This window comes from Alligator mississippiensis, chromosome 4 (assembly GCF_030867095.1).
Source record: "Alligator mississippiensis isolate rAllMis1 chromosome 4, rAllMis1, whole genome shotgun sequence".
NCBI classification, from domain to species: domain Eukaryota; kingdom Metazoa; phylum Chordata; order Crocodylia; family Alligatoridae; genus Alligator; species Alligator mississippiensis.
The window spans coordinates 159,814,745-159,949,240 of NC_081827.1; the positions used below are offsets into that span (position 1 = coordinate 159,814,745).

General features: G+C 48.3%; 4 protein-coding genes across 7 annotated transcripts; 3 read left to right on the forward strand and 1 right to left on the reverse strand.

Annotated features, from left to right (window-relative positions):
* The first annotated feature begins 5,060 nt into the window (after window positions 1–5,060).
* LOC132250309 (uncharacterized) lies at window positions 5,061–9,398 on the forward strand. Its single transcript, XM_059726888.1, has 2 exons — window positions 5,061–7,177; window positions 8,961–9,398. The coding sequence occupies exon 1, from the start codon at window positions 5,157–5,159 to the stop codon at window positions 6,111–6,113; it is 957 nt and encodes a 318-aa protein (XP_059582871.1). The 5' UTR covers window positions 5,061–5,156; the 3' UTR covers window positions 6,114–7,177; window positions 8,961–9,398.
* Window positions 9,399–10,557: 1,159 nt separating this feature from the next.
* LOC102562452 (checkpoint protein HUS1) lies at window positions 10,558–22,444 on the forward strand. 2 transcript variants are annotated; one of them, XM_014601353.3, is made up of 8 exons: window positions 10,599–10,713; window positions 13,818–13,945; window positions 14,460–14,636; window positions 15,299–15,406; window positions 17,416–17,490; window positions 19,288–19,387; window positions 19,815–19,946; window positions 22,130–22,444. In XM_014601353.3, the coding sequence occupies exons 1-8, from the start codon at window positions 10,662–10,664 to the stop codon at window positions 22,210–22,212; spliced, it is 855 nt and encodes a 284-aa protein (XP_014456839.1). In that variant the 5' UTR covers window positions 10,599–10,661; the 3' UTR covers window positions 22,213–22,444. The 2 variants fall into 2 exon arrangements, with proteins under 2 accessions (XP_059582870.1, XP_014456839.1); XM_059726887.1 differs by lacking the exon at window positions 13,818–13,945 and having other exon boundaries at window positions 10,558–10,713.
* A 12,561-nt stretch (window positions 22,445–35,005) lies between these two features.
* Window positions 35,006–59,087, reverse strand: PRR29 (proline rich 29). 2 transcript variants are annotated; one of them, XM_006271541.3, is made up of 6 exons: window positions 58,810–59,059; window positions 55,596–55,686; window positions 47,627–47,742; window positions 39,007–39,206; window positions 37,428–37,498; window positions 35,006–36,845 (listed from the first exon to the last, which is right to left on the reverse strand). In XM_006271541.3, the coding sequence occupies exons 1-6, from the start codon at window positions 58,885–58,887 to the stop codon at window positions 36,814–36,816; spliced, it is 588 nt and encodes a 195-aa protein (XP_006271603.1). In that variant the 5' UTR covers window positions 58,888–59,059; the 3' UTR covers window positions 35,006–36,813. The 2 variants fall into 2 exon arrangements, with proteins under 2 accessions (XP_006271603.1, XP_019331345.1); XM_019475800.2 differs by lacking the exon at window positions 37,428–37,498 and having other exon boundaries at window positions 58,810–59,087.
* Window positions 59,088–62,176: 3,089 nt separating this feature from the next.
* Window positions 62,177–71,155, forward strand: LOC132250310 (syncytin-A-like). Of its 2 annotated transcripts, none has more exons than XM_059726890.1 (2): window positions 62,177–62,801; window positions 68,535–71,155. In XM_059726890.1, exon 2 carries the CDS (start codon window positions 69,159–69,161, stop codon window positions 70,641–70,643), a length of 1,485 nt encoding a protein of 494 aa, XP_059582873.1. In that variant the 5' UTR covers window positions 62,177–62,801; window positions 68,535–69,158; the 3' UTR covers window positions 70,644–71,155. The 2 variants fall into 2 exon arrangements, with proteins under 2 accessions (XP_059582873.1, XP_059582872.1); XM_059726889.1 differs by having other exon boundaries at window positions 62,178–62,801; window positions 68,551–71,155.
* The last annotated feature ends 63,341 nt before the right edge of the window (window positions 71,156–134,496 follow it).

Sequence of the window (134,496 nt, forward strand, 5' to 3'; positions counted from 1 at the left end):
AGAATGCCAGTGTGTAGACCCCAGAAAGCCCCACTAATAGAGGAACCATTCAAAAGTGTAGCTATAGATATTGTAGAACCACTTGCAAAGAGTGCAGCTGGAGTGCAAAATACCAGTATATTTTGTTGTTGTTGGACTATGCCACAAGTTATCTGGAGGCAGTTCCTGTTAGGGTGATTAGGGCGCTAAGGATCACAGATTAGTTACTGAAGATATTCACATGGGTGGGCTTGTCAAAGGGGGTATTGACTGACCAAGGCAGCAATTTTATGTCTAAAGTGTTTCAAGAAGGGAGAGAGGTACTATGTATTACAAAGCTGTGTACATAGGTGTACTCCCCTCAGACCAACAGGCTGGTTGAATGGTTCATTTAGAAAGATCATAGGTAAGGACCTGAGATATTGGAACAAACTCCTGATCCCATTAATGTTAATCTTTTGAGAGGTGCCCTAGGTGTCAAAGGGCTTTCCCCACTTTGAACTATTATGTAGGCACCAGCCATGGAGGGGTGGGGGAGGTGTTAAATCTGATCAAGGAGGGTTGGGAGGTGCAGTAAGGCTCAGCAAGGAACCTGGTCAGGCACATGCTGCAGCTTGGAGAACAGCTTAAACTGGTCAGGGTAGCTGCATGGGAGAATCTGAGCTGCTCATAACAGGCAAGCTGTATCATACACCAGGCACAGGAAGGGCAGTCTGAAGCAGGGGACCGGGTGCTGGTCCTACTCCTGGATGAGACATGTAAATTGGTGGCTCAATGGCAGAGACTGTATGATGTCACTAGGAGAATAGGACCGGTGGACTATGAAGTGTGGCAGCCGGGAAAAAGAAAAACCCACCAAAAGTATCTTATCAACATGCTGAAGAATGGAGGGAGAGGGAAACTGTTTGTGGCACCCTATCCAGACTAGCTAGGTTTAGGACCTCAGGTGGGGGACCAAGACAGTGGAGCCTGGGTGGCCTTGGGGGATCAATTGCTAGACACTCAATTAACCCAGATGGAACAGATAGTTTAGGAATTCCCTGAGGTCTTTACTGAAGAGCCTGGAATAACCAGGCTAATTAAGCACCGTATACAGACAACCCCTAACAGGTTCATGTCGGAAAGCTGGAGGAGTATTCCCCAGCATCTACAGGAACAGGTAAAAGAGAAGGTACACCAGATGTTAACTCAGGATATTATTCAAGAGATGTGGAGTGAATGGCAAAGCATTGTAGTAATCATAGAATCAGAAAATTAGGGTTGAAAGGGACCTCAGGAGGTCTGTTTTTCTGAAGTCCAGGGTCCATACTCTGCTGCTCTCCTTCCTTCCTTTCCTCAGGATCCTGAAGTCAATCATTTTGTGGTTGCTGCTGCTCAAATTGCCATCTACTAGTATGTTCCCCTCCAATTCTTCCGTTTGATCAGCAGGTCAAGAAGAGCACAGTCCCTAGTTGGCTGCTCCAGCACTTGTATCAGGAAGTTGTCCCCAACACTCTCCAAAAACTTCCTGGATTGCCTGCATACTGCTGTATTGTCCTCCCAGCAGATGTTGGGGTAATTGAAGTCCCCCATGAGAACTGGGGATTGGGATTGGGAAACTGCTAGCTGTTTCAAGAAAGCCTCACCCACCACTTCCTCCTGGTCTAGCAGTCTCTAGCAGACCCCCCAAAATGACATTACCCTTGTTGCTCTCCCCTCTGACCCTAACCCAGAGACTTTTGATGGATCCATCTCCAGTTTCATACTGGAGCTTTGAGCAATCATATGGCTCTTTTACATAAAATGCAACTCCTCCTCCTCTTCTCCCCCGCCTGTCCTTCCTGAACAGTTTGTACTCATCCATGATGGTGCTCCAGTCATGTGAGCAATTGCACCAAGCCTCTGTCATTCCAATCACGTCATAGTACTGTGACTGTGCAAGGACTTCCAGTTCTTCCTGCTTGTTTCCCAGGCTCCATGCATTCAGGTACAGGCACCTGAGGTAACTAGTCGAATGCCCTGATTTCTCAGAAAGAATGAGAGGCATCTGACTAAAATTCTCTTGGTTTATAAACATACGTTCAAACACTAGGAGTCAGAAGTGCACCTTACATGCATTCTCTTGTTCTTTTCCCAGGTAAGTCAGTTTGCCATTAAAATCCCTTACAGGGTTATCCCACTTACACACTTATTTGATGATGCTGCGCTTTCCATTTTCTCCCCTCAGCTTCCCTCTGCTTTTAGTTCTTGGATTTTATTGACTGGAGAAAGAGATAGTTAGCTGTTAGTCTGAAGTTGAGTAGAAGGCAGGATAGAGATGCATGTTATAGACTAAAAGTGCATCTCTACCCTGCCTTCTACCTGACACCAGACGAACACCGCTAATTACCTTTCTCTGTGGGTGCGCCTACATGTGCTATTAATGTGATTTGGACTTACTGCACAATAAGCTTGTCCCACAACCATGACCATGTCTACATGTGTGCCCTTTTGGCCACAGATTTGCTCCTTATGGGAGTAGGCAGATCAGGTCTGTTCCTGCTCTGCTCTGCCCCCCTGCAGCAGCCATGGGTAGCTGCAGCCACAGCTACTCAGGTGCCAGGGAGCTCAGGGGGCAGGCTCAGACTGGCAAGGGAAGCTGTTCAAGGAGCCAGCATGCCATGGACGCTCCCCGCCCTCCTCTTCCTCCCTCCCCCATCGCAGTGGTAGACAAGGTGGTCATGGACCACCTCCTTCCCCCCACCCCCATACAACAACAGACCCCCCTCCTTCCCTAACAGCACACTCCATCCCTCCCTCCCACCAACACACCCCTCCCTAAGCCCAATGTGCACCAAGGTCCTGTCTTCTATGCAACTACGTACAATGCGCTTTCTGAATGGTAAGGACGGAACAGTGGGGTGGAGGTGCTTATGAAGCGGATCCTGGGGAAAGGCACCCAGGACCCTAGCCTCTGGCAGTACTACTGCAGGTGTGGACGAGGCCAGTGGGCCAGGGGGTCATCTTGGGGAGGAAGGGAGGGGAGGGAGGGAAGCTGGGCACACCAAACCTCTCCCCCCCACTACTGACACCATTGCAGTGGGCTGCAGGAGCTCCCAGCTCACTGCTGCCATGCCCCTGCCACTGTTGCCACTGCCTACGGGCAGTCGTCACGCCTCCCCAGCTTCTGGGGTCACACGTTGTTCATGGGCATGAAGGTGACCACAAGGGCCAGGATAGTGTCTAGCACCTGGTGGTCCTCCTCCGTTGCCTCCATTGCCTAGGCCACCATGGCAGCCAGCCACTCCCGGACCTTGAGCATTGGCGATGCATAGGAGGTGCATGTACACCCCGAGATTGGCGGTGCATCGCCTGAGAGAAGCGCCACCAATGCTGCTGGTGGTGCCAGCAAGCAGTTGCCACTTGCCACTTACCCCTTGCCCTCCCCCCTTGCTGCAGGTGTTGGCCTGGGCTGTCTACGCTGCTACCTGAGGCTGAGGGCAGGGACCACGCTGGGTTTTGCCACTAATGCCCTGAGGGGCCCTCCTCCAGAGCCCTTGTCAGCACTGGCTCTGGTAGCCAGCCATGCTGGAGTATGTCATGACCCAAAGGTCTGATTTTTTGTGTGTGCTTCGGCACTAAGAATTTTCCCCGTGGGTTTACAGCTTCATTGCACGGAGGAGTTCTGCCGCACAGAGAACCCGCGTGCAAAGGAGTGTTCCCGCCACTTTGCAGCAGTCTTTGCAGGGTGCATTTTCTTTGCAACACAGAAATGCACGGTGCAAAGGAGTTCCTGCTCTTCGCATGCAAATTCGTGCCCCGCAATCGGCTAGTGCTAAATTATTCCCACGTGGCGGCTAGCGATTGGCCTGCTAGCCGTATAAGAGGCTTGAGCAGTTTCCGCCCAAGCCAAAGAGGACTCCACATCCATCTCGTGGGGACTCTGGGTGTGCGCGGCAGGGTAATAGAAACCCTGTGTGTTGCTCAGAGGAGTTTGGCGGCCTGATCCACCGCCCACCTCTTCCCGTCTTCGAACGGAACCTTCTATAAGACGTATCGACGAGTTTTATGCGCGCTTGTCCTGGACATCCGGAGTTCTGTCTGCGTGGAGCCTAGCAAACTCCGCGTGTGTTCGTGTTTTCTGTTGTAACCGCAACTCAAGCAAGTTCTCAGCCTGCACCGCGACCATCTCGGTGTAAGTAAACAATCTTAAAATCAACCGTTACGTGTCTGTGCCTAATTCTAGCTCGGCGCCCGCCCTCTCCGACCCGGCCTGCCCGGGCTGCTGGCCACAGCCCGCGTGCAGAGCGACGAAAAGGGCCCGGGGCCTGACCCGGCCCGCACATGGCGACGAGGATGGGATCAGGAGAGGGCTCGCTAGAGTTAGAATTAGTTGAGAACTGCCCTTGGAGAAGTGGGAGACGCAGCGTAGCAAGCGTCGCAGAACTGGAGGCGCACATCATGTACCACCAGGCGGGCGGAACGGGCAGGAAATGTGTCCGTGGACACCTTTCGCTAAGGGGAGAAGAAAGAGCTTCCGAAGTCGGAGCCCTAGAAGGGAAAGAAGTGTATCTTCACCCCACGGCGTTCGGGTGTATCATGAGTGATGAGCGGGTCCTGTGTAGGCCCCTCGATAGTGTAACCCTTGCCGAAGTCGACCCGGTGACTGCAGTAAGCCCGACCCCCACCCGGGAGTGTGTCCGTTGCTCGCGGTGTGCCCTGGAGATGGGAGAGCCGATGCCGATCAGATGGCTTTCCCCTTGCATGGTAATACCAGGACTAAGGGGTCGCAATCGTCCGTCCGAGCTCCACGAAGACCCGGAGACGGAGGACCGCACCGTAAATGAGAGAGTGGTCCTACGGTGAGACAAGGGGGGAGAATTAAATGCAACTTTTCAGACTATGACTGATCTGATGAGTGAAACTTTAAGCTTAAAGACCCAGCTGCGTATGGCCGTTCGAGCGGTCGGAGAAGCAGCTGAGAGAGGGGATTTTAAGAAGCCCCACAAGATGGCACGGAGCAGAGGGAAGACCGCGTGGAGAAACCGGAAGAGAGGGATGGAGCTTCGGGAGAGCCCGCGAGGGTTCGGCCGGTGACTCTGCCCAGCGACGCAGCGTGGATTCTGCCGACCACGCCCCTCTGCCGAAGGGAGGGGGAGTCAAGCGGAGGAGTGCATCCTCCCCTCCTGCCTGAAACAACAACAACCCCCACTGTAACAATGACTACAGCTCCGACAGAAACAGCAACAGCGACAACTCGCGAAGAAATTGATCAGCCTGCAGCATCAAGCAGCCCAGTCATCGGTCCGCAGAGTGCAGTTCATGCTACCACCTATTACGCTCGTTCCAGAGCCGAACTGCAGAATTTGTGTAGAGAATCCAGGATCCGATCCGAAGAAACTCTGGCTGTGTGGTTAGGACGTCTAGTCGTGGAACTTGGGTCCGACCTCCTGGACCAGGAAGAAGCAAGCTTCTTGGTGAGACAAGCTTCATGGAGAAGGGGACATGTCACCGACATCGACATGGTGGCGTTTAGCGTCCACTGGCCTATTCCAATTCCAGCGCTTGTGGCAGGAGTGATCGAACAAAAGGCCCACGTATGGCACGATGGACGACCAGAGCACACCGGTGCAGAACAGCTTGTACTGGCTATTATCGGAGTTTCATATTGCGCCTGGAACCCAAGAGAATGCACGTTGGGACTAACACCGCTCCAACAAATGCGACCATGGCCTCACCGTCACCTGCGAGACCCTGGAACCGTTCCAGTGACTCTCGACAGCATAGATAGTTGTCTTAAGGTTTACGGGCAAAGAAACATCGTGGTTTTGCGGATTGTGCTGAACCCACTGGTCGATCATCCTGTGAGTAGTCTCCTTCATCAGTTGTCAAGACTGCGCGTCCTAATGGAGCCAAGACTATCCAGTGATCGGGAGTGTCAACGCCCGACTGAGGCTCAGAACACGAAACACCGCGAATCCGAGCGTCCAGTATTACGCCAGAGAACGCAAGAGGAGAGATACGTGTTTGGATTCCTCCTGCAGCGTTCTGGACTTAATAAGAGACAGCTTCGGATCTTGGGAGACGTGGGACAATGGCAGCTAGCCTACGAGTTAGGTTTTCACTATCTAGAAGAAAGCGATGAGGACTCCTCGACGATTTCGTCGAGTTGCTGAGTCGGAAAAGAGAGAGAGCTGTCCAGTATAGAATCGTGTTTACATATCTGTATTTAATAGTGATGATAAGTTTAATCGACTGCATTATCGTGCGGTCCTGTGTGATTTTATAAATAGTAGTGGAATAACCATTTTAAGAGAGTTCTTTTACAGATCAGGGATTCGGAGTGCGTGGTGGAGAGAGGCCCCGAGAGGGACAACAACACCGAAAGGAACGAAGGCCTGACGCGCGATTCCACCATGACGCCCACTGAAGTCATGATCGTCCAGTTTTTTGTTATGAATATGATTTTATGTATATGTGTGTGTGCCGGCTATTATTTAATTCGATCCCTTGAGGACGAACTTTTATTGTTGACTGATTTTGTTTTTGCTCGTTTAGTTTCGCGAACCATTGACAGAGCTGTTAATAACCCGGATGATAGGTTTGAAGTATAATTCTATTGTGCCTTCAGCAAGGGGGGATGTCATGACCCAAAGGTCTGATTTTTTGTGTGTGCTTCGGCACTAAGAATTATCCTCGTGGGTTTACAGCTTCATGGCACGGAGAAGTTCTGCTGCACAGAGAACCCGCGTGCAAAGGAATGTTCCCGCCACTTTGCAGCGGTCTTTGCAGGGTGCATTTTCTTTGCAACACAGAAACGCACGGTGCAAAGGAGTTCCCGCTCTTTGCATGCAAATTCGTGCCCCACAATTGGCTAGTGCTAAATTATTCCCATGTGGCGGCTAGCGATTGGCCTGCTAACCGTATAAGAGGCTTGAGCAGTTTCTGCCCAAGCCAAAGAGGACTCCACATCCATCTCGTGGGGACTCTGGGTGTGCGCGGCAGGGTAATAGAAACCCTGTGTGTTGCTCAGAGGAGTTTGACAGCCTGATCCACCGCCCACCTCTTCCCGTCTTCGAACGGAACCTTCTATAAGACGTATCAACGAGTTTTATGCGCGCTTGTCCTGGACATCCGGAGTTCTGTCTGCGTGGAGCCTAGCAAACTCCGCGTGTGTTCGTGTTTTCTGTTGTAACCGCAACTCAAGCAAGTTCTCAGCCTGCACCGCGACCATCTCGGTGTAAGTAAACAATCTTAAAATCAACCGTTACGTGTCTGTGCCTAATTCTAGCTCGGCGCCCGCCCTCTCCGACCCGGCCTGCCTGGGTTGCCAGCCACAGCCTGCGTGCAGAGCAACGAAAAGGGCCCGGGGCTTGACCTGGCCCGCTCAGAGTACACATGGCAGCCTGTGCCAGGGTCCCTCATGGCCAGGATGTGATCCAGCTACCGCGTGAAGGGCAAAGTCCTGTGGCAGTGGTCTGTGATGCAGACCCACTGGGCCTGCAGGGTTTTGATCTTGATGCGGCAGTGCTCCCACATGCAGGCTACCATAGCTTTACAGATGTGGGCATTTGCCTGGGTGTCCTCGCCAAACTGCTGCTGCACATCTGCTTTGCCCCAGACTGCTATGAGTTTGCTGTTCCCTTGCTCTGCCCAACTGGGACCCTGAGCTGATGTCTCCAGTGTAAGGGATGCTGCCATCCCAGGTGTTGCCAGGGATCTTGGGGGCTCAGGTACAGATTCCAGGTGCTTTTGGGGTTTGCCACGTGCCTGCAGCAGAGGGGCATGGTGCCCAGGAGGCAGGCAGCTGGAGGCATGGGCCCTGGGGGGCAGAGCTGGTGTCTGTTGTGCTGTTGTGGCTGGTCCATGCTTGTGGCAGAGAGGCACAGTGCCCGGGGCAGAGAGGCACAGTGCCAGGCAGCAGAAGGCATGGGGCCTGGAGGCCAGCCATGGAGGCATCCCTGCCACGTGGCTGGAGGAACTCCCAGCCACATGGCTCTGCTCCAGGCAGGAGGCTGGCCCCTTGCTGGTGTGGCTGACCAGGAGCAAATTTGCACCCATTCAGCATCTACACATGTACTACTGCATAGTAGCTACTGCACAGTTAATCTAGTACAGTACTTGTATCTACAGGTACTAGCTAACCACACAGTAGATTAATTTACTGCACAGTAAATGCCATGCACATGTTGATGGTGATGCTTAACTGTGCAGTAGATTAGTCTACTGCACAGTAAAGCATCTCATGTAGATGAGATGCTGCACTTTAGGTCTATAAGGTGCATCTCTACCCTGCCTTCTATTAATTGGTTATGTATGTAGAGCCCAGGTAGCTGGCATTCACTGATCAGACTCAGGGCACTGTCACCCCTGAGATGCACCACTGCCTGTTCCCTTAGGAAGATTTTTGAACAACCTTAATTACCAGCAGCAGGGCTGCAGTTTAGCTGTGACACCAGAGAATAAGTGTCACGATCAGATTCAGTAGGTACCTGCACAAATCTAGTTTGCTGATATCTGTAGTATACTTTTCTCTTGTAAAAGGTCACTGATACCTTCCAGGAGGCTTGCATAAGGATCACTAGTCCTCCCCAGTTGTGCTGCATTGGTTAGAAAGGCCTTGCTAATGTGAATGTGTTGCCTTTGTGCACCTGTGCCTTCGAAAGAGTAATTTAATGGCTAAGAACCTGACCCTGTTAGTAAACAGCATCTGAAATGCCCCCCAGAGTACAGCCTACATGATGCCTTACACCTTCTGCTCATATTGACTTCAACAGAAGTTTAGGAAACTGACCCTACCACCGAACTGAACCTGTTGTGATTCACTGACTTGCCCCTACAGCTTCACAGTACTCAGAAGTGAGTATTTTTTCAAGTAGCTGGTTTCACTAGTAATAGCTATGGGATTATGAACAGTACAGGGGGCACAAGAGCAAAATGAAATACATGCTGATTCCACTAGCACTTTGCTTCAATGTGCTTCCTGTTTAATTGCTTGAATTTTTTTTTTTTTTTTTTTACAGTTAACATCTGGAAATCAATAGAAAACCAACATATGTGATGGTAAACCAAGGACAGTCCCAATGAAAAAAGAATGTTAACGAATACAGATAAACACCAAAGTTTATTAAGGGTTAGAATTAACCTGGGAGAAGGACACTTGATTCCTTGCTTGTCCAACAGCTCTCTAACTGGCCAGCTGGTCCAATAAAAGATACTGCAAAAAGTCCTTGTCGGTCACGATAGTAAGAAAAGAAACAGTGACACTGGACTGTACATAGTAGAGCTGCAAACAATTCAACAGAACATGCACTGCAGGAACCAAAAGGGCAGAGCAACTTATAGGCAGAGTCTGGATCCTCTGTGATGACGAATGGGCATTTACCACCTGTGTGCTGCAAGGAGCTTCCCATTTACCCTGAGTGACAGGTGGGTCTTGGATAACATCTAGGGCTGGCCAACATGTGGTACAAGTGGCACAAGCTGCCTCTATGAGGCATGCAGCAGACTGGGGTGAGGGGTGGCAGCACAGCACAGAAGGGGTAGGAAGCAGAAGCCTCCCTTCCCCCATACATTCCCTGGCTACTGTATTGTGTTGCTCTATATGGAGTTCGCTTTTCTATTTGAAGCCATCCATAATCCTCTTCTCTTGGTCTTCTGATTTTTCCCCAGGCCCTATTTGCCACCACCTCTCTTTCGGGTTGCATTTCCAGCCCTGTAGTGTCCATTCTTTTCTTTTCTTAAAGGCATTTTTTGTGTCCCAAGCCAAATCAGCCAAATCAAGTCCAAATCCGTGAGTCAGTCCAGAACCATAAGTGGCCCTACAACCCGCAAACATCCTCCACCCCCACCAGGGGCTTCAGATATTTCCAACGTCTTTTGGCAAGCATCCTATGTGCAGGCTTGGGGTTCAGATGCCCCCAAGTGTCACCTGCCCTCAGCCATATGGTTGCAGGAGCAAGCTAGGGAGGAGCCTCTCATTTCCATAAAATGGGCATTAAGCCCTAACATTGGTGATGTGTAGGGGGTGCATGCACACCCTGAGATCGGCGGTGCACCCCAACAGAAGCGCCATTGACGCTGTTGGCAGTGCCTGCGGGTGGTTACTACTTGCCACCACTGGCAGGGTCTGTGGGTGGTTTCCGATTGCTGCTGGCTGCCGTCGCCACTGCTAGTGGCATCTGTGGGTGGTCGCCAACCACTGGTCAGCGCTCGCCAACCCCTCGGCATGTGCTCAACCACGCCAGAAGAACAGTTATCCCGGAGAGCGCCTAAGGAAAGCTGCCTTCATGGACCCACATACCTGGCGTCTCCCCTTCGATTATGAATACAGTGCCAGAGCTATGCTGCAGCAGCGCGGTGCCACACAGGGGGCGAGAGGCGAGGCTTTCTGAGGGCCGTTTTTTGGGGGGTTGGGCCAAGGGTAGAACAGCTCCCGAAACGCAGGGCGGCACCAGAGGAGGAACAAGGCCCGGCAGGCGAAAGCGGGTCCAACTCGACCTCCGCCCCAGAGCTGGGCCGAATGAAACGGAACAGCCCGTCCTCTCGCTTTCATTTCGACACCAGCACCCGCGCCGCCGCCATAGCCGGCGAGGAGCCCGGCTGCGGGGCGGAAGCAGGGCCCGACGCCCTGCAATGAGCGCGGCTCGGGCGGGGCGTGGCGTGTGGGAGCGCCGCCCCCTGCCCCGCGCGGGACTGCGGGTCGCCCGCGGCGTGCCGCCACCATGCGGTTCCGCGCCAAGATCCTGGACGTCGCCTGCCTCAACCACTTCACCCGTGAGTGCCCCGGGGTCAGGCTTGCTGGGGGCGCCCCTCCCGGGCCGGCCCCTGCTCCAGGGCGCCGTGGCCCCCCCGGACTGCCTTGAGCGTCCGTGCCCGCCCCTGCTCGCGCAGGCCGGGACTGACGGCCGCAACACCCCGGGGTGTCGCGAGAGCCTTTGCGGGTAGTCGGCGCGCAGGCACGGTTCCCAAGCAGGGTGTCCGTCACAGAGGCCAGTCCGGTTGTCCTCTGTGGATACGAAACCCCACGCCTTTACGCCCCCTATCTTTCTCTTGAAGAGAAAAATAAGAGGACGGAAAGGCGTGGGGTTTCGTATCCACAGAGGACAACCGGACTGGCCTCTATGCCCTGCTCACGAGGCAAGCCCCAGCGGTTTCCAAGTGGAGTCGATAGCGGCACCACCGCCCTGCCCCGCTGTGGCCTTCCTGAGCTCGGGAGTTGCTCTGCTGTCCAAAAGGTGAAAATCAGCCTTGTTGGGCTAAGGTCGAGCGCAGTCACTGCGCTGGTCTGATACCGGAGCTAAAATGCATCGCAAATGGCCGTTTGTCGCGGGCGGGACTCCCTACCAGAGCCTCGTAGTTGGCGAGGATATCGGCTACATCCTGACTTTATGGAAACTCCTATGGTTAAGGGCCTGCTGGTGAGGTCCTACGAGGAGAGATTGAGGGACCTGGATCTCTTCAGCCTCCGCAAGAGAAAGCTGAGAGGGGATCTAATGGCTGTCTACAAATTCGTTCGGGGGACACAGCAAGGAATAGGAGATGCTCTGTTTACCAGGGCACCCCTTGGAGTAACTAGGAGCAATGGCCAGAAACTGAGAGAGCAGGTTTATATTAGACATCAGGAGAGCTTCTTCACCGTTAGGGTGACCAGAATCTGGAAGGGGCGCCCGAGGGAGGTGATACTCTCCCCCACCTTGGAGGTCTTTAAGAGGAGACTGGACAAGCACCTGGCTGGGGTCACCTGACTCCAGGGCAGGGGGGTCAGGCTCGGTGATCTACTAAGGTTCCTTCAAACCCTAAATATCTATGAAATCCATGAAACGGGAGACTCCTCCCTAGCTTGCTCCTGCAGCGGTATGGCTGAGGGCAAGTAAAATTCAGGGGCATCCAAACCCCAAGCCTCCGGGCTTGGGCCTGCATGTAGGATGCCCGTCAAAGGATTTGGAAGCATCTGAAGCCCTGGGCTGAAAAGTCTGGGGTGGAGGATACTTGCCGGTAGTATGGCCACGTATGGTTTTGGAACAATTCAAAGGATTTGGAACTGATCTGGCCAATTTGACCAGGAACACGTAAAATTATCCAAAATATATATTTAAAAAAAAAATTCCCAAGGGCACCCTGAAATCTAACGAACAACCCTCGCATCTATAATAGCTGAGAAGTGCTGTCCTGACCCTGAACTCCCTTCCCAATGCCAGTGTTTTTCTTGCAAATTAAAAAATGCCTCCCAGCAAAGGCCTTTTTTTTTTTTTTGTTCTGCTCTCTAACCATACATGTCACTGGCTGGGGATGAGGTAGTTAGGCTATTAGGGGAGCCTGTTTGGTTTATTTTTCCTCTCCTTTAGGAAATGTAAAATAAATAAATAAAAATTCCAAAACCCTTCCTTTCACATGACTTGCTCTTTTTCACTCGAGGGTTTGAAATCCTGAGGGCAGAGATAATTTTCCAATCTCCTCCACTCTTTCCTTTCCCCCCAGCCCCAGGTGGCATTTGGATATTCACCTTTCCCTCAGGTGGGGTGGAAGAGGGGCAGTAAGTACAGCTCCACATTGGGTGGGGGCATGGGGTTGGATTGAGTGGAATGACTTCCAGATGAACTAGACTAGGGCATCCCTGTGCAGTGAACATTTGTATCATGAGCTAGGGGTGTGTCAGAGTCTGAAGACCTACATTTTCACTCTCAAAATGTCCTTTAATGGGCACAGTGGGCCTTTGTACACGCCACAAAATTGACATTTAAAGTGGCTTAAATACTCTTTTGCACCACTTTAATGGTGTTACTGTTTGCATGTTCGGCAGCGTATTCCGCTTTAAATGACTTTGGTACATAACAAGATAAAACACCTCCGAGGTGTTTTAGTTTGCTACCTAACAGTGCAACAGTGCATGGGGTGCTGGAAGCTGACGTACTCAGGGCTTGGTGGGCCCCGCGCAGCTCAGGGGTTGTGGGACCTGGTGGCAGCCTGTGCAGGCAGGCTTCACTAAAGGAAAAAAGCAGCAAGCCTGATCTTCCCCCTCCCCGGAGCCTGTCTGCCTGAGCTGTGCAGGGGCCCGGTGCTTCCCTCATGGCTGTGGTGCCCCCCGGGACTTCCCAGGTTGGGTGCCAGTGGGCAGGTGCTGCCTGGGGGCCCCCTGAACAGCTCAGGGACCACTTAGCCCACTGGCAGCTGGCCCCCATGCCTGCTGCCAAAAAGGCAGGTAAGGAGATGGCTCCCACCCTTGTGTACATAGCATAGGGGTTTAGTTCGGTTTAATTCTGCCTAAATTGAAGCAGTGTTTTTAAAAACCTACTGTTTCAATTTAGGGAGAGCTAAACTGAATTAAATCCCTGTGTCTTGTACAAGCAGCCAGTTAGTTCTTTAAACCAGTAACAAAAGAAAATATAGATATTAATGATTAACAAGGTGTTTGTGTTCAAATCTGCAGGTTAAAATAGAAAGGTCAAATTTAACAAAAGGCAATCTTAATACAGACAGGTGTCTTGGCATTTCTGTAACTGAAAGGACAGCCCAAGGCTGGACATCTTTTGGAAGCAGTGTAAGACCTTTCTATACTGGACAGACACGTAGCAAACAAACCTAGATTGGGGTCTTGTTTGGGGCACTTCTAGTTTATGTTGGTGCTTGTCTTGTTCTTTTGTTCCTTCTCCTGTTACATAAGCTATTCTGTTCTCTTTTTGTAAGCTGCCCTGAGCCTTTGCTGGGAAGGTTGTCACATCAGTTGAATAAATAAGTAAACAGATAGTACAAAGCAGAAGTTTCAGCTTGTCATTGGTTTATTTCTGTCATGCTCTTTCCTATGGAACTGCAAGCCACAACTTTATGAACGTATTTTTTTCTCCTATGCTAGAAGTTCCTTAATGAACCTTTATCCATAGGTGTAATCAACACAATTGCCAAACTAGCCAAGACCTGCACTCTGCGCCTTACACCAGGCAAACTTTATTTCATCCTCACTGACAAAGTAGCAAATGGAGGGGTCAGCATGTGGTGTGAGTTAAGTCAGGTAAGTGCCAGAAAACGAGGGTGACATCCCATCATATATAAACACTTAATATATTTCAATCTTTGATGAAGCTGTGCATTCAACATTATAGGTAGTGTTTCTTGCTATCTGTAGAAGTAGGAACCTGACCTATAAACACTTCAGTAGCATGCAGGTCATTGTGGGATTGATTTTTTTATTCATAGATGACATTTTTTAATATGTCTGAATTCTTTTTCTAGTGTGATCTTAACATCTATTTTGTCTCAGGTTTTTGAGTGCTGGTGAATGGATAAGAGTGACTTTCTGTCTACGAATGGCAAAAGCAGGGCAAGCCCTAATTTTGCAAATGGGTCCATGCTTGGGGATCCTATGTGTGCACAAAGTCTATTTCTTATAGAACATGCATATGGAGCAGAGGGGAACTTTGGCCTTTCCACATTTGTTTCAGAATTTAAAGATCAGTACTGTAATTCTGCAAACTGTAACTTGCTCTGTTTGAAACTCTTTCCTTCTCTCTTCTTGCTTTTATAAGGGAAACTTCTTTGATGAGTTCCAGATGGAAGGAGTAGCAGCAGAGCACAATGAAATTTATTTAGAGCTGATGCCTGAAAACCTATCAAGAGCTTTAAAAACAGCCCAGAATGCCAAGACAGTGAAAATCAAGTTGACTAACAAGCACTGCCCCTGCCTCACAGTAGCTGTGGAACTGGTAAGAGCAGAAAGGATTTTTAAATGATTCCTGTGACAGTACATGGATGTTCCTTTCTGTGAATTGTTCCAAGTAGTCTGAAAACAACAACCTGATATTGGTAGGACCTTGCTGCTTTTTGTGCTTAGAAAGTACCTAGCACATTGTGCAGGGTACTGGAATGGGATGGCAAAAATGATAGGTAGAATACTGCAGAATTGAGGATGCCTTTCCACACTTGTTCTGTTAACTGTTCACAAAATTCATTATTCATTCACTGGGCCCTATCCTACCTGATTTGCACTTGGTAGATTCCCATTGAAATCACTTTGATTGTGTAAGGGGAAAAGACAATATTTATCTTTTTCAGTTTGTTTTATGTTTTTTTTCTCTTTCTTCTCTTCCCTTAGACCTGCCCATACTAAATTGGGGTATGGCACCTATGTTGTACTAGCATCTTTTGATTAGAAGTTCTTAAGATGTTTTACAGATACTAATGAAAAATAAGCTTCGCAAAAGCCCTGTTATATAAAGAAGTATAATTATTTCCTTTTAACCTATAGAAAACTACAGTGTTTTGTTTAGGTCATGTCAAGCATCCGGTGGGACAACGGTTAGAAATCTCTTCTCCTTAGCTCCAAAGCCAGTGCTTTAACCACACAAACTAAGTGTCTTTTCTCCAGCCCTCCTTAGCAAGCAGTAGTCGCATCGTGACACATGACATTCCTGTGGCAGTTATTCCCAGAAGGCTGTGGAATGATTTCAAAGAGCCCAGTGTACCTGACTTTGACGTAAGCAAGTATTTTTTGAGTCACTCTTAAATGCACAAGAGTTTGGGTGAAACGCTATAAGCTGAGTATATGTAGTGTGTAGCAGCTGAGAGAGAAAATAGAAACAACCCAAATTTTACATATATTTTATTTGCATAGAACTGTTTGCCATGTCTGCTGCAATAGCTGCGTAAAAAAAATGTAGAGACAAAAGAAGACTAATAGAAAGTGCATGTTTTGAACTCATACCTTGGCAGTAACTTGAATGAATTTTGTTCTGTTACTGCAGATCGACTTTAGGAAATTCCATTGGGTACAAAGTTAATCTGGGTTTACATTAGCATAAATAAGTACAGATATTCTTCTGTTTTCCCTTTGATTCAGATGTAGATATGTCTTTATTATATTTATATATATTTGTATATGACACCAAGTTAGATGGAGTTGCAGACACTCTAGAGAGCAGGGTTAGGATTCAGAATGACATTGATAAACTGGGGAAATGGTCTGAATCCAATTGGATGAAACCCAACAAAGAGAAATAGAAAGTTCTGTACTTGGGACAGGACAATCGCATACACAAATACAGACTGGACTGGCTGGGCTACAGTGCTGTAGAAAAGGACTTGGGGTCACAGTGGACCATAAGCTGAATATTAGCCAACAGTGTTTTTGTTGGGGGGTCAATAATACACTAGGATATAGTAATAGAAGCATCACTTGCACATCAGGGAAAGTGATTATTTTACTATTTTTGGCACAGCTGAGACCTCACCTGAAGTAGTGTCCAGTTTTGGGCCCCTCATTTCAAGAAGTAAGGACAAATTAGAAAGAGTCCATCAGAGAGCAGTAGGAATCAGGTGAGGTCTGGGAAACCTGACTTACAAAGATAGGCTTAAAGAACTAGGTCTATTTAGTTTGAAGAAGAGAATGTAGGCACTGACTTTTTTTTTTAGGCCGGTTGGTGTTTGCAGGTGTAAAAAATAACTAAACAAAAAAACTGGCATTTTACTTTTAACTCAGCACGTTCCCGCACTGATCCCTGCACATGCCCAGAAGAAGCAGTATGTTACTTCTGTCTGGCTCTGCATTGTTTGTAAAGATAGGGCACTTCAGTGGCAGGGTTTTGGCACTTTTATCTACTAGCTGATTGAATAAGCTTTACTTAAAAGCATCAAAAAGTCCTGTTGAAGCACCTGATCTTTACAGACGCTACAGAGCTGGGTTGAAGTCATGCGCTGCTTCCGGTAAAGTGCGTTTTTTGGGTTTCTTTTAACATCTGCAAGCTGCTCTGTGGGTGTTGAGCACCCGCTGGTTTTTTTGGTGGATGCTTGAGCCCTGAAGCACCCACAGATTTGGCACCTATAGAAAAGATGTCATGGGGGAGAGAGATTTGATAAGTTATCAAATATGTGAAGGGTGGTTATATGAAGCACGGAGATAGACTACTCTCTATGGCTGCAAAGGACATGACAAGGAGCAATGGTTTTAAATTGTATCAAGGTTAGGCTAGGAAGAACTTTCTCACTTTGAGGGTAGTTAAGCTTTGGAACAGAATACCTGGAGAGGTGGTTGAATCTCTATCCTTGGACATTTTTTAAGAATAGATTAGACAGGCACTTGACTAAAATGGCTTAGTGAGGGACAGTTATGCTTTGTACAGAGAGCTAGACTAGATAATATCATGAGGTCCCTTCCAACCTAATCTATGGTTCTGCAGCTAAGAATATCTCTGCCTGAATTTACATGAGAGCTTATTATTTACTTAAAGGAACTGTAGCTCTTTATTTGGAGAAACTGTTTGGGCTTGCTGTTCTGTTGTTGGCTACAAAATAAAAAATCATTACATACTAATGTGTTACCCTGAAACATATGGGATTGTCTACTAGCAATAGTCTGCTTTTTTATGCATCAGTGCTATGATCTGAAAAGGCAAATCTGTTTCTGTAATAGTCTTCCCTTTGAAATATCATAGCATAACAGTGTATGCTTTATTTATAATTCAGTTTATCCTCCCCCCTTTGTTATAGGTCAGTATTTACCTACCAGTGCTGAAGACCATGAAGAGTGTTGTAGAGAGAATGAAAAACCTCAGCAATTCCATTGTAAGTTACAGCTGACCTTCTAATACCTTGTAAAATAGCATAGCTGCTTCCCAGCTACTCTGGGTAGTGATCCTTAAGTTGATTTCTGTCTTTAAAGTGAGATGTGAAATTGAGGTCTTGAATATAGTTGGTTTGAAGTTTGCCAGTGGTATTCCATCCAAAAATGGCAATTCATTTAACTCAAATGTTTCATTTGACGCATCTCAGGTTTGACAACTTTACTGCAAGCCCAAGGCAGATTCCCTAGGGGACCTGCCTGGATTCTTGGAAGGTCTACTTCAGGACTAAGAAGTAGGGTCCCTAGCTGGCAGGCCATTTGTTAGTAGATCTACTCTGAAGCTGTTGCTACCGCTGCTCAGTTTCTGTTAGCAGAGAAACTAATTTGGTCTGATTCAGACAAAAAGCATATTTCAAGAGAACAAAATGTATTGAAAACTACATGTCATTTTTATTATCTGTCTGTAGTCCTATGTGGGTTATAAGAGCAGAATGGTTAACACTAGTCTGCTGTAACACAAATGCTGCAAATAGTGTAAATGTACCTAAATTTACTTGTGTTTGTAGTCCCAATGGGTTCAGCGTGACTATTCACAAGCACAAAGCTAAGCATGAATGTACATGTCCAGAATTTGGTGTTTAGTACTAACCATACTATCTGCTTAAATTCTCTTTGCAGCATTTCAACAGGAAATTTGCATTTCTTGCTTTCAATGGTTGCACACTGTTGCTGAGCATCATTAAAGATGCTGGGTTCCATCCCAGAAGTGGCGGTCTGTCCACATACTTGTATGTCCTTAACTTGCCTCTCAAGGATGTTACCTGGCTAAAGTATTATTTTCCAAAATGCTTTGACACCATCTGAGGCAATGTGTTCTAGAATTGCCAGGTATTGCCAGCAGAGTAATACCTCAGAACTTTTAATTCTATGGTAACAAAAGAGTGACTTACAATGTTGATGCTTCATGTTGGAGATTCCAACATTTTTGAGATGTGACAGTCATCACTACAGAAAGCTCTCACCAATGTTCTTTGGCTTTCAAAAAGATAAAGCTGTCTGATGTTTCCATGTTTACAACTAGAGGTCAGTATTGCTTTGTTAGTAAAATTGCTATGATTCAGTGTTGTGAACAGGATCCGTATGGTAGCAAGGATTTTTGGAAACTTTAAGTAACAATTTGTATTGACTCGGCACTCTTCATTCCAAAGGATCTTGTGTTTTGTTGAAAACTCTGGGTCTGATACCCCACATCATAGCTACTGACAACACTCCTACAGACTGAAGTGGTGAAGAATCAGTCCTCTTGTGCAGTATAGAGATCTTTTGCTCATTACTGACTTACATCCCCCTTTCAGTTCTGAATTTGTTTGGCACCTAAACAACTACACAACAATTGTTAGCTCTAAAAATAATGAAAAGTAGTCAATCTTTTTGCCTGTATGCAAAGAAATTCTAGATGTTTTTTCCTTTTTTTCTCCTTTTGTATCCCTCAAACGTTAGTCAAGGAAAAGAAAGTCATTGGGGAAAGGCATTATCAGGAAAAGAAGGCATGTTAAAACTGAAAACTGCCTTTCAGAACTGAGTTAAGCATGTATGAATCTAAGCGTGATCAAAAGTGTTCAAGGCTTATGGATTGAAGTCACTTCTGAAAATGGAATTTTAATTCCTAAATTGCATGAACACTTTTGCAAATGTTATCCATTCTGTTAATAAGTTAAGGTGCTGCCAACTGCATGAGCTGTACTTTCAGTTTTATTTTTATGGGTAGGCAAAATGAAACTTATTTGCTTGCATTGCAGGTGATTGAAGCAAATCTAAATGGAGAAATGAATTTAAAAATAGAAACTGATTTAGTGTCTGTTACAACTCATTTTAAAGATCTAGGAAATCCTCCATGGGGTAAGTTGCCTCATTTTGCCCTATGAAACATTCATTTTCTCTTGTTGCTTAGGTTTTGGCATTGAGAACTTAAACAGGGAAGAGTGTGTTAATACCTGGAGAAAGTAACTCTTCATATATGTAATCAATCATTAGAATGATTCAAACAAACTATGTTATTTCTCATTCTTTTCATGTGCTTGAATTTTAATAGAGTAGTGAATCATTGAAAAGAAAGAAAGCAATCCAAAGGAAACTTTTTTCCAAAGATGATACTTCTGACTTCTGTAGGAGACGTGAGATTTTTTTCCAGAAAAATCAGCAATTCTGGAAAGGAGAATCCGCTTAAATATAAACAAATATTTGCCAACTAGCATTGAGACTGTTCTTAGTCTGTTTCCTGTGTTAGTCGTGAATATAGGGGTTCTTCTTTTTTGTACCATTTCAGTATTGGATGGCGATTCTCAAAATTCTACTCAGGACCGAGATCCAGAAACCATGGCTGAGGCACGTGTAGACATCAAGAAGCTCCAGCAGCTACTTGCTGGGCAGCAAGTAAATCCTACAAAAGCCTTGTGCAGTAAGTTCACCAGCTCTGTTCTCAGCAGAAACTATTTATCATCATGCTTACGAAGTGCAGGACAAAATATTGTAACTCGCTCAAACTGCCATGTAACCTTGTCTTCAAGGTTCTGTAGGAGAATTTAATATGCACTCTTTCTGCACAAATTTCACATTTTAATTTTCAAAGGTGACTGATGATTTTGGTAACTATTTTAACACCATAGAAGGAATCTGCTTATCAAAAAGTACTGAGATTTGTTTCTGAGAACTAGGCAGGCCCTTTCACAGCATCCATTTAGGTACCCAAATACCCAAAAATCATGAGCCATTTTTGAACGTTGAGGGTGTTAGCTGGGATATCTCTTTTTTGTTCAGAAGACAGCGTGAAATTGGATAGTCAAAGGGAAAATTATAATCTCTACAAAACAAGAGAGAGGTCCTGCTAAACTTCCCTCTCAGGAATATTTTCTTGTTCAGGACCTTTTCAAATCCACTGATCGTATGGCCTACTTACAGATGTGACCTCTCCTCCCCCCCCCCCCCAAGAAAACCCCCCCGAAAACAAACAAACCCAGTGCTTTACTTTTAGCTCAGTGCACCCTTGCACCAAGCACAGTGCATGCCCAGAAGAGACATCATGTTAGGTTGACCCAGCTTGCCCAATGTCTCTATAGATTGCGCACTTCAGTGTGGCTTTTATCTAAAAGTTCAGTGGCTGTCAACTGGGGGTTGACCCCTAGGGTTACTTAAAAAGGTCATAGGGGGTATCCAGAATAATGAGCAGCCAGGAGTGCAGCCTGGCAGCATGGAGCAGCCGTGTCAGCTGGTAAGTTTGTTGTGGGGGAAGGGAGAGGCATTGGGGGGGCCCCACGATGAGGGAGGGAGTGGGGCTGGGGCCAGGGGCAGAGGTAGGTGCTGCCCAGCTAGGGTGGGTCGCAGGTCGGAGCCGTGAGTGGCTTGTCCGGGGGGTGTGGGAAGGGGGAGCAGCTTCCACCGTTGCATGTGCCCTGGGAGAGCATGGGGCTGTGTGCCTCTGGATCTGCACGTGGGACAGGGTAGGGTGCTGCTGCAGGCTGTGGTGGAGCTGGCACTGGGCTCTTCCCAGTGGGGGATTGGGCTGGGTTTGGCTGTGCTTGGGGCAGGCGGTGCTGGGAGTGGAGCTATGGGGGGTGGAGGGCTGCAGCCACCCCAAAATTCGCTGTAGCCCCCCCATGACAGCACCACCACTGCCCACCTTGAGTGCAGCCCTGGACCTGCCCCAACCCGAAGTGGCAGCCCACCCTGCCCCATGCACAGATCCAGGGACACACACCCTCCCCATGCCCTCCTGGGGTATGTGTGGTGGTGGGAGCTGCCTCCCTGGGCCCCTCGGACAAGCTGCTCATAGCTCCATCCCATGCCCTGCCCCACCCTGGCTGAGCATCTGTGTGATGCCACGTGCCTCCTGTGCGCTGGCTATGCTGCCTGCATGGTGGTGGGAGGCACGTGGTGTCGCGTGGCTGCTGGGGCCCCCCTGTGCCCCTGGACAAACCACCTGGGCTCCAAGCATCCCACGACTCACCCCGGGGCCCCATTCACACCCCCCTCCCCGCCCAACAGGCATACCAGCCAGACTATGGTATATATATTTAATGTATATATATTAAATGTGTATATTAAGAATGCATTTAATGATAATTAGTGTATCCTGCCTTATATCACATAATTAGTAACATTAAAAACAAGAAAAAATATAAAGGGATACATGAGCTGAAACTTTGAGGCAAAAGGGGTACACTTGTTAAAAAGATTGAAAACCCCTGTAATAGCTGATTGAATCTGCTTTAGATAAAAGCACCAAAAAGCCCAGCTGTAGTACCGGATCTATACAGATGCTGGAGAACTGGGTCAAACTAACATACTTCCTCTTCTAGTAAAATGCTACAATGTTTTTTTCCCACATCTGTCAGCACCCATGATTTTCACAGTCACCATTAAGTATATTGAGAAAAATGAGTATACCTTCAGTATACAAAAAACCCACACACCTTTTATTGCATAGTGTGAAAGCTCAGATGCTGCTCCCAGTAAAGGTGCTGCATCATAAGATGGTCTAATAGATTTCCTGTTAGGTATATTAACAGGTCAAATTCTTTTGGTGATTCATAAAAGTCATAATGCATTGTGACATCCTTCCAACCAGGTTTTTTTTTCTTCCAGATATTGTAAGCAAAAGGATTGTCCATTTCATTTTGCTTCATGAAGACGTTTATCTTCAGTATTTCATTCCAGCTCTTGCATGAAAACTCAGTCTCAGGACATTTCCAGAGCTGAGGCCTTTCCTACAGAGACTGAATAAACATAAAGCATGGGGATCCTTTCAGCTGCCATGTTTTGCAAGCAGGCAGTTACTGCTGCCTTGTCACCCAGCACAAGAGATCCTGCCTGACCAAGTGTTTCAATTCCTGGGAAAATGAGAATAAGCTTCCTCAGTTGTAAATGCTGATAAAGTGGTGAGTTAGGTGAAGGAGGTAACTGATGTGGCTGTGCTTTATTGTCCCTTTCTGGGTGGGGATCTTCATCCAGATGTGGATGGTCAGAGAACATTGTAGACCATGGTGATGGTCCTACACAGTTATCCCTCTCTATCCCTTGTGTCCTTTATATATTGGTTCCCTGCTCTGATCTGAAAGTGCGGGACAGATGGATATTCCTACAATGTATAAGGAATGATTTACAGAGCCAGTCTCCACCTGTACCATTCGGTATAAAAAACACGCCTAGGTGTCTGGACTATTTTCTTGCACTCTGAGGAAGGAGATGGGGTTATATTGTCCAAATTAATAGTTGCTATTTGTGAGGTTTGTAGTAAAGGGTTTTATGGTATATGCATGTTCAAGTGATATGTTTCCATTTGACAAGGGAGAAGCATCACACAACAAGAATGCGTGGTCCAGGTGAGCATGCAAGTTTTGTCAGGTGCTGTACTCAACACAATTACTATATATTGTCAATCCTGTGTCCCACTGCTGTATTTACTGGTGACCCAGGTCTTCATTTCTGAGGTACAGGTGCGCACTGTGGCCACTACCAGAATGTTGAAACCATCTGCCACCGATGCCACTCTGGATAGAGGGGTCTTCTCTGGTCCAGTCCTCATTGGCTGTGGTATAGAGTCCTGTACTTCGGTGTTCTCCCACTCTTCCGCAGCATCTATCCCTCTCAAGATCTTCCCCTTCATACCTTCCAATGCCCATGCCCTTCTGTAGGGCTCATTTGGAAATTCAGTTCTTCACAGAGATAAACTTACGGGCCTACAGGTTTATTTATCACTACTTTTTCTCTTGACTCAAAGTTAGTCTTGTCCCTATCATGGAAATGAGTCAAATCTCTAAATCTATCCTTACAATGCCCTCCAGGTGCCACCTATGCCATCCCCTGGTCAGAATGTCAGATGCAGGGAGCCAGGAACACAGTATATGTGTGGCCTCCATCTGTTTAGGCCAGTCATGAGTAGAGGGATGTGTTCACCCATTATGGCAGGGTTCACTTTAAGTATCCATCCTTTGGGCACTCAGGTTCGGAAGTGCCTGTCATTCTCCCTCCCCCTAAGTGAATCCACAGATGCTAGCACATGCTGTGTGGCTGCCTCTTGGCAGGTGTGGCTCCCAAGAGCCAGTTTGCATTTCTGTAATTTACAGGAATTTGAACACTTCATTTTTTCAGCAGTGCTCCACCTGTTTGTTTAGAAGAAGTTGCGGTGCCGTAGAAGCCTCTTTTAGCTTTCCCCCCTGTATCTATTAAGAGCTCCCTGCTTAGAATCCAAGGTGCCATTGTTCAGTTCAGAAAGGTGCCTAACAGCACAGCAGAAGGGAGGGAATCAGCAATTTAAAACCTGATCTGAAGGAAATCAAGGAAAGAAAAACAAAGGTAACTGCAAGTCTTCCAAGCACTCTGACCTAGTGGTTTGTGACTCGTGAACAGGGACCTACCGAAAGAGGTGATACTTCCCCTCTGTCGGGTGCTGGTCAGACCGCAGTTGGAGTACTGCGTGCAATTCTGGGCACCGCACTTCAAGAGGGATGCGGATAACCTGGAGAGGGTCCAGAGAAGGGCCACTCGTATGGTTAAGGGCTTGTAGGCCAAGCCCTACGAGGAGAGACTAAAGAACCTGGACCTTTTCAGCCTCTGCAAGAGAAGGTTGAGAGGTAACCTTGTGGCTGCCTATAAGTTCATCACGGGGGCACAGAAGGGAATTGGTGAGGTTTTATTCACCAAGGTGCCCCCGGGGGTTACAAAAAACAATGGCCACAAGCTAGCAGATTTAGACTGGACATTAGGAAGAACTTCTTCACAGTTAGAGTGGCCAAGGTCTGGAACGAGCTCCCAAGGGAGGTGGTGCTGTCCCCTACCCTGGGGGTCTTCAAGAGGAGGTTGGATATGCACCTAGCTGGGGTCATCTAGACCCAGCACTCTTTCCTGCCTATGCAGGAGGTTGGACTCGATGATCTATTGAGGTCCCTTCTGACCCTAACATCTATGAATTTGGGGCAGCTGCCCACCAGTTTTTTGGGCAGAACATGGGATCTAGCAGCCATTTTATGGGTGAAGCACAGCAGGGCCCCCACCATGCCTCTGATGGGCCAAAGGGCCCTGGTGGTCCTGCCCCTTGCTGCTGATTGGCTGTGAGGGCTTCCTGTCATATGACCCTGCCCCTCACTACCGGTTGGCTGTGAAGGCTGTCTATCCTGTGGACCTGCCCCTCATTGCCAATTGGTGGAGACATGACAGGCAGCCCTCACAGCCAATCAACAGTAAGGGGCTGCAGCTGCAGCTGTGTTGCTGACAGCACTTTCAGTGGGCAGACTCCATCACCCCTTCCCCCCTGGCATCCTGACAACTGCTGGCTCCCTCTGGGGAGCCAGTATTTATTTTCAGTAATTTTTTTTCCCTGTAGATTTTACAGGCAATGCTGGATTTTGCAAAATCGTGATTTTGGTAGTTTCCTACTTATGAAGGGGCTCAGCCTGCCTCCTTCAGTGTGCAGATTACATGGAAGTCCTCTCCCTTCCCTCTTCGTTCTCTCTCCCTTGGTTCTCTCTCATAGGTCTGTCTTAACTGTTTTCTTGGACATGTGCACAGATCCACAAGCATATACACCTGTTAACTTTTAAAAAACAAAATGGAGTTGTGAATAATCTGTCAAGCAGACAGATGAAGGTAAAGTGACAGACAGCTGGAATAGTCTCTTCTTCGTTGCGGAGTAGCTTCCCAAAAGAATGACGGCAGATCCCTCCTTGGTTTGTTTCATCTCTAGACCCGACAGCTAATTCCAAACATGGACATCTCTTGGTTTGTCCCACTGCACTTACTTCTGTTGCACTAAGGAAGTCTCCCACACGTCCAAGCGCATAGTTTCATAGTTGGTAGGGTCGGAAGGGACCTGAGCAGGTCATCAAGTCCGACCCCCTGCCATGGCAGGAATGGATGCTGGGGTCAAACAACCCTGGCTAGGTGATTATCCAGCCTCTTTTTGAAGACCCCCCCGGGTAGGAGCGAGCACCACTTCCCTTGGAAGTTGGTTCCAGCTCCTAGCTGCCCGGACAGTGAAGTAGTGCCTCCTGATATCTAGCCTGAATCTACCCTCTGCCAGCTTGTGACCGTTATTCCTTCTTACCCCGGTAGTGCTCGGAGGAACAGGGACTCTCCCATTCCCTGCTGGTTCCCCTTGGCCAGTTTATAGACGGCCACCAGATCCCCTCTCAGCCTTCTCTTGTGGAGACAACAGGTTCAGATCCCACAGCCTCACCTTGTAGGGCCTGCCTTGCTGCCCCCCAGGGCCTCTGCAAAGAGCAACAGTCTACCTACTGTGACATCCTGTCTATGAAAGGAATTGGAAAAAATTGACAAGAGTTTAGTTCAACAGGAAGACCAGTTTTGGATTTGGTCTTTCTCCAGTTCTAAGGTGAGCACTAAGGAACGTTTTAAATTGCTAATCTCCAAAGGAACTTCCCAGCCTCAAAGATAAGGGCCTTCTATTTCTGTCTCCCATTATAGACCAGAAAATCCTTCCCCTGACTGGGGTGTGTCATGGTTGCAGGGCCTGTTTTAGGAGCCTGGGATTCTGTCTCAAGCACCTGAATCTCATCCATTCCATTTCTGACAGACCCCACCACTATGCCTGAGGCTACCAGTCTAGGCTCAGCCCCTGTATTTGCTCTGGTTGATTCAGCACTGCTTTTTGGGTGGTCCAATGCCCCTGAGGCCCATGCCCATTGGCCAAGGATGGTGGGGAAATCTAGAGGATTCCCCACCCCCACAACCTGATAGGTCATGTCTGTGTCTCATGGCCTGGGGGAGGCAGGACTTTTGGGGCCCTTGGGGCAGACCATGTGCCATGAGGGCAGGCCCTCTGCAGGGTGGTGTTTCCCAGTCAAGGGGTGGACCTTCTAATGTCACAGATCATGTGATGGGGCAGGTGCTTCTGGGACCAACATGGCAGCCAAGATGGCCACTAACCTGGCAACAGGCTTCATGGTCACGTGGGCAGAACTTCTGGGGTCGCAGGCCATGTGACAGGGCAGGGGCTGCTGGGATCAAGATGGCCACCAGCATGGCCACCGGCATGGTGGCTAGGGGGCCAGTTTTGGGGGTCACATGGGTGGAGCTCTTGGGGTCAGGGACCATGTGGCAGGCTGGGGATTCCTGTTCCAAGATGGCAACCTACCCCCAAAGAGATTACTTCCTGGGCAAGGGATGGAACTTCTGATGGCAAAGGTCAGGGGTTTGGGATGGCTCTTCCAGTGCCAACGGGTGAGACACCTGTTCGGGGGCTGGGCTTAAAGATTGACAAAAGGTCAATCTATTATTCTATAGTATACTTATCAGTGGCAACACATAAGGGATGCATGGGGGTGCACATGCACCCCCTGGGAATGCCAGTGCACCCCCTGACCAGCTGCACTTGCCGCTCTTGGAAGTGCCGGCTGATTGCTGCAGCCGCTCCCAGAAGTGGCTGTAGTGATCAGCTGTTGTGGGATTGGCCGCGGGGGAACACCCCCCTGGTCATCAGGATCGGCCATGGGGACCCCCCCCCAGTCAGCGGGACTGGTCATGTGGGGGGGAGAGGGGCATGCTCCCCCCCTCCCGACTAAGGCAGCACCAGTCGCCCATGTCTGCCACCATGCCCAGGCAGCACAGAGAAGACATGTGCTCAAATCCCTCTGGTGTATGAAGGGGATTTTATTTTAACCCCTGTGTCTCTTGGTGCGAGGCGTGCGTGGTGGGGGAGGGTGGTTCTTAACCTCTGGACTACAGGGTTCTCTGGAGTGACACTTCCTAAGTCCCTTTGCCTGGTGCTGTTCCACTTTGCGTGGCCCAGTTACATACGCACTGGGCAAAAGCGACAGTGGGAGAATGACGGTTTAGTGACTTAGGGCACTCACCAGGGAAAGAGACTTGCAATTACCCTTCCCATGTTTTAATGGGTATTTACTACAAAGTGGAACAGTTCCAGCAGAAGGGGATGATACAGCCTCATAGTATTCCCCATAACATTCCAGGTGCTGGCCCAGAATATGAGGGACAGATGAGCCAAATCGGGTTAGGCAGGGCAGGAATTTGAACCTGGATGTTCCAGACCCCTTGCTAGTATGTAATGATAGACACTGCTATGTCTGTCTGCCATGGCATCCAAGCCTTTCTGAGGACTGAGCCTGAAGAATGCCCAGATCCTTGGGATTGGGGACTGGAGCTTGCTCAGCCAGGGTGGGAGTGCTCAGACGGGAAGCAGCAAGACTGCTGCACACTTGACACCGGGTCTCAGGCACCCGAACAAGTTGCAAAAATCTGGGCAGCGAACAAGGGAACCATCAATTAAAATATTCAGATCCTAGACTTCCCTGGGGGAACTGCCAGAAATCAAGGAGCTTATCTAAGTGTTACCTTTTGTTGGGGTGGGGGGGAGGGGTTCATCATGCTCCTAGCTGTGGCCCTTGGGCATCCTGCCCATTCACCTGGCGTTTGGGCCTTGGGTATGTCACCCCCATCTTGGTGGTGTCTGGTGCCAAGCTATGATAAACCCACTGATGCAATGTTTGGATGCTGAGGTTCATGCCCACTGCCCCAGCATTAGAGCACCTATCTGCTTTACTGCACTAGTTCTTCCAGCACCAGAAGCTCTGAGGACAAGCTCAGGATTTCAGGAGGCAGCAGCTAGCCCGAAGCCTTTTTCCAGTGAAGCCCATAATAAATCTCTCTTCCACTATAGGGATTTTGGGATAACTTTGTACCCCAGGATTTACACCAACCAAACCCTCAGGTAGGACAGTCAGTTCAAATACCTGAACAGCAACGACAGAGAGGATGGAGATGAGCTTTTATTTGTGGCTGTAGGGGACAGTACTAGGAGCAGTGGCCTCAAGCTTCAGGAGGGGAAATTTAGGTTGGAAATGAAAAGGAACTTTTTGACTACGAGGGTGGTCAAGCACTGAAACAGGCTACATAGCAAAATTGAGGACTCTCCATCCTTGGAAGTTTTAAAGAGCAGGTTAGACAGACACTTGGATGGGATGAGTTAGTCATGGATGAGCCCACCTTGAGCAGAAGGCTGGACTAGATGACCTTGTGAGATCCCTTTTAGCCCTACTTTCTTATGATCCCATGATCTCTTTGTAGTTATAGCATAATCCTTCCCTGACCTGGCTGGGCTAGGGGTCTCCTGTGCCTCCAGGCCTTGAAGTCTCTGCACATTTTGTCTCTCCACAGCCCATACTGCTCTGCAGTGCTCCAGAAGTCACCTACCACAGCAAACTCCTAACCTCTCCCATGACAGAAAAAGTGTGGGGGGGAAGTGTGTATGTGTGTGCATGTGTGTGTGAGAGAGAGAAATGGCCACTCAACCGCAGTCCCTCTGAGAGGCTGCAAGTCACAGTGATCTCACAGAAGGCAGAAGAAAGCCATCAGCCCAGTCTTTAGACCAGATGTGCTTGTGAAGCAGGGCCTGAAGGAGATGAGAGAGCAGTGGTTGGAGGAGCAGGGACTGGAAGATGTGAGCAGTAGGGTGACCACATTTTCAAAAACCAGGGACCAACATGAACAAACCTCACTGTCTTTTGGCAATAAAAAGCACAAAGAAAAACCATCCAGTGCTCCTGTTGGACACTCAGTAGCTGGTATCCCACCCTTTCTAATTTTGGTGGGAGCACATATCCCTGGTAACAGAGCAGATAGGCAGTCCTCTGGGTGGGCCAGACTGGGTAGCTGATAGACCTCTGGGAAAGGGCCCTGCTTTCCAGTCTGGGAAAGGCTGTCCTGAGCCAAGAGGGTCTCTGTGCACAGCAGTAGCGAAGTTGCATTGCCCTGCTGCTGCCCTAGATGGCATTTTTGCTCTGTGCCAGAAGACTGGCTGCAGCTCGCCTCAGGACAAGATCATTAATTGTATTGCTGTGTGTGAGGTGGTTTTCCCCTGCTCATGCCCTTTTCTGTCAGAGCCAGCTGGTCTGGGCAAGATGCAGGAAGAGTCCTCATCTGTGGCCCCTTGTCCCACTGCCCAAGAGCAGCACGCCTGTCCTAGACTGGCCAAGGGGGTGAGAGGAACCCATCCTGGAGACTGCAGGTGGAAGTGAGATCTGGCATGTGTTTTGGGAGCACAATCTAGCCTTCCCAGGCTATAAACCCCGAGAGTCCGGGACCTCTAGAGCAGGCTTGTTCAACATATGACCCGCAGGCCACCATGCAGCCTGCCAAGCCATTTTCTGTGGCCCGTGGTGCTGCAACGGGAAACGAAAGTAAATGCTGTTTACTTTCATTCCCACCCTTGTCCCTCCCTCAGCAGCTTCCTAATGGCTGCTGAAGGGCTGGGGAAGGGACAAGGTTCCCACATGCACCGCGTCAGCTTGATGTTGCCGACGTGGTGCGTGTGGGAAGAGGAGTAGCCGGCAGTGAAAGTGCGGGTCATCAGTGCGGCACAGGGCGGTCCCGGGCAGAGCTTGCACTGGCCATCACCATGGGCGGTGAGCAGAGCCCAGCCGGGCACACGCGGGGCAAGGGGAGCGGGGACAAAACCCTCCCAGACCCTCCCCGGTCAACTTCCCCCATACTAAATCGCTGCTTGCACCTGGCTCTGCCCCTCGGGGCTGTGGCTGTGGAGAAGGAGGCATCATCCCGGGGCTCCCACACCTGCCCTGCTACACGCTCACCTGCATGGTTCGTCTTCCCGGCAGTGGGTGGAGAAGTTGCAGCCAGGGGCTGCTTGGGCGCTGCCCTGTGCCCAGCTCACAGGTCCCTGTGTGAGCGCACAGCGCCAGCCCAGGCTCGCTGTGCCGCCTCCTCTTCCTTCGCCTTCTCCTCCCTCCCTGGCAGAGGAAGCCCCTTTTTTTTTGCTGGATCTGGGCTGGGAGCCACCGGGCGGGCTTGCAAGGTGTGGCGGGGCCTGGGGTGGGTGGCCTGGGTCCCTGCCCCATGGTTGCTCCACCTGTAGAGCCCGGCACGTGCAGGCTGCAGCATCACGGCCCTCGCCCGGCTCCTCCTGTGCATCCATTAGAAGCTTTGTGCATCCATCCTGTGCATCCATAAGAAGCTTTGTTCTTATAACTCGAAAGGACCCTATTAAAGGTGGAAGCGATGGGAAGTTCTGTGGCACCCTTGTAAGATTCTGTCTCATCCAGTCTGACGTCTGGTGTAACACAGGCCATAGAATTTCACCTGCTGAATTTCACCGCTTCCTGTGAGGTCTTTGAATATGGCTCGCTGGCCCACTGGGTGATAAAAAGTTCATGATCTGGCCCCACATTCAAAAAGGTTGGACACCCCTGCTCTAGAGGCATCTGTGGCTCGGACGGTTCAGACCTTAGAAACCAACCCAGACCAGGAGAGCTAGATCTGGATGAGGCTGAGTACTAGACCCATTGCCCATTCCCATTCAGCTCCTCCCCATCCCATTCAAGTAGGTACCCAATAGGGAACTTGCACACTGCTCTCATTCCAGAAATCGGGTTGCCCCTGAAGCTAAGTCTTAGAGAGGAGAAGGGGCTCACCAAGGTTACACAGGGAGTCAGTGGTGGAGGAAGTAAAACTAGCAGTCCTGACACTTTCCCCATCACAGCAACTCCTTCTGCTACAGACAGAGGATCCCCAGTTGGGACCAATAAATTTCTCACTTCCTTTCCCCATCCATTCCAAGCTGTGATCTTAGGGAACCAATGAGCTCTGTGTGACTGTGGCAGAATGACGTCTCTGTCTCACCCCAAGCTCTACTATTAGGTGGACGACCAATCTGACAATTTGGTTACCATGGTCACTGCAGAGGGCTGACCCCCCCTGGCCCCATTGGTTTCAGGTAACCCTGAGTTGTAACCTGAGCTGGATACATTCCTGAGGTAGGGGGGGAAACCTGCTCCCTCTGCCTACATGACTGGCCTCACACACCTGGGTGGGGGGTTAAACTCCCTATTATTCTAAGCAATGTCATCTGGGAGGAGCTAGAGATCCTGCCAGTGTCCCCAGCAACCAGTGTTGCATTTCAAATTGGTTGGCTGGCCGCCAACAGCTGCTGGCCTTCATTGGATCAGGTAAATGAGGTCATAAGGTATCTATATAAGTTAAGGACTGCCCAGGAGGTGTGGGGAGCTGTTATGATGAGGATTTTCAGAGCAGCTGGATCATTTGAAACATGCTCTCTCTCTTGAAACTCATGTTCAATGATCTGCTTGCCTCCAGAGGAAATCTCCACCTGGCTCTGGATGATAGTTGTGAGTAAGCTACTTGAGTTCTAACTAGATATATAGCTTTCAGTAACTCAGATGTGTGGTCAGAGGCTACCATGCCACTGTTTGCTCTAAGGTATTTCTCTGATATTGCTCTACCCTGTACCCTATTCCAAACCTACTCCTTGTAACCAATAATGTCCTCCTCTGTACCTAGCATAGGAGACTTATTGGGAAAGGGTCTAGATTATGCCTTGGGGTCCCCTTGGTTTGGCTGACTAAGGGAGACAGCCATTTGTGCTTCAAACTGAGGGAAGCACCTCAAGTTCTTGCAGTGGGTTGAGAACCCCTCAAGGACTAGTAGGCCTTTGTTTCCCAGGGGGCATAGGGCCAAAATCAGTTCAGACCCTGGGTGGTGGTGGCATTAGCCCCAGGCTTGTGGGTGTACTCCAGGAAGGGGGTTGGCTGGACATGAGGCGCCCCCAAGGAGGCACTTGGAGCCTGAAAGGTGGTTGGGTGCAGTGAGGTGGGTGGCTATGCGCAGGAGCACTCCTTACTGGCCTGCTACAATGGCATGAGCTGCTGCATTGGTCCAGTCACTTCCAGGCCAATGCAGGAAGGTATCGGTGGCTGGGCCTCTTGGGTTCTGCAGGAGTCCCTTGCCTTTCCCTGCCTCTTGTTACTGCACCCCTTCTCCCAGGGATGTACACTGTGCCAACAGCATCAGCTCCTCCCTGCTAGAATGATCTATGAAAGATTGGTGGGCTCAGGCAGGAATCCCACAGCCTGGATAATTACAGCCCCATAATTAGTGACAGTGGGGCTCTTGATTTACAAAGCAAATTCAATGGAACAACCATGCATTTTATAGACCTGAGGGGAACTGCAGGGACCAGCACTGCATGGACGGGGAGGGTGCCACTAACCCTTCTGTGTACCCCAATGTATGGCAGCACAGCTTTTTTGGGGCCTAACACAGTGCTCTACTTTGTGTTGCTAGGCCTGGAGGAGTGTTGTGCTTGCTGCACATAATTTCAGCACATCATCAGGTACCTCCTGCCCCTCTCTTTCTTTTGCTCTGCCCACCTCCAGCAACTCTCCAGCTCCAACTCCAGCTCCTGCTACAGGTCATACTCCTGGGCCCCCCTGTATGCAGATTTGGTCTTTTAAAATTGCCTTTTAGAATATGCTTAACTTCAGAAATATTTCACTGCACAATGAACGAGATGCAAAAGCAGGGGTGCCAGTTGTCCATAAATTTAAGGACAGTCTGAAAAAAAAAAAGGTTGTAAAGTCTGTAAAAATGAGCTATCTGTAAAAACTAAGAAATGGTCTGAACAAGACTGGAGGTTGAAGGACAAACAGAACACAGCAGCACTACCTGGTATCTGAGCAGGAGTGTAGCACTCTACAGTGAGCTCTGTTAAGGATTAAGTCCCACAGAAGCCTTCATAGTCCCCCTCCCCACCTCGCCAGCCATGTACTGCTGCTATTGCATCCCATCACTGTATCACAGGTAGAGGAGGGAGTGGTATAGCTGGGATGGAGCTGCAGGACTGGGGGTGGGGGTGAGGCATCAACTGAGGTGGGTTCAGGGGCAGGCCAGCATGTTGCAGGGATGTAGCAAGAGATAGCAATGTGTGTGGGTGAGTAGGAGACCCCTAGGGTGGGAGCAGCATGGTATAAAATCTTTGCTGTAGTCAAGCAGGGGAGCTAACCCAAGATTTTTTTTTTTTACTGACAGTCTGCAAACTTATCCCTGACAACCAAACTTTACTATGGTTGGCTTTAAACTCCTACATTTGAAACCAGGACTCGTTGCTGCCATCAAGGGCCTGGCAGAAAGGTTGTATTTACATTATGTAAAACAAAGGTTGCATTTACATTATGTAAAACATATCATTCAAAAAGAAAAAGTTGGCAGTTTGTCAGTAAAACAATTTTCTTGGGTTCACAACCCTGTGCTAGAGGGTTTAATAGATGTGAAGGTCTACATTGATGACAATAATTTGGGGCAGGAATGCCACTGAACAACAAGAATGACTGAGAAAATTATTGGATATTGCAAGTGCTAACAACCTTAAATTGACTAAGGACAAATGTCAGTATAAGACCATAGAAATACCATATTTGGGCAAGTAACTGACCTCAGAAGGAATCTTACCCAACAACTTATAAATCTAGGCCATACTGAACATGCCTAAACTTGACAATAAAAAGGGAGTTCAAAGATTGCTATCAATGTTGAATTATGGCAGCAAGTTTATGGCTAAGTACACAGCTCGCACAGCTTACCTGAGGCATCTTTTCAGCAAGGGCATGCAATGGGTCTAGATGCCAGAGTATGAAAGTAAATGTGATGATTTAAAACACATATTGACATCAGCAACAGTGCTACAATTTTTTGGCCCATTAAAAGACCCCAAACTCTCCGCAGATGCCTCAAAAGATAGATTGGGAGTAGTACTATTACAGCATCATGGAACTGATTGGTTGCCAATCTCATATGTATCTAGGTATCCACAGCCAAAAAAAATTATAGGCAGAAATTGAAAGAGATCTTTAGCTTGGCTTATGAATGTATAAAATTCCATGATTTGCTATATGATCATTGTAGAAACAGATCACTGATTGAAAAATTTATCAAACCACTGACTGAAAAATTCAAAAAAAGGACTTGGAGATATACCACCAAGGATCAAGTGACTACTTCTGAAATTGCAGAGGCATGATAGATACAAGTCCCAACCTGGACACAACTCAGTGATGGCAGACACACTTTCAAGAGCATTCCCTCCGTCAAACAGTCTATAAGCTGATGATCTGGAATAAACTGTAACCATACCTGTGAACATAATTAAAGCATCATGCAATGTATCTTCAGGCATTTGGGATGAACTGGTGATGGAAATGGATAAAGATGCAACATTGCAAAAAGTGATGCAACCAATAAGTAAAGGAGGAAAAAATTGCCCTGTCCCATTTGCATAGTCTCAATATAAAAATGAACTCTCAGTGATCTCAAGAGTACTCATGAAGGGCATACAGGTTATGATTCCTGGAGTGATGAGAGAGAAAATTTTGGAACATATGCATGAAGAACATCTGGGAATGACCAATTCAAAAAGGAGAGGCAGAGATGTTGTCTTTGATCTTGGATGAAGAATGATACTGAAGGCCTGGTCTGGGGGTGTGGAACGTGTCAAAAGTACAGGGATGCCAAGCATGAAGAAGCAATGATACAGTCTGAGCAACTTATGATTCCATGGAACAAAGTGGGAATTGAATCCTTCAGTTTGGGAAGACATGACCATCTGATTATAATAGACTACTATGTTAATTTCCTGGAAGTAGTGATGTCCGCTTGAAGATACCACAGTGACAACAGTCATCAAACATGTTACATTTATATTTGCACACCATGGACTTCCAAGAACTATAATTCCTGGAAATTGACCATAGCTCAAGAATAGGAAATTTCAAAGATTTGCTCAACTTTATGATTTTCTTTATGCGATGTCCAGTCTCAGATACCTTCCAGGCAATGACTGGACTGGCAGAATATGGAGTATGTCTTGTGAAGAACATGCTTAAAAAAGCAAATGAGGAAGGAAAAGATTCCTACCTGGCACTACTGAACTTCAGATCTATGTAACTGTAATCTGGAAAGTCACCTGTGGAACTTCTCTATAACTTGAGCCAGATGTTAATGGTGACAGAGGAATCTGTTGATAGTACAGAAAAGACTGGAAAAGTACAAAGAGAAGCATAATTACAGTATAAAAGCAAAGCCACTTCCAGAGTTAAAGAAAAACAAAGCTCCGGTACGAATCTGGCAAGATGGACACTAGCCAGTTAAAGCTACAGTAATTAAAGAAGAGTCAATCACTCATACTTGGTCATCATGGATGAAGGGCAAATCTTAAAGGAATCAAAGATATCCTCTCAAAATACCTAACAACGAGAATGATATGAGTGAAAGAGCAACAAGACACCAGCTGAAACAAATTTACAAGTTGACCCAGAATGTGACCAGGAGACTAAATGTTCAATTGTAGACAAGATCAGAGACAATGCGGGGCTGCAATACAGCAGAGATGGAAGAGTGCTGAAACAGCCAGAAGGCTGGTTGAGGGATATTTGTTTGCGTTTGTGATAGTTATTGTTGTAATATTATTAATCTAGTTAGGCTCTCGTAAGAGGGGAAGATATGACATAAGGTAAGTCCTCCTGGATATACAGAATGTCCAGGAGTGTGGTATCCCATAAGACCCTGGGTGAGGTCATCGGGAGCTTCTGAATGGCAGAACAGAAGCAGGCCAGCCACAAGACATTTGCAAGGACAGCAGTAATAATCTTACCTCTCTACTGTAAATAGCTGTAGATATGTTTCTGGATATATTAAAGAATTGTTTCCACATTACAAGCCTCAGGATACCACACTCTGGGCCTTGTGTTGCCTTCTGTTGACCTTCTCATGGCCAGATATTACCCTAGTCCTTTCCTCTGTGGCTGGCATTTATTGTCCAGCTCACCTGCATGCAATACATGGAGAGGCCTGCAGAGGACATGGGGATACCCAGGTCTAGCCCACCCAGCTCATTCCTTCCTACCCCAGAGCCATGCCAGCAAGGCCACGGACATACAGTCAAACAGCACCCAAAAATAGCTGACACCTGGATATCATATCTCTGATTTTACTGTGAGATCCAGTCCAGGACACCTGCATTGTCCCTTGGGGCTGGAAAACACCCTGCTGTCCTCCACCACCACAGCCAGGAACTAGAGATCTGATTGACCCATCACCAGGGCAAACAAGCAAGTCTATTCCATAAGGGGAAGGACATTTTCCCATGTACTTGCAGCTAATGGTATCAGGCCTGGGATCAGAGCTGTTGTTGTGTAAAGAAATGGCCACACCTTGGAAGCGACTGGATGATGAAGTGTCATCCTTTTTGTAAATTGTTCAGCTGATAGAAATTCCAGACAGACTGTCTGGTCCTCTCCATCAGGACAAGGTTAATGACAGGAGACCATGTGTCACAAGACTTAATTCAGTTAGTGAGGGTAATAGCAGTCCACCAGGGCCAATCTCAGGAGCTCCATCAGGCCTCAGATGCACTATCAGTTGCATCTGGTTGAAGTCCAAAGGGATAGGCAAAACTGGAAGTGCCGGCGATGGGTGGATGTCTCAGAGGCTCACAACTTCCCCTCAGCAAAGTCATAATACTCTGTGAACAGAAATAAGATAGTTGCATGGTGAAATGGGATAGTCTGTGACCTTTTTTCTCAGAGGCACTGCTATCCCAGGTGTCTGGAGTTGCAAAGCCAGAGTGGCCCCAGTGCTGTGCACTGACTTGCCCACTGACCAGAGGGATGATGGGATTCAGGCCAGAATTATGAGGCATAGATAAAGGATCCAAACTGACTCAAGCAGGGAAGGCTGCAGGGTTATGGTACAGTCGAGCTAACATGTTTAATAACACTACCCCTCTGGCAAGGTGAATGCTGTGTAGACTTGAGCTGACCCCGTGATTCGAGTCAGCTACAGGATGTTTAAAGCTCAGGTTAGCATGTCAGAGAAGGTGGAAAAGGACAGTGACTGGGAACAACCCAGGGACCCAGGGCTTAAGGCTAGGCACAAACCTGAGGTGTCAGGCCTACTGAACATCCATGGTGTTCTGGCAGGTACCCATAAGGGAGTGAGGCAGCCACGAGTACTTGCCTCTGAGAGGGGGCCCGTGCATGTCTGAGGGCAGGGAATTACCCCTGTCCAGGGAAGGAGCTGTGCTGCAGCCAGGCCAAGGCCCTACCTGAGGCAGGCGGGATATCAGCTCCCACTGTCCCAGTGGCACTGGGTGGCGGAGGCGGAGGGACCACTAACCTGCAGGAACAAACAGGGCAGGAAGTGAATGGCAGTCTCGGGGGAGAAGGTTCCTCCCTTATGCCTAGTAACAAGCCAGACAGCAGTGTCTTTCAGTTAACAGAGAAGGTTCCTGCTGGAGCCCAGGAAACCGAGTTTTCCTGGGGCATACCTGCAGGCACATGGAGTAGTGAAGCCTTGTTGCCATTGCCCCCTCCTGTCCTGATGCTCCTGGGACCAAGGCACTCCCTCCCTCTCTGCTAATTTCATAAACCTATCAGCCCACTTCCAGGCCCTTGCACTGCCCATGCGTAAGAAAGAGCCCCAGGCTCTCTGTTATGTTAGTAGAAGAAGCAGTCCAGCAAGGGAGCTCTGTAGGCTGGGCAGGGGGCAGCAGCTGCCAATTGCCAGGGCAGCTGGGATAATGAAGTAATTAGCAGCCAGCCTGGGCAGTCACCCGACCAGATGTAGGCAGGGTCTGGGGTGCATATAAACCTGGGCCTTGAGGGGGCAAACCACATTAGCCCTAGTCACCGCAGAGTTAGGAGCTTCTGCCCAGGAGAAGCACCCAGGGGCACTGACCAGACTGCTTTGCTGCCTGAGTTGCTCCCAAAGAGCCATGCTGGGAGGTGTGCTGGCCCTAGAATGAAAGGGTTGCCCTCTTAAAGGGGCAGAGGGCAGACAGCAGTGTCCTTCGGTTAACCGAGAAGGTTCCTGCTGGAGCCCAAGAAACAGAAAGAGTTTTCCTGGGGCATACCTGCAGGCACATGGAGTAGTGAAGCCTTGTTGCCATTGCCCACTCCTGTCCTGCTTCTACTCTTTTGCTTATCTTACAGCCCAGGGGCTTATGTTAAGTTACGACTTTCCCCGGTGGATTGGGATGAGGCTATAAGGAGAGGAGGAAGCCTCATTAGTGCCCAGTGAGGGTGCAGTCACAGAAGGGCCAGGGGCCCAGCAACTGGAAGGGACAAGTGAAACTAGTACCTCAAAGCCAGATCCATCCCAGTGTGCCTAGGCTAGCAGGCCTAGCTAGATTAAAGGGGCAGATGACGAGGAGGCCGAAGCCCCAACAGAGGGACAGTGTACTGGTAACACCTGCAAGGCATGGGGTGTGGTAAAGGGAAGGTTTCGGAACTGTGCAATTAGCCCATAAGGCTCTGGGTGACCAGCCAGGCATAATTGCTTATGGGGCCTAGCTAGGGACTTGAGACTAGAGGCCCAGCCAGGGGCCTGGGACCAGTGGGACTGAGGCCCAGCAAAGGTCAATGGGTAGCCTCCCTATTTTATTTCCATCGAGACATGGCAGAAGAGACAGGGAGGGTACCCTAGGGGCAGAGCAGGGCATGGTTGCTGAGCCACCAGGGGGCGTCATGGTCACCCTGGCACTCCAACGTGTTACACCATGGCAGCAGCACCTCTTCTTTCTACAGCCAACAACCTGTCTCCCTGGCTCAGTGCATCTGGTAGCAGCTCATTCCTCAACATCTCCTACTGCTAACGCCTCACTACAGCTATGTCCATTTACTCACTCATTGCGATTTCTTCCCACTGAGGCAGGGTGTTGGTCCAGGCTGAGGTGCCATACAGAAGGATGTTTCTGTGGCTGGGCCGGGGGCTGGGCTGGAAGCTGCCATGGTGGAATGGGACTGATGCTAGGGTAGGGAGGATAGTGGTGGTAGAATACCAGGTCTGCTTCATCCTCCTCGATCTGCAAAAGGAGCAGGTTCATCTGCAGAGACAGAGGAAAAGACAGAGCTGTGCAGTATCCCCAACATCTTGGTGACTCTCCCTGGGCACTGGGCCTTGAGCACTGCCCAAAGCTTTGCCTCACTCTTAGCATCTCTCACGAATTCACTTCTGAGCTTTCTCTTCCCTCTCTACTCTGTTCCTGTGCCCTGCTGTACTCAGCTGGTCTTGCCAGCCCCTCAGAGCCTCATATGACTGGAGACACAGCTTTTATGCCATCTCAGGAGGCTGCAGTGAACTCATCAGCTCCTTCCAAATCATGTGGATACGCTATTTGGGGACACTGGAGCCCATGAGGGCTAGAGAACCAGGAGGAATCTCTGGGTCTCAGTCTGTCTGTCTTAGAAAGGAAGTCTCCTTTGCATTCACTAGAGTGAGTCCTATCCCTACTGTGCTGTGCCGGTCACTAAAGACATACCTTAGTAGCTGCAATGAGAGTTCACTAGGTTCTTGGGAGTTAGGGTGGGTTCTTAGGTGAGGCACTGAGCTCTGTAGGCCTTCAGGGATCACTGTCCTGCTGCTTCAGAGACCAAGGGTCTGAGTGGCCCCTTCTTCAGATGCCACCTATACTGGCAGCAGGTCAGGCTCCTCTATAATGTATCAGGAGGCAGAGTAGGCCAACTCCAGGCTGATAGAGGGGTAAGGGGTTGTGGCCCATTCAAAGCTCTGCAGCAAGTGAGCACTCAGGATGCAAGAAGATGAGTTCTGATCTCCTGCTTCATTCAATAACGGGATGTGCAGTGTCTGAAGCAGAGTCCAGAAGTTCCACACTCCACCCACCGTATGGCCTGGGCAGTGCATATGGAAGGAGCCAGAGGCCTTCTCTTGGGCATTTCTTGACTTTTGAGCACTTCAAAGTGCAACCAGGATGTTGGCTTAACATAGTTCTAGATGGGACAGACCACCCCCTCCAAAGCAGCATGAACAGATAGATGAGAGGAAGGATGGAGTTGGGTCCTGTGTGCAGAGCCACTTTCCTGACAGCTCCATGGGATCTAGACTTAGGCACTGTAACAGGGAACCTTAGCCCTGTTACTAGGAGGCAGGGCTGCCCCTTTAAGACCCCAGTCTATAGGAACACCAAGCACCAGGAAAGTAGGGATTAGTAGCCCAGCTACCCAGGCCGGTCAGCTGGCAGGAAGGGGTACGCCTCTAGACACACATAAACCCCAGGGCTGAGGCTGGCAGATGGGGTCTCTGGCAAGCTGCCTGGGGAAGAGAGCTCCTGCATGGCAAAACTAGCTGGCAATGCTGTGGCTGCTGGCCAGACTGTTGCTATGACTAATGAGTCTCCAGGAGTCTACAAGGTACCCAGAGCTGGGAGGTACGCAATACCAGTTTGGGGTTTTAAAGAGCCAGAGTGTGGTTTGTAGGACTCATATTATGTTATAGCCCAGGGGCTCATATTTATGTTGTTGTTTTATCTGGTGGACTGGACTGAGGCTTAAGGGGAGGAGGAGGCCTCATTGGGGCACACTACTGTGCAGACCTGAGCGCCAGGGGGTGCAGTGACAGGGGGGTGAGCAGACCCCAGTGCCAGGAGGCACAGTGATGGGGGGTGCAGAGACAGGGGGAATAGCAACAGGGAGTGAGCAGACCCCAGTGCCAGGGAGCGCAGCAACAGGGCGTGAGCAGACCCAACGCCATAGGGTGCAGGTCAACATCTATATACCATCTGCGAGGTGTGGGCCACCGTGTTGGGGAGGCCTGGAGTAGTGGATAGCGACCCCTAGTGTCAGGGTAGTAAATGAGCAGCCTCCTGCCTGAGTAACATTATAATTATTGTTCCATCAAAGCATGGCAGGTGAGAGAGGTGGGTGGGTAGCCCAGAGACAGAGGGTCAGGCTGATGTTAGACAGGCCTTGGAATGAACCCCTGTCACAGGCACCATGTTGTAGGGGCAGGGAGTGGAGATAGGGATTTCACTGTACAGTGTTAACAACTAAGTGACTTTAGTATTTATACATGAGGCCTTTTATACCTGTTTAAAACCAGGCACAGTAGAAGCCTACTGTTGAGGTCTACCAAAGGCACCATTCATACCACCTAGGCCCAGACAAGCCCATTGCAGAGCAAGCAGTTTGAGGGCTGGGGCACAGTTTCTCCTCACACTTCCCTAGGGATGCAAATGAGTTTTGTCCAAGATGACTACACTATAAGATTGTGAGGGTTGCCAGTGATACAAAACTGGCAAACAGAAAGAGATAAGGGCAGCATGATTCTAGAGCTGTCCAGACCGCTTGGTAAACTGAACTCACTTGAACAGCATGAGCCTTAATGCAGCCATGTGCAAGATCAGACATCTAGGGATAAAGACTGGGCTCAATGAGTGATGGTCTATACATTGAAAGGCAGTTACTCCAAAGGGATTAAGAGTTGTGGTGGAAAGTACTTATAGACTAGCTCCCAGGGTAATGCTGTAGCTAAAGTCTAATGCAGTGATTCTCAACCAGGGTATCACAGCTGCCTGCGGTGCCTTGAGATCCTTTCAAGTGTGCCATAGAGTGCCACACAATGCTAGCAGTGCTAGATGTGTAAACATGATTCACAAGATATAACAAGAGATTTCAAATAGGAATCCATAGCATTAAAAACATTCTGACTGGTTATGTCTTTCTGAGTTCTTTGCTATGGAACAATTATCCTATTATTTTTCTGTAGTCAAAAAGGGAATGAAAATCAAGATCTAATATTTTCTGAAGGGTAACTCAAGCCTAAAAAGGTTGAGAACCACTGGTCTAATGCAATGTTGAAGCGTACATAGGCATAGAGTACAGTGTTGGAACACAGGAGTGGAAGGGGCTGCCAGGGTGGGGGTGTTACCTTTTTCCATAACACAGGTGAGACCATTGCTAGACACTGCCCAATTCTGGTGTTACACTATGTTAACAAATTGGAAAAGGCTTACAGGCCTGACTATGCCTGGGAAATCCATCTCACTCTGAGAAGCTACGAAATCTCAATGCAACAAATATTATCAGGTAATTGAATCAGCCTGTTAACACCTTCCCTGGGCGGAGTGAGCTATATCCAGCTCATCTGCATCTAGGCAGGTTTTCATTGGCAGGTTTTGTGGTTTTACCACAGCCATTGGATACGTCCATCAGGCAGGGGCCTACCATGATCCCATAATGCGTATATTCTGTTGCATGATGCACATATTCTGTTGAGTCTGGTCTGCCAGGGTAAGTGGGATTTCCTCAGCTGGGGTGTTCAGTGGGGCCATACCAAGTTCTAAACCAGATCGGTGTATTGTCCCCAGTGCAAGTAATTTCACCAAAAATGCTATGGCTTTGTTCTCATATAACGGACCCTTCTACTTCTCAGCATCCCGTCTGCTTGCTGTTGTGACAAAACATAGTTCTTCACTCCCATTAGCTCAGCAGAGCCAGCCTGGCCAGCGGAGAGGACACTGGCGTGTGTTCCTTCCTGTGCGTCTGTCATGGGCCCTAACAAACAGCCCAGCCTGGGCTAATTGCCTAGTTGGCCTAACATAGTTAAGGACTCCAGCTGGCTACTGTCTGGGCCTTTTGACTGGCTGCTTCTCCATTCATCTCTGGCTATGACAACAGACTCCAGGCCAGCTAGCAGTTCTGCTTAAGGTCTGCTTTTTAAGCTACTCTGCTCCTGTGTTCATTGGCATTCCTGACCCTGCTTGGCTCTGTTCTTTGATCCTGGCTTGCGGATTTTCCCTTGGATCTGGTAATCTGCCATCCTGTTCTGGATCATGACCCTACCTGTGTTTTGGACTCTGCCTCTGGATTTCCCTTTGGATCTGGTAACTTGGTCTTTGATTTGTGCCCCCGATGGGGCCTGTGGTTGCCTTTTGCCCTCCCTCAGTGATCTAGCTACTGTGTGGCTGTGACCGCTATCTAAAGATAGACAGGGCTGGATTAACGCATAGGCAAACTAGGCCCAGGCTTAGGGCCCTAAGTGAAGAAGGGGCCTGTGGCAGGGCACTGTGGGCACCTGCCACTTTAAGGGCCTGGAGCTAGCAGCTGCCAGGTGCCTGCTGAGGGCAGCCATTTTGGATCTGGGGCTGCCCATATAAACAGGGGAGTTCTGCTGCTGGAGGCCAGGCAACAACACTGCCTGGCTGGAGGGCTGCTGGGATCATCTGGAGGTAAGAGAGGAGCTGTAGGGGATGGTCAGGAGGCTCCAGGTCTTGGGCATGACCTAAAACTGCACCCTGCTGGGAGTGGGTGGCCTGGTGGGGCTCCCAGTGGCGCGGGAGCCCCCAGGAAATGACAGGCCAGTTACCACCCCAGTGAAAGGTGGGTTGGGGAGCCTTAACCCCTAGCCCTCACAACTGGGTGGGTTACCCCTTGTTTGGAGGGCCTGGAGGGTGGACCCCTGGAGAGAGAGAAAAGGCCATAGACTCAGGCCTGTCTGGACTTCCCCTGACTGGCCCACGCTGGGGCCAGGAGTGGAAGGGTCGAAGGGCCGGGGGCCACCGCGAGGAACGCCCAAGAGCTGAGGGCTTGGGGTTTCAGCTGGCCTGGAGGTGGGCCAGGGCTAGTGAGCCAAAGGTCCTGGGGGACCACACCTGTAAGAGGAAGCAGTTCAGGGAGCTACGCTGCCTAATGTGAAGGCGGATGAGACCGCCTGAGGAGAGGAATCCAGGCGGGCATCAATCAGGAGGATTCGGGGGGGGCGGTGATTATGATAGCAGCTAGATGCCATCAGCGAGGCTTGGGCTGCGGTGTAGGGAAGGAATGGAGCCACAGATAGCACCCCCTGGCATCGGGGCAGGAAATGGGCAGCCTCCTGCTTAATTACATCATTAATTAATTCCAGCAAGGCGTGGCAGGCGAGAAGACGGGCAGTTAGCCCAAAAACAGGTGGGCAGGCCACAGTTAAATCAGCTCCGAGCAGGCCCCCTGTTACAGGGCCCAGTTGTGCTTATTTTACATATAATTGAGTGGGGGGGGGGGAAGGAATATAAAAATGTCATCTTCAGCTGGGGACCCACAAGTTTGCTTGCCTGGGGCACACTAAAGGGTTAATCTGGTCCTAAAGACAAATACAGACAATAGAAGTGAAGGGGGAAGATGGACGCAGTCCAGCTGCTGCATCCGGTAAAAGGGAAACAGCCTTGAATCCCCCTGGGGAAATGAAGTATTACTGTAAATATTATTTTCTTTTGAAGACAAACTGTAATTAAATTCTTTTGCCATGGTATTATCGGTAATAAATTGCTTGTACGCTCTTAATTCAGTGAGCACAGCTTTGCTGTATTCCCTGCCTGCAGCCAAGCTGGGTGTGGAGGGGCCATGTCTACACTGGCACAGACTGGTGCTGTAGATTCACTTCAAAGCAAATCCCAGTCTGCACAGAGAGCTGCCTGCAGAAGCAATGGGTGCTCTCTTGGCTGACTCAATGGGGAGTGTGCCAGAGACCCACACAGCTAAAAACATGAGTCTGCAGCAAAAGCGCTAGAGCCAGGCTGCCCAGCTGGGATGTAACAGACTGGCAGCTCTTGTGGAGCTGGCATGGTGGTGGACATACAACACATGCTCCCACCAGGGCGCCTTCAGCCAGGAGGCAGATAATGACATTGCCTAATTTCTCTCCTTCCTTTCCTACACTTGGAGGGGCAGGGCAGGGTGGGGTGGTGGGGGAGGATGCTGCTGAGCATAGCTGCAGGGGCAAAGGCAGCAGCTATGTAGTGCTCCTCGCCCCCCTGGATGATGGCGGGCAAAGTGGCAGTCATTTTCAGTCCCTAATCATATTCACAGTCTCCTTCAAGGTGAATAACCCCAGTAAATGGGACCCGACTGCTTTGAAGACCCAGAGGGATGAGCGATGGAGAGCTCCTTATAGTCTTTGCCCATCAGCCTGGCTCTTTAGCTCATGCTGAGAAATAAAGAGGTTGATCTACAGATGCTGGAAAGGACGGTGCTGTAATTTCTGCCTATGTCAAATGCAGTTGTGACTGTGGCATGGAGAGTGTAGGAATTTTCCAACACATGCTCTTATGTGCTGCAGTAGGAAGGATCTACTGCAGTGAGAAGAAAATCATTTCCACTCCACAATGGACTTAAGATAGAATTTCCTATTGAGTCTCTGGGCTCCTGCTGTTTGGCGTCTGGTAACAAGTGCTGCACTCCCGCACAGACAGAGCAGGAGGTTTCTGTCTCTATTGATTACCCCTGCCCTCTGCCAGGCAACAATGAATGCACAGATTGTGTCAGGGAACCTGCTACCTCGGGTCGCAATGATGGAAAGTGTCCAGCAGATATAAGAGAATATGCATGTGGTGCAGTGAGTGCCCCGATTCAGCCCTGCGAATAAAATGTGACACAGCTGCCAGGCAACCTTGAAGGCACCACAACAACTGGAAAAAGGACCTGGGACTTGGTGCTATTGCCAGGTGAAAGATCCTGGCCTGTATCATGGCTGAGCCAAACGCATGCAGCTCCGCTGATGGCAGAGTAGTTGTAGGGGATGTAATAGTCCCCACAGGATCTGGTACTCCATGGACCTGCAGCCCTAACAAAAATCAGGTTAAGTGGATGTAACTTGCAGCTATATCACTGGTATAAGTAACCACACTGTAACAGAAACACAAAAAAGCATACAAAATTTATGTTGTTTTAACTATTCTAGTAGGTTAAAGCAGTAGATGCTATTTAGTGTGGACACAGATTTATGAGGGTAAATTTATAAAATACTACTTCTCGTACAGGAATAGCTGTCCCTGTATTAGAAACTTTACACTGCTATAATTGCTCTAGGGCTGTGCAAAGCTTCGGTTCCTGATTTGATTTGGCCCGATTCAGTGGCTGAATCTCCGAATTGAATCAAAGGACCCTTTAATCTCTCTGAATTGAATCGGAACCCTTCAAATAGATTCGGAGCTTCAGACATAGACACAGCTCTAAATGTTTTTTCTACATACCTCTAGGTAGCAGGGGCTTGCGAGAGCTATGATGCTGGGGCAGATACAGCGTCCCACAGAAGCGTGGGGGCTCCCCAGCGTGCTCGACAGCAGACCTAGAAGTGGATCAGAAGCACCTCCAGTCCATTCCTGGGTCCTCTGGGGAGCATGCTGGGCCCCACCGCTGTGCCTCCCTGTGCTGTGCCTGCTACCTCAAGGTATGTAGAAAAAACTTTTAAAGCTGTGTCTATGTCCGAATCGCTGATTCTCCAAATCAGCATTGAATCTTCAGATTCAGATTTGGCCAAATTGAATCGGGGACAGTGATTTGAATCAATAAATCGAATTCCTGTCCCTAATTTGGGCTGAATCTGAATTGAATAGGGCCCACTTTGCACACCCCTAATAACTGCCTGTTCATTGGAGGGTGGTGCCGCGTTTGCTTTACCACACCAGTGTGACTAACTTGTGTTGTTCTGAGGTGTACAGTGTTTTCTTGGGCGGTATCTGGTTGCTGCCATTTTTTATATATAGACTGCTGGAATCTGTATGTTCTGGAAGGCTGGCAAGCTGTCTTCCAGATCCCAAAGATGACGCAGACAATACAACTTGGATACATATTTTGCAGCAAAAGCTCAGGAAGGTTTAGTGTTGTCCGGCAGCACACCAGTTGGTCTGATCAACAGTCAACCCAATTTGGTGAAGCTTGTCCTTGACTGGTAGAGACACCATACAGCATTCACGCTCCCCTAGATCTCTGTGGGACAGGCCTCCCAACTCCTGTATTTATGCTTGCATACCCATCTTGAGCCTCCTCTCTCCCTCTCCATCTTTAGTTGTTTTGTTTGCCAGTTCATGCACCTGCACTCATTAGTAATTTCTAACTTTTACATTGGTAGCTTCTGTTTTTGTATTCCCTTCAATGTCTTTTTGCTCATTAGTGCCTTTTTTATGGTTTTGGTGTTTTGTTTTTTTGTGTTTTTTTTACTGGGTAATCCAGCGGTCAGTATGCCCCTTTCTTCCATACTGCTTTTTGCCACCATAGTTCACTACAGCTTAGCATAACTACAGCCTATCACAACCAAAACTCCTACAACATGGCACAATTTTGTGTATAAACAAGGCCATGGTGACCATGGAGCACTTTTCCAGCTGTACTGGCAAGGTGGATTTTTATACCTACAAATCTGGGCTCTACACCAGGGCAGCAAATTTACCCCCAGGACCACAACAAGCAGTACTGGTGCCAGTGCAGTTTTGTTGATATGTGGGTTTCTGCTGTTGGCCAGGGATCATCACACTCTGACCTACCCTGGCTGGCCTTGACAGTGGAGAAATGGTGTATGATGATGACTCAAGGGAAGGAATTTTTAAAATGCTCTTTGTCTTTCACTGTCAGGGTGGGAGTTTATGCATCTTCTGCCTTTACCCTGGGAACTCAGGCAATTAGAGCAGAGCAGTCAGCTTCCCCCTGCTTTATTCAGTTTCTGGTCAATGTCCCCTCCCCAGTTTGACAAACGTACCTGGGCAGTGGGTGGAGCTGGGCTGAGTCCAAAAGATGTCAGCGCTGACATGGTCAGGTTGTTCATTATGACTTGGTGCATCTGGGCATTTTGAATCATCATTAATTCTATTAAATCTGCCAACATAAAAATATTAACAGCTTCTGTATTAGAGAGAGATTAAGGTGAGAGATCAAAGCCCTTTAGAAAAGGGAGAGGATTAAATTGCTTAAAATGACATCATTTGCTAATTTGCAGCTACAGCTCGATTATCACACAGCAGAGCATGAGAGACAGGGCTATAACTTCTTTATGTCAGGAATTACTTAGTCTGGTCAGTAGGGCTGTGAGAAGCTTCAGTTGGTGATTCAACTTGGAGGAAATTTGGCCATCGAATCGGGCCGAATCTCTGAATCTGAATCGAATCAGGGAACCAATTTAAAGGTTCAAATCAATTCAAAGCTCTCCGAATTGTCAGAAAAGATTCGGAGAGCTTTGGTTCGGGCAGTCTCCAGTGGCTGCAGCAGGGAGCTGCAGCTGACTCCCTAGTGGCAAGTACTAGGGGTGAGGGAAGGGGGGCTGGGGGAGGGGACCGTGGGGGGACCCCTGCCAGCCCCCCCCTCCTTCCCCAGCGCCCCCCCCCATGGCTGCCCCCGCCCGCCTGAGCCCTTGGTACTTTAAAAAAAGGCCTTGGTGCTCATGGGGTGCTGCCAGGCAGGGAGGCAATTCCCCACTGCCCTCCACTGCATGGGGGGCTCTGCACAAGCCCCCCTGCTCCCCCAGGCCTCCCACAGGTGCCTTGCCCGGGCCCACACAGGCCCTTTGTTCCTTCAAATCAGATCCAGAGGAAGCACTGTTATTGACTTAGGCAATAACTCAGGGGCCAGAGCACTTAACAAGGAAGTTCAATTCTTTCTGGCCGAGGTGACTGAGGCCCATGTCTTCTACTTCCTTTGAGAGTTCCCTACCCACCAGGCTCTTGGCTATTGGGAAGGGGGCACAGATCTCATTGTCACCTGCTGAAACTACTCCACCTTACATGAAAGAACTTGAGTTGCTGGCACAGGGTTGGCAATTGTCTGTAAATTTACAGGTACACCATAAAATAACACCGTAAAAACACTTGTCCATTTAAAAAAAAACAAAAAAGTTGCCTTCTGTAAAAACATGAAGCTACTACATCTTTAAGGGGAGGCAGAGTTGAAAGAAGATGGAGTATGGAAGAACCACATAATATCTGAGCAGAAGCACAGCACCCTTTAGGGAAGTCTTGTCAGGGCTTTATGGCCCGTGGGAGCCTTGGTAGACCCCACCTCCCGCCCAGTCATGTGTTGCTGCTGGGTCCCTTTCCTGTCCTCTGCCTCTAACAGCTGCTTGCCTTGAAGATAAAGGGAGAGGGGCAGTATGGTCAGGGCTAAGCTGCAGGCAAGGAGAGGAAGAGGCAGTGGGTGGGGGTCTGTGCCTAGACAGGAGTGGAGCCAGTAGGTGTAAGGCTTGGGGGCAGTAGTGTAACTAGGCACTGACTATAAGGGGTTGCCAGTATGCACCCCTCCCCAGGAGTCTTTGCCATGGCAGGGGCAGTTCTGCCTGGCCCTAGAAGCCCTAAGCAGCCTCATGCCCCATAATGCATAGTGCTGGAGAGGGAGAGGCTCCGTCCTGCGTCCCACCCTGCCCTGGCTGAGCAGTGCCTGCCCCAGTCCCACACCCTCTCTCACTGTGAGGGCCTTGGTCTGCCCTCCCCACATCCCTTCTCTCCCCCTGCCCATTCCCCCACAACAGACTTACTACTAGCCAGATGCTGCTCTCCTTGCTGCTGGGCTGCGCTCCTGACTGTGCATACTGCAGCTGTGTGTATGCATGGGGCATTTATTAGCCACATTATTGCCATATCAGGCAAAAAAAGCCAATTTCTAATGCTATAAATTTTCCCTATATCAGTGCCGATCCAATATGGGACTGATGTAATGGTGTACCTCGAATAAAATTTGGAATTAAGCCTTGGAACAAGGACTGGAACATAGATGTCTCCTTTCCTCCTTCCTTAGGTGAGTCCCCTCACCATGAGCTTACACAGCTGTGCTCACCAATAGGAAGGGAGAAGAGCACTTCACTCTGGATTTTGTTACTTGTTACACTGTTAAGTCCTACAAATGTTGATTGGTGTTAGTGCTAGTTTCAAGTGTTAAGAAATCCAGGAGCCACCCAAAATTACTGTTATAAGGCCTTCTCACTCCATCCTACCGTACAGCATAGTATCTGGGGCACTTTCCTGAGAGGTGGCCTGGAATTCTTCCAGGCTGAAGAAGAATATTATACCCAGGTCTCCCATAGCCTGGTTAGAGTTCCCAAACTTCTGGCCTATTGTATAAAACGGGTTGGTGCAAGCAATGCTATTGCCTGCTTCAGTGTTTTGAAATGAAACATGATCACTCAGATTTTGATAGAATGTGATAGCTATTGAAAACAAGGGGCTATACACACGATCCAGGGTGGAGGGGGGTGCTTTAATTTGAATGGCTCCGAGAGCCACTCAGATGGTGCTGCAGGTGCTTTAATTAGTATTCAGCATCCCATGCTTCAAAATGGGGTGGCGGGAGCTTTAGCTAAAGCACCCCACTGCCATTTTGAAACATGGGGGCACTGAATACATGCTACACAGAGACTGCTGGAGTGTGCTAATTAGCACGCTCCAGCAGACTCATAGCAGACTTAATTGAGTCTGCTCTGACGCATGCTAATCAGTACGTATTGGAGCAGACGTCCATCATGTGTATAGGTGCCCAAAATTTGCAGCTACTTTCAGGAAAGAACTTGGGGCTGTGCATCCCAAAAGGAAGGGAAGCAGCTGAGTCTGGTGTAGCACTGAATTAGGTGCCTTTTTAAATCCTTAAAGCAGGATTTAAGACGTATTCCTCTCTTTGGAGTTTCTCATTGCTTATCTCTAGGCAGCTCTGTACCCAAGCTGCCAGTTGTTGTAGATCACTTTCTGGGGCACCAAATGCTCTCCAGCCTATGTGCCCAGCTCAGGTAGAGCTAGGAGAAGCCACTGGAGCACAGGATGCTCGTAAACTGAGTTCAGCATGAAAGCATATTTAAAGCCAAGGGAAAGGCTTCTTCATTGAAGATATCCCTGCTTACTGCTTAGGGTGCAGACAGAAGTTATGGTTGTCATGTGATTGGCCCCCTGAAAATACTCTACAGCTGTGCTGTGACACATGCATGGCTACAGAGTGTTTCTGAAGTGGCCAATTGAACAAAAAATTAACCCGCATCAAATGAGGGATCAGATGAAGGTGCTCCACTTTAGAGCACCTTAGGATATTTGTGTTCCTAAGGTGCTGGCAACTTGCTACCCCCTCCCCCCTGTCTTGTCCCTTCCTGCAGACAGCTCCAGAGCTTGGGGGGTGGCAGGACTGGGGGAGAGGGGCAGTTCCTTAGCTACAGGCAGGTTTCTTGGGCTCCTGCAAGCAGGATGTTGGGTTGGGGAGGGGGGGACAGGGATGCTTTCACTCTTGGCCCTTTATGTAAATCACCATGAGTCAGAGTGGGAGCCCGCGCATCTGTCAGTGCCCTTACTGATTGTCTGCAAATGAATCTGCTTAGAGAGGCTGCTTTTGAAATACTTTGCAACTCATAATAAAAGCTAAACGCTAGGTTACATTCATATAAACTGCTCACAGGCATGTGTCAGCCTGGGTATCTGAATGCATGGTGGATATCTTGGCCTAATTTCTCTGGGTATGAGGATAATGTTACCTTTTTGCCTCCTGAGAGTGCTGTGAATATAAATCCATTAACATTTGTGAAGCAGCCAAGTCCTGCAGTCATGAGCAGCACAGAAAAGCCCAACAAGAGGAAATGAATAATTCTGTCTGTGGGGTTGATTCTGAGAAGTGCACAGAAAACAGGCCCAGAGCCACCCAGCCCACAACAAGGAGCAAACAGAACATTGGGTGGCTACTGATTAACTGAGCACCATTCCTATTGTGCACTGAATGAAGCAGGAGCCTCATGGAAGAAAAAGTCCAAGATCATATAATTAATGAAGGTATCATACACACAAGAACACCTAACTGATGTTGTCTGGTGGATCTCCACTTTGATATCTCCTAACTTCAGAGTGCTTTGTAATCTTAATGTTCACCTAGTGTGTTTGTCTGTGCATAGGTATGTTATTTCCTAGATTTTTAAAGAGACAAACGGGAAGAAACAAATGTTCCATTCTGCAGCACTGTATGATCACCTCATGAGTCATCAGCAAAACTCGAGTCATTAGCTTATAAACCTCTGCTGCTCGAGATGCAGCTGTAACTAATAGCAGGAGTGGGCTGTGAGGATGAGAGCTAAAGAGGAGTGAGTCACACCATTTGTCCATAGGTTTTTCAGTTTGGTGCTGGCAGTAGTGGAATGGGGTAGCTTGGGGCTCTTGCATTTTACCCGGGCTCTAGAGGTATGCTGTTATGGTCACGTGTCCTTCTGCCACTTCTCTATGTGCTTGGATGCTTCTTCCCTCTTCCACTTCTCTCCCATCTATTTGGCTCTCAGTCCCAGACTTTTTGCCCAACCACTCTCATCCTTCTGTTCTCATGACAGCAACCTGCCTAAGCCTCTTTGCATTGTCTGTAATGGGTTCCCTCTCTCCCGTGGTCCCAATTATAGTCTCTTTACTCAGCCAGTCTCTGCCTCATCCCAGTTTGTAGATACAGTCTGCTGCATCACAGCTCCCAGGCTCAGTTTCCCACTCCCCAACTGCCATCAGAATCTGTCTGAATCTACTTTTTTCTTTCTCTCTCTGGTCCAGTTCTTGAATTCTCTCATTGAATTAGATATCTTCCTCCTCTGTCATGCTTGAGTGCTGACATGGTTGGTCAATGAAGGGCCAGTTTCTGCCATCCCTAGAGGACCTGGGAGCAGCAATTACAGGGAAAGTCTCTCTCTCTCTCTCTCTCTCTGTGTGTTCTAGTATTCTGGGGCTGGAACATTATCAATGGCTCTGTGGGGATGGGTCATGCCCACTCTGTAATGTATAAGGCCTGCAAGGGAGGTAGAGCATGCTCAGTGTGAGTGAGATCTTCAGCAATTCTGGCTACCTTCTAAGCAATCTGTACTGAGCTGAGATCTTTCAAAGGCCAAACTTTCAAACTTGGCAAAAATTAGGAGGTTTCTCACATATCTGACACCAGAGCCACCTCTACCTCATGCACACATACCCCTCATTGTCACTTATGTCTCCATAGCAGAGGGATGCTAGAGCTTCTCAGAGAAAAAGTCACCAGAATTTTTTTTTTTTAACCTCACAAAACAAAGTGTATGCTCCTGGTCTGGTTCTTGAAAACAGCTGAAATGATTTGGCACAAATATTTTTTAAACATTCTGTTGGATGTAGAAGCTCAGCTTGGAAAAAAGTTTGGTGCTGTAATAAACAATTCATATCGGGGGTTAGCATGAGAAATGGTGGGTAGGGCTGGCAAATTTGCTCCCAACCGGAGCAGGTGAGACCCAGGATGTTTCTGCTCCCCTCTGCAGCTCTGCTCTGTTGCAGCAGCCAGGGGGAGCTCCAGGCTCCCCTGGATGCCAGCCCAGGGCTGGCAGGGGCAGGAAGCTGGTGAACTGTGTGTCCCAGCCACGTGGGATCAGACCCAATCCCCATGTGACCAGGAGGGGTGTCCCCACAAGGACACTACTTAGCAGCCACAGGTCCCAATCTCCCCACATGATGGGGAGAGGAGTCCTTGCCTTGGGGGATAGCCATGTGAGGGATCAGGAGGGTGCCAATCTCCACATGGCTGGGAGAGGCATCCCTGCCCACCAGGGATTCTGTATGGCAGCCATGTGGGGCTCAGGAAGGTCTGCTCCACTGCTCCTGTGCTAAGCCCCTCATGGGGCTTAGCCAGGCAATAGTAGGCCCCCTACTGCCTGGGCAAATTGCTCCTGGCCAACATCTTTGCAGTAGCTAATGCACAGTTAATCTACTACCTGTATTTTCAGGTTGTAAATAACTGCACATTAGCCTATTACCTGTGCGCTAGGCTGCTGCACAGTACAAATAGTGACACTTTACTGTGCAGTAATTAGTCTACTGCGCTGTAAAGCATCTCAGGTAGACATACCCACAACGTCTTTATACTTTCCAGAGAAAAATCTTCCTTTATGGGAGTTATGGTTAGAGAAGTGTATCGTCTTTCCACCCACCCTCCCCTATGAAATCTTTAAAGCAAGGGGATGCTACCTTGTGATTCATCATTTTATTTCACTGTCACCCACACATCACAAGGAATAACATTCCTTCTGTTTCCAACCAATAAGGGAACAGATTAAACTCAACGTATTTGGCTGCCTACACACATGCTTGTTAGCGTTTTAATTAGAATGTATTTCTAATTAGAATGCTCCAGTGTCGCTGCAGTGTCTTGTGTATTAAGCCCCTTCATGTTTTAAAATGGCCACAGCATGCTTTATCTAAACCTCGTTGAATGAAGTTTACATAAAGCATCCTGTGGCCATTTTTAGAAGTGTGGGGGCTTAATACACATGCCAATGAGGTGTTTTAATGAGAGCAGTTGTCCGTGAACTGTTCTAATTAAAATGTCCCCCTACCTCACTTCTAGCACATGTATAGGCAGCCTTTAATTGCCTCCCTTTAGAACCTGAAACCTTCAACTAAATCCCCAAGCTCCTCCACAAGAACATCACATGTTGATCACTTGGCCTCGATGAAGTATTTATCTAGTGTCTGTCATTGGCTATCCAGTCACCTCACAAACTGACATACTTATTGCTACCACACCCTTGTATAATATGAAAGTGCTGTTAACCTCCATTTCTACAAAGGAAGTAGGGTACCAAAGAAGCCACCTATTTTTCCAACCTATTAGGCACATAAGTGGATTTAGGTATCCAAAGATAATTCTGTTTCCCCCTACTGGAGTCCCTGAAAAACAGTTAATGCAAAAGGTATATGGGTTGTCCTTCTCCTCACTACTTTTTTAGTGACTCAATCTTAAGAGTAAGATGATGGTGTGTTACAAAAGTAGGCTCATTAAGGATTTTTCAGGTGTTTGAACAGAGTGGAATAAAATTGCACTTAGGTACTTAAGTCAATCTGGACACCCAACAAATGGAACAGAAACAGGCCCTAAATGACTTGCCAAGGTTGCTAACTGGGTATGTAGAAAGCAGGGCTTTGAACCTGAATATGGGTGGTTGGGAATGAGGTGGCTGAGGGGTTTAGCTTTTTCATCATGATTCTGGAGGCGAGTTCAGGCCCTGCTCTGTAGTTTGTGCCAATGGCTGCTCTCAGCTGCAAATGGAAAGCTGGTCATTTGGGTTGTGGAGTCAAAGATGGCCAGATGTAGTGCTGGCCACATTATTTCCTTGTGTGCAGTTGGCTACAGAGACTGGTGTGCCTTAACTTAACTGTAGTGATTTAAGGGGTCTCTTGGCTTCGGAGGACCTTCAGTTTGAGAGTTAGTTGGAATTTTTTGCTCAACAAAACAATTATTGTCAGAAAAATTTCACTTTTTGGAAACCAGTGACAGGGTTATTTAAAAAAACATGAACAAAAAAAACCCTTTAAAAAGGTCTGATCTTTTTGCTTTGACATTACAAACTAGAACCTGTTGCTGGTCAACTGAAAAACAACTTGGTCATATAGCCCTTTTGCTTAATTTTTTATAAGAAATGGCTGACATGAAAACTAACATATAGAATGTATAGAAATGGAATATTTGGCTGGACCTGCTCTGAAATCAGAGGATCGATTTGCAAATATTTGCCAGGGGTTGTTTTTTTATTCCAAATTTGGGACAGGAAAAGTCATTTAATATTTCAAAAAGTTTTGTGGGATAGGAAAACCCAAACCTTAATCCTGAGTTGCAGAAGAACAGCTCTGCCCTCACATTTCTGTCCCCAGTGCACCTAGCTTAACCAAGAGTGCTTGCCAGCATGGTTGAGGTTGCAGTTTAGTGTTATACGGTTGACAGTGTTGTACCTTCCCGGACGTGTCCAGACCTTATAGGCTGAGCAAGAGGAGACATGATCCCAGGGATCTGCTGAAATATTATCATGGGTTGTTGGGGCACCTAGAAGACAATGCAATGGGCAGAAGTTAATTCTAGTAGGTAAGGCAAGCTGGTGCCACCACAGCACAGTGAAATTGCTGGCATGGAGGGGTGTGTGTGTGTGTGTGGGGGGGGGGGGTGTTCAGGTTGAACCTCAGGGGTTCTTCCTTATTGTTGAGATAGCACAGACCCCCTATTCCTACTGGCTGGTTCAGAAAGAGCTCAGGTACTCTGAATGAGGCACAGAAGTATGAGGCAGAGCAAGGAAGCACATAAAAGATTTGGAGAGAGATGCACAAGGCAAGAGGGACAAATGGTCAGGGAGGCCATGACATTCAGTCTGGTGTTGGAGTGTCTTGGTGGGCTGGGCCTGCTCCTGACACTGAGGGGTTCCCCATGCCTCCAGCCACACTCCTCACTGCTCTTGTGGGAGCAGACGAAAGGCCATGCAGTCTGGGCTCTGCCAGGGCCTGGCCACAGGTCAAAGGCCAGGTGCCTTTGGCTGGATCCCATGGTGTGTGGGGGAAAGTGGGGCAGAGCTCTAGGTTGAGCCATTGGAGAGCAAGCATCCCCTCTGAGCACAGGGGTATTGAAGCCTGAGCAAATGAAAGACTGAGGGACAGGGAGGTTGGCCTCCTCCAGCCCCATTCGCTGTGCTTGTGCTAATGCTGGTCTAGCACAGGGGTGTCCTTAGCCACCCTCCATACATGAGGAGGGTTCTGCATGATGCTTGGGATGACCACCTTTTCAAAATGTAAAAGTGGGACACTATGCTTTCCTGCCCTGCTCCACACTTCTGCGCCAGGTCCTGTTCCCTGGGCTGTGGAGGCCTAGGGGGAAGGGCAGAAGTGTGGGGAGCCCTGAGTCTGCAGCAGGCAGCCTCCATCTGCCTCCACCCCACGCACAAATCTGGGTGCGGGGAGCATGTGCCTCTCCCATGCCCAGGAATGCACTCAGGAGCGGGGAGCCAGTCCCCCTGCTGCACCCTGGATAAGCTGCCTGTGGCTCTGTCCTGCTCCCTGACCAGACCCCACAGCCATCTGGGCCACATGTACCGCCCTGGCTGGGCAGCAACTCCAGTGCCAGCCTTAGCTGCCAAACCTGCTCCACCTTCTCCCCCCCACCCTCCCCGCACAGCATTGCCTATGCCCCCTCCCCTCCCAAAGACTTATCTGCAGGCAGCTAGGGGAGCTGCTCTCTCCTGCTGCCTTGCTGTATTGCTGTTCTTGTGCATATGTGCATGTGCACACATGCATGTGGTGCCCCCTGCATTCCACTCCCCTCAGCCCCAAGCACCTCCTTGCAGGCTGGGACTCTGCTAGCCTGCAAGGGGAAACCTGCTGTTTCCCAGGTTTTTCTCCTTCAAAGGAGAAAATCTGCATTTTTCCGCAGCGAATGGAAAACCGCGATCCTTGCGCATGATACTGGGATGATAGTTGCTATGGTTTGACTCTCTTGAGGGGAATCCAGGACAAATGCTGTCCCAGAGTCATGCAGCCTGGGACTGGGACTTGATGTTTACATTTCAGGACTGTCCTGCCAAATTAGGGATGTGTGGTCACCCTAGAGCAGTGGTTCCCAACTTTTTTTTACCTCAGACCGGCACAGGAGCGGGACAGGGCACATGGAGCCAGCTGTCTCTCTCCCGGGGCTGCCCTGCCGCCCAGCACATGACTGCCAGTGGCAGAAGCTGCTCGCCCAGGAGGACAGGCGGGAGTTCACACGGGGGCTCGTGCCAAGACCCGGCAGCCAACCCTTCGCAGCCCGGTACCAAGCCGTGGTCCAGTGATTGGGAACCTCTGCTCTGGGGGGGCACCTCACCATGAGCTCCCATGCACCTAACCATTTCAAACAAATGCCCTCTGCAACCAGGTTTTCCCTTCCCCTCAATCCCCACACTTTACAGCAGTTCTTCCCCTAATAGCCTCGCCTTGCCTCAGTCTCTCCTTGGATTCACCTCATGCTTGGCCCAGTCATGAGGTGCCTTTCCAGTCTCCTGGAGGTGGATGCTGATGACCAGGGATCCTAATTTCATAGTTGGTAGGGTCGGAAGGGACCTGAGCAGGTCATCAAGTCCGACCCCCTGCCATGGGCAGGAAAGGATGCTGGGGTCAAATGACCCCGGCTAGGTGATTATCTAGCCTCCTTTTGAAGACCCCCAGGGTAGGAGCCAGCACCACTTCCCTTGGAAGTTGGTTCCAGATCCTAGCCACCCTGACTGTGAAGTAGTGCCTTCTGATATCTAGCCTGAATCTACTCTCTGACAACTTATGGCCGTTATTCCTTGTTACTCCCAGTAGTGCTTGGGGGAACAGGGACTCTACCACTGCCTGCTGGTCCCCCTTGGCCAGTTTATAGACGGCCACCAGATCCCCTCTCAGCCTTCTCTTGTGGAGGCTGAACAGGTTCAGGTCCTGTAGCCTCCGCTCGTAGGGCCTGCCTTGCTGTCCCCTGATCATGCGAGTGGCCCTCCTCTGGACCCTCTTGATGCTGGCCACATCCCTCCTGAAGTGTGGTGCCCAGAACTGGACACAGTACTCCAACTGCGGCCTGACCAGTGTCACATAGAGGGGGAGGATCACCTTGGACCTGCTTGCGATGCATCTCTAGTTGCATGACAAGGTGCGGTTAGCCTTCTTGACTGTGTCCCCACATTGGTGGCCCATGTTCATCTTGGAGTCAATAATGACTCCAAGATCCTTTTCTGCCTCTGTGCTGATAAGAAGGGAGTTCCCCAGCCTGTAGGTATGCTGCTGGTTCTTCCTCCCCAGGTGCAGTACCTTGCACTTGGCAGTATTGAAACCCATCCTGTTCTCATCCGCCCACCCCTGTAACCTGTCCAGATCTAATTGCAGATTGTCTCTGTCCTCTAGCGTGCCCACTTCTCCCCACATCTGAGTGCCACCCGCGAATTTGAACAAGGTGCTTTTCACCCCCTCATCCAAGTCGTCCAATCCTGGTTTTCTCCAATTTAAAAAAAATCCCAATTTTCAGGTTAAGAAAAGTAACCCCAAATCCACATTTTTCTGTAGTTAAACTGAAATCCACTAATATATCTCCAGGCCCTGGATCTAGCTGGTGCCAGCTAATCATGAAGGGATCAAGGAAACAGTGCCCTTACATGGCTCCATCTCAAGGACTTACTGGTTGTTGGATGATCTGGAGCCCTGGTGGAATCTCACCCCAGGTCCCGCTGGAATCTTCAGCTGCTCCTGAATTCATGCTTCAGGCTCAGCTCTGCTGTGGAGTGAGCTCTCAGCAAGGGACTGGGTGTTGGCAGTTCCCTAGAGCATAGCAAATCAGTGGCCCAACACCACGGCTAGTTGCTATAGGTGCCGTGCCTAAACAAACCTGCCCCAGAACCACTGCAGCCAGGGGAAATCACTTCAGCAGGGCTGTGCCAGTTCCTCGTGATCCCAGCAATACAGCCAAACCTGAGTGGCTGTCACTGGTATGCTGTGCTGCCATGCGGCATACCCCTGAGAGGTCAGGGTCAAAGCTAGCCATGGCACTGAATGTGTGTGGGGGCACAGGGCATGAAACTTCCATATTCACCCCCTGGGCAAATGGTTACTCTTGTAAAAGCAAATATTCGCAGACACAGGCAGGAGGTTTGCAGTCTGGCTGCAAGTGTGTAAAATTCCCCCTCTGGGCCCCTGCAGAAGAGTCTGCTGCATACAACCTGAGCCCTGAAGTGTGGTGACAAAGGGCTAAAATACAGGCCATACCTCAGTAAATCTTGAAACTCATTAAGGGAGCAAAGTTCACTCTAGGGTTAGGCTCCCGTGCCCTGGGCCGGCACAACCCCCTACCATAAAAACAAGGGCCACATTTTCTCTTAGGGGTTTAGATGCCTCATTCCAAACCTGATGTTGCCTGTTTGCATTTTTATGTCCTAAACGCCTTTAAAAATCTATCCCCTGCCCCAACATTTCTTGAGGTTTGCTTACTGCAATGTTGATTTTACCTAAGGATTTGTGATCTATCTGTGGTTCCTAGAGGCCTGGAATCCTATGATCAACATAAGAATCTCAACTTTCAGATAAAAAAATAAGGTAGGTTTCTGGTGCTTGTGGTTGCAGAGAAAAGGTAGAAAATTTGACCCTGTAATGGCCAAAACCCAGGAAGTAGAAAGAGATCCAATGCTATTACTTCTTAAGCTAATGAGTTTTGAGGAGCTTGAAATTAAAAAAAAAAAAAGAAAAAAAAAAAGAAGGTTTTGCGTGCTTGTGGGTGGCAATATTGAAACTAATGTTCCTAGTTACTCCTAATAATTTTTCCAATGCCCTTTCCCAGGATGCACTGGAGCCCCTGGATAATGTTCCAGAAACACCCTAGAGCAGTTGGGGGTCAACCTTTCAGTAGATGTGCCACAAATTAGCCTCACCTCCTCCCCCTAATTCTGTTCCCTTGCCCGCTCTGTTGCTCTTTCTGCTCCCTGCCCACTATGGTGCTCTGCTTTCTGCTTCTTGCCCTAGCTGCCATTCTGCTGCCCTGATCTGCCAGATGCCACACAGAGGCTGCCTGTGCCAACTAAGCACCCATGCTACAGGTTGCCCACTCCTGACCTAGGGACTAGTCTCTGCTAGGGTCCTTCCAAGGTTTGTCTTAGGACCATAGAAAATACAGGCCCAGGACAACAGAGTAGGTATGTACCAGAAAGAGTCAGGTCTGTTTGTTGCTTTACAAAAAGTGTGGGGCAATGCCCACCAAGTAAACTATTAGCCTCCCTTAAACAGGAAGGCTACTAGAAAGGCAGCAACTAATTGCTTGGGACAACTAAAGATGTAATAGGGATGGGAGTGAAAGTTAAAGGTTAATAACTAGCATGCCAAGGGGGGACACCAAGCAGAGCACACCACGCATTGCCTACTGGCCCCTGAATGATTCCAGGTAGCCAGTGAACACTGTCCAGCAATACTCTGCCTAGAGACAGGATCAAACCAGGGACAGAAAAGCAGCCTTGTGGTCCCCAGGGGTTCTCCTGGGCGATGCCTCCTACCTGGTGAGATATATCACTAGCTTAGCCAGCACCAGGACAAGTTTGACTAGGAAGTTCTGGGACTTGGTAGGACCATGGATGGAGGGGAGTGCATAAATAAATAGCTAAGAGGAATAGTGCAGCCAGAACTTCAACAAGCGGCAGTGAAGGAGATGCAGCCTGGTACATGCCAGGTAGGTGTGTGCCAGGGTCTCCCTCTGCTCACAGAAGGGGCAGGTGTTGGGGGAATCTGTGAATTGTGCCAGATACACCCTGAAGGCAACAGCTCTGTAGAGGCACCACCAGCTGAGGTCCCCAGTGACTCATGGAATTAGGGTGGAGTCAGATTTGTCCACCAGTAGGGTGGCCATCATACAGGACATTCCGGTTGTCCTCTGTCATCTATTGATAGAGGACATAAAGGCATCCGGTTTCCTATTTTTCTCTGTGCTGGCTTCACTCATGACCTCCCAAAAAACATCTCCATCTGCTGTCCTTGAGGAAAACTATCCCTCTCTCATGCCTGCACCTCCATGCAGGAAAACTGTCCTGTCGCTCTGGCTTACTCCCAGTCAATGCTCCGGTTCCCCTTCCAGTGGTGGGGAAGGGATCTCTGTCCTTCCCGCCTCGTTCTCCCATCCAAAGTCCTTAAGTATCAATTAACAAACTCCCCCTCAGCTCCATCACCGGTCTGTGAATCCTTAATTGGCAATAGACAAGTTTCCTGACCAGCTCCACTGCCAGTCTGTGAGTCCTTAATTGGTAATTAACACATTTCTCGGGCTGCTCCATAACAGGGCCATTGGCTCCCTGTTACACACCTCCCCTTTTAGTCGGAGCTCCCTCATTTTGATCTTCCTGTCTGGGGCATCGCTTCGTGTTTTCTCTGTCCACTTCTCGTTTTTGCTGTAATTCATTCTCATTAGTTGTAGATCCAGACAATAAATCGGCCACTATGTTCTTCTTTCCCTCAAGATATTCTACTGTAAAATGGAAAGGCTGTAACGCAAGGGCCCATTGCATTATCCAGGAGTTATCAGTCTTTGCGGTTTGTAACCACTTCAATGGCGCATGATCTGTAATCAGTACAAACGTCCATCCTAATAAATAATACCTAAACAGTTTGATTCCCCACTGGATAGCCAGGCACTCTTTCTATCATTGAATATCTGGTCTCTGGTTTTGAGAATTTTTTGCTCGCATATACTATCTGTTGTTCCTCACCCTGCCATTTCTGGAACAGGACTGCCCCCATAACACACCCTAATGCATCTGTCTGTAAAAAAAAAAAAAAAAAAAAAAAAAAAAAAGGTTTCCTGAAACCTGGGTGTGTATAGGACTAGTGCCTTGCAGAGTAATTGTTTGGTCTCCTCAAAAACTCTTATTGCGGGTTCCGGCCAGTTTAACAGTTGAGGCCTCCCCTTCGTCATGTCTTTAAGCGGGGCCACTATCTCCGAAAAGTGTTTGATGAACCTCCTATAATCATTTGCGAACCCTAAGAACAACTGCAGTTGTCTTATGGTCCTTGGTAATCTGTAGGCCTTATATGGCCTTGTGGAATCAGAAAAAATATATGCCTTAAACTTTGATTATTTTAGTTATAAGATGACATAACCGCTTTGTGTAGAATTGCTGGCTCGGTACAGTAGAACAGATAAGGGCAAGTGTTTGTTCTTTGTAACTCTTCTGCAAATGCTTCGCTCACCGCGGCCTTGAAGGTAGAAAAAAAAAAAAGTATGTACAAAGTAGATTTCCAGGTGCAAGAAGGAGGTTTGTGAACTAACCCTATCTCCCCCATAATTCCCATCCTGATAACAGCAAAGAAATAATGAAGTAATATTATAGCCGCTTTTCATGCTAATTTCACTATATGATCACGTGAGTTGTAAGCGACTGTTAAAAAGTATATAAGCCTCCTGATTTTGCTCTTGGGGGGGGACCCCTTCCAAGTGCTTGGGAAATCCATGTCACTTTGGAACTCCCCCTACAGCTGTAGTTTCTTTTGAATAAAAGCTTCTGCTGACCTGACCCAAAAGTACTCTGTGTGTGTTTCCACGACAATTCCTGGTGCCGTGACTCGGATCCAGAACACAGGCTGAGGAAGGAGGACCGCAGGCTACCCCCCCCCCGAACCCTGAGGCGCCAAACTTGAGAGGTAAGAGACCTAATTCAAAATCTCTATTGGGGTTTCGGAGGAGGACTGCCTGTAGGCTCCCAACTTGGCCGTGGTAACTGGATCTGAACCTTGTTAAAACAGGTCAGTCTGAACCTTACTGCCGGCTAAAATTTTCTGTCTGGTAAAGGATCCCATTTTGTGTCTGGTAACGTACGTTTTAGGGAGAAACTGTTTGAGGCACCTTCATCCAACAGCACATCGGGCTTGTAGTTAATTAACTAAGGCGGTGTGGGGTAGGAGGTCTGGCTGACTGAATAAATGTGCATGTGTGTGTGTATTTAGAAATATGAGCCACTGACCAGGACTGAGACTACGGTTGGGCTCAGCCGCCCCAATTCTGCCTGACAGGGCAGTTTTGAAAGCAAGGGGGCCCAACTGGAACCTCGTGACCCAGTGGACAGGGCTTATTGAATGAATGTGTGTGTGTATTTAGAAATATGAGCCACTGACCAGGACTGAGACTACGGTTGGGTTCAGCCGCCCCAATTCTGCCTGACAGGGCAGTTTTGAAAGCAAGGGGACCCAACTGGAACCTCGTGACCCAGTGGACAGGGCGTCTGAGTGATTTTGTCTTTTCCAAACCCCTCGTCCCAGTAGCTTCTGCCGAAAGCAGGAGTGAAAGGATCCCTCTAGTGTTTCCCTCCCCATTTCCATTTTATGAGCCGGTGTCGGGTCAGAAGCCTTTTGTCTGGGCAGTGAAAAACTGCGAGGCAAGGCACTGAGCGGCCCGGACATCCTAAATAAGCCTCTCCTACGTCTCCCTGTGTGACTGAAAATGGGAACAAGTCAGTCTAAACAGGTTCCTGTCCCCCCTAAGGGGACTCCGGCGTACTTTATGTACACACACTATTCTCCCGAGACTTGCAAGTACCTGGATAAGTGGAACTGGTATACTAGGGATGATCCTGTGAAACATTTTCCACAGGAAGGAACATTTGATCAGGATAAAATAGTGCACTTGAGAGGGGCGTTAGAGTCCCGTGGATCCAAAACACCACAAAACCAGTGGGACGCGTTCTTTTATTGGTATGATGAAATGTCCAAAAGGCGGACAGAATCTCAAACTAGGAGCCTAAAAGACTCTCAAGAAAAATTAAAACAGCAGTTAAAAGCTGTTCGGGAGAAATTGGCTGCTCCCCCAAATTACACGCTGGCCACCGCTCCAATGTATCCAGCATTGCCCGGGGCGCCCCCACCACCGGAGCCAGCAGAGGATATCCTTGACCTTTGTTCGAACCCGGCTCTCCTGGGACTCCCACATCAGCAACAACCGGTTCAACATCAGGCTGCAGCCCAGGCTAGTGACCCATTAGCTGAAGCTCCTTCAGTAAATCCATCCACGGAGCTTAATAGTCCGGACTCATCCACCATATCTGCCACTCAATCATCACCAGTGTGGCAATTTACTCCTGGGTCACAACCCACCACAGGTGTATTTAGAAGAATGGGAATAGGCATGGAAAGATCTCCCATCAATCTGAGATCCCGAACTGCACAAGTTTACCCCCTAAGACAAATGCCAGGCATTGGCAACGATGGACAAAATATAGTAACTGTGCATGCACCCTGGACTCCAGGTGATCTCTACAATTTAACTCAAAAGTTCCCAAAAATCAGGGAAGACCCAGAAAAATTTCAGGAAGAATTGCAGACTGTTATAAATTGTTATAATCCAACATGGGCTGACATTAATCAGCTCATGCGATCCATTTTGCCCAAGGAGACTATGCTACGTCTGTACGCTGCCTGTACTTGGCCAGATCAAAACCCAGGGATTGGCCAAGACTTTATTGACAAGAGAAATGCTTTGGTTCAGGCAGTTCTCACAATTTGCCCAAAAAAGGCAGACTGGACCAAAATAAATACCTGTAAACAAAACAAAAATGAACACCCCAGTGACTATTTAGAACGCCTCAAACAGGCATTTGAACGATACTCAGGAATGGATAACCCAGTCGGAAATGCTAAACAAGCAATAGTGGCAGCATTCGTCCAGGGACTTAACCCTAAAATTGCTGAGAAAATTCAAACAGTAATTATTGGCTGGGAAACTAAAGATTTGACTGAAGTCCTTGCTGCGGCTAACCATTTTCATAACAAATTGGAACGGTCTAAAGACAGTGCCGAGTTTAAGTTAATGGCCTTACAGATTTCTCAGTTGCAGGGTCCAGGTAGAGGAAGGGGACGAGGACGGGGAAGGGGAGGCCCGGGTAGATTCAGGGGAAGAGATAGATCCTTGAGCCCACAAAACCCAGGCTATGGGAACCAATGTCATTATTGCAAGCAAGAAGGACATTGGAAATCAGAATGCCCCAACCGCCCCGGCCAAGGACCCAGACCCCAGCCCCCACCTCCACTTCCTGTCAATTTTCCCAGTGTTGAATAGGACAGCCTGAGGGACAGTGACATCATTGCTCCTTTGCTTGCTACTGACCAATCTGGTCCGTTTGTTGAATGCCTTATTTCTGGTAAACCTGTCTCCTGTCTGGTCGACACCGGAGCGTCCCGCTCCACACTAAAGGCTGCTGAGTTTCCTTTTCTACCTTATTCTCCTGAAACTGTAAATGCTGTCGGTATAGGCGGACAACCTATCCCACATCCCGTCTCTGAACCTGTCTCCATCTCTATTGGCCCTTTGTCTGAAAATCATGCCTTTCTTCTTAGCCCCTGTGCACCTGTCAACCTTCTTGGTAAGGACTTGCTGTGTAAACTGGGATGCGTGATTTATTGTAGCCCAGATGGTGTTTACCTTGAGGTACCGGAACATAGGGAAACCGAGCTTGTGGCTTTGCTAACCCAGGAGTACTCTGATTCTGACACTTCCTTCTTGCAAGAGGAACTGTTGGCACGAGTACCTCCACAGCTGTGGTCCACCCATGCGAATGAAGTGGGGCACATGCTGAGTGCTGAACCAGTGCGTATCATCCTGAACCCTGCCAAGCCACTTCCTCGTGTCCCGCAGTACCCCATCTCAAAGGAAGCTGAGGAAGGGATCAAGCCTGTCGTTTCCTCACTCCTTGAGCAAGGGATTATTGTCCCAATACGCTCCCCTTGCAACACACCTATCCTACCTGTCAAAAAACCTGGTAAAGATACGTATCGCTTTGTGCAAGATCTTCGAGCTGTAAATGCCGCTGTGTTACCCGCTTTCCCCGTGGTCCCTAACCCTGCCACTATTCTTTCCTGTATCCCTTCAGATGCTACATATTTCACAGTAGTGGATCTTTGTTCTGCTTTTTTCTCTATCCCCGTTCATAAGGATAGCCAGTATCTGTTTGCATTTACTTATCAGGGATTTCAATATACCTGGACAAGACTCCCTCAGGGATATACAGAGTCCCCAACCCTGTTTTCCCAGATCCTAAAAAAAGATTTGGATCCTATCACGTTCAAAGGGGGGTCCACCCTTGTTCAGTACGTTGATGATCTATTGTTAGCCTCGCCCACTTTAGAGGCCTGTGAGCAAGATACTTTGACACTCCTCACAGCTTTAGCTCAGAAAGGCCACAAGGCCTCAAAATCTAAATTGCAGCTCTGCAAGTCTAAGGTACATTATTTAGGGCATGATATCTCAGCAGGAGAACGACACCTTTCCCCTAGTAGAGTTGAAGCTATCCTCAACATTCCCAAACCTATGACTAGAAAACAGATGAGGGGATTCTTAGGTGCAACGGGTTATTGTAGACAGTGGATCCTGGGTTATGCTGCTTTCGCAAAACCCTTGCAAGCATTCACTCATGATACCACCCCGGAACCCCTCCCTTGGACTCCTGAAGCCGAACAAGCATTTGTGGTCCTTAAGCAAGCCCTCACTCTTGCTCCTGCTCTTGGACTTCCTAATTATAAGAAACCCTTTACCTTGTTTTGTCATGAACGGGAAGGAATCGCTTTAGGAGTACTCACTCAGCTGCATGGTGAAAAGCATCGCCCAATTGCATATTACAGCTCTGCCCTTGATCCCGTAGCTGCGGGACTTCCTCCTTGCCTCCGTTCAGTTGCAGCTGCTGCCTTGTTGGTTGAAAAGGCAGATTCTCTAGTTTTGGGACACTCTTTAACCGTTGCAGTTCCACATGCTGTGATGGCCCTTCTGCTCAAGGGCAAAACTCAGCACATTTCCAATTCCCGTCTTACTAAATATGAGAAACTTCTACTGTCAGCTGCAAATGTAACCTTAAATCGCTGTTCAATTCTGAATCCTGCGTCACTTCTGCCTATTGCCTCTGATGGTGAGCCTCATGATTGCCTGTCTATCACAACTCAATTGTTAACCCCTCGAACTGACCTCAAGGACATTCCTATCCCGAACTCTGACCTTGTTTTGTTTGTTGATGGTTCCTGTCTTAGAAATGATGCAGGCAAATTAGTTGCGGGATATGCAGTATGCACTCAGTATGCTGTTTTGGAAGCCTATTCTTTACCCCAAGCTCGTTCTGCTCAAGTTGCTGAACTCATTGCTTTAACACGTGCTTGCATTCTTGCAAAAAATCAAACCACAACCATTTATACTGACTCTAAGTATGCTTTTGGTGTTGTTCATGATTTTGGACAAATCTGGAAACAAAGAGGGTTCCTCACTTCATCAGGGACCCAAATCAGTCATGGTTGTTATGTAAAAGCGCTCTTAGAAGCTGTTCAATTGCCTCTTGCTATTGCTATTGTTAAATGTAAAGCTCATGAGAAACCGTTTGATGATGTCACACGAGGAAATGATCTGGCAGACCGTTCTGCCAGAAATGCGGCCCTTTCTGGCCCACAGGCTCCTAACTCTGTTTTTGTTTGTTTTTCAGCAGACCAGTCTCCTTTGGCTAGCCTTTCAAGTCTGGCCCTTCTTCAAAATCAGGCCCCAAAAAAGGAAATAAATGACTGGCTGCGTGCAGGATGTTCACTGCACCCCGACTCTCTCTGGCGCTCCCCGGACGGCCGCCTGGTGGCGCCTAGAGAGCTTTTGCCACATCTTGCTCGTTTAACCCACTCTGTGGCCCATACGAGCAAAGGAGGAATGATTGCTACAGTACAAAGAAATTGGTTTGCCCCAAATTTTCCTTCCATGGCACAACAGTACTGTAGCTCCTGTCCCATCTGCTTAGCTCACAACATTGGGCAACGGGTAAAAACGACACCCGCAGCCCATCCCCCTCCATGGGGACCGTTTGTAAATCTGCAAATTGATTTTGTGCAGCTACCTAAGTGCTGTTCTTATGAATACATTCTTGTTATTATTGATGTGTTCTCTGGATGGGTGGAAGCCTACCCATGCGTACGTGCTGATTCCATCACTGTAGCAAAGAAATTGCTCAAAGAATTCATCCCTAGATTTGGATTGCCTCTCACAATAGATAGTGACCGTGGCACCCATTTCACAGGACAGATAGTAAAAAACATCTGCCAAGCACTCAACATACAGCAACACCTACACTGTAGTTATCATCCACAGTCAAGTGGTGCTGTAGAACGTAAAAACTCTGATTTAAAAACGCGCATTTCGAAGATTTGTGCTGAAACAGGCCTCAAATGGCCTGATGCACTGCCCATTGCTCTTATGCACATTAGAAACACTGTTAACAGAAAACATGGCCTAACCCCTTATGAAATACTCATGGCACGACCCATGAGGATGCCAGCTACACCACCTGTTGCCCCTCACCAAACAGACCTACAATTAACTGATGAAACTGTACTAAATTATTGCAAGGCATTAATGAAGTATGCCAGGTCTGTTCATTCACAGGTCCAAGAAGCCTTACCTCAACCACCGGATGTTCCCTGTCACAACCTCGAACCAGGGGATTGGATCTATGTAAAGGTCTATCAACGGAAAAACGCACTTCAACCCAGATGGAAAGGACCTTTCCAGGTACTTCTGACCACTAATTCTGCTGTTCGTTGCCAAGGTCACCAAACGTGGACTCACGCCTCGCACTGCAAGAAGGTATCACCTCCATTGGACCCCGAAGCAGCTGTATTCCAACCAAGGTTGGGATCTTTCCCTGAGGCCAAGGACAAAGACCCTCAGGACCTCACTCAGGCAAGTGAGGAGCATCAGGGTGCAAGTGCTAGTAACCTCTCCCCTGCACCCAACACCTCAGCCCAGCCGGATTCATCAGTTGAAGAACGAAGATATCATCTTCGGCCTCGAAGAAAGTGAATGCTCCCATTCGGAAGATCACCACCTCGATCAAGACCAAGAGCCGACATTATCAGTCCTTTAGGTAACTTGAGCCCAGAGGACGAAGAAAGACTTTGGCTGCCATCCTGGGTTTGGCTGGTAGTGTTCTTTTTCTTACTGGTGCTGGTTATGTTTGTTGTTAAGATTCTTTGTCCCTCCTGTATCTAAAAATGGCACTGATATCCTTATATATCACACTTGGGTATCTCAGTATCACCCAAGGGGGGTGGGAGAAAAATTTGTATTTGCAGATCTCCCATGCGGTGGCTCAAGCTGGAAATAAAAGTGACTGCTGGATATGCTCTCACAGCCCAGCACACCTACACCAAGGAATCCCAATGATCGGAGTACCAATATCCCTCCAGCAATGGGGAACAATAAACGGCGGCTTCGTTAGACACTACTCGTTAGCTGCCCATCGATCCGCTCCTAAAGAATGGAGGGCCGCCCCTGCTAACTGGATAATCTCCCCAAGAGTAGAGGCGCCTTTCTGTTACAGATCCAACAACACCGGAGCTTATAATAAAGCCACACCTGTAGGACACTACCCTCATTGCCTAACTACTCTAGATTATAGCCCTAGTAGCACCAGTGGAATCCTGTTGGGTAACGTACCCTCTCTCAATTGTACAGGATTCATGGTCTACAACTTTTCTAAGGAACCTCATGTTGCTCTCATTGCAAACAGATCAGAATTTTACATTCACTCCAATTTTACTTCTTGTAATATATCTCGGTCCAGCAGAATAACAGCTGAACGTGGACCGTCCTATACGATGCATATCAATCGAAAGTGCCGGATAGGGCACAACAACTGCCGAGATTTGAGTACCCTTTCTGCCCCAGGCCTTTACTGGCTCTGCGGAAACAGGGCTCATAAAATCTTGCCCTGGAATTGGGTGGGGGCATGCACTCTTGGACGTGTTATCCCTGGTTTCGAAATGCATAGTGCAATATATCTGGAACAAGTAAAAAATTTCAACCATCACATGAAAAGGGCGGTTAACCCCTTAGCTACCAGAAACACAGGGTTCCATCGATTTGTGAGAACCTTCATACCGTGGCTTGGAGTAAGAGAATTGGAACTAGCCATAATTAACATTTCAGCCACAATGGAAGCTATGGGAAATGCCACTGCGGATGCAATTCAGGCTCTGCAAAAAGAGATCTCCCAGATCTCACAAGTAACTATACAACACCGCATAGCCCTAGATTACCTATTGGTATCCCAGGGAGGAGTATGTGCCTTAGTAAACTCCACCTGTTGTGTCTATGTCAATCAGGACATGCGAATCGAAACTGACATTCGCAAAATCCGAAATCAGTTAAGGGTCCTACATCAAGTGGCCTCAGAAAATACTGACTGGGGTCTAGAAGAAATGTGGTCTTGGCTAACCTCCTGGCTCCCAGATTTCGGGGCCCTTGGCAAGAAAATCCTGTATGGAATATTGTTTGTCTTGATAGTTCTGATAATGTTCTATGTCTTAATGCAACTGATCCTCTGCTGCGTGAAAGCCAGCAGGGGAAGCTTTAGCAAGGCAAGAAAACCCACAGCAGAGTCTAGAATAATGGTGTTACAAAAGTGTGAGCAGATTGAAAGAAAACATGAAAGGCTGCATGATGAAATAGAGGGGCTCATGAGAATGGAAATTTAAGGCTAAAGTGAGACTAAATAGTCTCAAAGGGGGGGGCTGTGGAATCAGAAAAAATATATGCCTTAAACTTTGATTATTTTAGTTATAAGATGACATAACCGCTTTGTGTAGAATTGCTGGCTCGGTACAGTAGAACAGATAAGGGCAAGTGTTTGTTCTTTGTAACTCTTCTGCAAATGCTTCGCTCACCGCGGCCTTGAAGGTAGAAAAAAAAAAAAGTATGTACAAAGTAGATTTCCAGGTGCAAGAAGGAGGTTTGTGAACTAACCCTATCTCCCCCATAATTCCCATCCTGATAACAGCAAAGAAATAATGAAGTAATATTATAGCCGCTTTTCATGCTAATTTCACTATATGATCACGTGAGTTGTAAGCGACTGTTAAAAAGTATATAAGCCTCCTGATTTTGCTCTTGGGGGGGGACCCCTTCCAAGTGCTTGGGAAATCCATGTCACTTTGGAACTCCCCCTACAGCTGTAGTTTCTTTTGAATAAAAGCTTCTGCTGACCTGACCCAAAAGTACTCTGTGTGTGTTTCCACGACAGCCTCTACTTTATCCGCTAGGGGCATTACTCAACCCTGACCTATTTGGAAACCTAGGTATTTGGTCTCCTCCTGCCCCAAGCTACACTTCTTAAGGTGTGCTGTTAGCCCTGCCTTTTAGAGTTCTTGCATGACTGCCCATAAATGCTGGCAATATTGCCTCCCAGTTCTGCGAAAATACTATAATATCACCAATATATGCCGAGCCGTAATTTTGATGAGGAGCCAACGTTTTATCCATCAAGAATTGGAACGCCGCCACCGCCTGTGAAGACCAAACGGCATTCATTTAAATTGAAATAAACCCCACAGGGTCCCAAAGGCAGTTTTTTCTTTATCTCTATCATTCGTAGGTATTTGCCAGTAACCTTTTGTCAGGTCCAAGGTTGATATATACTTGGCCTGACCAATTTTTTCCATCATTTCTTCTATCTGTGGCATAGGGCATGTATTGAAAGTCACTACTTCATTTACCTTTCTAAAATCTACACAAACTCATATGGTGCTGTCTGTCTTTAGCACTGTCACCAGCGGGCTCCACCATGGGCTCCTGGACTCTTCTATAATCCCTGCCTCCAACACCCGTGTGATCTCATGTCTCACTGTGTCCCAAAAATGTTGGGGTAACCTCCTCTGGTGGTCTCTTACCACGCACCCTTCTGGTATCCTAATATCGTGTACTACCCCCTTTGTTCTCATGGGTTTGGCTTTGAATACATCGGAGAATTCCAATATCAGTCACGTTACTTCTTCCCTCTGGCCCACTTACAGTTTGTCACCTACCTGGGGTTCTCCTGGTTCAAATGCCGCTATCCTCGGATCCCCCACCTCATCCAAATCTCCTACGTCCTCTTTCATCAACCATGCCTCTCTACCATTCCATTTCTTTAACAAGTTAATGTGGTAGTTTGGCTTCCTCCTGACTGGTTTGGTCCTTTGGACCTCATAATTCACTGGCCCCAATTGTATAGTCACCTGGAATGGGCCTTGCCACCAGGACAGTAATTTATGGCTGTTGTCTGGCAACAACACTCGAACCCAATCTCCCACTTGTAAATATCTACTAGCATGGGTATCGTAATTTAGTTTTTGTCTTTGTTGGCTCAGTTCCAGGTTCTCCTGTGCCACTGCTTGGACCCTTTCTAACCGTTCTTGAAAATCGCACGCGAACTGGGGCTGTTTCATTCTTTTGGGGTGTCCCTCAGACCACCCCTCACATATAATATTGGGCAGACCCCTTGGCTTATGTCCGTAGACTAGTGCAAACAGGGTGCACCCTGTAGAGGCCTGAGGGGCCTCTGATCGCAAACAATAGCAGGGGCAACAGAGACTCTTACTTTCGTGAATCTTCCTGAATGCATGGCTGTAGCATACCCTTCAAAGTTCTATTAAACCTCTCAACTAGTCCATCCATCTGGAGATGATAAACTGAGGTTCTGAGATCTTTTATCTTTAGAATCTTACACACTCCCTTCGGCACTCCCGACATAAATGTCTTTCCTTGATCTGTTAGAATTCCTTGGGGAATCCCCAGTCTAGATACCCACTTTATTAATTGCTCTGCTACCTTAGGTGCCGTAACATTTTTTAATGATATCGCTTCTGGGAAACGTGTCGTGTAATCTACCATAACTAGCACATACTGATACCCTGCCACACTCTTTGGGAACGGTCCCTCAATATGCAGGGCTATCCTCTTAAAAGGACGTTCTGCCTAGGGCATCGTTATTAACGGGACTCTCAATGATAACAGGACTCTCGCAGGTTTATGACTTGATACCCTCTGACACTCTGCACATTCCTCACAATATCTCTCTACTATCTTATAGATACTGGGCCAAAAAAAACGCTGTTTCAATCGTGCCTCTGTTTTATCCCAGCCCAAATGGTCCTCCATGGGTAGCGTGTGTGCTGCTTCCAACAACTGCAACCAATATTTCCTTGGTACTAAGATCTGTGCCACCTCCTCTCCTCCCTTGCCTGTGTCCACCTGGTGCAAGATCCCATTTCTTACCTCAAACTGGGGCAGCACCTCTGCCAACTTGGACCTAAGTACCTCGTCTTCCCTCTTGGCTAGGTTTTCTTCATAGATGTTTTGAAACAGCAGCTCCTGCTGTTGGTATTCTCTAAAATGGCCTTTTCCTTTTATATCCTCCAAATCTGTTCCAGTTTCTTCTGTCCCATCTGTCTCTGGTGCTATAACCTTTGCCCTAGCCAAGATTTCTTCGGCCTGCCTCACATAACTTTGGCTCCTAAGTTCCCCCATAGCTTTCACGATGACCTCTTGCAAATGAGGCCCGTCTGTTTTTAACAGCATAGGGCAAGGGAGTGACTCAGCCAGACCCACTGCAATTTCTTCTGTTTGGTTCAATACCATTAACTTCAACCTCTTCCTCTGATAGGTGTATGAAGCTCTGTGTATACAGACCATACTAACAGGTGTCGTTGATTCCCCCATGTCTGGTGTCACTAAATCTGCCCTTAACATTGTTTGGGTGCATTCTGTGTCAACAATAGCGGGCACCACTAGATCCCCTATTTTCACTTCCACAGTAGGCTTTGCCTTGCACCATGGCCCTTTGTGTCTCCCAAAACTGCAGTCCATCCACTCTTCATGAGGAAACTCATGGGTCCCTTCATTCTCTCCTCTTTTGTTACAGTACCTTGCTATGTGCCCCCTTTCTTCGCACCTAAAACACACCACCTCTCTTGAGTCTCAGCTTCTCATTTCTTTAACACTTAGCCTTCCTCCTTCATTCCACCACCCTTTAGTACGGTTCTCAGCCCGGGCTGGGGGTCCTGTATTCTCTATCCTTTCCTTCTTTGCTGGCTTGTGGTCGAATTCAGTGTTGGTATGATCTTCCACTGCACTTAAGGCCTCAGCTAGGGACCAGGGCTGATGCCATTTCACCCATTTCTGGTTGTTTACTTCCAAGTTCCTCACAAACTGCTCCAGCACTACTAAGTCTACCACCTCTTTGGTGGTTTTACTGTCTGGCTGTATCCACCGGGTGGCTGCGTCCTTTTAAAATCTGAGCTAATACCCTGGGCCGCAACTCTTCCAGCTTTTTCTTTGCCCTAAATTTCTGCCTGTAGGTTTCAGGGGAAATGTCTAGCCTATATAATATAGCCTCTTTCACTTTCCCATAACACCTTGCCTCTTTTTGTGATAGGGCCCTGTGTGCCGCCTGTGCTGGCTTGGTCAATAATGGGCCTAATTGTATCACCCACTCCTTTCTGTCTTGTCCTACTGCTGTAGCGAATCTTTCAAAGCCTTTCAGAACTGCCTCTACGTCATCTGATGCTGTCATTTTCGCCAGCCTAGTCCCCTCCACCCCATTGTGAATGGCTATGGTTTGGGCCTCTAGCTTTTCACTCAGCTCTTGCTGTCACAACAATATCATTATCCTGGTTTCTGCCTCTTGAGCCCTTACCCTCACTAGTTCTTCCATTTGGGCCTGTTGCCCTTGTAATATTCTGACTCTGAGTTTATGGGCCTGTTGCCAGTCCACTGGTGGCTGTGTCCATGCTCATTGTCTCCATTCCAACTTCAGGTTTCCCAGCCAATGCACCAAAACTCTGTGAGCGGGATTCCTGGATCAATCAAAGAGACATGTTTGCTTCTGCTTCCCGTGCCTCTGCTCGTTCTTGCCTGCCATGACTTGATGGGAGTAAAAAATGTAAAAGCACACAGGTGGAAAGCTTCTGGTTTTAATAAATGCTACAATATGCCGCTCCCTGTACTGCCGCTATCCCATACAGCTGACATGGGTTCAGGGTCCTGCTGGTATAACACTGGTATAATGTGTTTATGTAAGCTTGGTCACACATCCGAATATCCAGTAGATAAAAACTGCAGCTCTTGCCGCCCTCTACCACAGATAAATGGCCCCTTGCGGTGCCAATGCCACGTGCTGTGGCTTGTAATCCTCTCTTCTCTCTCCCCTGTCTGGGAGTAGCAGGATTCTAATAGTAAGATACTTGGGACATTGTATATACATCTGGTCCCTGTCTTATTCATTCATAGACTTTCATAGATTTCATAGACATTAGGGCTGGAAGGGACCTTGGAAGATCATCGAGTCCAGCCCCCTGCCCAAAGGGCAGGAAGTCAGTTGGGGTCATAGGATCCCAGCAAGATAAGCATCCAGTTTGCTCTTGAAGGTGTTCAATGTAGGCGCTTGAACCACCTCTGGTGGCAGGCTGTTCCAGACCTTGGGGGCTCGGACAGTAAATAAATTCTTCCTTATGTCCAGCCTGAAACGGTCTTGTAGTAGTTTATGACCATTCGACCTAGTTGTCATCCCTTGGGGCGCTCTGGTGAACAAACGTTCCCCCAGATACTGGTGGTCACCCCTGATAAACTTATAGGTGGCCATCAGATCGCCCCTGAGCCTGCACTTTTCCAGGCTAAAGAGCCCCAGGGCTCTCAGCCTGTCATCGTAGGGTCTGCTTCCCTGACCTCTGATCATGTGCGTGGCTCTTCTCTGGACTCTCTCAAGCTTCTCCACATCCTTTTTGAATTGTGGAGCCCAAAACTGGACGCAGTACTCCAGCTGCGGCCTCACCAAGGCCGAGTACAAGGGGAGAATGACGTCCCGGGATTTGCTTGAGAAGCATCTATGGATGCAAGCTAGCGTTTTGGTCGCTTTACTAGCTGCAGCATCGCACTGCAGGCTCATGTTCATCTTGTGGTCAATGATGACCCCCAAGTCTCTTTCTTGCGTAGTGCTAGCCAACATAGCAAAATTCAAAATCTCTAAGTAACATTGTGTACCTGTCCTGGAGATAGCCGTGCTGGCTTCACTCACAACGTCCCAAAAACATCTCCATCTGCCTCCTTTGAGGTAAACTACCCTTCTCTCATGCCTGTGCCTCCATGCAGGAAAACTGCCCCATCACTCTGGCTTACCCTCAGCCAATGCTCCGGTTCCCCTTCCGGGGGGGGAGGGGCCTCTGTCCTTCCCCCCTCGTTCTCTTATCCAAAGTCCTTAAGTATCAATTAACAAACTCCCAGTTGGCTCCACCACTGGTCTGTGAATCCTTAATTGGCAATAGACAAGTTTCCTGATCGGCTCCACTGCCGGTCTGTGAGTCCTTAATTGGTAATTAACACGTTTCTTGGGCTGCTCTGTATCAGGGCCACTGGCTCCCTGTCACATTATGAACTTGTTACCTTTGGTGAAACCTGCCCAGAAACTAGACCTAAAGCACATGCTCTTTCCTGAAGTTATTCGCAGGAAAGTGAGATGTGAGTGATAGCTCCCTTTGTGAAATGCACTGAGAGATGATTGGATGAAGGAATGAGAATGTATTGGTTGAATGATTGACAAGTGTGAAAGAAACCTGGTTGGTCAGAGTGAATGGGGTGACTGGTCAAGATAAAAAGGGAGCTGACCAGTGCTCCATGTGGCAGTGGGTTTCGGGTGTGGGATGCTTGGTGTTGCTTGTGTGGAAATTGTGCTAAAGTGTGACTGAGGGGAGCCTGAGCAAAGAAGCTCTTTAAATCAAGCGAGGATGCTCTTGAGGTTGAGCAGGGAGGCTCTCTTCCCTTTTAAGCTTTTGTTTCTTGATTTGTAAATGAGTGGTTCTTGTGTGAGTTGAATGTATGTGTGTATAACAGCTAGTCCTGGTGGTTGGATGTTTGTGGTGGCTGTATCTGTGTTTCTTTTTGTTCTGTTAGCCCTGGTTATAGCCTTGTCTAGCTTCTGGGGCAACAAGAGAGCTAATAACTGAGCATGTGGGGGGCCTGCTTGGCAACACCGCCACTACTGGCAGGCAAAGTAGTTATCCTGGCAGAGATTTTGGTAATCAGATGAGGGAGGATGTTCCCCTTCCTTTCCCCATCTTTCTGCAAATACCTGTATATAACATTGTAATGGTTAATGTTTAATAAGAACCAGTTTGTTTATATTTCAGTCCTGTGTCTGTGGCCATTGGGTGGTTGTAGCAGGGCACTAAGGAGCAACCCTGGGGGGTTTGAATGAGATTTTAGCCAGACGGTTTGTAGTTATGTTATAGCCTAGGGGCCGGTGTTTTGTCTGCTGTTAGACCAGAGGTTTGGGTGAGGCTATTAGGGGTTGGAGAAGGCCTCATAGGGGACCCTCAGCAGAGTGGGAACCCCAGCCCCAGAGAGGGGTTAGCGAGAAGCCCCGGAGAGGGGTGCAGACCCCGGCGCCAGCGAGGTGCGATCTTAAAGAAGCCGGGAAGCTCTGGTGCGTTTGTGGTGAAGTTTTGTGTTGGTAGTGTTTTTTTTGTGGCCTGGGGGCTGTGGGCTTGGGGTCGTCCCCTGGTTTTGGGCTTGTGGCCCTCCAGCTGTGGGGCTGGCGCCCAAGCCTCTGGGCCAGGCTCCAGATTGGAGCAGGAAAAGGGGCCACGGGCCTCAAGACAATAGAAAAGGCTAGAGCCTTGGAGTCAAACCCTGTTTAGTGGGTTTAGATGGGGAGGCCTAGCTAGAGAAAACCCGGAGTCAGTTCCACATAGGGGAAAGGTCCCAACATACCCAATACAATAGGCAGCCTCCCACCCACAAGAACATCATCATAATTTCCACCAAGACATGGCAGGAGAGTATAGGGCAGGACATAAGAACCCCAAAGAAGGATCCAAGGGAGCCCCACGCAAGGCATGGCGTACTAGGAAGATGGCGCTGGGAAGGGCGACCTGTTACAGTGGTCAAACTAACACACCAAGCTGGGCGTCTAGCCAGCCTGATAAGCTGGTCAGCTTGGGCTAGTGTAGCTTTATGGTACCATCTGTTTCTTTCAAAGAGGGGGATTTCTAACTGACTAGGGGTCTTTCCCTCACTGCTTAGTTTTCCCTCATTAACAGCATCATTCAGGGGGTGTCTGTTACAGATGATGTTGGCCAGGACCATCCTTCGGTGAACCTAAGACACCTCCGTCCCTGGCACCATGACCAGCTGAGGGTTTTTCAGCAGGGACTCAGTAAAGCCTGGAACAGACTCCAGGCTTTACTGGAGCAACCATGTCTGGGACAAACAAACTCCCCCCAGAGGTGGTGCAAGCACCTACTCTGGACTCTTTCAAGAAACATTTGGATGTTTATCTTGCTGAGATCTTTTGACCCTAGCTGACTTCCTGCCCCTTGGGCAGGGGGCTGGACCCGATGATCTTATGAGGTTCCTTCCAGCCCTAATGTCTATGAAATCTATGCCCTCTATGAAATCTATGATTAACAGAAGACTTGGAAAGTCCTTGGAATGAATGACATTATAGTAGGTCTCTGCCAAATTACTGTTATTAAAATATCTTTAGCCATGTCTCATTGTTCAGGTACTTCTACTAGTTCAGAAAAAAATGTTATTACCCAGATCATCAGCCACACCCAAACCCAAACAAGATCTCACATTGAACAAGGGAATAGATGCCAATGCAGAGAAGAAAGGAATGCAACTTACAGTGGCAAGTGGGGTTTTTAACTTAGGGAGTGTCACACAAACCTGCTAGGACTTCTTGGCACAATTATAGTGTGGATGAACAAAAGGTAGCACATAATGGATCTGCGACCCTAATGCAGAGCAGCATGTTTAGTGCTGATCATGTAGGCGTGAACTGCTTGAATGGAAAATGCTTGCGTGTTTGCAGAAGGGAGCGGGAAGGATAAATGGGCTGTCACAGGTCAAGCTGTGAGAGGCTATTCATGATGCAGACCTGAAATGTGGGGGCGGCATTAAATGGGGACCCACAGGGAATGCTCTGTGGACCTGTACATCTCAATTAGTGATCAGGAAAGCAGTACAAATGCCATAGCCATTAATATCACAGAGGAGCCCAGACCTGCAGAGTGATATAAGCAGCAGTGAGGGGAGATGATAGGTGGGTGTGGCGAGTTCAGTGAGAGCTGAGCAGGAAGGAAGAAGGCAGCTGATGTGCAAACCCTACTTCCTTAGGAGGAAAGACAGTAAGCAGGTATACAAACTGGGAAACAGCTGTAAGGCACCAGATTGTAACATCTTTACTTTTTGCTCCATACATAACCCCATTAATTGTCAGTTGCGTAATATACTGTTTGGTGTGAGTAAAGGTATGGTTCTGATGCACAGAGAGCAGTAATGAAAGCACTGGGAAGGACAGGCTGGCACTCGGTAAACCCAGCCTTGGATCCGGATTGTGCTACATGATCCTGAACACAATCTGGATGCAAATCTGGATCCAAAGGGCAAAGGCTTGCCCTTCGCTCTGATTCTGCGCGGGCTTGTACCACATGGAGTCAGCACCAATGCACCAGTCAAGACCAGTGCACTGAGTGTTTCACACTCACTGGACATTAATTAGGACTGGTAGCAAAATTAAATATGGTCCGAGTCCCTAAGCAGTGCCTGTTGTGTGCACATCCCCTTGACTTGCCTCCTGCGCCCTTCCCTGGGTCCTCAGTCTGGCAGGGACTTCCTCCTGGGTCATCAAGTCCAGTCCCCTGCATTCACAGGCAACTCTTAACCCAAGGAATCCTGATGATGACCCCATGAAACCACAGATTCAGCTACCAGGCACAATACCTGAAACAGCAAGAACATCCTCTAACTTTCTATAGGTAAGCGCAGGGGAGACCAGAACACTGCAAATGTTCTGCTGCTGCACCAGCAAGGAGTTAGATGCCTACTGGATGGGCAGAAGATCCTGGAAAAGGACTGGGCCGCACACTACAGAGGAAGGCAAACTCCCCTCCCCTGTCCCCCCCCCCAAAAACAAAACAAAACAAAACCAAAAAACCAAACAAACCCCACAACGAAACAAAAAAACCTCTTGGTCCATGCCAACCTGAATTAAGGGAAAATTTCTTCCTGTCCCCAGATTTGGAGATCAGTATGACCCTTAGTAGAAGAACAAAACCTAGCCATGAACCTCTGGATTTTTTAAGTACAAGCAGAGGGATCAGTGCATCTCAATCAAAATCCCCAGCCTTAGCTATGGCCAACATCCAATGCTTCAGAGAAATGCAAACTGTCCCCTCCCCTCCTCCCCCCACACTGTACCTGAGGGGAAAAAATTCCTTCCTAGCCCCAAGTAGCAACCAGCAAGTGCCCTGAGGTATGGGACTACTAGACACTTTCCACACCAGAATTATTACAGCTACCTTATTACTCAAACTGAGGTACTGCAAACACATGACATGACATCACAGCACACCCACTAGTTGTTAAGACAGACCTCCTTGCCCCATCATACCTTTCTTTCCATAAACCTGTCCAGTTCAGTCTTTATATGATTCAGGTTCTTTGCCCCACCACATTGGTTGGAAGACCATTCTAAAGCTTTGCTCCTCTGAAAGTTAGAAATCTTCTGCTTTCCAATCTAGCCTTATCAGTAGCCAGTTTGTAGCCAATTGACCTTGTGCTGGTGTTGTTTTTCAGCCTAAAAAGCTCTTCCACTTCCCTAATATCCATCCAATGAATGCAATAAAAACACACTTTACTGTAAGCAGCAGCACATTACTTTGACCTGGTTCTGCAGCATCTGTATAGATTGGGCACTTCAGCAGGGCTTTTTGGCATTTTTAGGTAAAGCTATTAGATAAAAGCACCAACAAAGCCCCACTAAAGCGCCTGATCTATACAGACAGGGGGAAAGCCAGGTGCAACTAACACATTGTGCTGCCTCTTCTGGGCATATGCTGGGTTCGGTGCAGGCACGCACCAAGTTTAAAGTGCCGTGTTGTTATTTTTTTGTTTTGTTTTGTTTCCGCATCTGCAAGCAGCTCCTGTTACCAAGCAGATGTGCCAGTCCCTCTCTTCCTTGGTTGTCTCCAGTCTATGTATCCCCAATTTATAGATGAACTCCTTGTTATTGATCCCTAAATGCATGACTTCACACATTATATGGTTACTCCATTCTCTTCCTAGGCTAAGTACAGACAGCCAAAAAGCCCGAGGCTGAATCCATTCACTCTTCACAGGTTAGTCTAAGCTGCATAGATTGAACCAATAAGCAAGTGAACAGACATTCACTTTTAATTCTGAAAATGCAGCCACATGCCTGCAGTGACCCAGGCCAGATGCTGGGAGATGTTGGAGAATGCCTCCCTGCTCTGTTGGAGCAGATAATTCAGGCCAAGGTTAGCCTGCCCACCCTGTGAGGAGGGGTTTGTGGGGAAAGTGCAAAGCATCCTGGAATTCTGTGGGATTGTGAGTTAATTTGAATCTGGGGGACAGAAGTTCACTAAAACGATGCAACTTAAATCAGTTAAATCTGATACCAGTTTCGGCTACTTTGAAAGCAGTTTATGTGCACTGAACTTCTGTTATGTTACAGATTTGAACCAGTTTCCGATCACTTATACCAATTTGTGTGTAATTTCTGACTATAGCGTCAATGATCCAGATGATCTAAATCTCTCTGAATAATAATAATACAGTTCTTTTCAACTTTGGCAATACACTCCAGTTTGGTTTCATACACAAAGTTCACGAGGACACATCAAGTACCAAAGTTACTGCAAAAATATGTTAAATGGGGTAGGCCCCAAGACCAATTCCAGAAGAACACCACTGCTAGTTACACTCCAGTCTTATAACTCACCTCTCAGCATAACTTGCTAGAGTCTTCTTTTGAACCAACCCCTTATCCACCTCATGATTGTGGACTGATCCCTCCCTATGCCTTCCAGTTGGGCCTACAATTTCCCATGAGACACAGTATCAAAAATTTTGCTTAGACCTATCCTAAGCTACATCCACTGCATTGCCCTTATGCAAAAAAGTTCATTACTTTGTCATGGAGAAGCAATGCTTGCTCCTTGCTTTCTGGTTTCAGGTCCTTGACTCCTGGCCCTGCCTCATCCTGATTCCAGTTTCTGACCCAGATTATCTCTTGGCTTTGTGGCTTTAGCTCCTGACCTGGACTTGCTTCTCAGTTTATAGTCCTTGGCCCTAAATTCTTAGCTTGATGGTGTAGCTTCTGATTTTTGACATCTGACCCCAACCTGGTATCTTGGACTTGCCTCTTGCTCCTGCCTCTCTGACTTGGCACCCTGGCTATTGACCTGTGATTCCTCATACTTGCCTGACTTTTGACTACTCACTAGATCCAAAAGATATACCCAAACTATCCCAGCAGACCATGATGCAAAAATCATAAGGATCTACTTATGGAAGAGCTGTGGACAACAAAGCATTCTTCAGAATGTGTCAGAGACCATTCTTTGGAAGCAGCCTAAAAATGGAGAAAGAATATTCTGTGAACTGCTCCTTCTTGCTCTGCTTCAGTGTATCTATGCTTAGGTCACCAGCCTCAGGCTTTTGCAACACCTGAGCTACTGCCAATTTATCATACAGCCCACAAGACGAAGCTGTAAAGTGCGAAGCGAAGGATCAAACAGAGAACAGGTCCCTATTACAGTCTGGAAACCACTGTGAAGAAAAATTGTATCTGCCAGAAAATGAGATTCACGGCATTGCTGACAAACCTCATTCACCTGGCAGAGAAGCTGAGTTATCTGTAATGTTATCAGCAGTGTTATTGCCTTGGAGATGGCAAGGTCAATGCTACCCCAGCTGGATTTATACTGCCATTATTCACACACAAAATGCATCTACTTCTGTGATTAAGGCAGTGGGATCTGGCCCCAACTGAACTGAGAACCAGCCACTCTCAGCCAGGGGGGGAAACACTCTGAGTCCAACAATGAGGTGCAGACAGAGGATCTGAGGAGACAGCAGATCTCATGAGACTCAAGAGAAGTTTCTCAGTGAAAGTTTAATCCAAAGTCATAAAGGTGTTCCTTGATGCAGAGCAGGGACTTGAACCTGGTCTTCCTGCATGCCACATGAATGCCATAATCACCCCCTTATGTTAGTCTTTATGTTACCCTTTATGTTAGTCTCTCTCTCATTTCTTGCAAAAAAAATTCAACAGCTCTGACTTTGTTCCAGTACAGAATAAAAACCCATTATCATACATTTTTCAAGAAATAGATTTCTTATTCTATGGGTAAACCTAGACAGTCCACAGTGATGCAGCTCCTTTCTTCTTGGCACAACTGTTTTGATTAGGTTGGCTTTCCTGCATATGATCCATTCCTTGCTCTTACACTGGCTCATGCTAAATTCTTATCTTTCTTCCCATTCAAACATTGTAGTGGGCACTGGAAGGCATCTAATAAAATTTACAAGTCTTTTTCTTCTAGGGGTCATGACCAGCATGTAGTCTTAGATGTCTCCATAGCAAGTCTCATTAGCTCTCCTGATTGCCTTCAACACCTCTTGCAGAACGTTTCATTACCATGCAAATGGAAACAGCCCTTTTCACTGCCAGTCTAATTGTTACTATGAACAAAAACATATTAACGTTACCAAGATTTATTTAGCAGGCTCTGTTCATAACAGGCAGGCTGGGCTCTGCTAGACACAAGGTGTGATCTGCCTAGTAATTAAATGTGCTGATAATACTAATTTAGGAGTTATAACAAAAGCCAGGGAGGGTAGAGACATAATCCAGAGGGGCCCAGAAAAATTAGAAGCATAGAAAGAAAATTTAATTTAGCAGAAAAATAGTAGCATGAGATCCACTGTCTGGAAGCTGAAGTTAGATAACTTCAGACAGGAGAGAAAGTGAACATTTTTAACCACTGGAACAACTCAGCTAGGGTTGTGTTGGATACCCCATCACTTTTCTGATTGATACATTCCCGCTGTACTAGCAGTTATGGTCTCACTGCAGAAATCCTTGGGTGAAAGGAAGTGGCCTGTGCGAACAGAAGGTCAGACTAGATTGAGTATAGCAGTCCCTTCCAGCCTTAAAAATCTCTGTGGAGCTGAAAACACAAAGTGACACAGCTCAAAGAAGTGCAGCTAATAGAAGTGGAAGAAAGTAACTTGAAAGCCTAGCCGTAGGAGGGAAATAGCTGGGAAGTGGATCCAGCTGGAATGTTTTGGACTAAATGAAATTTGATTGAAATCTGCTGTTTTGTGGAGGCTGAGATATTTTGCAGAGATGTAGTGGCTTCAACAGTATTTTTTCAAGATGATTTTTGATGGCCAGGCCTCTGTAATCAGAGGAAGAGAGAGATGAATTGAAAGCCTGGGGTTATTGATCAAAACAGACTTTTGGATGCAACCTTCTGTCACAAAATGGAATTGCTGTCCTTGGAACAGCTCTACTGGGAAGCAGCAATGTCTGAAATGTGCCTGTAGTAGGAGTGCTAGGAGACAGCACCTTAGGGCCTTGTTACTCAGTAATTTTTGGCGGCTCCTGAAGCTCTTACCCCTTGAATTGTCAGCACATGAACACCTTAAAGTGATTTTAAACACTTACCTGACTCAAAGTTATGCCACTCCAGGCAAGGATTATCTCTGATCCATACTACCCAGCTCCTGTTCCATTAAGGTGTAGCCACTCCCCACAAATGTGCTGCCCAAATTGAAGGCCTCCAGTATCCAAGGATCTCTCACACCCCTGCCTGTAAAGCAGAGTGAAGCCTGTCTTAACTCACCAGCCCTCTAGTGGCAACTCACATCTGCAGATCCTACTTTTGCCCCTGCTCAACAGGCCTCTAGTGGCAAGTCACAGCTGTGCAGGTGGGGGAATCAGAGAAGGTTTCTAGGCTAAGGGTGTGACTGTTCCAAGCTCAAACTAGCACTAAACCAATCAACATTTGTGCAGTTCACAGCATAAGGTGTAACAAGGCCCTTAGACTAGGCAAGGACTTACAACACCAGTAAAGGCCAGTGCTGTCTTGAACACCATGCAAAGATGTGTTCTATCACAGAAAAGCCCAGAGACAGTCCCTTTCTACCAGAGTGGGCAATTGGTCCTTGAACTGTACCTCCATTTCCCCTTAAACAAGGGGAACAGCCTGGGAGGTAGAAGGCAGCACTGTACCAGGACTGGGCCTTGGTTGCCTCTTCAGCACTGGGCCTGAAGTTGAATTAGAGAGAAAGAAACAATTGGAGAAGACCCTACCTCATCTCCCTTCCACACTGTCTGTGAAGAGGTATCTTAATGAAAGCATCTAGGATTCCCCTCACATGTTTGGACCCTTTTACCCCATGGCTTGTGGCTCATTTACACATCCTGCAAAGGATTTGTAGCTGGGGGGGCCACATGAAAGGGCCTTTATTAACTCCAGATCGTACTTGGGGCTCCTTACATCTGCCCTTTGTAAGGAGAGAATAGTGTGTCTCATTAGCCTTTGATCTTGGCAAGGACCTGGCTGAGAGCAGAGCTAAGTGGAAGAGGAGGAGACTCTACAATTTGTTTGTTCTTCCTACTCCTAAGGGAAGGAGACAGAAAAGAACTTGAAAGGTCCAGACAAACGTACCTCTGATAGGAGGGACCCCCCAGTCTACACTTACTGATACACTGCATCTTCTACCCTACTCAGCTTTTCTCTTTCTCAGAAGACTGTCCCTTCACCTGCTTTACAGACCCAAGGGGCGTATCCAGATGAGCCCACATGTCCCTCTTGCAGCATCTCAAACTCCTTTGAGATGCAAGAGGCATGTGCAAGAATGAGAACATGTTCCCTGTGCTGCAAATTTGCAGTGTGGGGGCAAAATTAGACTCCTGCAGGGGTCAAAAAAACCCACAGAGAAAAAAAGCAGGAGGCAACCAGAGGCTGGATCCTCCACAGAGACTCTCTACCAGAGCATCTCTATGGTTGGCCCTTGTCCTGGTGCTGAAGTACACCGCCTGCCTGTGCAGGGCAGTTGGCGTGGCAGCCATAGGGAGCTGGACCCAGGCTCCAGTGCAGGTAAGTAAGGGGTTGGGGGAGGGGACCATAGGGGGACCCCCACCGGCCCTGCCCATTCCCTCAGCCTCCCCATCCCTGCCCCTCCCATTCCCCCATTCCTCTGAGCCCCCCCCCCCCCGATTCCTGCCCCACCTAGCTCCACCCCTGACTGCGCCCTGAGCTCCCCCCATGGCTGCCCTGCCTAGCCCGGTCCCCCCCCCCAGCCCCTCCCAATCACTGCCCCTCCCTCCGCCAAGGATCCCGGCAAGAAAAAACCCACAACCCTCCCCTGCATTCACTGGCAGGAGCAGCTGCCATCAGGGTCACTGGGGTCTCCTGCACAGTGCAGGGCTGGGTGACAGCTGCAGTGGCCCCAGCCCGGGCCCTGCTGCCCTCTGTTGCCCTGTGCTGCCTCGGGGGGCTCTACCAGGAGGCCTTAGAGCCCCTGCTACTGCCATGAGTAGAGGCTTTTTTTTTCTTTTCCATTTTTAAAGTGCGGGAGGCTGGGGGGGCAGCCATTGGGGGGGATGGGGGTGCAAGCTGGGGCTGGGTGAGGCAGTCATTGGGGGGCTGAGGGAGTGGCATTGGGCTGGTTGGGGCAACCATCAGGGGCTGCAAGAGCCGGCAGGGGATGGGGCCAGGTGGGGCAGCAATCTGGGGGGCTAGGGGCATGTGGGCCTTGCAGGGGGGGGTGGTATCCCCTGCAGGGGCCATTTGGCCCTTGTTGGAGGAGCTGTAGCCCCTATGGGGGCAGCAAAACATATAGGTATTTAGAATTCACTTTATTATGATGATAGAAACACTGGTAGGCTTCCAAATTGCTTTAACACTGTAGATATATCAATAAAACATTGCCCAACTGATCGCTGCCTCTCTGTCTTTCACTCTCTCTCTCTCTCTTTCTCTCTCTCTCTCTCTCTATATATATATATATATAGTGGCCTTTTGTTTTAATTGTGGAGGAACGTAGATTTTTGGGGTATTTTGCAGAGTGACTTTCGGATTTTTTTATCAGGGATTTTTCATTTTTGAAATGGGGAACACCAGAATTCCTGCTAAGGAGAGGACCCTGCCTGCTCAGAGTTGGCACCTTGGACCCAGCTGGAGGTGGCTGACCTCATGGCCAATTGGGGCCAGGAGGACATGCTTTGACAGTTCAAAGCAGGCCACCACACCCAGAACATCTTCCCGGGGATAGCTAGCCAGATGGCTGGGCAGGGGGCACACATGCGGTAGTGCCATACAAAGGCCAACTTTGCAACCACAGCCCACTGGCAGCTGGCCCAGAGGGAAAAATGCAGGAGGAGCAATGCAGGGTTATTTTGCCTCAAGTGATACAATTTGTCCCACACCAAAGTGCATGTTCGGGCATGTGCATTGAGGCAAAAAGCCCCGTCTCAAATTTGCACTGCTTCTATTTGAGCTGCTGCAAGTACACGTGCCTGCATGTGTGGATGTGCCCAAGGGGGCTACAGAAGCCTCTAGTGAAGATATTTGTATCCCCCTTATAAGACAATATCTAACTTGTTTCTATCTCAGGTACCTGTATGACACCCTCCCACCCCACCTCCTATTCATCATAGTATCTGAGCAACTCCCATTTTAATGTATTTACTCTGATGCATCTCCTTGAGGCAGGCAGTGTTGTTATTCCCTATTGTATAGTTGAGAAACAGAGGCACAGAGCAACTAAGCAGCTTGTCCAGGGTCATGCTCAAAGGCTGTGGCAGAGCAGTAAACTGATGACCCACCAAACCATAGGCTGGTCCCAAACCACTGGGACATTCTGCCCCCCTGGTTCTGAGATGATTTGCCCAGGGGATTTCTAATAAGACACCAAAGAAACAATGGCAAAACTCTACAGTGGCTCCAGTAGACTGGATTTGCAGACGGAAAAAATATACACCTTGAATTCTCGTGGGGTTATAATTTTTAAATGCTCTCATCTCTTGGTGCCAGGAAGCAAGAGGGGATCATTTGGTCCTAAGGTAGACTCCAGGAGGAGGAATGCTCACTCACACAGAATGATTGCAGCTGCCACTGAGGTGCCAGTGGAGAGCCAAGTTCTCACACAATTTGCACAACCAGGTGTAGTTGCAAGACTGCACCCAGCCTCCACCTGACTCTTTTTGGTGAAATAGTTGCCAGATTTCTACCAGGACCAACTCAGGGCCTGGCGGCTAGTCTTCACCTTCAAGTTCCCAGACATGGTTGCCCAGGGCACTAAGTGCTCAGACAATTAAGAAGTTTTTCCTTATGTCCAGCCTCAAACTGTCTTGCAGGAGTTTGTGACCATTGAACCTTGTCATCCTCTGGGGTGCTCTGGTGAACAGGTGTTCCCCCAGATCCTGATGCACACCCCTAATGTACTTTTAGGCTGCTACCAAGTCACCCCAGAGCCTGCGCTTCTCCAGGCTGAAAAGTCCCATAGCTCTCAGCCTCTCTTCATAAGGCCTGTTCTCTTGCCCTTTGGTCATATGCATGGCTCTCCTCTGGACTCTTTCAAGCTTGTCCACATCCTTCCTAAATTGTGGAGCATAGAATTGGATGCAGTACTCTAGGTGCAGCCTCACTAAGGCCAAGTACAGCTGGAGGATGACATCCTGGGTCTTGCTTAAGATGCATTGGTAGATGCAAGCCAGAGTTTTGTTCACAGTATCACATTGGTGGCTCATATTCATCTTGTGGTCAATCATGTCTCTTTTGGTCCTGGTGCTAGCAAGTAGGGCTGTGCAAAGCTTTGGGTGCTGATTCGATTCAGAGGAGATTGGGCTGGATTTGGTGGCTGGATCTCTGAATCCGAATCGGATCAGGGGACCAACTAAAAGGTCTGAATTGATTTGAAGCTCTCTGAATCAATTTGGAAAAGATTCAGAGAGCTTCGGCGATTTGGGCAGTCCCTGCTGGCTGCAAAAGGGAGCTGGTAAATAGGGGGAGGGAGGGGACCGTGGAAAGACCCCTGCCAGGCCCCATCCACTGCCTTCTCCCCCAGCCCCCTGAGCACCCCCTAACTCCCACTCACTGTCCCAACCCTACTCACTGGGTGCTGTCAGGTGCGGGGGAGGCAATCCCTGCTGCCCCCACTGCCCCATGCTGCATGGGGAGCTCTGCCATGAGCCCCCCCCCCCTCCCCCATTGCTGCCCCAGCTCCCGGCCCTTTGAAAAAACAAAAAAATGACTCACCAGCTGCTGCAACAGCCTTGGGGGTTCTGGGGGCTCATGGAAAAGCCCCCCACATGGTGCGGGGCAGTGGGGATCACCCCCCTACCAGGTAGGAGCCAGCGAGCCCAGGGTTTTTTGTTTGTTAAGGATGTTAAAGAGCACAGACCCAAGCACTGATCCCTGGGGGACACCACTGGAGACGGCCCTTCAGGATAAGGCCACCCCATCAATTACAACTCACTGGGATTGGCTGCTGAGCCAGTGGCCAACCCATTTCACTGTAGCCTGGTCTAGGTCAGTACCCTCCAACTAGGTTGAGAGAATTTCATGGGAAATTATATCAGAGGCCTTGCTGAAGCCTAGGTAGACGATATTTATGACCGGTAACTAAGCAGCTGGACATGGGGCATGCCTCCTGTCATCCCGTGCAGACCCAGGAGGATTCTGGTACAGCCCCCAGCCCTCCTGGGGGGCACCAATCTTCACAGCGCTGGGTGCAGGCTGCGCCCAGTGCCAGTCCCAGGCGGCAGCAGCAGCCTCCTGTGATCCGGCACGCAGATTGTGGGCCTGCCCACAGCCCCGGGAGGAGTCCAGCAGAGTCCCACAGTCCTTCTGGGAGTGCAGGCCCCCAGTCTGCCTGCCAGATGAGAGGAGGCTGCTTCTGCTGCCTGGGACTGGCACTGGGCGCAGCTTGCACCCAGCTCCGGGAAGATTGGTGCTGCTGCCCGTCCCAGGTGGCAGGAGAACCTCCTGTGATCCGGCAGGCAGATCAGGGGCCCACACCCCTGGGAGGGCTGTGGGGCTCTGCTGGATTCTTTCCAGGGATCTGGGGGCCCCCAATTTGCCTGCTGGAAAACCCAGTAGGCTGCCATTGCTGGCAAGTGACAGTTTTGCTTGTCAGCACCTTGAGATGCAGTTTCCCAGAAACCTCTACACCTATCTCCTGCCCTCAGAAGGGGCTACCATTCCTGCAAGTTTCATCTGAATTGGGCTAGAAATGACAAAGTTATAGGCAGTTTCCCCATTATAGCCTATGGGCTAAACGTTGAAACAGCGTCAAAACAGCGAAACAGTTTTGACGAAACGGAACAGTGCTTTCGAAATGAAATGAAATGAAACTCAAAATGAAACACTGTCCCATTGAAACGGAAGTCGAAACAGAATGGTGCTGTTTTGCATAGCCCTATACCCAGAATACCAGGATGCCTGAGTTCTTGGTTGGTCTGTCTCTGACTTGTTCCTTAGTTTCCATTAGCTTGAACGTTAAATCTGTACTAATGGCTATTGTTGCTGGATCCCTTCTCTGTGCATTTCAGCTGCCCTTGCTCTTTGGAGGCATTTCTCTAGGGTTAGGTTAGTTTGTCTCTTCAATCTTTGCTGAAGCCAGAATGGGGTGACCCACAAATGATTCCATCCTTAAAAAGGGAATCTTTTAACCTCTCCAGAGTTACATATGGCTATCAGAGTTCTCAGCTCTGTAACAAAATTATGTGCACTGCTGCTTGGCTTTCGGTAAAAGTGATGCTATCTTTCTATAGCCTCATTATAGCCGGGGTCATAGTATTTCTCAAACACCTTCATAAGCTGTTGGAGTTTTTTAGGCATTATTCCTGAAACCAGCATCTTACTCATTTACTTTACCCTTTTCTTCCAAGGAGGTAATGAAAAAGCTCCATTTTCCTTTTGGATCTTTATCTTCCATGGTCAGCTCTGTCTAGACCCATTTCTTTTTTCCAGGCTTATGGAAAGGTTTTTTGATTAGGAAATCCAGCATTTGAGGTAGGCTATGTCCCTCCACACTGCATGTTAGCTGTTTCTGGGCATTGCTTTGTTTGCTCATTAGATACACTCTCCTTGTTGTGGGTGTCACTAAGGTGACTGCTGTCATTGTGTTTCTTGTACTATGAGTTATGTAACAACACAAAAGGACTCCATGGGCCAGATCCTATTCCACTTGAATTAAGAGGAGTGTTTGAGTCCCTGAATAACTGTTAATACAAAAGGTAGGTGGGTCATCCTCCTCCTCACCGCTTTTTGTGACTCATTCTTAAGGCTAAGAAGATACTGTTTTGCAAAAATAGATACTTTAATGGATTTTGATGGACACAAGCAGGGTGGAATAGAATTGCACTTAGGTGCCTTGGTCTACTCAGATGCCCAATTGGTGGAAGAGAATCTGGCCTCATGCTCTAAAATTAAGCTGGCTCTTTATTAATAGAACTATTTGCAGCAGAGCTGCAATGGAAGCTGGCAGTCCAGCCATGTGCACACAGACTGGCATCCTGGTGTCACCTCCAGCCTCTTCACTCCAGCAACCTGTACTCCTTCTTCCAACTTCCATGTACTATGCTGGAAGGATAGAAAGCCATTCATCTTGGCCACTTATACCTGCATTTCCAATGGGTTCCCTTGAGTTACTGGACTTGCATTTAGAGCCAGTGCTCCTTATGGCCCCTGCTGCACTGGGACATGGTTGCATATATGACCTCTTCTGATACCACCTGAGTTTGCCTTGCAGCAGAGAAGATGGCTTCCAGGGGCCTTCAGTTCCTTTGTTCAGTGGCAGAGTGATTGCTTGGCGTCGGGAAAGCAAAGATACAGAGGCCAGGAAAAGATCAATAAGGGGTACTCCCCAGAGAGCTGTGCACTCAATTTATAGGTCTTGAGGTGACCTGTCCAAGGAACGTTCCCCATACCTCCCCAATGCTGTACTGCCTGGGCCAAGTTTGAAAAGCAAGCATGCTCTGCAACTATTGCAAGTTTTAGCGCCAAAATGAGGGGTTAACAAGGGTCATGTTGGGGCCAGGCTGGGTCGAGCTGAGGTGGTGGCCTCTGCCTGACCCTGAAGGCTCTCTGTGCATCTTAGGAATATGCTTGTGGGACAGCGAGCACCCGCTATTCATAAAGCGGCTCCGCTTTTAGGTGCATGAGTAGCTTCACAGAATCCTGCTTTTTGGTTTGAAGTAAAAGTGCCCTGAGACTGTATGGTGGGGGAGAGGGGGGGAGGGGCATGAAGCTAAAGACGCTCAAAAAGGTCTTGAGGTGACCTGGCCAAAGGAAGTTCACCACTTTGCCCCGGCCCCATAGTACCTGCCTGGTCAAAGTGCAGACAGATCACTAAAGCACTGCTTACATCGATTGAAAACACAGAACCTTACAAGAATAAAATTTTAATTAAAATATAAATAAATAACAAAACCAACAGATGGTGGAACCTGACTGAAACACTTCTGAATACCTACTCCCCTATCCCAAAACTGGAAAGCAATAATAAAATGATAGCTCTAAAATGCCCCTTCTGCCTCTTCAAAAACTGAGTCCCAGCAGAGCAGGGGCAAGCCTCTTCTGCAGAGCTGAGATGACCCTCTTCAAGAAGTGATGGGTGTGCTGCAGGGCAAGAAAGAAGATGTGGGGATTTGCCCCATACTCCCAAGCTTACTTTCCTCACTTCCCTTTACAGCAGATTTCCCAAAGGTGATGTTCCCAAGCCTTCTGTGAAAATATCTATGCACTTGGTGCAGCTAAATATACTTGGTGCAGGAATCTGGGTCAATGCATCGAGCATTCTCAAGCAAGGCACTACTGGATTGCAACTAGGAGAGAGACACAGCAGTTAGCTTGACACGTTCAAAAATACCTGTAGAAGACCTTGCTTCTGATGTTTGTGTGTTGCAGTCAATCTGCCTGGACCCAATGGTCCCCCTTTCTGGACTCGCCTGCCATGCCTTGTTGTAAAAAAAACCCCAAAACAAAAAGGAAGATGTAAAACTAGGAAGGTAGATCAGCTGGATCTTACTGCAACTTAGCTGGCCATTTAGCCTCTTTGCAGAGTTCCTCCATTCTTGTACCCTGTCCTTACCACTCCAGATGTTCCGGGTGCCTTCTTCATCAAGGACCTTGTTTACATTCTTAATCAGATATTCTAGCTAGACTGAGGTCTTTGGTGCCTGAAATGTCAGGCATACCCGATGATAGGATGTACCCTTCCAAAGGGCTTCTACAATCACAACATTGCTCACTAATCACAATATCAGTCACAATATTGCTTATTCCCTTCTATTTCCCAGAGTACGCCAGGTTTGTCCTAGGCAAATAGTTCATGCCCTAGCTCATAGATGGTTGGGCTCTCAAGGCATCAGCTGGCACTGCCAGTCACTTATCAATGTCCCTGGTGCCTCTGGCCCTTTGATTGTCGCCATACTCACAGGGAATTCCTTTGTCATAGGGTCAACCTTTATCTATCCCGCTTTCTTCCCTGTTTCAGATAATCCTCCTGAAGTAGTTTCACTCACCACTAAGAAACCTCATTGGGTGCCAAGCGACTTTTGCAGTGTTGCACCAGGTAAGTCAAATCCTCACTCTTCTACTTGCCACCATCTCGGTCTGGTCAGGTAAACACTGTGCCTCCTTGCAGTCACAGAAGACTCACCCCTGCTGGCATAACGTTTCGGGGAAAAAACATGCCTGCTTAACCTGGCATTTAACTCTCCTGGCTGTTTGATGAGACTATTGGCATAATGTCCAGTCTGCTGCTTTACCCCACCACAGCTGGCACCAGTAATTAGAGTCTGGAGCTTCAAACCCTGTCTTGGCAAGTATTGTAGCATGCAGAGACTCCCCTCTCTGCAGCATCTGCTTGTCTTTTAGTCTCTTGTGGCAGGGCATAACTGCTTCCCTGTCACAGTCCCTTAACCAATACTTTCATGGTTTCCCCTGTTATCCTCAAACCCCCCCCAATGGAAAACTTACCACTGGCTACACTTCTATGTCTGGTTCCTACTCCCAACAGTGTGGCTATTGGGCAGCGGGGGTGGGGGTGGTTGGGAAGGGTGCAGTGGAGGGACACGGGGGGTGGGGAAGAGGAGGGTCAAAAGTATGACCACAGTGGGTGGCTGAAGCATGACCATAGTGCGTGGTGGGAGCATTACCACCATGGTAACGTGTATGGGTGTGGAGAAAGGTATATGGGAAAGCAAGACGAAAATAGCAGGGGGGAGATGGTGATGGAAAATGGAATGGCAGACCTGAGCTCCTTGCTCGCCTGGAATTCATGGCTGTGGTGGATGGCTGGATGTCCTCTGGTTCAGTGTGTATATGGTCCTAAGCTGTTCAACCCAAAACTGCTGCCCTGTGTTTCTCAAAGTAGAACACCCAGTGAATTTTGGGGGCCCATTCATTAAAATCTTATGAGGTGTTAAATGCTCAGAGCAGAACATACCCAACAGAGCCAGGGATTACCTCCTCTGTTGCTGCAAAGATGCCAAGATGCCTGGCATAATTTTGGATGTGTTAATGGGACCTATTGAAAAATGGGGCATGGGGACCTGACACCCACCGTAGCCACCCAGCCCTGAATTCGGAGTGCAGCTGTTTAAGTGTTCTGTTGAATGTCCACATTGTTTTGCCTCTGAGGGCATCTCATGTAAAAAGGGGTGCTATGAGACCTGGACCACTGGGCGTGTGATTTTACTTTTGGGTTCTGGTGCTTAGCTGTGGAGGTGATAATGGGGCCTATTAAGAAATGGGGCATGGGGACCTGACACCTGCAATAGCCACCTGACCCTGAATTTGGGGTTTGGCCATTTAAGTGTTCTGCCGAGCACCTACATTGTTTTACCACTGAGGGCATCTCATGTAAAAAGGTGGGGCTTGTAGACTTGTAGAAGTTGGTAATGCAATTTTACTGAATATTATTGTGCTGCTGTGCTCCTGGATGCCTGGCATAGTTCAACCACCCCAGTCTTTAACCCCCCAACACACCCTGGCTGTCAGTACAGTGAAACTGGAGATGACTAACACAAATTTTTTTTTTTAATTATTTATTTAATGAACTAAGAAAAAGAGGCCATCAGAAGATTGATCCATGTCAGGCTCTGCAGCTACACCTGGTGTGCTCAAACAGTCATTACACACAAATACCTGCAAATTACACTGCAAAATACCTGCAAATACCCGCAAATTGTAGCAGCACCTGGTGGGCAAGGGGGCTCACTATACAAAAACTATAGAGACATGTGGTGGACAAAGGGCTCAGTAGACTTCATAATTCAGTGAATTACTATGTACGTGCACCAGATTTTTGGCCACAGTGGTGCAGTTTGTTATGTGTCAAACTAAACTACATTGGGATGTGGTTTAGTTTGTTACGATGAGAAATAATTTGACACCCAAACCTTGTGCACATGTAAAATGTGACACCATTAAGTTACACAAAGAGGGATTTTTTCACATTTACATGGTGACATCGTCACGTGTACAAGTGCCCAAACTGATCAGCCATGTGTATGACCTCATATGACCACAGGGCAGCACTGTATGAACCTATTGCTGTCTGCAGCCATCGCTTTCTACTGTAGGTATGCAGTATCTTTTTCAATGAAGCAGTGGCAGCCCCTAGGATCCTCAAATCATAGCAAATTTTGTTTGTTACATCTGTCTCTCTATACCTCTGCATATCCCCATGACTCTGACACCAGTTTCTAACAGTGCAGGCTTTCTTGCTTTCCATATTCTATCAAACTTAATGTCAGCAGGTGGTGACTCATGTTTTCTTGGTGCCATTCTGTAATTTAATAGTGCTAAGTATGGATTATACAAATTTGATTTTGCAGCCTCATCCAATAGGTGCTTTCTTATTTTGACATTGTTTTCCACCAAGCCATTGGAATGGAGATAATGGGGACCTGACCTGACATGTTTAAGCTCAAAGCTCATTACAGACTGTTTAACATCATCACCACTGGACTGTGTCCCAGTATCAGAAATGAATGTGTCATGTCCACAAAATGAAGTGAAAATGGGTTTGATATACATGATCACCTATTGGCTGTAGTGTCTTTAAGTGATGCTACCTTGGGGAAGTGAAAATAATGGTCCAGGACAAGCAGATAGCTTTTTCTAGCCAATTTAAGCAAATCTATTGCTTTGGTCAGGGGGTGGAGGGGAGCTTTTTTTTTCTGTGCCACCAGTGTGGCTCTTTTGTTTGACTTGGCTCATGTTTTCAGTGTATGTTGTGCGGGCCGGGGGCGAGCCGGGCCTGTCTTTGCGCACGCGGGCTGTGGCCAGCAGCCCGGGCACGCGGGGCCGGAGAAAACCGCGGGGCGGCAAGGTACGCGCGAGCTAGAATTAGTCACGGAGGCGTAGTGGTTGATTGAAAAGATTATTTACTTACACCCAAGATGGTCGCGATGTAGGCTAGACAGTTTTCCAGGTGCAGCTCTGCTTAAATCCTCGTTGGAGGACTCTGACAAACTCGGTTCTTTGGCCCCGGAGTTGTTAAGGCTCCGCGGGTTCAGCAATTCTTTCCTCACGGAGTGGCTGAATCTCTGTGGGTTTTGTTTGGTTCCCAGGCCCCCGGAGCTGTTAAGACTCCGTGGGTTCGAAAATTGGGCATATAGGATAGGGATATGTCTAGGATTGCGCTCGGCGACGGGGAGAGGCCAGAGGCTGTTTAGACCTCTGTTGACTGCTTAAGAAAGGCGCGTTGGGTCCGCAAGGGTCCACATCGCTTAGAGATCTTCACACAGCGCGAAGTCTCCTCCTCCTGGCGAGTTCTGTATCTCTTCAGTTTTCCTCTCTCTCCGGCTTGGGCGGAAACTACCCAAGCCTTTTGTACAGCTAGCAAGCCAATAGCTAGCCGCCATGTATGACTTCATTTAGAACCGTCCAATAATGTGGCGCGAATCTAAATACAAATGGCGGGAACTCCTTTGCACCGTGCATCTCTGAGATGCAAAAGAAATGCACCATGAAAAGAAGCTGCAAATTGGCGGGAAATTCCCCGTTGCACCGGAGTTCTCTGCTGCAGCAGAGAACTCGATCGTGCAAGGAAACTGTAATTTTAACGGGAACATAATTTAGCGTTGCCGAAGCACACACAAACAACAAATCACAACTTTGGGTTGTGACATATGTGACAGACTTTCACTGTTCTCTCAATGTGACTTTCCATTTGAGACCAATATAAACCATCTCTGGCCCTTCTTTTGCATTTTTCAGTCCCTAAAAGATTTAGGAAACATTGCCTGGTGTCTTTAAACAACATCTCATCTACTTCTGAAGCTCCCCCTTAAATTAACAATAGAAACTAGGAATAATTTATGCTGTCCCACACATCCTGTGCTAATAGTTTCCTTTGCTTTTTGCGGGCTCTCAGTCTCAATTGTAGTTCTAGCAATCACAATCCACATTTTCTCTTGAGATCAGTTTGGTTTTCTTGTCTTGTTTTGGTTGTTTGTCTGTCTGTTAATCAAATTGATACATATGCACTTCAGCTCTGGATGTTGTTCCACTGAACTTTTGTCATGTGCTCTGTCTGCAACCACTGCATCTCTCCCAGATTTGTATTCAATATACAAATTGTACACTTGCAGCTGAAAAAATAATCACTGTTTCTTGGGGCTGTTTCCAGGCTCTTTGTGTCAATGACACTCAGTGATTCATGGTCAGTTTAAGCCATGTCAGGCCATCCATAAATTCATGAATATTTTATATCTGTATGAAAAAAATCTCCTTTCTTATCTGACTCCACTGGCATTCAGTTTTTATTTTCATATGTAAAGCATTAGCCACTGGTTTCCAGTTTGGGCCACTGTGCTATGTGAGGATTGCTCTATTATCCTCCTCTGAAGCATCTGTAGATTGCTTGACATTGTATTACTGTTGTAATGTTTCACAACTCAAACCTCCATTCTTTTGGTTGCCTTCAATGGCAAAATAAGCCTTGAGTCTTATGCCATTGGACAATTTTGCATGATCGTATCCTCCAGATGCTGGTTTGGGTGGTAGATTAGCCACAGAATTAGCTGCAGAGTTCATTCCAAGAAATCTTCCTTGTCTCTTGGGGCAGGCAAGATGGTGACAGCATCAGCTATCCTAAGATCTTCTTGGGCAATTTGCCACGTTAACTTTTCTCCCTGGTATGTTGCTCATATTGCACAGAATTTTTGTTTTAGTGCTAGCCCAGCACTCCTGGCTCTTTCCAAAGCTGCCTAGAGGCTCTGATTTTACCCTTCTATTCTTTCCCCCATGATCATCTTAATATCATCTAAGAGGGTGAAGTAAACCCCATTTTGTATCTATACATGCCCTATCATATTTAACCCCCTTGGGGCATCAGCTTGACACATTTTCACACAGCTAACCACCTCTCTGAGTTAGTCTGAAGTCAGGCAGAAGATAGGGCAGGGTGTACCCAGTAATGGATACTTTTGCTCCTGATGCATTACAAATTGTGTACGTTTCAGTTGATCATTACTTGTACATTCCACTCGCTCCCTTAATGGGGATAAACTTACCTTTTTGAACACTGAAGGCCTTGTTACACTGTAATTTTAGGCAGCTCCTGGAGCTCTTAACTCCTGGACTGGTGGCATGTTAACACCTTTAAGTGGCTTAAAGTGCTCATTATGTGGCTCAAAAGTTATGCAACTCCAGGGCAGGATTATCTCTGATCTGCACTACATAGCTCCTGTTCCATTAAGGTGTGGCTACTCCTCACAGCTATGCTGCTCCTGTTGAAGTCCTCCAATATCCCAGGATGTGGTGGCTCTCCCCCATGTGGTATTTCTGTGCACAGCTAAAGATGGTGATAGCTTGAGGCAGATTAGGGCTGACAGGGAGTGAGGGAGGCATGAAAAGCCAGAACCAGTGTCCTAGGAAGCTGCTGCGGGGTAGGCAGAGCGTGGCCCAGCGCAAGAGAAAGAGGAGGTGGCACCGAGGATGTGGAGGGTGCTGCATGGGGGGAGAAATCTGGCTTTGCTGTCTGGTCCAGCGAGGTGCTGATAGCTACATCACTGCCTGGCATGGCAGTGCACTGTCCTCCTGGTTTCCTCCCACAGCATCATGCTTAGGGGGGGGGCAGGAGGATGAGGGGAAGGCACTGCCTTGTCACGGTGAGCCACCAGCATGCTGCCTGTGTGCACACCAAACTCGGGGGGAGGCAAGTGATATTGACACTTGTGTGTGTGTCCCGCATCTCTCTCACCCCTTCCCATAGAGCAGGGTTAGAAGCCTGTCCTGGATCACCAGCCCAGCTGATCAGGCCTCTAGTGACAAGTCACAGGTGTGCAGGTGGGAGACAGTCAGAGAAGGTTTTTAGCCTTAAGGTGTGACTGTTCCAAACTTCAAGCTAGCACTAAAGCGATGAACATTTGTGTAGCTTACACAAGGCCCTGAGTTTCATGTTTGCTGCCTTCTGCCTGTGGCTTTTCTTACAGCGAGAGGTAGTTATGGTAGCTGTGTCAGTCTGAAGTCAGGCAGAAGGCAGGGTAGATGTACACTCTGTAGACTAACTAAATAAGAAATATAGAGAGCACAAGCTTTTGTTAACTTCATCTGATTAAGTGAATTTGAGTTCATGAAAGTTTGTGCTCTCTCTATATATCTTATTTACCCTGCTTTTCTTTCAGTGCTAATATTATTTCTGGCACCACGTTATCTTATACACCTGCCTTCAACTTACAACGGATAAATGTCCCATTCACTTCCAGGCTGATTGTCTGTTCATCATGTTGCAGTGCTGCCAGTCCCCTGAGTGGATGCTAGAGGATGGCATCCACTATGCCCATACTGGGCACTCCCAACTGAGGCTTGCAGACCCATTGCAATTTTTTCATCTTCATCCAAGCATTAGGCATTGCCTTGGCTTGTTTGATCTGACATGGCACATATAGCTTCATATACTGGTTTGTGTGGAGTGTAACTTGCCTTTTTGCTCTGCCTTGTTGCTTCAGGTCTATTTTCTTCTCATAGATTTAATTATTTTCTATGTCTACAGTGTCGGAACACTCTACAACAGCTTCATTCTTGGCCACCTGACTTCCTATGATCAGCAAATTCAAATTCCATTGTCAAAGATGAATTCTAGGTGGTCCAGGAATTCCTCTGAGAATTTTTTGTCCCAGATCTCAATCAAGTTCCAAAGACTTGGGATCAGAATTGCAGGAGTGGCTCTTCACTGTTAGATCATATGCAAACGTTTCTAGGTTTTCACTTTCTTTTTTGGGTTCTCTGTTTAGAAATCTCTCTTGTATAGATCATTTTTATATGGAATGCCATTCTCTCCACTTTTCTGTAATGCAGATTTAGCATTGGCCATCTCCATCTGGGTTAACTTGAAAACTACTAAAATGTTGAGACCCAGCTATGGTAAAGAATAAGACTGCCTTATGACTGTCTTTCTTTTGCCTTTCTACAGACTCAGAAGGAAGTCTTCTAAACCTTTCCTAGTCAGCCTTCATGTTTCCAGAGCATTTCACCCCTGTTGCAGTTTTCACTGCTGTGTTCTCACACTCAGGGTATTTTCATAGCTCATTTTACTCCTGGTACCATATGTCTGGTAAGTGATCATCAGGGATCCTGGTTTTCCCTGATAAAAATAGCAAATTCGCTGATAAAAAATTGCAAATTCTGATTAAAACCCCAAAATCCATGATTAAAATGAAAGGCCACTATATATATAGATATCAGTTGAACACAATGTTTTCTTGATATATTTACAATTTTAAAGCAATTTGGAAGCCTACCAGTGCCTCAGTCACTATAATAAAATACATTCTAAATACCTATACATTTGGTATTTGATTTTGGGTTTTTTATCATGGAAAATCAGAGTTCCCCCTGCCCCCTTAGCTCACAGAACACAGGTCCAGGCCCCTCACTCCCACTCACAGCCCCCCTGGCCTTGCTTGCGCCCCTTGCTCCCTCCCCACAGATGCCCAGCCCTGCTGGTGCCCCTCACTTCCCCACCCACACCCCACTGCCCTGCCAGAGGGGGCTCCCAGCTGCCAGGGACCTGGGTCTGCAGCCCTCTGCCCCCCCCTGCAGCAGCACCCGAGCCCAAGCTGCCACCCACAGGAGGCGGCTGCTGCAGCGTAGTGGAGCGTGGAACCCGGTTCCCCCCTTTTATCCCCCGCTGCCTGTTGTGGGCTTGGGTGGAGGGTGGGGACAGCTCCCCACTGCTGCATATACTCCTGGGGAGTCAGGGGGGACCCATGGCCCCAGATCTGTGCAGGGGGCAGGGGCAGATACAGGCTTCCTGCTGTGGGCTCAGGCTTCCCACCCTGTTCCCCTCCCCTGTAGCCTCTGCAGCCCAGCGGGCAGGACAGGGCATGGCAGGGCAGAGTTGGGCTGTGTAGGGAAGCTCCGCACTGCTGCAAGATTTGCGCTGCTCTGGCAAGGCATCCCCTGCCTGCATGGCAGTAGTGAGGGGCACAACCCTGTGGTGCCATACCACTGCTGCTGTGTGGACAGGAGACATCTCACCAGGGCAGTGCAGGGCTTGCAGCAGCAAGGAGCTTCCCCGCTCAGCCCTTCTCTGCTCTGCCGTGCCAGGTCACACCCGCTGGGCTGCAGAGGCCACAGGAGAGTGCAGCAAAGCAGGGAGCCCAAGTCCATAGTGGGCAGCCTGCACCCGCCCCTACCCTGCACATAGATTTGGGGGGCATGGGTCCCCCCTGTCCCTCTGGGAGGATGTGCAGCAGTAAGGAACCAACCTCAGCCCCCCACCCCTGGACAAGTCGCCCATGGCCCCATCCTACTCCCCACCAGAGCCTTGCAGCCGCACACTGTGGCCCCAGGCCTCAAGCCCCACACACACCCTGGCTGGGCAGCAGCCCCAGCCCTGCCCAACTCCTTCCCTTCCCACCATGGGGGCCTCAATTCCCCCTCCCCCCAAATTGAACACTGTATCCTGGGGTGAGGGAGTAGTCAGGGCCCCCTTACTGCTGTCCAACACAAAGTCTTGGTAAAGTGTGTTGGGGGTGCAGTGCTAGGTACTACAGAGGTTTCCTCCTGAAGTTTCTGCTCTTTCAGCTCCTTAATATGAATATCCTTGATGATATTTTCAGGTCCTCTCCCAACTATTTAAATCAATGTTCCCATCGCAGCACTCTAGCTAAGCACAATCTGCGTTTCCAGGGAAAAAAGGTAGGGGCTTGGAGCATGCAGTCAGCCACCCAGCTGCAGCAAAGACCTTTAATGTATGGCCACATCTCGTGAAAACAGAATCCAGAAGCAGGGCACACTTGAACAGTGGAGCTGTGAGGCCAGAGGTGGGTAACAGGCAGGCAAGAGAGTTGGGAGGAGTAGGGAGGGAAGGACAGAGAGCTATCATTATGGAAGTAAGGCTCTTGAATATGGAGAGTATTTTCCTGTATCTGCCTCCCACGCCCACTGTGGAGCTTAAAAACTAATCACAAAGGGGGAGCAGAGAGGAACACAGAGAAGATCAGGCTTGGGCCTGTGACCTCATTACCCATCTCATGGCTCATGGTGTTTTCCTTTAAAGCCCCCATGGCCAGAGTCCTGTGATTTACAGGAGACTCCCAGCTTTCACGGAAAAACTGAAACAACAGCAGGTTGCTCCCTCCCACAGTTCTGGAGAAAAGCTTGAACTGTCCAGCACCCCCTTATGGCTCAGGAACCACAGGGCCAGTCAGTACAAGAACCCGACCTCTATTGTGACTTTTAATTTTAGACTTTTAGGCCCATCTCATGATTTTTTTTAAGACTTGTGTGATTTTTACAGGTGGCTACTGGTGGATGGTGCTGCCAGAAGTTTGGCCTGTGGCCCCAGGGCTTATAGAACATGGCAAGAGGCTGAGACCTAGCAGATCAACTAGGTCCCTTGTAGCTCTTGTTGTGCAGGGGGCTGGATTCAGGCCTTCTGGCTGCAATGTTGTCAGTAGAGGAGAGGGTGAGGGCCTGGCAGGGCAGGGCATGGGTGAGATCTCAGTGGGTGGGGTCACGGAGGAGGCCAGGACACTAGAAAGCAATTATTTATGAGGTTCAAGCACAGTGAAAAGAGAGAAGGTGTGTGAGACAGTGTGGCCCAGTGGACAGAGCTCTGGCCTAGAAGTCAGGAGATCTTGTGCTATCTTCAGACCACCTGCATGTTCTTAGGCCCTTTCTTCTGCCTCAGTGTCCTGAACTATAAAGCTAACTCCCTTTTGAGCTGGTGGGAGCTTGATGTTTTCCTGAATGGCGAGTCAGCCAGGAGGGGGTTGGGCAGGGCCTTTGGGGAAGCCATGTCCACAGATAAAAGATGGAGGAGGTGGCTTTTCCAGCAGTCTTTTGGGTGGACTGATGGGAGGGAATCATTAGCACTGGTGAGGGAGGAGGAAGACAAAGAGGAGAAGGCTTCAGCCAAGAGACCTATGAAGGGTAGGGCAATGTTTTCACAATAGACAGAGATGCAGAGTGCAGGAGGCTTTAGCCTTGGGGAAGGGCAGGGCTCTTGTCACTGCAGAAGAGGACTGTGGCCAGTGGCCAATACATACTACATGAAATATTTAATGCAGTATTTAAACAAAGGAGGCAGATTTCTTCTATGGAGAGCAGAGTCATAGCAGTGGCACTGCATCAGAAATCTGCACCAGAAGTGGAACCATTTCCTACTTGTTTTCAGCAAAGAAGCCAGTAGATGCCTTTCCATAGAACAGTTGTGATCAAGCCTTATTTTGCTTTGATTGTGGCATTCCACACTCCACAAGCTTCTTATTTCCTGAGACAAGGGCCCTGTGTTTAATATAAAGTGAGTCATCTCTCCATTGTCACACTACAGTTAAAAGTGTGCAATTTCCAGCTCAGCTTAACATAAGTAGAACAAGTTGTGATGCAACTTAGCTCAAGGATAAGAGAGGCCTTAATTACTTATAAGTAGAGAGATAATTACTTCTAAGTACCTCATGTGGATGTAACTATTAGCAAAGAAATATATTACTATTTAAAGTAAAGAGGCATGACACTCCCTGGTCCTACTCACCCAGCCTGGAAGTTCTAGTTGCATCTGTGGTCAAAAGGTCTTAAGTTATCTTTGGCATGCTAGGACGCAGGGTAGATTTGCACCTTATAGACAAAGTATTTCTGTCTGTCTATATAATGTTCCCAGGGCCATTATATATCAGAAACTTTCATGAAGCTTGTGCTATATAAATACATACTTTGGTTAGTCTATGAGGTGAATATCTACTCTGCCTTCTTCTTGCTTTCAGACTAATATGGCTGACTATGTATGCCAGAAAGCTTTGCCTTATCCTGCCCGGCAAGGTACTAGTCACCTGTATTATCACTGACAGTTGGATTTCTGTAGGTTGCTGGAGGCGGGAGGGTAGCCATGGTAGCAATATAGCACAAACTGGAGCTGATGAATTCTAGTGGTTGGGGGTAAGATATTATAAGTCCTCCCGCACTGTGCTCTGGTCCCTTCACTCACTTGCTGTCAGGTTCTCTTGGTTTTGCAAAATCTTAATCCTGATCTTCAGATGTTAGTTATCCCTGTGTGAACAGCTGTGCTCCCATGGGACAAGGCAGTTACTAGGCCCAAGGTAGAGAACACCAGAGCCAAAGATAAATGTTCTGCTTTAATGGGGAGGGCTGCATGGTGATGGCCACCATTCCCAGGAATCAGCCTCCTCTTCCTGAGTCCAGTGCATGGCCCACCCCTGTGCTGGAGCTCATTCATCCTAGCCAGAATTAAGGGGTCAAGTGGGGCACAGAAGAACTCAAAGCTTATGGAGAAAGCTGTCCTGTTGTTGCTTATCTACATTCCCAGCAGAGTCTCCTCTCTAAGGGCTGTGCTCTAGGGACCTCACCCTGCAGTTACTTCTCCTGGACACTGGGATGGATGGAAGAAATACTCTATTTATTCCTGTCCTTTGAAATTTGACCTGTGGCCAGTGAATCAAGTTTTGAAATCTGACCCCTTTCCTTTTCACATGTAGAGATACGTACTGCTTATGGCTCTTTCCCTTGAGCCACATGCAGGCTGATAATGTTCATAGCAGTTCCCAGTGAAAGGGGCTTTTATGTGCCAGAAGGTTCAAGGTGGAGGCAGGAGCCCTGGAGCTGTGCATGGCAGACCTCCAGCTCAGAGTATGGCACCATCAGCCAGCACAGGAAGGCATCCTCATCATCATCAGACCTAGGAGAGGGGAGACAGAAAGCCAATCTCACTCCACAGCAGTCATTTCCATAATTCAGAGTGCATAGCAGCTACTGTGGCTGGTAGAACAAGGAGTCAGCACGAAACAGCCCACAGCCAGTCATGCCTAGTGACTCTCCCATGCTTGGAGGGGAGGGGGGCGCAGAGAGGAATGGAGCACACCTCCCCATTTTGGGAAAGGAGATGAAGAACAGGTTGCTTTTTGCAGACAGAGAAGTGCATGTTACTGGTTCCTGGTGCTCAGGGAAGGGCAGTCTTGCTGTCCCTGCCTGGGGTTTCTTAGGGAGAGAAAAGGAAGGGTTTGTTTTCACAATTCAGAGCAGTTGGTGCCCCCAAGCCCAGTCCTAACTTATGTATTGTAAGGATATGTAGCCTAGGACTGGGATCTGCGTTCCCAGGATGCTATTACCATTGGGAAAACCCCTGCTCTGCTATGATCAGTGCTGCTTACCCATATCTACCGTCATAGACTTTTCTGGGGTGTGTCATCAAGTCTTGGCCCCCAAGCATCCCAACTGTCACAACCCAAGGGTGTGATTTTTGTTTGTGTGTGCTTCGGCACTGCTGAATTATTTCCCGCCACTTGTAGCTTTCTTTGCAGGGTGCATTTCTTCACTGCAACAGAAAAATGCACATTGCAAGGAGTTCCCGCCATTTGTATTCAGATTCGTGCCCCACTATTGGTCAGTTCTAAATTATTCCTGTGTGGCGGCTAGTGATTGGCTTGCTAGCCGTATAAGAGACTTGAGTGGTTTCCGCCCAAGTTGGAGGACTCCATGACCATCAGGAGGAGGAGAACTTCACGTCTCGTGAAGATCTCTAAGCGCTGCGGAGCCTATCGGACCCAGCGTGTATCTCAAGAAGGCTATAGGGGTCTGATCAACCTCTCGCCTCTCCCCGTTGCCGCCTTATCCCTCGACGTACCCTTCCCCACGCGCAAAGTTCCACGGAGCCTAGCAAACTTCGTGTGAGTGAATCCAGAGCTCTACCTGGGGTTCGAGTCCTGCAGTTTATTTTCTTCCTGTCACCGAAACCCCATTGCGACGTACTCCTGAGGTTTTTGTTCATCTCCCGTCGCCGAAACCCCATTGCGACGTACCCTTACGTTCTGCAGGTTCGAGTTTTTTGTTCTGTTTTGTAACCGCAACTCAAGCAAGTTTTCCTGCCTGCACCGCGACCATCTTCGGTGTAAGTAAAATAATCTTAAATCAACCACTAAGCGTCCGTGCCTAAATCTAGCGTGCCGCCTGTCTTCCCCGACCCGGCGTGTCCGGGCTGCTGGCCACAGCCCGCCGCGTGAAAAAAGGGCCTTGGACCGCTCCCGGCCCGCACATGGCGACGAGGATGGGATCGGGGGAAGGCACGCTGGAGCTAGAATTAATTAAGAACTGCCCTTGGCACGGTGGAAAACACCAAGTAGAAAGCTATATGGAACTGGAGGCGCATATTGCTTACCACCAGGCGGGCGGAACGGGTGAAAGGTTTATCAGCGGACGCCTTTCGCTGAAGGGAGAAGAGGGAGCTTCCGAAGATGGAGCCCCGAAAGAGAGGGAAGTGTATTTTCACCCCGCGGCATTTGGGTGTATAATGAGTGATGAGCAGGTCCTGTTCAGGCCCCTCGACACTGTGTCCCTCACCAGAGTCAACCCGGCGGGTGAAGTAAACCCGACCCTCACCCAGGAGTGTGCCCATTGCCTAAGATGTGCTCGGGAGAGTGAAGAACCGGTGCCAATCCACCCGTTTGCCCCCTTTATGCTGGCGTCTAGATTAAGGGGTCGCGAGCTTCTGTCCGAGCTCCGCGAAGATCTGGAGACGGAGGAACGCGCCACGGATGAGAGGGTGGCCCCACAATACGACAAGGGGGGAGTGTTAACTGCAACTTTTCGTACTGTAACCGATCTAATGCAGAAGAATTTAAGTTTGAAAGCCCAGCTGCGTATGGCCGTTCGAGCGGTCAAAGAAGCAGCTGCGAAAGAGAATCCTGAAACGCCATGCCAAGATGGCGCCGAGCAAGAGGGAGACCGCGTGGAAGAACCGGAAAAGAAGGGTGGAGCTTTGGAGGAACCCGCGAGAGTTTGGTCAGCGACTCCACCCACCGACGCAGCGTCGTTTCCGGCGACCCCACCTACCGACGCAGCGTCGCTTTCGGCGACTACGCCTTCTTGCCAACGGAGGGGAGACTCAAGCGGAGGAGAGCATCCGCTCCTCCTGCCTGAAGCAATAACAGCAGCAATGACTCCCGCAGCAATAGTTCAGCCTGTAACAACATCGACTCCCAAAAGAGCAGCTCATCCTGTAACAACGATCAACCCAGTGACTGATACACAAGATGCCGCCACCAGTCGCATTCGTGCTTGGACAGAGTTACAGCAGCTGTACAAAAAATCTGAAATGGAGTCTGACGAGGCTATAGTCTCATGGCTGGAACTCATGTCCATGGAGTTTGAGCTCGACTAACCGCCTTGTTGTGTGTAAATTTTGTAAATATTTTGAGATACGTTAACTTATTTTTTGAGAGTTTTGTTTACAGATCCGGAATTCAGAGTGCGTGGTGAAGAGAAGCCCCAAGAAGGATAACATCATCGGAAGGAGTGAGGGCCTGACGCGCGACTTTGCCATGACGCCCACTGAAGCCCTGATTGTGCAGTTTTTCGTTATGAATCTGATTATGTGTATATGTATTTGTGTTGGTTATTATTTGGTTCGATCCCTAGAGGACGAACTTCTTATATTAGTGGATTTTGTGTTTACCCGTTTAGTTCGACGACCCGTGGTAAGAGCTCTTGATAACTCGAGTGACGAGCGTGCAGCATAATTCAGCTATGCCTTCAGCAAGGGGGGATGTCACAACCCAAGGGTGTGATTTTTGTTTGTGTGTGCTTCGGCACTGCTGAATTATTTCCTGCCACTTGTAGCTTTCTTTGCAGGGTGCATTTCTTCATTGCAACGGAGAAATGCACGTTGCAAGGAGTTCCCGCCATTTGTATTCAGATTCATGCCCCACTATTGGTCAGTTCTAAATTATTCCTGTGTGGCGGCTAGTGATTGGCTTGCTAGCCGCATAAGAGGCTTGAGTGGTTTCCGCCCAAGTTGGAGGACTCCATGACTATCAGGAGGAGGAGAACTTCATGTCTCGTGAAGATCTCTAAGCGCTGCGGAGCCTATCGGACCCAGCGTGTATCTCAAGAAGGCTATAGGGGTCTGATCAACCTCTCGCCTCTCCCCGTTGCCGCCTGATCCCTCGACGTACCCTTCCCTGCGCGCAAAGTTCCACGGAGCCTAGCAAACTTCGTGTGAGTGAATCCAGAGCTCTACCCGGGGTTCGAGTCCTGCAGTTTTTTTCTTCCCGTCGCTGAAACCCCATTGCGATGTACTCCTGAGGTTTTTGTTCATCTCCCGTCGCCGAAACCCCATTGCGACGTACCCTTACGTTCTGCAGGTTCAAGTTTTTTGTTCTGTTTTGTAACCGCAACTCAAGCAAGTTTTCCTGCCTGCACTGCGACCATCTTTGGTGTAAGTAAAATAATCTTAAATCAACCACTAAGCATCCGTGCCTAATTCTAGCGTGCCGCCTGTCTTCCCCGACCCGGCGTGTCTGGGCTGCTAGCCACAGCCCGCCGTGTGAAAAAAGGGCCTTGGACCACACACCAACAAGCGGCACCAAGGCTCAGTGGTATCTGGGAGACACTGAAGGAACCAAAGCATGCCTGCGTGCTTCTGTCCACTGGCAGCTTCTAATGAAATCTCTTCGAGGATGGTAAAACAGCTGCTGTTTAACACTAATAGTACCAAATGAGAACAGGAAGTGACATCAATTATGGGCCTGATTCCACTCTACTCCCAATTTAAATGAGAAATAGCATCTCTGAAGTTAAAGGTGGCACATTAGAGTTACTCTAGGGCAGAAACAGGCTCCCTGTGCCCAGCTGAAATTGCCAGGAGAAGGCGTGTGGGCAGGATGTGCAGTCATGAGTGCCATAGCAGCATCACATTAAATCTTGCAAAAAAGAGCTTTCTGTCCTTGACTGGCAGGCCCACCAGCAGAGTCTGGGCTACGAACTTCAGTGGCCACTGGTGAGGACCAGGGTCATATGGCTCTTCTGAAACAAGGCCCTTTCACACTGGGATTGGAAATTCACTTCTTTAACCAGAGATACAATTTCCTGCATCATCTTGTTGGTCTGTCTGGATGCCTCAGGCCAGAACTGACCTAGTTTTGGTTGGAGAGCTGAAATGATAGGAGCATAGGACTGAAAGGGGCCTCTTGCTTGCATTCACAGGCAATAATTTAGCCCAGGATTTCCCAGCATGAACACTTCAAACTTCCACATAGCACTACAAGGCACAGAAACAAGAGACACCCTACAGCCTGGCACAAGAGGAAGCATGGGAGACAAGGGCACTGCCAATGTCCTACCATTGCAATGGCAGAGCAATTACTGCCTAGTCTCTGCTTGGAGAATCCTAGGAAAAGGAAGGTGCCCTATGTACTATTGAGAGACACAAAACCCCTTGCCATTCAGAGGTAGTAGAAAATTGCTTCCTGACCTCCAGCTTGTGATTACTGAAGGCTCCATCTGCAGGCACCTGGCAAAACTCCCTGTGATTGAATCAAACAGCTCTACAGAATTCGAATCTACTCTTCCTTCGAATTCGAAGCATTGAGGCTCCACAAAGAGAACTCAAATGGCTTGTGTTTGCTGGCAAGACATATTTAACAGGGTGCCTGAGAAGGTCAAGCCAGTCTGGCAGGTAAAGAAGAAATGAAGTGAAGCAGCTGTTCGGACAGGCATGTAATGCACTCTGAAAAGAGAAGGAGGCTGCCTGGGATTGGTGTGCACCCGCAATGGAGACAAATGAAGCCTGATGGAACTGAAAAAAAAAGAAAAAAAGATTTGGCTAATTAGCTCTCCCAAGACAACTGCAGAGCAGGACAGAGCATCACTTCAGAGATGAAATATAGCATATGCTCATTAGTGCCTCAGCCTATGTTGGCTGCAGAGAAGCAGCTGCCTTAAAGGATGCAAGCACCAAGCTGTTCCAAACAACACTAGGGTATAGAGAGGGAAGCCTTGGGCTGGTGATGGGCTAGGGGATTTTCAAGATGTTTCTGTGCTGTCTGGAGCCGGGTAAAAACCTTAGTGTGGCCAGCTTTTGTGATAACTGGAGCTTTTGAGAAAGTCCCAGCTCCTGGATCCATTTGCATGAGAATCTTTGATTTCATTTGAAACAAACAAACAAAAACCTCCTTGTTTCTAGATTTCAGTCTCCTTGGGGTAAGGAATGTTATCTTGTTCAGTGCTTGTACAGCACCTAGCAGAGAGAAGGGGCAGGACTTTGTCATATTGAATGAAATAGTTTGAATGTTTGTAAAGGTTGCCCATTAGCCAGTTTCAGGAAGAAGATAAGATTTATCTCCTTATCTAGTTCATTGTTTTGGGACTACGTGCAAAAGATCCTGACTTCGCTTAAAGTCTTAATTTAAATTTCATCTTTTAGAAATCTTTTACAAAGAGAGCAAATATCCTGAATTCCAAGAGATCAAACCCTGAGGCCTTTTGACCAGGTTGGTAAGAAAAGGGCATTTGCAGTGATATGGAAGTTTCCCAAAGGTAATTTAAAATGCTCAACAAAGGTAAAAGAATCTGTTGAGTAAGATCCGAGCCCAAATTTGGGAGCAATGATATATTGAGTAGGAGGAGCCCGCTGACGGCAACTCGCTCAATAAAAACGGTAACTTGCTGTCCCAATTTGGAGGTGACTATACTTGTAGAACAACGAAGGAAAAATCGCAAGTATAGCCCGGTTCAGACTGATCACCTGAAACTACCCTCTCCGTGAACACGAATCTCTTAGTTCACGCTGAAGCCGCGGAGCACCTGAAAAGGACTGAAGGAAGGGGACTTAGTCCTATCACTGCTGAAGCCAGCCTATTGAATTGTATTGCTGAGCCCATTTCATTGAACCGTACTACTGAGGCCAACCCATTGAATCGTACTACTGAGGAATGAAACCATATTTTGGTATTTGGCTTCTTGGAATTCTAGGATTGTAAGTATAATATGAAAAATAATAGTATTGATTCAAATTTAACTTTTAGTTGTAATTGTAGTTGTTTTTGTAACACTAATTCTTATAGTATTGTTTGGGAAGGAAGTGCATTCGGAGCATTGTTTCTGATATATGTAATTATTGTGTTTTTAATGTTTGTGGTGTTTCTTAAAGCTAAGCAGTGTTATATACGTAGCAAAGAGTTTTAAAATAAAATTGTGTTGTATAAATTAAGTGTGTAATCATTGTGAAATCGTGCAATCAGTTAACTACTCCCCCAGCCAGTGCATCAAAACGAATCAGTAAATTGTGTGGGATTTTCTCTATTCCATAACCCACTAGAGACAGACTTGAGGATCCTAGGCGTGACTGCAGTAGAATGGTAAATAATGCTTCTTGCTCTCAAGGTTACAAAGAATAGCTTCAAAACATGATGCAGGCACACCTAAAAGTCTTGGAAACCAAAGGTAAAGAACAAGACCCTTTGCTTTTACATTTTCATTAATTTTGTGCCTGTGTCCTGATTTCTGAATGCTTGGGGTTGACAGTTCAGGACATGTGAACTGGCTGTGTTTGAGGCAGATTGTCAGAAATAAGTGCAGAATTTGGTTTTGCTAGTGTACACACAGGCACATGAATGCTGCATGCCCCTGGAGGCTGGCGGGGGGGCCCAGCAAGCTCCCACAGGCGGCGGTGTTGTCGGTGGCAGGACTGTGGCGGCGGCAAGCGGGGAGCTCCCACAGATGCTGCTGGTGTTGTTGGTGGCAAGGGAGGGAGAGGGGTCGTAAGCGGCGACTGCCTGCAGGCACCGCTGGCAGCTCCATCAGCACCTTTTCACGGGGTGCACCGTCATGCTCAGGCTGTGCACGTGCACCTGCATGCACCCCCTACGCGTCGCCAGTGCACAGGCAGATTATTTGTTAGTTGGGGATATCAGGAAAGTAGCTGAGTATCTGTAATTTTATGAATCCCAAAAGTTTGGGGAATGTTACCATCAGTGGTTAATGTAAGTGGAAAGACCATTTTTCATTGTGTGTCTCCTCATTTCAAGTCATCAAGCAACAACAGGTGCAATTCACCTTGACCTATGCTTTGTCTGCACAGGCAATTTATATTATTTTAACTGTATGATGTCTCCAGAGTGGAGCTAGCCATACAAAGAGAGAGGTGGTTATTAGGGCTGGTCAAAAAAAGTGTTGACAGAACAATTTTCCAACAGAAGATGAAGTTTGGTGACAGTCAAAATGTTTAATGGAACCCAGCCAGTTTCAAATCTGTCTACAAAAGGAGATCAAAACAAGTAGTTTTTACATCTTCATTTCACGTTGCTGCCATGAAAACATTTTGTTTTGATGAAATTGAAATGTTTTGCTATAATAGCCGTGAAAAATGTTCTGTTATGACATGAGTATGATGTATTTCACTTAGACTTTTATATTAAATGATCAACTCTCTCTCTCTCCCTCTCTCTCTGGACACACACGTGTGCACTTCCCTCCCATGTTTTTGACATATATTAAAATAACAAATAACATGAGCTTCATATGTAGCAGACAAGGCCAGTGGATTCAAGTCTGAGTGAAAGGGGTGGGATGGATGTTGTTGTTTGTATCTTAGTTTTCCCCATCAGCTGCTCAAACTAACTAACTTCCTCCTCCAATCCCAAGGATTTCCCCATATCTCACCACAACCTAGTCCAGAGCTTTGCCTGCTCCCACATAGTCGGAAGATGAGAATATGGGGTCCCCAAAACACCCCCTCTGTCAAGATGTGGGCAGCACTAAGGTCTTGTGGGATCCCCTTTGCCATGGAGAGCAGTGTGGCTTTGGGTACTGGAAGAGATGGCTTCTCAGGCCTTTTCCAGCATGGTTTCTGTGGCTAGGGACAGAAGTTGCACGTAAACCTGTTTAAGTGATCAGAAACTGGTTTAAAACTATAACAGAACAGAAGCTCAGTGCATATAAACCAGTTTCAAAATGTCTGAAACTGGTTTAAGAAAAACCTGGTTGAATGTAGTATCAGACTTAACTGATTCGGGTCAAACCAGTTTATGAAAATTCTGTCCCAAACCCCTTCCTGGTTCAAGTTAAATCACAGTCCCTCAGCATCCCAGTAAGCTTTGCAGCCCTGGGCTGGGCTGTGCTGCCTACTCCAAAGCAGGGCCGGCCCCACTCTGCTCTCTAGCTGGAGCAGTGATAGCTGGCTGACGAAGAAGGGGGGCAAGCCTGGCTGGGGGTGCAGCCCAGTCTGCAAGGTGGCTGCTCTCCCCTGACAGACCTCAGCTGGGGACTGGGGCCAGGGAGGGAGGTTAAACACTTTTTCCCCCGCTCAAACTTACTGCTGGCTGCAACTTTGGACTACAAATCCCAGAGGCACCTGGAAGCAGGAAGAAAAAGTAATGTACAACCTTGCAGAGTCCTGCTGCTTTAATTCTGGACTGCAAATCCCTGAGACCTCAGGGTCCCCAGAGAGCCTGCTGTAGGGCCCCCCCTAGCTTCTGGCCTGAGTGACTGCAGGCATATGGCTGCATTTCCTGAATCAAAGGTAAATGTCTGCTCACTTCTGTTTCAATTTAATTTGTGCAGTTTAGACTAACCTGCAAAGACTGAATCAATTCAGCCTTGGGCTTTTTGACTGTCTGTATCTAAATCTATGATCAACCCCTTTGTGAATGGAAAAGTGAATTCACTTTTTGATGAGGCAAATACTGTTGTTCAACAGGAAATCTTTGCTGGCTCAGGCTAGTCTCACTGACCTCCAAAGTGATAACAAAGCCACCCCAAAATATCATGCTTTTACGCCCTCACTGCCATCCTCTGCCCTTGCTGTTTGTGGGATGATGGTCACCGTGGCCTGAACCAGCCCAAGATCTCTCCTTTCAATGGAGTTTCTTGATTTCAGCCTGCAGCAGGACCCTATGAACTGAGTGTGTGATTCTGATGATCAGTTGCAGGCACTTTGCACCATGGTGACCAAGATCCCACGAATAAATATTTGCCACTGGTCCATCCTGACATTTCCTCTGTGCTCAACACAAGTAATCCCCTCGCCGACACATTCCAGGCAGGAAGGCAGAGGAAGATAATAGCTCCATAAAACTCCAGACCCTGGTGCTGGGATCTGTACACACACAGAAGCAATCTTCGGAAGTCAAAGTGAGGTCATCCAGCCTGTAATGTTGGAGAGAGAGTTGTTAAACTGGGGTCAGAGTCTAGAGCCTCAGATACAAGAACCACAGTAGTGAGCTTACTAAGCTTCCAGAATTCCAGGTGTGTGAAAAGGTAACAATCTAGCTTTGCTAAGAAGTAGCTGTAAGCTCTCCTTTATCTCAGCCAAGTGACGCACCCACTTCTCTGCCAGGCTGCTCCCGGGATGACCCAGGGGAGAAGTCAGGGTTTCAGGGCATGATTGTGGGGGTTCAGTGTACTTTTTTGGTATCTGCTTCTGCCCCCACTGCTGCCCAGTCTGTGCAAAGGGTGGCCATCTCCATGAGTGGGGCAGTATGTAATCTGTGGAGTCCTCTAGATGAGTGGTGCTAGAGAGGGAAAGGCGAGGAAAATCTGTTAGGGAATGTTGTCACTCAGGGTTTTATTTTGCTCGGCTCAATTGACTCAATTCTCATATCTTGATGCCTCTTTTAATCTCCCATAGCAGTGAGCAGAGTCCTTAAAGTCATTATGAATGTAATTTAATCCCACTCCATAGCTCTGTCTCACTGCCAGAGGAGTATAAATGAGCTTCAGTGATGATATTGGGCTCAATGAAAGTCTGTATCTAAGTTGCTGTTGACTAGATTTACTCCTGAGGATCAGATCTCCAGGTCCTTCCTCAGTTTTTGTGTGTGAGACAAACTCCTCCTATGATCCCTGGAGCTTCTCTGTGTGACAACCACAGGCTTTGAGCCCCTTGGCCTACACAGTAACTTGCACTAGGTTAGTTTAAAAGTAGACTTCCCAAGTAAAGATTTTATTCTGGTTAAAGAAGGGGGCTTTTGTTGAGTCAGTTAGAACTGATTCAGTTAAGTTAACCCCAAACGTTTACACCTAAACAGGACAGTCTCCATTGCCTTTTGCCCTGCTTTAAGCAAACTAGTTTAAAATGATGCAGATGTGAAATCAGTGCTACTCTGCTTTGTACACAAGCTCTGTGCTCCCATCCTCATTCAGATGCAGTGAAGCTATGAACTCTGCTCTGCACCCAGCTCCCAGCCGACAGCACCCCCTCCACGAGCATCAGTTCTTATACTGCGTCAGTCACAACCTCAGACTGAAGCTGCCAAGAAATTATTTTAGGCATCACAACCTTAAGATTAAAAAAGTGCTTGCTGCTTATCAGCCAAAGAAAAATGAGAGACACTTGGCATCCTGCAGTCACACAGAGCGGGGTGGAGGGGGGTGTCTAAGCATTTCTTTTCACTTCAGGCAAGCGTAAAATGTGAGCTGAAACTAGATTAATTAAATCAGCACAGCCCTATATGTGGACATTCTGGTTTCACTTTAGGAGCAGCTTTTTTGGGTTAGCATAAATTGGTTAGCAAGCAGAGTTTACTAAAGTGATTTTTTAAATTTATGAACCATTTGGGATTGTTTGCTTTAGAAGGGAGAGGAGAAACAGGGGACCTGATAAAAAGTATATATATCCCTTCTGCTAGCCAGAAAGAACAGGGCTCAATCTCTAGGGATTCCTGCTGATTAATACCAACTCAAGCCCCCACTCAGAAATTTGGAAAGATCAAGTTTCCCTCTCGGGGTGCTCAAAACAAATAAAAACTTGCCTATTCACAAGTAAGGAATTAACCAAATGGAGCTTTATTAAGGGAAAGAGAAAAATACAGTCAAGAGTACAATTTTGGAGGACATAGCCAAACACCAGAGGAAGCCATCCTAAAGTTGTCTGGAACCTGCTCCATCCTATTCCTCAGGTCAGCAGTTGGGAGAGGTGATGGGGTGGCTGGCTGCTCTCTTACTCCTTTTGTTATGCCCACCTCATGGTTGTTTGGTCCAGCTTGGGAAAGTCCCATCTCAAAAAAGGTCAGCACAGTTGGAGTGCACAGTTTCCAGGGTTTCTGCACTCTTTCGCAGGTGAAGCAATGGTGGCTTGGTAGGGAGGCCCTCACTGGAGGTCTCTATTGCCACCTTGCGTTATATTATTCACTGCCCCTCTGGTCTTCACAGCTGCTCTGCATCACAGGTCTTCTCAACTTTTGATCATGTGATTCTTTTAGGGAACTTAAGAAATGACTCTGCTTCAAAGAGAACTGCCAGGCCACTCAAAGCAGAGGATCAGTAATAGGCACAACCCAAACTGATTCATAGATTCATAGATTGTAGAGTTGGAAGGGACCATGAAGCATCATCATGTCCGACTCCCTCCCCCAGGCAGGAAAGAGTGCTGAGGTCATACAACCCCAGCCAGCTGTCTATCTACCCTCCTCTTGAAGACCTCCAAGTTAGGTGAGAGTACCCCCTCCCTTGGCAGCCTATTTCAGATTCTGGCCACCCTTACTGTGAAAAATTTCTTCCTAATGTCTAACCTGAATCTACTCTCCACTAGTTTGTACCCATTATTCCTAGTTACTCCTAGGGATGTCCTGGTAAATAGCACATCTCCAATTCTCTGTTGTCCTCCCTTGATAAACTTATAGGTGGCTACAAGTGAAGGCTGAAGAGATCCAGATCCCTCAACCTCCCCTCATAGGGTCTTGCACAGAGGCCACTAATCATACGAGTGGCCCTCCTCAGAACTCTCTTCAGATTCTCCGCTTCCCTCTTGAAGTGCGGCGCCCAAAACTGGACACAGTACTCCTACTGCGGCCTGACCAATGCTGCATAGAGGGGGAGCATCACCTCCCTTGATCTGTTGGTCATGCACCTGCTAATGCATGACAAGGTGTGATTGGCTTTGTTGATGGCTTCATTACACTGCTGGCTTATGTTCATCTTTGAGTCAATTATGACTTCAAGATCCCTTTCAGCTACTGTGCTGCTGAGGAGGTCATTCCCCAACCTATAGGTATGCTGGGGATTCCTCCTCCCTATGTGGAGTACCTTGCATTTGTCTTTGTTAAATTGCATCCTGTTGCGTTCTGTCCATTGATCCAACCTGTCCAGATTGGCCTGTATCTGCTCCCTGCCCTCTGGTGTGTTAGCTTTGCCCCATAATTTGGTGTCATCTGTGAACTTGGACAGGGTGCTCTCCACACCCTCATCCAAATTGCTGATGAAGATATTAAATAGCACTGGCCTAAGGACCGAACCCTGCAGGACACCACTTCCTTCCAGGCCAACAACAACCCATCTACCACCACTTTCTGGGTGCGGTCCCTAAGCCAGTTGGCCACTCGCTTGACTGTGTAAGCATCCACTCCACAGCCTGCTAGCTTCCTTATGAGAACAGTATGCAAAACTGTGTCAAAGGCCTTCTTAAAGTCCAGGTAGATGACATCTGCCTCAGCTCCTGCATCTAGGCAGTGTGTAACCTGGTTGTAAAAGGCTATTAGGTGTGTCAGGCAGGATCTACCTGTGACAAACCCGTGCTGGTTTCCTGTCAGCATCATTTCCCCCACTGGGCCTTCACAAATGTGCTCTTTGATGATTTTTTCCAGTATTTTCCCAGGGATAGAGGTAAGACTGACTGGCCTAAAGTTACCTGGCTCATCCCTCCTCCCCTTCTTAAAAATGGGCACCACGCTGGCCCTTTTTCAGTCCTCGGGGACCTGGCAAGAGCACCACGAGTGCTCAAACAGCTGTGCCAACAGCTGCTCAGCTATGACACTGGCCAATTCCTTCAGCACCCATGGATGGAGATCATTCAGGCCTGCTGATTTGTACCCTCCAGCCCCTCCAAGTGCTCTTTCACTAAGTCAGCACTAACTGTTGGCGGTCTAGTGCCTCCCAAACATCTATCTATGTTCAAGTTGAGTGAAGTCTCTTTCCCCCCTGTTCCTTTAAGAAGATTGGTGTGCTGGACCTTTACCACTGTATCAGATGCAGTGAGATTTCTCAAGATGGTTCTGGGTGTGTTCAGAGACAGGATCCTGTGATCCGTAGACCTTGGGTCTGATCTAGTCTATGTTCTGATGAAACAAGCTACTCTTGAACTGAAATAAGAGTAGCCCTACACAGCTGTACACTCATTCAAGTAGATAGTTTGTTCTAAACCAGTTTAAATAAATTGGAGGAAGTCTGCATGGAGACCATGCCTTTGCCTTTCCGATACAGCTGGACAGGAGTCATCTTCCCAACGGTCTGTGCTTTCCAATGCTGTCACAAAGTAATAATGATGTTGCCATACCTGGGATACCTGGCAAGGAGAAGATCAGGGTGCTTGGCTGCTTTACTTATTAATTACTTGTCCCTATGAGTAACAGTTTGGCCATCAGCAGGGCCCTGTGTAAAATGGTCCTACTGAATTGTGAATACCACTCTATGAAACATATCACATCTAACTCCTGAACCTCAGCCAAGTGGACAGCATTGCCAAGCCTGAGTGTTAAAATAAAAATCTCAGACTTTCTCCCCTACCTTCCCCAAATTATTTTAACAATATTACATTTGGTGAGGGGGTGGGGGTGGCTTCTGGTTTTTGAGCCTTTGCGGGGTAGGAGTCACACTTTCAAGCAGTCAAGGGAGTTAGAAATGTCCTCGGATTATTTTAAAAACAAACCCAGGAGTGTGAAAAGGTAACAACGATCCTTTTGGATAACAAGATTCTGTGATGCCAGGAGTTGAGAACTTTATGATAAGCATCAAATATAATGAGACTCACAAAAAAAATTGTGAGAGGTGGGAAGACTGTTGGTGGCCAGTTTATCAGAAAGAGTCAGCACCCAATGGGCATGTCTACACGCGATGCTATGTTGCCATAGCAACATGCTACAGTGACATAGCATCCGTGGGCATCTTCAGGTGACCAGCAGCTATACTGACGTAGCGATGCACACCCCTGGTACAACACATTGCTATGGCAAAGGAGCTGCTAAAAATAACCATGCACTGCGTGTACAGCGCAGTACAGGCTGTTACTGTGGCATGTTTTAGTTAGGGGTGTGCCGATAGACATTTTTGAGGCCAATACTGACAGCCGATTTTTAAAGAGGGGGGCATGTGCCCCCGGATCTGCGTGGAGCAGGGCAGGGCAGGCTGGGGCTGAGTGGTGGTAGCAGCGGCAGGATGAGCTGCCAGATGAGCGGTGTGTAGCAGCGGGAGCTGCTCCCCCACTGCCCGCGCCCCCCTGGACGAGCCGTGACTCTGTCCTGAACCTGCTCCACCCTGGCTGGGCAGTGCCTACCCTAGCTCCATCCCCACTTCCTCCCTCACCACAGTGGGTGTTGATCTGTCCTCCCACACCCCTTCCCTCCTCTCTCCCCTTTCACCACACCAGACTTACTAGCTGGACGCAGCTTTCTAAGGTGCCAGGCTTGTGCTCCTCACTGCCTGCATGCTGCGCTGTGGCTGCGCACATGCACAAGCCTTTATTTGCCAAATTATCAGCCACTTCAGGCCGATTTCTGATATAGTCAATTTTCTTTTTATCGGTGATGATCCAATATTGGACTGATGTATCAGTGCATCTCTAGATTTAGTACTTCCAAAAGGAAGTACTAAATCATGGCACAGTAACAATGTTGCCATAGCAGCATGTGTAGATGTACTCAGTAAGACATTAGCACCCATGGTGGGAGCCCTTTTGCAGATCTAACCTCTAATCCCTTAGGAAGGAAACTCATGCCAATCATAGTCTGGCTTCCAATAAGACACAGGTAATTCTATGCCACTCAGGGCCATGTGGCCTGAAACACTTAGCACGTGTTTTATTTAGATGGTAGTAATCTGTACGAAGTGTTAGAACGTGTTCTGAGCACTTGCACAGTAACATTTACTGTGATCACTAATACATTCTCTTATGCACAGCTTGGTGATCATGAATGGCCCGTGCCCGCAGCAGCTAGCAGGGGCACTACTACACCAGCGGCGGCAGAAGCGCAGCAGCAGCAGAAGCACAGTGGTGGTGGGAGCCTGGCAGTGGTGAGTGGGGAGCTCCCGCAGATGCCGCTGGCAATGTTGGTGGCAGGCAGGGTGTGTGGGGTGGCAAGCGCTGACCAGGGGTTGGTGACCACCTGCATGCGCCGCCGGCAGTGTTGGTGGCGTCTTTTTGCAGGGGGTGTTCTGCCATGCGCAGCGGGTGCACGTGCACCTGCGTGCACCCTCTATGTGTTGCCCCGTTGGTGATTGTTTATCTCAGCTCTCGCACTGCATGGGAGCCAGGTCAAGACTAGTGTCTGGGACTGACAATAAGCTGAATGTTGGGCCCAGCCCCCTACACCACACCGTAATCTTGAACCAGCTCCGGTCTGGTGCTGGGGCTGGGCCCAACAATGGAGGTTTGGTACAGCAGAGGGGCCCCTGGCAGATGTCATGGCTGGGTAAGGACCACAAATTGCTTGTAATATCTCCATGGATAGCTGAACACGTTACTTAATATAATCTAGACCTGTAACTCCACATGCTTCTGGTGCAAAAATGCTATGATATGATCCATTTAGCATGTATTTTACTGCCTGAATGGCTGGATGCTTGTGCGTTAAGTGCAGTTAACATGATCTAAGTGCAACGTGTGACAAGACCCTCAGTAACCACTGTACTAAGCCCAAACATTTGAGGTTGAGCTAAAACATTTTTCAGAAAGGCATCTTGTCTGGCTTGAAAACATCAAGAGAAGGAGACTCCATCACTTTCCTTGGGAGTTTGTTCCAGTTATTCATCAGCCTCATTTCTCATTTGAATTTGCTTAGCTTCAGCTTCCAGCCATTGGTTTGTGTTCCCCCTTTCTCCTGAGGGGGAAGAGCCCATTTGTCCCTGACCATAGACCTCGTTCTTTCTTGCAGTGATTTCTATTGCCACTGGGTGCATCTACATGACGATAACTGTGAAGTAGCCAAATAATACTATTCAGCTGGTGTGTCACAGCACCAACATTACTGTGCAGTATTATTAGGCTACTGCACAGTATCATTGCTAAAAAGGCATTCACCTTTTAATACAAGTACTAAATGTACAGTACAGTAATACAAGCACTAAATCAATGTGCAGTTACATCTCGTGTACTCAGTGGGCACGTCTACTACTCCATAGTCACTTCTAACAAACAAGGACTATGTTGCTTTATTACTCAGGATTATTCTGAACTACTTTCCATTTAACTACAAACAGTACTAAGTAATTTAAGTGCTCCTCAGTGATTGTTATCAGTTGATATGGAGGGCATTTGCCCAGAAACACAGTTGCTCTGCTTACAAACTGGTAACTACAGACTTCAACTACTATTTGTCATTTGCTAGAGATTACTTAGAATTACTTCATTTTCATAGGAAATTACTGAGTCATTTTTAATTACGGACACACAACAACATGATTCCCAGTTGCTTGGTTTTGATTAATAGGCATGGCAACTGCATTCAGGGAACTCTAACATTGATGAGAAATGACATAACGTGATACAGTTTGTGCAGCTCCAGATGGTTCCCTTTGCTAGGGTGTGAAGAGGGGCAGCCAGAGAGGTAGCACTGGGCCCCCAGTTTGAAGACCCAGTCAGAAATGGGCTTGCTTTGCTGCCTCTGGGCCAGGTACAAGGCAACTGTGGTCACTCTGATATGGCAGCGAGGAATGTGCAGATAGTGTTACTGAAAGAAGACAAGTGACTGAAGAGTTGGCTTCCAGACAACCAGTCTTTTCCCTACCCTGGCCTGGATTCCCAACAGAAGCTGCAAGCTAAGATCAGCCTTGTCCATGCTCCAAACCAGCAAAACCAACAGGCAACTCCATCAGTTCTCAGGCTCTGAAAGTGGGATCTGGAGAGGCTCATTAGTGCTTCCTGTCTCACAACACATAAAACCGAGGCACCTGGCCACAGAATGTTGATCCAAAGAAATGGGTTTGGGCTCCCTGGGCAGTCAGTTGGGCAGTGAGGTGCCTCCAAAGTGAGATGCCGAGCAGGGTGGCATCTAGATTCAGCCAACAGGAAATGCTGAGCACAAGGGTATGTCAAACCTCCTATCTTCTCCAGAGCTCCTGGGATTCCAGCCAGCTGTCGTCATGGAGCAATGACATAGAGGTGGAGACTGGGGATGATGCTTGCTCACCCCAGTGCACATAGTCATTGAAGCAGTTGAGCTGAGCTGCTCTAGCTCATGCCAGGGCTCACCTACTCCCTATGTACAATGCTCTGGGACTAAGAGCAGGGGAAGGAGATCCCTGCTCAGGGATGGGTTAGGCACATGTACCTGCTCCGTGAGCTCCCCATGGGATGAAAGGGGCAGATGTCTACTTTGGTAGTGGCTGCTGCAGTGTGTTGTCTCTGGCCATCTCCCTCTCATGCCCCAGCTGGTGATGCAGGTCTTCCAGTGCTAGTGCAGCTGGGCAGGTTTGTGTAAACAAGGTCTGAGAGCCAAAGCCAGGTCACATACAACTATTTGCCTCCTTCCTTCTGGTAAGGCAGGACTGTGCAACTTCTGGGTGGTGGGGGGCCACAAGCCCCACAGACCTCAGATCACCTGTGGGGGTGACCTTTCTGGGGCCTCCCCCATTGCAGGCAGACCACCCCTCCGTCTTGCTAAGCATGCAATATGGACAGCCTGACTTGTCTCCCAGCTGCGCATGCAGTCCAACCCTTCTCCATCCAGCTGTGTGCTGGGTGGGGCACTCTGACCCCTCCACAGGCCCTTTGCCATGGTGTCCCTGCACCAGGAGTGGGGGCAGGAAGCAGAAGCTACGAGAGAGGGCGAACCTGGAGACTCCATGCACCGTAGCAACAGGAGCAATGGGAGGGCTGGTGCCTGGGTGGAAGGCTGTGGGCTACCTGTCAAACCCTTGCAGGCTGCATGGGGCCAGTGGGGGCTACTGGTTGGACAGTCCTGGGGTAAAGGAATGGCCAAAGGCAATCAATGAACTCACCAGAAGGGAGCAATGCAGAGGCTGAACAGTGAATTAAGCTCTATCCAAATTTCCCAGAGAGGCATGTAGGGACTTGCTGTGAACATAGTCATAGGCAGCACTAAAATCAGCTATTCAAAATCTAATGTCACCAGTTACATGTCTAACAGACCCAGCTTAGGCAGCATCTTGCATTAACTTAAAGAAAAGGACCAGCTGGAAGTTCAGTCATCCTAACTGCAACAAGCAGAGCCGAGAGGAAGCTGGCTCTGGCTCTGCCTGGCACAGTACCTGTTCTTGGAGAGAATTGAGTGCATGGTAGGAAGGTACTAGACTGACTGTGTGACTTATCAGGAGCTACGGCAGGTATTGATTGACCCTCCAACTTTATTGATAGAGCTCTGTGGGGTACCTGATTACTGGGGGCAGAAATAGCTATTTGCTCTTTTCCCTGGAGGGGAGGAGGAAGTAAATGCCTTTTTGAATTTGAGTATTGTGCTGGTGTTGCCTCACTGTCACCAGAGTTATCAAAGACTCACAGGCACCATCTAGATGAGCATGGCTGTTTTTTCCCCCAGGGACAAATACACATCTTGTGCTGCTGCTACTTGTCCCCTGGGAATGCCCATGCCACGTGCATTCTGGCGCAAGACAAGTTACCCTAGGTGGGGCAGGTGACCCCGGATGGGTTACCCCCTTACCTGGGGTCCTGGGGGTCTCAGGGAGCTGCAATTGTAGCACTTCTGCAGCTGGGAGCCTGGCCAGCAGCTGGAGTGTGTCTCCAGTGGGCCAGGCTCTGGTTTTGGGTGGTGTGTGCTGCTGCCACATGCACTGCCCTGCTTTATTTTGCTATGGTGTTGCAAGGTAGAAGTGGGGGGCATGCCTGAATGCACTGTGTGTGGCGCTGCAGATGGGTCTGCAGCACTACATACCACATATCCATGCTTGTCTGGATGCAACCACAGTGTCTCCCTAGACCTCTGTTTTAGATGGGCCCCAAGCACTTTGCAAGGCAGCTTCAGGATAGTGGGTTGCTACAACAGAGCAGCGCAGAGTGGCTGTCCTGATATGTGAGTCCTCAGTTTGAATCAGTTTCATGTGGGGATCCATGAACAACTGGTGCCTCCCAAGACTGGGGGGGCACCAGGGGCAATGTGTAGGGGGTACACATGGGTGCGTGTGCACCTCGTGCAAAAAGGCACCACTGACACAGTGCCATGCACCCCCTGCAAAAAGATGCCAGCGGTGTCTGCTGGAGCTCCCTGCTCACCACCACTGGGCTCCATTGCCGCCGGCACAGCCATGCCCCCTCAACCGCCAGGGGCACATGCTGTTGATGGGGGGCACCATTTGTAGGTGGCAGTGAGGACCACCTGCAGATGCTGGCAGCGGTGTTGGCAGGGCAGGGGGGTTAGTGAGTAGTGACCGCCCGCAAAAGCCGGCAGTGGCTTCAGTGGCAGCCAATTTTGGGGGCCGGGGGGGGGGGAGGGATGTGCCCCCCCATACCCCCATATTCACCGCCTATGTGGGGATCTACTTATAATTACTTAACAACAGCTTTGTGGGCCAGCCTTTCCAAAGTGCATAGCAGCCAGCAGCTCTCACTGTGATGCTATTGGCCAGATTTTAAAAGAGTCTGGCCCTGGGGAGTGCAACTGTTGGGACGAGCTTAGAAAAGCCGCCTGCTCCTTTTTTTTCTGTTTAAATTGGAAGGGAGCTCTTTGCAGCCAGAGTTAAGGTGAGAACTCACCAGCAGTTTGCACAGTAGGGGGTGAATTGGAAGTAAAACAATGTGCAGCCTGATAGAGCATGCTGGAAGACTGGTCTGTGTGGAGTTACAGGTCTAGGTTCCCCAAGGGGGATTTAGATGCTTAACTGCCTTTTGGGTCCCCAAATTTACAATGTTGATTTCATAGTTTTTCATAGTTATTAGGGGCTGAAAGGGACCTTACAGATCATCGGGTCCAGGTTCTCAGACCCTTCTACTCAGTGGCCACTTAACCTCTCTTGGTGCCAGTGCAAAGCCCTGCCCATACCTACATTTTTGCTCCTGGGAAAGTGCACAACCACCCCAACTCCTGATGGTACTGAGCTGTTCAGTAACCAACTTATCTTTCAGGCCCTGCCCAGCTCACTTCTGTGGTCTCCATGGTATGCTCAAAGAACTCCTGTGGCCCCCCGCCCCTGCAGTATAGAACCGAGGAAGAGACACAGTACAGTGGTTCAGTGTTCATTGGGTGTGTCTACGTGTAACCTTGTGGTGACATAGCGATGTGCTATGTCTCTGTACAGCACGCTATTGTGACATAGTGATCACATGTGTCTACACGTGATTGCCAGCTATGTCACCATACCTGTGTGCTCCATGTGTATAGTGCTATGGTGATGTAGTAGCGAAATCTAACCATGGGCCGCACGCACAGTGCAGTAACTCATTGTACTGCACCATGCTTTGGTACTTCCAAAAGGAAATACTAAAGCATGGCACTGTAGCAGTGTGTAGATGTGCCCACTCGGCTTTAGAGCAAGGTGCCTAGTGGTGCGGGCACTCTCACTGGTGCCTAATGGTGCGGGCACTCTCATTGGATGGTGGGCAGGGGGCAGCTCTTGCTCCAGTGAATAATTAAATATTTATACAATCTTAAGCTGCTTTAATAGGAGGAGCTGAGAAGGGCTCTCCCCCTGTCATGGCTCCGTACTTAAGGCATCCTCCTGGGAGGCTGGGGCCTGAGTATCAGTCCAAACAGAGAAACGATTTGGACTCAGTGGAGACCACTCAGACTATGAGGCTATTTGGTACAGCGGTGGGGAGATAGGTGTTTCTTCTCAGCTTCCAATGGGATAGAGCAGGGGCGGGCAATTATTTTGGGTGGAGGGCTGCTTACAGAGTTTTGGCAAGCTGTCGAGGGCCTCATGGGTAGCTCCAGTGCCCCGTCCTCTGGTGGCCATCTTGGGAGCAGAAGTCCCACCCCCTAACCACTGACCTTTGCCACCAGAAGTCTCACCCCTTGCCCAGGAGAGTACTCCTTTCAGCAAAGGGTTTTGCCATCTCAGAACCAGAAAAATACCAGATTATATTCTAAAAATCTAACATCTACAACATTCATTAATTTGATTTTAAAAAATATTTTTGTCTCAATTTAGATGTGTTTGTGTAGTGTACACAGGTGATAGCTTAAGATGAAGTCTTACTCTTGCATACTGTGAGGGGTGGGGGCATGGGGAGTGGGTATATGTTTGTGGGGGCTGTGGGTGTGTGGGTATGTGGGGTGTGGGGGAGGGTGTGGGTGTGTGTGGGGGATAGCTGTGTGGGTGTGGGGTGAGGGAGCATGTGGGTGTATGTGTGTATATGGGGAGTGGGTGGGTATGGGGTTTGTGGGGAACTGTGTCAGGGGGTGGCTGGGGTGTGTGAGGGGGCATGGGTGTGGGGGTCTGTAGGACTCTCCCTATAAACACACTCTCTCTCCCCCTCCCTCACTGTGCGCACCTACCCACCCACCCACACACCCTCCTGCTCCTGGTCCCCAGACACTGGCGCAGCCCTGTGCTCCCACAGTCTGGGATTCAGCCAGGGGCCACATAGTGCTGGAAGCCAGTGGGCAGGGAAGCACTGAAAGCTGGGGCAGGCAAAAGCTTTTGTTTGGGGGGATGGGTGTCAGAGGGGGCTGGGGGGCTGGGGGGCAGGGCTGGACCGGCCTTGTTTGCTGGCTCCTGCTGGCTCCCCCTGGGTCCTACTTGCCCCTAGCTCCCATCATCTTTAACAGGCAGCCAGGAGCAGGTAAATATTATTTTTCTAAATTTTTAGGGGCCCCATGGGCCAGATAGAATGGCTGGCAGGCCAGATCTGGCCCATGGGCTGTATTTTGCCTGTCCCTGGGATAGCACTTGGGTGACTAACTCCAGGAAAGGCTTCACAGCTATAGACCCCAGGCAGTGGAAGAGACCTCCCTTCAGCCTGGACACAGCAAGGTCCAGTCCCCAATCCTCTTCTCAGTATTTCCTACTAGTTGGTTTAGGCTGCTTACTGCTCAGGTTCTTGGCTTCTGAAAATCCCTTTTTCCAGGACGCTAGCTGTCCCTCTGCATTGCAGAGGGAGCCTTGCTGCCTAACCAGGGGCTGTCAGTGCCTCTGGGTGGTAGGGGTGTGAAAGATTGGCACCACTTCTCTGAAAGTAACTGGCCATCTTGTGAATCTAGGCCAGAGACTATTCTAGAAACCTTGTTTTACCTTAATAACCTGGAGTCTCAAAAATGTTTGGCTTCAAACCTGATATGGTTGATAGTTTGGTCACAGTAATGATGATGGAGTGAGGCAGGTAAAGAGTGAAGTCATCCACTAACAGAAGCGCTAATGAAGCGTGTGCTGGGAGAGGCTGGTTAATGAGCTGCAGGAAAAGCCTCTGCACTTTCTGATGCAGATGTCTGTATTATTATTTACTTGCCATTGCATGGTATTTTGCTGCTTCATTTCATCCACACTCTAAGAGATAATAATATGCCAGTTGTTTAAATCAACAACAGTATTAACAATAATACAGTCTTGTGAACTCACCATTTTGTCATCAGTTCTAATGAGATGGTTGAGCTTGCTTCTTGGCAGAAAGCTCATGAAAGTTTGTTAGGATAGGTGACATAGTTTTAGATTTCCTTCAACATCCAGTTTGTTTTGGAATTTTGTTTTTATTGATACTAAGACTGAAAACCCACTTTCATGTGGTGATGAATAGCATCAAGACTTTAAATGCCTTATCTGTCAGATCAGCATACTTCTTTTTTTTTTCAACCAGAATCAGGCAAGAGGTTGTTGCTTGAATTCAAGTTTCGGTCCCCCACCACAGGATAACTTGAATACAGCTACTCCTTGCTTAACTTCACAGTTACTTTCTTGAAAAATGAGACTTCAAGCGAAACAATGTTAAGTAAAACCAATTATGTCACAGTAGTTACCTACTAGCAGGCAGTGGCCAAACAACGTTATAACTGAACATTGCACGACTTTAAATGAGTATGTTCTCTAATAGATCAGCAACATAATAAAGAAACAGCGTTAACTGGGATGACGTTGAGGAGTACCTGTAATTGCTCTTCTTTTCTAGCTGTTAGACAGGACCCAGAGTTGCAGTCTGCTACAAAGGGGCTACATATTAGGGCTGTGCAAAGCTTTGGATGCTGATTCAATATGGAGGAGATTCTGCCTGATTCGGTGGCCAAATCTCCAAATCCAAATTGAACCAGGGGACTAATTAAAAGGTCTGAATTGATTCAAAGCTCTCCAAATCAATTCAGAAAAGAGTTGGAGAGCTTTGGTGATTCAGGCAGTCCCTGGTGGCTGCAGCAGGGAGCTGGACCTGGACTCTGAGTTGGAAAGTAGGGGGTGGGGGAGAGGGGGGCTGGAGGAAGGGGAAGGGGACCACGGGGGTACTCCTGCCAGGCCCCATCCCCTGCCTTCTCCCTGAGCACCCCAGCCCCTCTCCCCCCCCATGGCTGCTCTGCCTGCCCCTCCTTCTGGCTCTTTAAAAAAAAGCCCCCACTCACTGGGTGCTGCCAGGCGGGAGGGCGATCCCCGCTGGCCCCCACTGCCCCATGCCATGTGGGGGGCTCTGTCATGAGCCCGCTGACCCGCACCCACTCTCCCAGCCCCCCCATGGCTGTCCCGCCTGCCCCAGCTCTGGCTCTTTAAGACCCACCCCCCCGCACTCACTGGCTGCTGCAGCAGCCTTGGGGCTTCTGGGGGCTCGTGGTAGAGGCCCCCATGCAGCGCGGGGCAGTGGGGGCAGCGGGGATCATCCCCCGTGGGGCAGGAGCCAGTGAGTCTGGGGTTTTTTTGGTTTTGTTTTTTTTAAAGGGCCGGGCACTGGGGCGAGCGGGGCAGTCATGGTGGGGGGCTGGGACAGTGGGCAGGAGTCGGGGGGCTCGTGACAGACCTCCCCACATGGTGTGGAGCAGTGGGGGGCAGCAGGGATCGCCTCCTGCTGGGCAGCACCCAGTGAGTTGGGGCTTTTTTTTCCAAAGGGCTGGGGCAGGCAGGGCAGCCATTGAGAGCAGGCAGGGGATGGGGCCTATGTGATTCAGAGATTCGGCTGATTTGGCAGCAGCTGAATCTCTGAATTGGATTCAGCCGAATTGACTTGGGACAGTGATTCGAATCACTGAATCAAATCACTGTCCCCTGAATCGGCCTAATATGAATTCGAAGTGAATACTAGCCACCTCACACAGTCCTACGACGTATCTGCTCATTCTCATTGTCCGTTTCAGGAAAGTATTGGCAAAACTGAGATTTGAGCACCAGCAAGTGTTCCTCGATTTTGCTTTTCACATCGCTGTCCAGCATTCAATTGTTTTCAGCCAAAAAGCTGTCGAGGGTTTTGAACGTGTCACCGTTGTTTTCTCTTGCTTGAGAAACCCAGAATTGAAGTTTCTTGATAAAAGCCATCAGGTACAGTCCCCTGCACACACAGGCAACCATTCACCCAGGGACTCCCCCAGATTGACACAGCAAACCCTCACCTGTTCACATGTATTAGATGTGCTGTGAAGATGAGAAGTCAGGGCACAGATGAAAAGTCTGGTGAGATATCACAGATATGCCTATGCCCCACTACACTTTTGCTGGTGGCTTCCCATCAGGTTTGCAGGAACTAACCTTTCACTAAAAATATGTGCAGTGTACACCCCCCCCCCAAAGGGGCTGTAGCCCCAGGGAGCTTGGGGTGGTGGCTGGGAGCCATAACAGAGAGGCTGAGTTGGCAAAGGCAGCAGAAGGTAAGATACCCATCAAGTTCACTGACAGAAAAGATTTCCTGCATTGTCCTCACTTGGTAAATAGCAGAAGCTTCACCAGTGGAATGGGGACAGCGGAGGAAGCTATTACAGGTCAAAGTTGTGTGGTCTCTAGAGTGCAGTGTTCACTGGTCCCCTGTCCACGCTGTGCAGAACAAGGGGAAGGTGAGCCCTATGGTGGAGAGGGCAGATCTGCAGGGGCTGTTGTTGCTAAGGCAATGTATGAAGAATGAGTGTGAATTAAATTTACCTTGACAATTTGTCCCAGCCTCTTTAAGGGCTTTCTGTGGGCTTAGTAAAATGCATTCAGTGGAGAAACCCTCTATTTTAAGCACGTCTTCTGTACAAGAACTATTAAGTCAAGCACAACTTCTTCATATAGACAGCTATCTTCCCTCTGTCCCTGTTTTCTCAGGCTTGAGTTGGCCTGTATATTCATTGAGTAGAGAGATATAGTCAGCCGTGTTAGTCTGAAGTCAAATAAAAGCAGGGTAGATGTGTACCTTCTTGACTAACCAAAGTAGATCTATACACTGACTAAAAGGTATCTACCTACCTACTTACCTGTATTTTGCTTAGTCTGTAAGGTGCAAGTCTACCTTGCCTTCTAGGGTTTCTGGTTGTAGCCGTGTTAGTCTAAGGACATAGGCAGGCAAGGTTTTTTGGGTAGATGTGACATCTTTCATTAGACCAACTGAGTAGTTGGAAAAAAGTTCTTAGCAAGCTTTCAGGTGCGGTCCAGGCATAGGGAGTCTCTGTTGGCCTTCTATAAATTCACCATGAGGTGGCGCCAAGAGGACTGATGTTTGGAAATAGCTGGGAGCAAAGGGAGGCTATGCCCAAGGTAGATAAAAGCTGTTCTGACCTCAGGGTCAAAACTACTTATTGATTTTTAACATTTCCTTGCACTTAGGTATTTAACGCCTGGGGGCATGGGAAGTTCTCCGCAACATCTTGTGGGCAGGAAACTGAAGTGTAAAACCACTGCAACTGCTGCTGCAAGAGTGGAAATGAGCTAGTTGTCATTTAACCAGTTAGTCTCTAAAGGGGCTACCTCCTGACTGCCATTTAATATAGATGTGGGTTAATATGTCTAGCTCTAATGCAGCCACAATATAGCAAGGCAATGGCCAGCATTATTTGCATGGTATATTTGATTTTCTGAGCTGTGTGTTAATAGCATCCATCTGCATTTTTATAATAGTATAAAATTAAATTATTAGAGACCCTGACTGTGAATTTGAAAGACACATGGCAGTCTGTGAGGTTCTGGCTAGATTCTTTGTATTGATATTATAGCAGCCTCAGCCCCTCTGGTGTATTTAGACATATGAAAATGGTGCTAGTAGGTGCATCCAGACATGCAATTAATGCACCTGAATTTTCTGCACAGGCTAGTCTAATGCACCGTAAAGCATCTTGTGTAGATGTACCCTGTAAATTGTAATAATATTGAGCAAGTTGTATTAAATGCTAAGAAACCAGATTACTTACTTTTGTGTGTGCAGAGCCATTAATTTACATAATACATTTGTATTGGAAGTAGTTGAATTGCAAAGTAGTGATTCATTTTCTCAGTCCTTAGTTACTAGGACTTATAGAAGAACTAGACAATGTGATTTGCTTCCTTGTTAAGAAATTATATTTATTTACAAGGAATAGAAATTAACAAAACATAGAAATATATTGCCAAAGATCTACATAACCTGGTGACAAAGATGGATTTCTTATGCCCTCTTCCGGGAAGAAGCCAGCCTCATTATTGTTAGGGTAATGGAACTATATGGGTCTTTTGCTGAATCTGATAAAAGGCCCCTCTAGAGTCCAACCTCCCAAATCTAAGATAAGCAGTGTTTTATAGTGGGCATGCCATTTGCAGAACAGCTGAAGCATCTGCCTGTCTGTACAGATATTTCTCAGACACAGTGCATTGTAACCTTAAGGGTTGGGGAGACATGGAAAACCAATCAAGAAGTCATGAAAATATTATTACTACCAAAAATATTGCCTCCCACCCAAACACTCCTGGAAGGTCCTTAGCTTTCATGTTCAACGTTTTGACATCAACATTTCAGCCCCTACCTAAATCAGCTATACAGGGTTGTAGGTTTGATATGTTTTGGTAAATGTAAGGGTGTGTATAAACATCTTTTGATTTTCAACAAGGGGGTCACCAGCCTGGAGAGGGTTGAGAAACAATGGCCTGTCCTGGTGCTCCTCACCTGGATTTCTATGCACCTGCGCTGCACAGCAAAGCCTAAGACATGAGTCCAAACTACAGGTGCTGCCACAAGAGACATTAGTGTTTCCACTTGCTTTTGGAAGCACTGACCTGTAATCCCTTATATGAGGCAAATGCAAACTTTAGGTTTGTGAGTTATTGCAATTTGCTGCCCTCTGGTTCCCGTGGGGGTCAGTCAATTACAACTTGCTAAATGTTCAGGCTACATCTGCCTCAGAATCACAGAAATTAAAAATGAGGAAGCCTAATAGCTTATCCCATCCCCCAGTGGGCCAGAGCAGGAGTCTCCCCACAGACATTACTTAGTGCTGGTCTAGAAGGTCTGGATTATATTTCCCCAGATGCATTAACTTGTATTTCTCTGGATTGAATCTCATCTGTCCAGAGCCCTTTGTGTTATTTTACCATGTGCCTAACACCTCCCAATTTAACATCCTCCATGAATGTCATTAATTTAATGTTTACTCTCTTTTCCACATCATTTATGTGGATGTTAAATAAGATTGAACAGAACACCATTCCCCACAGACCTTTCTTCCAATTCTAGGCATGACTGTTTATGAGAGACTTTTGTTTATGCTCTATCACAGGATTTTCAGTCTATCCTCATTGCCAAGCCAAATTGAATTCTTTTATCTGAGTAAGATTTTATGCAATACCATTCCTGTTGCTTTAATCCAAATACATTGCCTCTCCTACCTTCTCTTCATCCTGCCTTCCCTATATCCATTGATTTTTTTTCAAGGTCTATGTAATCAAGTTTATGTGGCAGGAATTGTACTTCATTGCATCACATATAGTTAAGGCCACTCAGTCCTTTCCATCTGAAGGTCCTGTTTTCATTTTATTTAAAACTTTACCAAAATGTAATGGTTTGGGCTGAATTTTTTCCTGTTGAGTATCTGCCTCTGGCAAAAGGTTTGTGAAAAAATTCAACTAAAATGGTCCAGCTCTAGCATCACCAGGCTTAGAAGCAACGACTAAACTATTTGGCTTCAGGGATTTTCAGTGTCAGCTCTGGCTAGCAGTGGGAGATTAGCCAGTATAGGCTGTTATCCTACAGGGTGGCCTGTGCGAAGCGTCTAGTATTTGCTTCATTTTCGGCCGATTCGGGGGACAGTGATTCGTTTCAGTGATTCGAATCAGAATTTGGGGGAATGTCTGTTCATCAGAGTGCCCCAAGGGATGACAAAGTCAAACGGTCACAAACTCCTCCAGGACCATTTCAGGCTGGTGGACATAAGGAAGAACTTCTTTATAGTCTGAGCCCCCATGGTCTGGAATAGACTGCCTCCAGAGGTGGTTCAAGCACCCACTTTGAACACCTTCAAGAGAAATTTGAATGTTTATCTGGCTGGGATCCTATGACCCTAGCTGACTTCCTGCCCTTGGGGTAGGGGGCTGGACTCGATGATCTTCCCAGGTCCCTTCTAACCCTAATGTCTATGAAAACTATGAATCACTGTCCTGAATCGGTTTGGCTGAATCTGAATCACACAGGCCCGTCCCCCCACCTGCTGTCTCAGCTCCAGCAATGGCTGCCCCTCCCAGCCCCAGCTCCCAGCACTTAGAAAAAAAAAAGCCCCCACTCACTGGGTATCGCTGGGCGGGGGGTGATCCCCACTGCCTCCCACTGCCCCACGCTGCGTGGGGGGCTCTGCAGGAGCCCCCAGCTCTCCCTTGGCTGGGGGAGGCCGCCCCAGCTCCGACCCTTTAAGAAAAAAAACAAAACCACTCCCTGATTTACTGGCTCCTGCCCAGCGGGGGCAATCCCCCACTGCCCCCCACTGCCCCGCACTGCGTGAGGGGATCTGTATGAGCCCCCTGAAGCTCCAAGGCCACTGCAGGGGCTGGTGAGTCCCGGGGGGTGGGTTCTTAAAGTGCTGGAGCTTGGGCGGGCGGGGCAGCCATGGGGGAGGAGGACTGGGGGGACAGGAGGGTCGGGGGGCTCATGGCAGAGGGGCAGTGGGGGGCACTGGGGATCGCCCCCCCACCCAGCAGCACCCAGTGAGTGGGGGCTTTTTTTTAAAGGGCTGGGAGCTAGGGGCGGGGCTGGGACAGCAGGTGGGGGTTGGGAGGGGCTGGGGGAGCAGGCAGGGGATGGGGTCTGGCAGGGGTCCCCCCCATAGTCCCCTCTCCCCTCCTCCAGCCTCCCCTTGCCCGCCCCCTACTTACCGGCTCCAAGTCCGGCTCCAGCTCCCTGCTGCAGCAACTGGAGGCTGCCCGAATTGTCAAAGCTTTCCAAATTGATTCAGACCTTTTTATTGGTCCTTTGATTCGATTCAGATTTGGAGATTCGGCCACTGAATTGGGCTGAATCTCCTCCAAATCGAATTAGCACCTGAAGCTTTGCACATCCCTACTACAGGGTATTAAACAGACCCTCAAACGCCTGGCTAGCGTATCTTGATTATGTACACACAGTCCAACAGATCACTAGCTTTACGGTCAGGAAGAAATTTTCCCTGGCCCAGGACAGGAAGAACATTCTTTGTAGCCTGGGGCACAGCCC

Bases quoted from the DNA above. Each gene is read 5' to 3' on its own strand.
- LOC132250309 (XM_059726888.1), top strand. From the start codon at position 5,157: ATGACTACAGCTCCGACAGAAACAGCAACAGCGACAACTCGCGAAGAA.
- LOC102562452 (XM_014601353.3), top strand. From the start codon at position 10,662: ATGCGGTTCCGCGCCAAGATCCTGGACGTCGCCTGCCTCAACCACTTC. The intron at 17,491-19,287 runs GTAAGTTACAGC...CTTGCATTGCAG, and splicing joins AAAACCTCAGCAATTCCATT to GTGATTGAAGCAAATCTAAA. The intron at 19,388-19,814 runs GTAAGTTGCCTC...GTACCATTTCAG, and splicing joins TCTAGGAAATCCTCCATGGG to TATTGGATGGCGATTCTCAA.
- PRR29 (XM_006271541.3), bottom strand. From the start codon at position 58,887: ATGAATTCAGGAGCAGCTGAAGATTCCAGCGGGACCTGGGGTGAGATT. The intron at 55,687-58,809 runs GTAAGTCCTTGA...ATTGTCTTCTAG, and splicing joins TCCAGATCATCCAACAACCA to GTGCCCCAACAACCCATGAT. The intron at 36,846-37,427 runs GTAGGGCCTTGG...TTCTGTTCACAG, and splicing joins TGATATCCCGCCTGCCTCAG to AGTATTATGACTTTGCTGAG.
- LOC132250310 (XM_059726890.1), top strand. From the start codon at position 69,159: ATGGCACTGATATCCTTATATATCACACTTGGGTATCTCAGTATCACC.